The 144,179-nt window shown below is 32.7% G+C and overlaps 11 protein-coding genes and 1 long non-coding RNA gene across 30 annotated transcripts; 8 read left to right on the forward strand and 4 right to left on the reverse strand.

Annotated features, from left to right (window-relative positions):
* Window positions 1-8,104: 8,104 nt before the first annotated feature.
* LOC126657542 (uncharacterized) lies at window positions 8,105-9,150 on the forward strand. Of its 2 annotated transcripts, XR_007633362.2 has the most exons (4): window positions 8,105-8,257; window positions 8,387-8,556; window positions 8,827-8,848; window positions 8,946-9,150. It is a non-coding gene; the product is annotated as an uncharacterized LOC126657542 (long non-coding RNA). The 2 variants fall into 2 exon arrangements; XR_007633361.2 differs by lacking the exon at window positions 8,827-8,848 and having other exon boundaries at window positions 8,133-8,257; window positions 8,946-9,144.
* A 5,059-nt stretch (window positions 9,151-14,209) lies between these two features.
* Window positions 14,210-18,281, forward strand: LOC126655365 (putative pentatricopeptide repeat-containing protein At4g17915). Of its 11 annotated transcripts, XM_050349520.2 has the most exons (6): window positions 14,210-14,454; window positions 14,644-16,267; window positions 16,747-16,801; window positions 16,974-17,036; window positions 17,237-17,565; window positions 17,774-18,281. In XM_050349520.2, exon 2 carries the CDS (start codon window positions 14,705-14,707, stop codon window positions 16,082-16,084), a length of 1,380 nt encoding a protein of 459 aa, XP_050205477.1. In that variant the 5' UTR covers window positions 14,210-14,454; window positions 14,644-14,704; the 3' UTR covers window positions 16,085-16,267; window positions 16,747-16,801; window positions 16,974-17,036; window positions 17,237-17,565; window positions 17,774-18,281. The 11 variants fall into 11 exon arrangements, with proteins under 11 accessions (XP_050205477.1, XP_050205470.1, XP_050205471.1 ...); XM_050349513.2 differs by having other exon boundaries at window positions 16,974-17,565; XM_050349514.2 differs by having other exon boundaries at window positions 16,974-17,565; window positions 17,783-18,281.
* Window positions 18,282-18,457: 176 nt separating this feature from the next.
* LOC126655366 (uncharacterized) lies at window positions 18,458-19,002 on the reverse strand. Its single transcript, XM_050349524.2, has one exon. The coding sequence runs from the start codon at window positions 18,927-18,929 to the stop codon at window positions 18,483-18,485; it is 447 nt and encodes a 148-aa protein (XP_050205481.1). The 5' UTR covers window positions 18,930-19,002; the 3' UTR covers window positions 18,458-18,482.
* Window positions 19,003-27,488: 8,486 nt separating this feature from the next.
* LOC126655621 (plastidal glycolate/glycerate translocator 1, chloroplastic) lies at window positions 27,489-31,456 on the forward strand. Its single transcript, XM_050349859.2, has 8 exons — window positions 27,489-27,873; window positions 28,415-28,730; window positions 29,703-29,964; window positions 30,268-30,383; window positions 30,499-30,608; window positions 30,726-30,903; window positions 30,978-31,107; window positions 31,193-31,456. The coding sequence occupies exons 1-8, from the start codon at window positions 27,592-27,594 to the stop codon at window positions 31,341-31,343; spliced, it is 1,545 nt and encodes a 514-aa protein (XP_050205816.1). The 5' UTR covers window positions 27,489-27,591; the 3' UTR covers window positions 31,344-31,456.
* Window positions 31,457-31,578: 122 nt separating this feature from the next.
* LOC126655622 (uncharacterized) lies at window positions 31,579-34,866 on the reverse strand. 6 transcript variants are annotated; one of them, XR_007633068.2, is made up of 10 exons: window positions 34,617-34,861; window positions 34,375-34,505; window positions 33,946-34,031; window positions 33,757-33,851; window positions 33,383-33,479; window positions 33,107-33,221; window positions 32,733-32,887; window positions 32,431-32,556; window positions 32,245-32,345; window positions 31,949-32,037 (listed from the first exon to the last, which is right to left on the reverse strand). XR_007633068.2 is itself a non-coding variant. In XM_050349860.2 (9 exons), the coding sequence occupies exons 1-9, from the start codon at window positions 34,793-34,795 to the stop codon at window positions 31,846-31,848; spliced, it is 1,176 nt and encodes a 391-aa protein (XP_050205817.1). In that variant the 5' UTR covers window positions 34,796-34,861; the 3' UTR covers window positions 31,579-31,845. The 6 variants fall into 6 exon arrangements, 3 of the variants coding, with proteins under 3 accessions (XP_050205817.1, XP_050205820.1, XP_050205818.1); XR_007633067.2 differs by having other exon boundaries at window positions 32,245-32,348; XR_008789448.1 differs by having other exon boundaries at window positions 32,245-32,319; window positions 34,617-34,860.
* Window positions 34,867-50,665: 15,799 nt separating this feature from the next.
* Window positions 50,666-51,488, forward strand: LOC126655949 (nuclear transcription factor Y subunit B-3-like). The gene has a single exon (XM_050350362.2). The coding sequence runs from the start codon at window positions 50,785-50,787 to the stop codon at window positions 51,382-51,384; it is 600 nt and encodes a 199-aa protein (XP_050206319.1). The 5' UTR covers window positions 50,666-50,784; the 3' UTR covers window positions 51,385-51,488.
* A 5,208-nt stretch (window positions 51,489-56,696) lies between these two features.
* LOC126655948 (protein CPR-5) lies at window positions 56,697-60,661 on the forward strand. The gene is made up of 5 exons (XM_050350361.2): window positions 56,697-57,098; window positions 57,970-58,026; window positions 58,392-58,427; window positions 58,572-59,267; window positions 59,723-60,661. The coding sequence occupies exons 1-5, from the start codon at window positions 56,769-56,771 to the stop codon at window positions 60,278-60,280; spliced, it is 1,677 nt and encodes a 558-aa protein (XP_050206318.1). The 5' UTR covers window positions 56,697-56,768; the 3' UTR covers window positions 60,281-60,661.
* A 505-nt stretch (window positions 60,662-61,166) lies between these two features.
* Window positions 61,167-67,048, reverse strand: LOC126657750 (protein HEAT INTOLERANT 4). The gene is made up of 14 exons (XM_050352514.2): window positions 66,735-67,048; window positions 66,214-66,252; window positions 66,061-66,114; window positions 65,892-65,955; window positions 65,635-65,693; window positions 63,628-63,752; window positions 63,463-63,522; window positions 63,140-63,198; window positions 62,828-62,907; window positions 62,692-62,730; window positions 62,222-62,284; window positions 62,065-62,112; window positions 61,843-61,971; window positions 61,167-61,587 (listed from the first exon to the last, which is right to left on the reverse strand). The coding sequence occupies exons 1-14, from the start codon at window positions 66,951-66,953 to the stop codon at window positions 61,540-61,542; spliced, it is 1,086 nt and encodes a 361-aa protein (XP_050208471.1). The 5' UTR covers window positions 66,954-67,048; the 3' UTR covers window positions 61,167-61,539.
* A 6,586-nt stretch (window positions 67,049-73,634) lies between these two features.
* LOC126657601 (histone-lysine N-methyltransferase ASHH1) lies at window positions 73,635-79,021 on the forward strand. The gene is made up of 10 exons (XM_050352310.2): window positions 73,635-73,815; window positions 73,898-73,962; window positions 74,060-74,216; window positions 74,448-74,534; window positions 74,831-74,915; window positions 74,997-75,090; window positions 75,201-75,399; window positions 75,658-75,692; window positions 77,368-77,857; window positions 78,415-79,021. Exons 1-10 carry the CDS (start codon window positions 73,813-73,815, stop codon window positions 78,685-78,687), a joined length of 1,488 nt encoding a protein of 495 aa, XP_050208267.1. The 5' UTR covers window positions 73,635-73,812; the 3' UTR covers window positions 78,688-79,021.
* Window positions 79,022-106,074: 27,053 nt separating this feature from the next.
* On the reverse strand, window positions 106,075-107,906 carry LOC126656781 (uncharacterized). The gene is made up of 4 exons (XM_050351399.1): window positions 107,775-107,906; window positions 107,273-107,337; window positions 106,707-107,184; window positions 106,075-106,620 (listed from the first exon to the last, which is right to left on the reverse strand). Exons 1-4 carry the CDS (start codon window positions 107,904-107,906, stop codon window positions 106,075-106,077), a joined length of 1,221 nt encoding a protein of 406 aa, XP_050207356.1.
* A 20,336-nt stretch (window positions 107,907-128,242) lies between these two features.
* LOC126654428 (E3 ubiquitin-protein ligase RKP) lies at window positions 128,243-138,688 on the forward strand. Its single transcript, XM_050348269.2, has 11 exons — window positions 128,243-128,420; window positions 128,570-130,324; window positions 131,404-132,228; window positions 133,149-133,309; window positions 133,960-134,098; window positions 134,671-134,754; window positions 135,685-135,969; window positions 136,063-136,194; window positions 136,543-136,742; window positions 136,996-137,200; window positions 138,083-138,688. Exons 2-11 carry the CDS (start codon window positions 128,816-128,818, stop codon window positions 138,386-138,388), a joined length of 3,846 nt encoding a protein of 1,281 aa, XP_050204226.1. The 5' UTR covers window positions 128,243-128,420; window positions 128,570-128,815; the 3' UTR covers window positions 138,389-138,688.
* A 636-nt stretch (window positions 138,689-139,324) lies between these two features.
* LOC126654429 (uncharacterized) lies at window positions 139,325-143,192 on the forward strand. 3 transcript variants are annotated; one of them, XM_050348271.2, is made up of 6 exons: window positions 139,325-139,697; window positions 139,791-139,841; window positions 140,172-140,305; window positions 140,702-140,799; window positions 140,891-141,091; window positions 142,817-143,192. In XM_050348271.2, the coding sequence occupies exons 1-5, from the start codon at window positions 139,413-139,415 to the stop codon at window positions 141,067-141,069; spliced, it is 747 nt and encodes a 248-aa protein (XP_050204228.1). In that variant the 5' UTR covers window positions 139,325-139,412; the 3' UTR covers window positions 141,070-141,091; window positions 142,817-143,192. The 3 variants fall into 3 exon arrangements, with proteins under 3 accessions (XP_050204228.1, XP_050204229.1, XP_050204227.1); XM_050348272.2 differs by lacking the exon at window positions 142,817-143,192 and having other exon boundaries at window positions 140,902-141,071; XM_050348270.2 differs by lacking the exon at window positions 142,817-143,192 and having other exon boundaries at window positions 139,326-139,697; window positions 140,891-141,687.
* Window positions 143,193-144,179: the final 987 nt, after the last annotated feature.

The raw sequence follows: 144,179 nt of genomic DNA on the forward strand, positions 1-144,179 counted from the left end.
TAATTTCTATTAGTTCTCCATTTTTTAACCAAATTTTTTAAACTACTTTTTTTCTAACACAATCCTCAATTTCTTTAACGTTAACATTTCAAATATCTTTAACCAAAAAGTGTCAATTTTAGTAAGTTTCTAATCTTTTCTCTTTTAAATTAATTCCCATTATTCCCCTCCAATTTGGGTAATTTTTTTTTCTTTTTATATTTTACTTTTACAAAAATATTATTTCCGGCTCACTGTTTGTAGAAGTATGTTCTAATTTTTTATTTTTTTTTGCAAAAGTCAATATATTATTTTTACAAAGATACGCTTTTGGAAGATTTTAGTAGATTATTAGGTAAATTTTGATAAATCTTCATGTATTTTACAGAAATAAAAAATTAGTAAACGCAAAACATTGTACAAATCTTAAAAAAACATACTCCCTCCGTCCCGTTTAAGAAGGGACATATCCCATTTTTATTTGTCCCATCTAAGAAGGTTATATCGTGTTTTTTGTGCCAATTTTTACTGAACTTCCACTTTTATCCCTTTAGTTATTTCATTATGCATTAAATGCAACTCAATTTACAATACATATATTCTATTATTAGGAGAAACTATACTAATTAATAAGGATAGACATAACAAAATATAATATGGTCTTATTTTATTAATCTTTGTGCAAAACTCATTTGTCCCTTCTTAAACGGGACGGAGGGAGTACAAGGCATGATTTTCTCTAAATTATTTGCTATGTAGCATATGCTGTTGTTTTTTATAGTATAAATATTATGCAAATGATATTTATCATACATTAGTTACATGTCATTTAGCCTGGGCTGGAAAAATTTTCTGGTTCCGCCACTGTCCTCAAGGTATTAAATTGACCTCTTTTCATTTGTAAAAACTTTAGACGTTAATGTTATTAATTATATAAAAACATTTTCTTCTTTAAAAAATCAATTATAATAATTATTTATTAATTATCAATAATTTTTTATAAATCAAAAACCGTAAAAGAAATTCAATTTACATAAAACAAATAAAATATTTCCGTCGAACAAATAAAAATTCAATTTCCATAAAAAACACTCTTTAAAGAAAATAAATTATTTAAAAAAAAAAACAACCCACCGCTCCCGTCCTCCGGAAAAGCCGCCGTCCTCCGTTTATGGAGGAACATCGTGTTCCTCCTTCCATGGAGGAACACAAAGGAAGATGAGCTCTCTCTTCATGGACGGAGGAGTTGCTGCTCCTCCTTTTTCAGGGCGGCTCCAGCAGATTCTGGTGTTTTTTTATTATTTTATTTTATTAAAATTAAAAAAAATTAATTTTAGAATTTATTTGACATTTTTTGAACTTGAAGTATTTGTTTGTAATTTTTTTAATAGAAAAAGGTATAAAATAATCCTTGTATTTAGTTGTTTTCAATAAATTATCTTTTTCTGAAATTTGGGATAGAGACGAAAAAAAGACAACGAAGAGTATATGTAACTTTTTTCCAAGGTCGGAATATAAACGCAAAAAGAGTTAAAGGTGGGGGGTTTTTAAATAAATAAGTCATTCATCAATATACAACTTACAATAAACTTAAGCAATCAATTAGATAATATTAAAATTTTACACATGTAAATAAAAAAAACAACACTTGATATTAGTTAAATATTAAAAAAAAAAGATAAAAGTGAGTAATTCAATTTCTGTTACATACAATTCGATTTTGACTATATAATTTTTAAATCATGAAAAATGGAAATTTTTCCTGTTAACTTTTTTCAAATAAAAATGAAATGCCACGAACACAAAACATGTCCTACCACAAAAAAAATCAATGCGATTTGGAATAAAAAAGAAACTTCAATATGTAAATTTTTTTTTCTTGGCTATTTAGTTTCTAAATAAATAAAAAATGAAAACTTTTCCTTTCAAAGTTTTTAAATAAAGATGAAATTCCAAGAACACAAACTATAGATGTACTAACACAAAAGAAATTCAAAGCTACATCAAATATAAAAAAAAAAAACTAAAATTGATATGAAAGTAACTAAATTTTAAAATGTGTTAATGATATTATTTTCATGAATAAGATTAGTAATTGTATGAACCATCATTCTCTAATAATACGGCTAATATATATATATATATATATATATATATATATATATATATATATATATATATATATATATATATATATATATATATATATATATATATATATATATATATATATATATATATATATATATATATATATACTAGTTTTTCGCCACGTGCTACGCACGTGAGCGGTATTTATATGACCCGTTATTTATAATTATATATTTAGATATTTTTTATTTTAATAATATATTATTATTTATATTTTATTAGGATTGTGTTTTCTTTTTCACTTTGTTTTAGATTAGCCCTATTTTTCTTTTTTGTGCTGTTAAAAATTCATAATTACAGTTGTCTAGTTTGATAAGTAAATTAGTGTGTATAGAAAATCAAATTTCAATTTTATGTTGAGTTAAACAAAACAATTAGCTATAAGTTTTGGGGGCAGTCTATTCGAATTCTTTTTAGAAAATTTCATGTTAAAATTAAACACTTAGTGTTATGTTTAATAAAGACTTCAAATAGAGATCCATCTAATTAAAACTTTCAAATCTAAACACTTAATAATTGTTGCAAAAATGTTATTAAATGGAAAAATGCATATGTGTGTTTTAAATTCCTTTTATCAAAATTAAAATAAAATAAAATATATATTAAACTTCAATCTAAAAATTATATTATATTATTAAAAATATTTATTTACGAACAACTAAACAACCAAAATAAATAATTAAAAAAAAACTACTTAAGATATAAAATGGAGATAAGACTTCAACTTCAATAATAATCAAATAAATGTATCACCCAATTTATAAGACATAGTGGTTGATTAAAAGTATATAACTTATCAACCAAATGTCGTAATTATAAATCCTTATGAGTTAGTGATGTTTAAGTATAAACATTATGAGTTAGTAGTGTTTGAATAGGAGTTTAAGTGGTGTACTATTTAATAGAGGTAATTATGTTTATTAAAATTATTAATCTGTTTTATAAATAATTACGAAAATTTAAGAATTCTAGTATGGTGTATATTTTGATATTTGTGTTCATGTTAAACTCTTTAAAAATCATTATTTTTTTCTACTATTAAACTCTTAATAGGAATTATATTTATATTTAATTTTATAAATTTTTTTGATTATTGAAGGTTAATATTGTAATTTTACATGTCCTTTCCCACGTGCTACGCACGCGAACGCTGTTAATATGACCCGTTATTTATAATTACATGTTTATATGTATTTTGTTTTACTAATATATTATTATTTATATTTTATTGGGATTGTATTTTTTCCAATTTGTGTTTAATTAATAAAATATTATCTTTTTATTAAATTAATTAGGCCTAATGGCAAAAAAAACCCAAACCTTTACGACTTGTTGCAATTATATCCAAACCTTTTAATTTTTGCAATAATATCCAAATTGCATTATTTTGTTGTAATAATATCCAAATTGTATTTTTTTTAGCAATAATAGTCAAATTGATGGCTAGACTTGTTGTTTTTATTAAGATATTAAGCTATTATTATGTTTTGATGTATAATTATATAGTAAAAGTTCCAAAAAATGACAAAAAACTCAAAAAAATTCATATAAAAAGTGCAATTTGGATATTATTGCAACAAAATAATGCAATTTGGATATTATTGCAAAAATTAAAAGGTTTGGATATAATTGCAACAAATCGTAAAGATTTGGGTTTTTTTTACCATTAAGCCAATTAATTAAACTATTGTTCCATCACATATCTTTACTGAAACACATACCTCTATTACATCACACCCTGTCCTGTCCTATCCATGTCACAAAAGGTATTTCAATCATAAATTTTATATTAATAATAAATAGAAAATTTCATCCAAAAAAATAATATTAAATAAAAAAAGTCACCTTATAAATTTCATACAGAAAAATAATAGTAAATAAAAAGGGTCATCTTATAGTAGAACTTTGTAACTCTATGTCACAATAAAAGATGCATGTATCAATGTAAAACGTGATTTAAATGATATTCTATACAATTTTAAACTTATTTGATCTAAATTATATTTTCATTAATTAGATTTAGTTTGCCTATCTCATCCATTCCCACACATATAAAGTTATATATATATATATATATATATATATATATATATATATAGTTTCAAGCTAGTACTGGAATTTTACAACCCAATCAACAAAAATATATTAGATTTGTAATTTTTTTTTAAATTCATATGAGATAATATTGACATCAATAAAAAAAAGTTACATACCTTTTACACCTTCAAAACTGCCTGCACTTTAACAAAACCCTAATTAGCACAATTCAAAAAAAAAAAGTTACATACCTTTTACACCTTCAAAACTGTCTGCACTTTAACAAAACCCTAATTAGCACAATTAAAAAAATAAATTAAAATAAAAACTGAGAATTTAAATCATTGCAAACAAAAAAAAAATTATTAAAACTCATTTTTCAACAGATTCATCAAAGTATATATATATAGAGAGAGAAAAAAAAATATTAACGTAATGAGTCCTTTACTTATAATACTCATAGCTAGTTAGAACTTAGAAGTAGACTTAAATTCAAATTCTTGTTTATTGAATTAATTTTTATACCTTTATAATTATCCTTAGATTATTGAAAGCTAAAGTATATATATATATATATATATATATATATATATATATATATATATATATATATATATATATATATATATATATCAATAAATATTGCCGAACTACATTAGTCCTTTTGCTATAATTTAGTGTAGTGATGTGTATTGGAATGACTATTTCTTTCTATATTTTGTATTTTTATTAGAATTAAATTTGTATATAATTTCGTAATTATTTTAATTATTAAAGGCTTACATTGTAATTTTGTCTGTCCCCCCCCCCCCCTCTCCTTCACACTTATAGAATAGTTATAGATTTCTCTTCAACAAGTCAATAAAATGCAACCGAATTTCGGTATCCAATATGAATTATAATTCATATACAATAAGTGATTGAACAACAATTAGAAACTAAAAAGAGAAGATAATGTTTATAATTGAAATCAAAAAAAGAGATAATATATCAAAACCTATAAGTATCAAGGTTCAAGATAAACTTTCAAAATTTTAAAACTATACTTGTAGTTGGGACAATTTACCCTGTTTATCAAACAAAAGTGGGTTACACGACAATCACCGGATTTATTTATTATAAGATCATCCATATATACATCCATATATATATACTAGTTTCGCATTACGTGCTATGCACGTGGCTCGTAACGTAACTCGTCAATGTACATATTAGTAAATTTATTATAATTATATTAATTTTTTATTTATAATTAATATTAAATTAGTTAAATTTTTTTATAAAAGTAAATATAATATATTCGGTTATTAAATTTTTTTACATACTGAATTTATTCTTATTTTGATTTAATAACCACAATTAAATAATTAAGTTAATTTTATTAATAATATTTTTAAAAATAATAAGATAAAAATTTAAATAATAATATATTTACCAAATACAATATTTTAATTTTGTAGTTAAATCAAACTAAAAAATAGGCATTCCTACTAATTTGGAGATAATTTAGCTATTTTTTATATACTAAAAATTAAATTGGAGATAATATAGCTACATATTTTAATTAGGACTTTAATTACAATAGTGATTAATTAAATAACTAATTAGTTAATGACTATAAAACCTTTATTTAGTAATAAACTGAAAAGGATTATTCAGTAAATTTGCCTGTCCCCCCCCCCATCCGTGCTTTTATATATAGTATAGATATATGAATTTCGCTAGCTTAAATTATTTTTTCTCTGTCGTATAGTAAGTTTCATAAGTATGATTTGTTTTGACTTTTCAATTCTCAAAAGAATGATAATAGAACATAATAGTTATTTCATATAGTTTAGAAGTTTAAGTAGGTTACAAATTTTCTTAATTAAATATTAATAAAAATTAAATTAAAATAAATAGTTTTAAAAATGTGAGAATTCATGAAAAATTCTATTTGGTGAGATTGAATGTGAGAGCTCCGTTGGTTATCACAATTTTATATATATAAATATATATATATATATATATATGTATAGAAGATTAATTACATTTTTTAAATTTGTACTAAAAGTAAAAAATTATTCTCCATTCTAAAACAACACTTAACTTTATTTTTGCTCTTAAATATTTTTTATTTTAATAAATTATAATATAAAAAATTAATTTTATCATTAACTCAATTTCTATTCTATTATCTATTATTATTTTCCGAATAAATGAATTGATTTGGTATTTATTGAAGGTATACTAGAAAATGAAGATAAATATATAAAGATTTAAATATTTAAATATTTTAAAATTATGTGAAAATAATAAAATAGATAATTGTTCTGAAACAACGGATAGTATTAATTAATTAGTATTCTATTATTTTAATACAATTTTCTGTCTTTTTTTTATCTTAAATACCTCCCAATTTTTAATAAAATATCATTTTTAAAATTAATTTTGTATATTATCTTAAAATTCATTACTTATTTTCATTCTTTCAAAACACTGAATTAATCGTAGTATTTAATAAAATAAAAATAAATTTATAAAAATTTAAAATATTAATTATATTTTTGAAATTGTCTGTTTCTATTAAAATTATAGAGTTGTACATTTTTTATTAGCTCAAAGTTAGTAGACAAATTTATCCTATGCTATAAAAAAGTGAAATATTTATCAAAATACTATCTCATTTTTTTATTTATAAACAATACCAACACAACTTTTAATTTACAAATGGGTTAATTTCATAAAAAAAAACCACAAACTTTACACGAAATTTTATTTTAATCACGACTTTTAAAAGTTTTTATATAAAATCATGACCTTTTATTTTATTTTTCTTCAAATCTATCACCAAATAAATTTCCGGTGTATTTTTTCCTGACTTGGCCACCGCAATCCGGTGAATTTGAGAAAAAAATTAAAGATAAAGTTCACCGGACAAATTAGAAGTAAAAGAAATCTTTTGGCAATTTCTCTTAAAACCCTATTTTTCCTTCTTTCTTTTCATTAACACCCACCATTAACATTAATATTCATCTTATAAACTCACCACCACGATCTACCACCCGCCGCTGCCCTTTACTTGTTGCTGCCGTTACTCTCTACTCGTCCCGGCCGCCGCTGCTCCGCCTACCGCTATTGTCGCTCCCTCCTTCTCTACTCGCACACACCGCATCTGTCCTCCCCTTCTTCTCGTTCAAATATGAAATCGGATATGAAATATCAAATATGATATTTTCAGATGTGAATCTGTTTTTTAAAATTGTATATAGTCTGTATTACATACGGGTGATATACAATAGTAAAAGCCCCAAGTTAATATTGCCATCATTTAATAGTAAAAAATACATTTTTAAAACTTTTCATTTTTCGTTTTAGTTTTAATTTCACCAATAAAAAAATTATTTGACTGAGAACACATTCAAGTTGTACTATATATAAAAGTACGGATGGGAGGAATGACAAGCACATTTACGATAATACCCTTAAATATTAACTAAATTAAATTATTAAATGCTATACAAACTCTTGTAGATAGACTCTTGGTTAATTTGGATTACAATACGAACTCTTAATGAGATTATAATATTAACTGAATCTAATTTTTCTTATTATTATTAAAACTACCGATTAAATTGCTAAATATTATGCAAGCTCTTATAGATAAACTCTTGGTAAATTTGGATCACAATACAAACTCTTAATTAGCTTACAAATATTAACTAAATTAATTTTTTTTTCAATTATAATTAAAACTACTTACTATTAGTAATTTACTCAACTAAAAAATCATTTAGGGATAATTACGTTTCATAAATTTCACTCACTACACCAATAATGACCTATTGTAACATTGATATAATAACATTTTTCATAAACGTCAATGTAAATATCAAAAACATATTAAAATGACATTTGTTTAAATAACACTAAAAATGACTAATTTTCAGCCTATATTTTCTCCATGATTTCTATCTCTAAATAACCACTTTCTAATCGTGGTTGTCTCTCATTAGTAAAATCTATCACTTATATAATTCAAAAGAATAAAAGAAAAATTTCCCATGAATACAATCTAGCAAATCGAGAAGGAAAAATAAAAAAAATGAAAGTACGTGATTACTTGATGTTCAATCTTAATTTTCTTTGTATTTTTTCTTTTTGATAATTGAAGAGGGGGAGCGCTTGTATTTTTCTAAAAGTTTAATTTCATTGGAATTTATTGATTTGATTGAATTAGTGGGAGAATTGCACAACAAAGTTTGCTCATTAATCTGGAAATTGCAGTGTTCGCTTTGGTGGCAATCAAACGCATGCATTAATTAGAGTTTGGGACGATACCTACATAGTGCTTCTCTTCTGTGCCATTTTTCTTGACATTTGTTGGTTTATATTTACTCACCACATCAGGTACTATCTTTTACTTCCTTCAAATTATTTATTTGTCATTTGTTTCACTATCTCTATTATATTTATTGAAATACCAGTTCAATTATAATATAATTTCATATACATCACTACGTCACCAAACATTCCTTTCCATCCAATTTTTATTTCTATTATTTGGGGGATTTTTATTTTTGCCAAGCTTTTGAATTACTAGATTTTTTTTTAATTTTATATTCATTCTTTTTAAAGGCATTTTCAATTAATTTCCTGATTTGTTTTTTATCTATGCAGGAACATTTCTTCATATTGGAATGTTACGTTTTAGTGAATCTCACTCTAGCTATGCAATTTATTTGTTTTTTTATAATCCTTATTACCATGGATTCAGATTTCTTTAATTTCTTATGCAGATAGCAATACCTCTTGAGAAGCTGATTCATCAAATTGTTTCCTTAGCCCTTTAACTCCAGCTGATGTCCTTAGAGAAAGCTTTGATTCTGATATTGCTTAGGTAATGCCCAAAGCTTCACTTCTAATCACCTGTTAGTTGATTAGGTTTTTAAAATTTTCAATAGTATTGGTACGTATTTGTCGCTTGTTGTCCTATTTTTGTAATTTTAACGTTTTGTATTTTCTTCTGAAAGTATTTCTAGCATGAATTATGTCAATGTCCTCTTCAAAGAAGAGTTGGAAATAGAAAAGTTAAAGTTTATATGGATTGTTGAGAGTAGCACCGCAGTAGTATATCAGAGTGTATTTTGTAAAGAATGTGGAAAAATGTTACATAATTTTGTAAAGAATGTTAAAAATATATAAAAATTTGTTATATATTTATTCTATTGATAGATCTACTTTGTTTTTTTTATTTTATATCATGTATGAATTGACTAAGCAGTTAATACATATTAAAAAAAGTTATACTAATATATTAAATATATATTATGATAAATAATGTTAGCCATAAGTATTGCAAAAGACATTATAATCAGTATAAATAAATACTTATCACGACACTTAATAAATATCATTATAAAAGTGCTATAATAATATTTAATATATGTCGCAATAAATATTTATAAACGTTACAATAAATGGCTACAAATATTTGTATTAAATGTCACTTAAACACATAACGACACCGGCAAATGTAACATTCCAATGACATTTGTGAAAAATGTTGGTTTAAATTTTAAACGACGTTTATTTAGCATTAAGTAACATTTCTTTAATGTTACAATAAATCATTTTTGTTGTAGTGACTATAACTTAACAAAAGATTCAAACGCATAACCTTGTTCTAATGCAATAAAAGATACAACGTTTTTTTTATGTCAACTCTAAATTTTTGCATGTATAAATTGCATCAATCTAAATTGCTTTATAAATCGTTTTCAATTTATGGGTTTCTTACTCTCTTTCCTTGATTAGATAAATGGATATTGCTACTAGATAATAATAACAGTAATCGTATTAACTAAATTAAATAAATATCATTTATGTGAATTGATGTTTAAAAACAATAAATTAAAATATTATATAATTTTTAATAAAAACACTGACTAATTCAATATTGATTATAAATAAAATAAAATTAATATAATAATAAATTTAGTTAATATATATATTGACAAATCACGTTACGAGCCATGTGTCTCACACGTAATGCGAAATTATGTTTATATACTATATATAAAAGCACGGATCTCGGGGGGGAGACAATCAATTTATCGAATAATCCTTTTTGATTTGTTACTAAATAAAGATTTTATAGTGATTCACTAATTAATTATTTAATTAATCACTATATTAGAATTACAGTCCTGATTAGGATAAAACTGTATTACAATGTAATTTATTTATTTGGTTTTTGACAGAATATCGTTAATTTAATCTATACTATATATAAAAGCACGGATGGGAGGGGGGGACATGCAAATTTACTGAATAATCCTTTTCAGTTTATTACTAAATAAAGGTTTTATAGTCATTAACTAATTAGTTATTTAATTAATCACTATTGTAATTAAAGTTCTAATTAGAACAGGTAGTTAAATTATCTCCATTTAGTTTTTAAGTTATTTAATTAATCACTATTGTAATTAAAGTCCTAATTAGAATAGGTAGCTAAATTATCTCCATTTAATTTTTAGTATGTAAAAAATAACTATATTGTCTCCAAAATAATAAGAATATCTATCTTTTAGTTTGATTAAACTATAAAATTAAAATATTGTATTTGGTCAATATATTATTATTTAAATTTTTATCTTATTATTTTTAAGATATTATTAATAAAATTAAGTTAAATATTTAATTATGGTTATTATAAAACCAAAAGAAGAATAAATTCAGTATGGAAAAGAAAATTAATAACCGAATATATTATATTTATATTTAATTTTACAAAAATTCTTAACTAATTTAATATTAATTATAAATAAAAAATTGATATAATTATAATAAATTTACTAATATGTACATAAATTTACTAATATGTACATTGACGAGTTACGTTATGAGCCACGTGCATAGCACGTAATGCAAAACTAGTATGAAAAAATAGCTAAATTATTTTCTATTTAGTTGTTGGGGAGAATTTCAATTGGCTGAAAATTAAATTACCTTCGTTCAAAAGAGTTTTTGAATGATTGGAACTCAACTACTCAAATTAAAAGTTAATAACTTGAATGATTGGAATGACTCTAATTAAAAGTTAATAATTTGAAAATCTAAAAACTAATATTATAAAGATTTATTTTTATTGCTACGACTACAAGACATATTTTTTTTATTTCATCTTTTAATTGTTCAATTTAATTTAAATTAATTTTTATATTTTTTAAATTCTCTTCAAATTAGTAGGAATATTAAACTTTTAGTTTGATTGAACTACAAAATTACACGTTAGTCAATATATTATTATTTAAATTCCTATTCTATTTTTCTCATAAATATAATTTTAAAATTTAGTTAGTTACTAATTATGGTTATTATACAACCAAAAGGAGAGTAAATTTATTATGAAAAAATAGCTAATGTCTCCAAATTATTAAGAATATTATAATTAGAGTTCTAATAATATGTAATTTATTTATTTAATTTTTAAAAAATAAATTTTAAATAGAATTTAAATAGAATAAAATTATATGGATGAATTAGGATAAAAATTAAAACTAATTGATGTTAAAAATTATTTATTTAAAATAAACAAACAAGATTAACTAAAGTAAAAGTTTTGATATTTTTTCTAGAGAAAACAACAAAAATTCCAAAAATTGGGCTCCAATTACACTAATTATCATTTAACTCATTTATTTTACATTCATACCACAAAACACCAAAACTTTACATTCATGCCATCCCAATAAAAAGAAGACATGTGGTCTCTCTTTCTCTTTTCCACATAATCCCTTTTTCTCTCTCATGTGTCCCCTTCCTCTCTTTCTCTCTCTTTCTTATCAGGTGGTCCCCCCTTTTTCTCTCTTTTTTTTATCCCTTTCTCTCTCATGTGTTTCTCTTTCTCTCTTTCTCTCTCCCTCTCTTCCCACGTGGTCCCCCTTTCTCATATACACACCATATGCCTTAATAATTCATTTATATAATATAAATTTTGAAAATAATATTACTTTTAATTTTAAAAACTTAAATTTATTAAATTTATTAAATTTTAAAAAAATATATAAATACAAAAATAATACAATTTTTATATATTATTAAATTTTTATGCCATGTATAATTATATATTATGATGTATCTATCATGTATAAATATATATCATGATGTATCTATAAAGTACATTTTAAAAATGTATCTATCATGTATAAAATATGTATCGGAAAATGTATAAATATATTAATGAACCTATCGAATTAGTCGGTTGATTCAATTAAATTGATAAAAATTAAAGATAAAAATTAAAAAGTTTAATTAATTCGGTTAATTAAACTCCAATTTACTACATATAATTCACTTTCTCGATCAAAAGATTTTGGAAAAGATAAATTAATCCACCTACGCGTCTTTTAACTATTTATTTTTTTAAATAATAAATTAATAATTATCTGATATACCTGAGATGTATCGAAATTGAATCAAATATGTATCGAAAATGAATCGAATATGTATAAAAAAATGAATCAAATATGTATCAAAAATGAATCAAATATGTATCATAAATGTATCAAATATATATATATATATATATATATATATATATATACACACACACACATACACACACACACACACACGTAACAAAACGAAAAAATATATAAAAACAAGAAAAAATATTTTGAACGATCGAATATATATCAAATATGTATCGGAGATGCATCAAATATGTACTGGGAATGTATCGAAGATGTATCAAATATGTATCGGAAATGTATGTTTTGGAAATATATCAAATATGTATCAGAGTTGTATCAAAAATGTATCTGAAATGTATTAAAGATGTATCTGCTCTATACCATCTGCATTTCATTACTTTTTTTAATATTTTTTTAATACTTAATCTATTTAATAATATATAAAATAAAAATTAATTTATATATTTAATAATTTATCTTATGCTAATCAAATCTTTGAAAAATAGAAAATGTATTCTTATGTAGGTTTATGAGTTCGGTGTACTACTTGACAGCTATGCATGCTCTTTGTGCTTCTCTCCACTTTTTCTCTTTATGCACGCTTTCCAACATAACATTTACTCACTTTCTATTTCATTTTCTGTCATAACACAAACCACAAATATACAAGAAAATAAATGAATTTAGCTAAATAAACTTTCTTTCTAAATGATTGACTGTACCAAATTAAGAACCTCATGTTACATTATAGGCTTCAAGTTTGACCCTATCAAACCATTATTAGATTTTGTTTTGATATAAAATATAAACCATAAGTCAGTTATGATTTTATTCCTCTTTCATTTTTTTCTTTGTAAATCATTCTACTCTTTTTTTGTAAACCATTCTGTTTTGCTTCCTAAGGTAGAATTTTATTTATAAATGTTGAGTTAAGAAAACATGGGTTCCGTTCCAATTTATAATTTAATTAGGATCCAATTTATAATTTAATTAACTCGCAAAAAAGTTAAATGAAAATAAATATCAAAAAAGTGAAAATAAATGACAAATAGTTTACATCTTTTTCATGGGAATAAAAAATTATATCTTGTGAGGGGTTGATTTTTAAAATGAAAAATCATAGAAAAAAAATCCAAAAAGTGGCACAGAGTTGGAAAAAAAAAAGAATTGTTGGCCGGCCATGTGACTTCCACCTCACAAAAGGAATAGAAGCTATATATATGCAAGAAGATGGAACAGTTAATGAGGATGGAGGTTTGGACATATGTAAGTTTGAGAAAGAGGGCATTAAATGAAAACTAAATGAGTTTTGTGCTATTAATTGAAATAATAATGGTAACAAAGAAATACCTCTATCTAAAATGGCAATTGGTGAAAAGTAACTGTGATTTATGAGTTTTTTTGTTATTTTCTCTTTTTTCTAGCCAAAACTATTTTTTAGAATAAAAAGCAAAGTTAGAGTTTTTAGTAAATATAAAAATAATAAATTTACTAACACATAAACTATAAACTGTGCGAGTTACATTACGAGTCACGTGAGTAGCACGTAATGTAAAACTAGTATTATAAACCCAGCTATACTTAATCGTCATCTCCATCTTCTTCAAACTCCTTTTCTCTAACCACTTCTGGTTAGTTATCTAATTCTAAGTTCCATAAGATTCCCAATTCAATTTTTAATCCCAAATTCATTTCAATCCCCCAAAACAAAACTCTACAATTTCAATTCAATTCAGAAATTAGGGTTTCCATGGAGGAGCTTCCTCTTCCAGCTATGTTCGAGCAAGCTCAAAAGATCCATATAACCGCCACGGAGTCCAGTGCTGATCAGGTTTTTAATCTCTAATTCTCATACCCTAATTATATTGCAGTTATTATAACACTGTTTTGCCGTGTCCTTGTTCGAGTATCTCGTTTTTCATGTGTTCGTGTCTGTGCTACCTACTTAGTATCTCGTAGCGTTCAATTAATGTTCACTTTGTCCATGATTCTTACTGTAAGTTTAAATTATGGCTTGAAGGAAGAAGGATGTTGAGTGACTTGCCCAATTGCTTCGTCAAGTCAGGTATATATGTTGTAGAATGGTTGGTAAGTTATCGACTAAATTACTGAACATAAATATAGCATCTCTTTGCAAGACTAAGCAATTGAACAGAGCAGAGTCGGTTATTATCGATGGAATAAGGTTAGGAGTTCTTCCGGATGTTGTCACTTATAATACGCTCATTGATGCGTACTCTCGTCTTATTGGTTTTGATGCTGCGTATTCGCTCCTTCATAGAATGCGAGAAGCTAGTATAAAACCGGATGTTGTTACTTATAATTCTTTGATAGCGGGTGCTGCTAGAAACTGCTTGTTGTCGAAATCTCTTGACTTGTTTAACGAAATGCTTGATAAGGGTATCGCTCCTGATGTTTGGAGTTTTAATACTTTGATGCATTGCTTCTTCAAGCTAGGAAATCCTGAAAAAGCAAACCAGGTTTTCGGGTATATTATGGATAATAGTCTTCATCATATATTCCCATGTCCAACTACTATTAATACTATGATTAATGGTCTTTGTAAAAATGGTTATACTACTCATGCACTAATGCTGTTCAGGAATTTACAAAGAGTACATGGTTTTGTTCCACAATTAGTCACTTACAATATTCTTATCAATGGGTTGTGTAAAATTAGGAGATTAAGTGCGGCAAGGAGAATATTTAAAGAGCTTGCGGCATCAGGATATGTACCAAATGTTATAACTTATACTACAATTTTGAAATGCTGTTTTAGGCTTAAACGGTTTGAACAGGGATTTGAGATATTAGAAGAGATGTTTGAAAAGGGTTATACTTTTGATGGTTTTGCATACTGTACAGTTGTTGGTGCTTTAATCAAGAATGGTAGGACTAAAGAGGCAGCTGAATATATGGAGTTGATGATAAAAAAGGGCATTCAACATGATCTAGCATCTTACAATACTCTGATTAATATGTATTGTAGAGAAGGCAATTTGGATGGTTCGTACCGATTGCTGGATGAAATGGAAAAAGAAGGTCTAGAATGTGATGAATATACTCACACAATTTTGATAAATGGGCTGTGTAGGACAGGTAATACTTTGGGTGCAAAACGTCATTTGCAGCATATGAACATGATCGGTTTCAGTTCACCATTGGTTGCTTCAAATTGTATGGTTGATGCTTTATGCAAAGAAGGTAGGATCGATCAAGCTTTAGAGATGTTTAAATCAATGAAAACAAAGGATTCATTTACTTACACTTCCTTGGTTCACAATCTTTGCAAGGCTAGAAGCTTCCGTCGTGCATCCAAACTCTTGCTGTCTTGTTTAAAAAGGGGCTTGCGAATATTACCATCAGCTAAACGGGCTGTTATTGATGGCCTTCGTTATTCTGGTTTTCATAAAGAAGCAAGAAAGCTTAAGTCAGAAATGCAATTCATTGTACATCAATGATTTTTTTGTTGGCCACTTAGATGCAGTCTGGAGAATAATTTGCTGGAAAAATTCAATAAATCTGGTAATCATTCTTTTTGGTTTGAAGCTTGCCAGCACTGTGCCAAATATAACGCCCCATTTTGTTATCTACCATGATGTTTTCTGCTCTGTCACGATGCGAATTCAGGATACAAGACTCAGGTTAATGAAAATTGACTTATCATTTTTTGTGTATTGTTAGTTATTTTACGGTACTATTTATCATTTGCTATGTGAGAACTCTGCAATAATTTCACTAACGTAGAACCTGCTCAAGTTTCTATTTATTTATTTATTTATTTTACGAACATACCTACCGGAGGTTATTACCATAGAAACTATCTTGTGAAAGTAGTATGGCCGCACTTGTATTTTATACTTTTTAAGCCATTGTTTTTTTCAGCTTTTCTTTTTTATTTTTCTATATCGACAAACTGATTTTAGACATTTGATGGCACATGTACGATTTGGTGTGAATCAAAATGTTTCAAGTTATTTTCAATCCTAAATTTCATCTTTTTAGCAGCATCTGTTATCCTCCTTTCTTTTAATCCTTATGCTCTCTATGCATCTGTTTACTATCTTCTACCTTTTTGATGGTTTGCACTAAATAATTTTAACATGGTGCTTTAAATCTGCAGGAACCTTTCAAAGGCTAATTTTTAATTCCAGTGGGCCACTTTTCTCCAATTACAGGTAACTTTCTCTTGTCTGATGTATTTATTATAATAAATCAATGCTTATAAATAATAATTGCTTGGTTTTATAGTTTAAACAAAAAGTCAAGTGTCTCATCAAACTTTTGAATAATAACAGGAATTTTATGTTTGAAATCCATTTTTTTAATGATTACTGGTTTTGGCGGCAGAAACGAAGGATACAATTCAAGTTGGTGCTGAAGATTCCATCTGACATTTGGAAATGTTCTTGTGTAAGACTCATTTTGCATTACCTCGTGGTCGAAATTGCGACTTTTTATATGATTCAAGCTGCATGGTATTTTGATGTTTACCTAAAAAATTTGTAGATATATCTAGACTTCTTTCCAGGCTTGGTCGAAGTCAGTTGGCATTACTCGATTTTACATCTCTATTTATGCTAGCTAACAATTTAATCTGCAAAATAGCTCAGAAGTTCACAGTCGCTCACTGGCCGAGTTGGTACAAGCAGTAGTCAAAATGGCAGAGGAGACGACTTTCTCGTCTTCGTTTTACAACAGCAAAATGTTCTTGTGCAAACTCCGCTAAATTAATGAAATTTGTACAAACAACATTCAAAGATCTTCAAGACGGGACTATATGATTGGTGTTTTAGGTATGTAATTTGGCAGTCCGCTCCAGGAAATAATGGTGGGATTTAATCTATTCTTATACGACCATTAAATCTTATAGAACAGCCATCAAATGAAATACTATCTTCCAGATGTTGCAATTCAAATTAATTGTAGCAGATTACATTTTGTAAGCTTTTCTTTTCTTCTACATTAGTATTTTGTTTGGTATAGAATTTCTTTGATTTTTTTAAAAACATGTATATATATTGCCTCTAATGATCATACGTGGGTGATTACTGCTTTTAGGAGTGTAAGAACATAACCAATTAGAACAATTGAATCAAACTGATTAATTTCAGTGTGAATTTTGTTAAAAGAAATAATCAGTTTCATAGTTTGGTTAGATTGTAGGAGAAGAAATTTGAAATCCCTTTTAATGTAGACGGAGGCTTTGATAAACACAGTAACTGTCATAGCGTGGGAGTGGTTATCAGAGATTGCAACGGTAACGTGAAGGCTGCTTCTCACAGCAGATACGCAGCGAGTGTCGAAGTGAGTATCGGAGAAGCAAAAGCAATAAGAGACGGAGTGAAGCTGGCAATAGAAACTGATCTTATCCCCTTTGTTATTCAGTCTGATGCAAAGGACGTGGTGGAATGTTTCAACAGACAAGAGTTGCCTCGTAATGAAATTGGTTTGCTTGTAGCAGACTGTTTGAATCTTAATTCTGATAATTATTGTAAGGGCTTTGATTTCATCTATAGTTAAATAATGTTGATTATCAGTTCCGGCAGGGGCATGTCCCTCCTGAAATTTCATCTTTCGTTATGGCTGATGTCTCGGCTTTTTAGTCATGAAATTACTTTTCAAAAAAAAAATTACAACCTTTCGCGTTTATAGCCACTTAGACACGATATCAATTAAATTGCATCACATCCAAGTTCTTTTTAAATTTAACGCATTCTCGTTTAAAAAATGTCGAATACGTAATCCAACATTAAAAAATACGCTCCCACAAGCACTTCCCGTTTTCGACAATTAAAAACGTGCTTGAAAATAGGAATTTTGAGCAATGCAAATAAACAACACATCAAAATGTATAGATCAAAGAAGGGTAATAAGAATAAAAACAAGAAGAGCAGCAATAAAGGAATACTTGAGAGCAGCAGTGAGAATAGCAAATGAAACAATAAAAAGCTGCCACAGAACTTGAGCACTTGCCCAAGCCAGTACACCCGTCAATCCAACGGCCAATATGTTATCAGGATCCGGGTCCAGAAATAAATCACCCAGCTTCACATTGAACAGCGGATTCTTTCTATTTCCTTTCAAATTATTTTCTTCATCGCCACCGTCATCGCCGCCGTTCTCCGGTGACCCATTCGTTTGCGGTTCTGGGTCAGTGGGTTGTTGAATTTGGTTGTTATTTGTTGCAAAGAGAAGAGATTTTGATTGGGTTTTGGAGAATTTGAGGTGGGTTTTGGGAGGAAGATGAATTAATGATTTTGAAATTGATGGGATTGGTGTGTGGTTGAAGCCTAGCGTGGCCATTTTGTGTTTTAAAATTGTGAACCTCACCAATTTGTTGCCTGCTATTCCTCTATGCTAGTAGTAATTAATTACATTTTTGAAATTGTACTAAAATGTAAAAATTATTCTCGTTCTAAAACTTTAGTTATTAAATAATTTTTCATTTTATTAAATCATAATATAAAAAATTCATTTTCATTATTAACTCAATTTCTATTTTTTTTTGGTAATTAGGAGGTGGGAAAATGCTTGTGAGAAAAATCAATCCCACGACTTAGCAAATTACTGCTTAGCGTTTATACCGTTTGAGTTATGGGATACGGAAACGGAAACGACACGAAACAGACACGGAGAAACGGAAAATGAAGGACACGAAACGTGGGGGAAACGTGTAAATAATAAAAAAATATAGGGATATATTTATAATATTAGAAATTATATAATATTATATATATATATATATATATATATTAAATTTTATTTATACATTTATGCCAATTAATAAAATAAATGAAACACAATTAAATCCGATAAGAATAAAAAGATAAAATATATTTTTAGATAAAATAAATAATAAAAATTGTGGGTAATCGATTAAAAGAAATTATAGTTGAGAACTGTTTAGGTTTTTTTATAACTATATTTTTTTATTTAAAAAAACGGCCCGAAATGTTTCCTTATGAGTTTCCGAGAGTTTTCGAAACGGGACACGCAATTTCGTCGAAGTTTTCGTGCTTCTTAGATTATGACTCATTAGTTCTTTTCTATTATTTATTATTAGGCCTGATACCTCAAAAAATTCCGACCTTTTAGCCCCTTTTCAAATCTACCCTAATGTTGAAAACTGATTAATTTTATCCTATTTTGCACTTTCTCGTTTCAATTGCACCCTAATTTTTTAAATTTTTTAAATTTTTTATTTAAATGATGAAATCATTTAATTAACTAAGTTTAAAGATACAATAAATTTATTCAGTTCAAAAAAGTACAAATAAGTTTTTTATTTTTAAAAACTAACTAAAATCCATAATCAAATTAAAATTAATTTAAATTCTTAATTAATTTAATTAAATCTAAATAAATTTTCAACATATACAATTAATATATGCTAGATATGGAGAACATTTTTAATTTTTTCCAAACGCAAAATTCATCAATTTAATATTTCAGAGTACAAATGAAGCACAAAAATACGAAATAGGGTAAAATGACCAGTTTTCAACGTTATGGTAGGATTGAAAAGAGGCTAAAGGTCGGAATTTTATGAGAGCATTATTATTATCATTTCAAATAAATGAATTATTTCAAATAAATAAATTGATATGGTATTTATTAAAAATATACTAGAAAATGAAGATAAATATATAAAAGTTTGAAATATTAAATATTTTTCTTAAATATGTGAAAACAATAAAATATACAATTATTTTGAAACAACAAATAGTATTAATTAGTTGGTATTCTTCATTCACTACTTTGTTTTGAAACAACAAATAGACACTTCAACGAAATTTTAGACCTCTCTGAAAGAACTAACTGTTCTACCTTCACTACTTTGATGATTGATTTTGCTAGGTTTATCAATGATTCCAGCCTTATCGAGGTTTCTCTTCATAGTCGTTTTTTTACTTGATAAAATAGTTTATAAAAATCAAAAATTGATAGATGTTTTATTAATTCTTTGATTGTTAACAAGTGGTCCAATTTTTACCTTCAGGCTCTAACTCGATCTTTCTCTATACTGTTCCTATTTTTTCTCATCCTCGGGTCCTATTGATTGGGGTCCCCGTCCTTTTAAGTCTGTTAATGCTTGATGGAAGCATCATGATTTTTTTGTGGAAAGTTCTTGGCGAGATATTTTAGATAAGGGGAAAGATTACCCGATTGTTTGTAAATTACGCAGCCTTCGTCATCTTGTAAAAGAGTGGAACGAAACTATTCTTGGTGATTTAAATGCAAAAGTGGGGTTGGTTCCACATCAAATTACCAATCTAGAACCGTTATCGGACTCAAGAGATTTGTTTTTTGTGGAAAGCTCTGCTCTTATTGGTTTGCAATCAGAATTTTTCGGAGTTACAAAAAAAATTAATTGTTATGGTTGTAAAAATCTAGATTGAATTAAAGTCTTTTAGAGGACAAAAATACAAGTTCTTTCACTTAACGGCCTCTAGTCATGCTAAGAATAATCTTATTACTGAGATTACTATGGATGGAAACAGTTTTAATAGTCCGAGTGATATTAAAAGCCTAGTTTATCGGTTCTACCATGGACTGTATTGGAACAACAATTATGTTTCTTTATCATTGAGTTCCATGCGGCTTATACAGTTGCAATGTGATTTGTATGTTTCTTTGGAATCCATATTTTTAGAGGGAGAAACCTTATTGGCTTTATGTGATTGTGATGCTAAGTAATCTCCTAGCCCATATGGTTTTAACATGTTTTTCTATATTAAAGCATCACAGATTCTCAAGAATGATCTGATGGGTATTTATGATGAGTTTTATTCGTTAGCGAGGTTTCTTAAGGCTGTTAACACAACTTTTTTGGTTTTGATTCTGAAACTAAAAGAAGCTGCTGATTTGAAAGACTTCCTTCTTACAACTCTTATCAACAGAGTGTTCAAGATTCTTTCCAAAACTTTAGTAAATCGGCTAGTTCCATTTCATATGATGGTTATTTATGATAATCAATTCAATTTTATTAAAAGCTGTATCATTCATGAATGTCACTCGATAGCCATATAATTAATTTACCTCTTCTTTCGACGTAGAGATCAGATTTTGATGATTAAATTGGACTTTTCAAAAGCATTCAACATTGTATCTTGGATTTTTCTCTTGAGCGTTATATGATAGATGCAATTTGGAGATAAATGGCTGAATCAAACTTCATCTCTTTTGAGCTCTTCACAACTTTTAGTTAATGTGCATGGAAGTCCTTCCAATAACTTTACCATGGAGAAAAGAGTTTGACAGGGGGTTCCCCTATTTCCCATGCTATTTATGTTGGCATTTAAGGGATTTAAGAGCTTAATTTATAAAGTTATTATCTTGAGTATTATCGGCGGTATTATCATTCAAGACTATCACGAACCGGTTTCTCTCATGCAGTTTACAAAAGACACGCTTATGTTTCTACCCAATGATATGGAAATGGATCAAAATATTCTTTATATTCTTTACCGTGGCTGAGAATAAACTTTCACAAAATTTTAATCATTGGTCTAAATGTGAGCATTAATGATTAAATGCAGTTGCGAGTACTCTATATTGCAAGATTGAGGCGTTATCTTTTTCTTATCTCGGATTGCCTCTGAGTAGGAAGAATCTAAATTTGGCCATATTTTGCCCATTTTAAAATAATTTCAATAACCATTTGGCTCTTCAGGAAGGTAATATTTTATCGTATGCTAGACATTTGATTTTGATTAAATTTGTTCTTGTGAGTCTGCCGATATAATATATGTGTAACTTTGCTATTCCACAATCTATTTTTTCTTCTTTAGAGAGTAGTATGCGCCAGTTTCTTTGGTCGAGTTCTACTACATGTAGAAGTATTTCCAAAGTCTCATGGGATATTATTTGTTAACCTATTCATTGTGGAGGTTTACGAGTTCCATCTCTTAGATTAAATAATTATAGTCTCTGCTCAAATGGATTTGGAAGTTTCTTTCTTGTAATAAACTATCGTTATGATACATGTTAGCTAAAAACGGTTCGGGTATTAGCAACTGGCATGAATTTATGTCTGGAAATAATAGAAATTTATCTTCTATATGGCGTGGAATTCGAAAGTTGTGCATTGACAACAATGATATTTGGAATTTGTTTCATTTTAAGATACGTTTCAGAGTTTGTAGAGGAGATAATATTTGCTTTTGGAATGATCTTTGGCTGGAAGATTAGGTCCAAACCTTTGCAATCACTCATGCCTGTTGTTTACTGTTTTGCTGAATCAAGATGAGTATCTCAATTCAGTTTTTGATCGAGATTTAGGCCTTTTTTTGAATCTGACTTAGAGGAGAAGATTGAGAATAGGGGTGTGAGCGGAGCGGGTTTCATAGGCCGATCGCCCAGGCTTATGGACGACTTCTTGATCTGGAAAGATTTTGAAATAATAGAGTCGTCACCTAATTCAACTAGGAAATTCCTTTTCTACCGACTAGATAGACCGTAGTCGCCTCCAGTAAGATTCTCGTGCATCAGACTGAAAGACCGGGTTCGTGGATGACTTACTGAAGCTGCGTACCAAATTCATTAGTCGTGTTTATTTTACCGGTTATATTCGTTTTACATCTCATCTCGACAAACATGTAGTTCATAGGATATCAAAATTGGAAACAAGTATGAAAGCAGCAAACATGTTGGACGCGCATATGACTCGATCTGGACTGGCAAGTAGCAAGTACTCCTAAACATGCATTTAACCCTATGGGTGTCTAGCATATATCAAAGTCCGGATGGTCTTGATATTTTACATGCACAAAGCCTAAACCGGATGTAAACGTTTGATTGATTTTATTAGTGAGTCTTGAATGACCTATACAACTAATACTATATTTTCATGGTAATCTTATTATTTTTAGGTGATGGGCTGGATTTGCATTAATTGGCTAATTTTATATGCTTAAACCTTTAACCGGTTAATTGACATGCTTTTTGAGAAGCAGTATACATTGCAGGTACGCTCATGGGCAGTTGGATATACATATAAGGTTAATGATACTTTTAAACCTCGTTGATTTTTTGAGTGGTTTGCACTCGCGCAAATTTTGATGATTGATCTAATCAAAATTGGCTTTCAGGCAGATCACAAGTTTTGTGCGTCTTGTCTTTCTAGTTCTGCTGGTTTGATCTGGAGTCGATTCCGAGTTTGGGTTGACCGGAATCAGCTCTGGAAGTTGCTAGTTTGCTGGGTCTCGGGCTCGTGGGGCCGGTTTATACACTATTGTACATCAATGAACTTATGGGTTTGTTTTACATCGAGTTTGGCCCATTACAAAGCATAATCATAAAGTACAACAAAAACATTATTTATGGGTTTAATCAGATCTGATTTTAGGTCCGAATGGGTCTAAAAATGCGTCTGGAAGTCTGAATTATGTTCTCCCCTTCATTGTATCCACTTCCATCATTACAAGCCTCCTTTCTTCCTTTCGTATTTGGTTTTCATTTTTGTACATGTCAATGATCTCTTTTAGGGCTTCAACCTCTCCCTTTAAAGACTCATTCTCTAAGACCTTAATTGCCAATAGTGCTCTAACTTCACCAGCTTGAAGAAGAGCTGCATTATGTTCATCCTTCAGATGAGTCACCTCATCCTCATGCTACTGACCACCATATGTGCATATCCATTCAATTCTTTTTCAACCTGGTCAAAGAAGCTACAATTTGGATTCTACAGTGCACTTAGGTCAATTATTCAACAGCCTAGGTTCAGGTAACCAAGCACAATCCATTTGAAAGAATAGAAACCTGTCTGAACACCCCAATGCAGCCAATCTCAAAACATTAATTTAACAAACATCATTTAATAAAACCCTGATTTAACAATTAGCCAAAAATTATTCAAACATATCACATTCTTAAGGTCATTAACAGGAAATGATTTAATTCGTGAAAACCTTAATTGAGAATTTCCATTTTTCCCAACACATGTATAGAATCTTTGACCTGGGTTTTTTTTTCAGTAGTGGAGACCTTAACTTGCGCATGAGTTCCACAATCACAGTGAACAAAACCATCACCACCTTCCATCACGCTGGTTTGAAGCTCTTGCAATGGTGTAGGAGGCTCTGTGGAAGAATGGGTAGAAAATGGAGAAGAGTTTGAATTGGAATGAAGGAGAAGAGGAGACTCGATGAAAATGATTTATGCCACACTGGATGCCCATTTGACGTATAAATAAATGGATTGAAATTCTAACAGCATCAACATTTGTTGGGATAGAGGGATCACAGAATACTGATTTAACAAGTGTAGGGCTTTAAAATTGGGGTGATGAAGTGAAAGGACCTTAAGTGCAAAAAGGTCAAAGTGCGGAGACACGCCTATGTATTAAGCCTTTATTACAGTAGTTTAATTCTGTCTTTTACTTTACTTAATCAAACCAAAAATATCCTTTCGACTATTCAAATTGAGCCTCCTAACTGGTTATATCTATAAATTTTCTTTGTGGGCACGATATCAGGACTTCGTAGTCTACATTACAAGTTGGCATGCGTACGCTTGCGTAATTTCACCATCAATGGGTCATCCAGTGTTTTGTTTCATAAATTACACATATAATTTGACTTAATAACACATATACATGATTAGTAAAATATAATTATAAGTCAACATCATACTTAGTCTTAATGTACTATTAAGATTAGGGATAGATTGAATATAATTCCTTATTAATATTAAGGGTTCTACTATCAAGTCACATACTTGATGATTTTAGTAAGAATTAACCATTCAAGTATTTAATCATAATATAAAGTGATAATAGTGCCAACTAATCAATAATAAAAAATAATAAAATCAATATATGGTCAAACTTGATTGACTTAGTGTACATCACTAACAATATCTATATTCTTAACAATATATTGCTCTTTTTTGGTGATTGACAAAAAACAAAGTAAGAAAATGGATGATTTAAAACCTGATCCTTATGGTAATTCAATTCCAGTATTGTGAGCTTCATTTTAGATAATCCGACCTTTATTAGTTTCCTTAACAAGTCATTACAGCTTGAAGAACCTACAAGTTTACTTCTCTATCATCCAATGTAGCATTGCTTTTGCTAAAAGCAAAACTGATATACCTGTATTTAAAGTTTGCATATATCAATGGATTTGAGTGAAAGAATATATAATCTGGTACTGCTCCAGCTTCTTCGATAACTTCTTAACATATTCTGTTTGAACATCAAAATGCAAAAATTAGCCGGCAAGTTTGCAGTTAGTACCACTTTTAAAAACGTAGTTATAGATCTTCCTTTATGGCTAAATTCCAGGATGAATATATGTTTTCAGTTAATTAGATCCCAAAATCTCTTAATTTAGGTTCGGTAATCTTGAACCTTTATACCTCAAACGCGTGATTTATTTGACATCAAGAAACAAATTATGAGTTCTAATTGATAAAAAAAGTAAAATATAATTTGTTTGATCCCGAAACACAAATTCGTGGACTGAATTAACCATTTTTTTCTAAGATTTTTTTTTCAAAGTTAGAATCTATTGGTGAAGATTAAAATATAAATTGTGAAAGTCATATAACAAGAATCAAATATATGATCTTTCAAATTTTGATCTAACAAATACTAAAGAACAACTCAAGATACAAATAGAAAATTAATCGAAAGCAAGAAAAATCAAAATATGGATCTCGCTAAGTTGGGTCAATGGTGGACAAAGTTATATCAATGTACTATGATTTAGCTCTCTTCTTATTAAACCGATAATCTCTTCGTCGAAATCTAGTATTTTCCGATCATCATCATCTTAAATGAGATTTTAAAAGGGAAAATTAGAAAGAAAAAAACTCTCTTTTTAAAATAAAATTTTCCTAACTCAATAAGTAAAAGATAGAGAAAATACATCACTCTTTTGATATAATTATTTTTTTATTTTAAGTCATGTTTATATTATAATTATACCTATTTCTTATTATTAGTTTACTATAATCATATTTCTTTTAATCTAAGTGACCACCTGTTATTTTTTTTCTCTTTCTCTCTTCTTTCTTTCTTCTTCTTTGTTTCCTTTATTCTTCGCTATTTTTCTTCTTTTTCTTTATTTCTTCTTTTTTTCTCCATTTTTGTTCTTTTCTTCTTCGTCGTTCTTACATCACTCCGTCGTCGTTCCGCCATCATTCAGCCATCGTTTTGATGTTCTTTCATATTTGATCTTAGCGATTTCTTTCTTAATATGTGTTGATAAATACAATTTATTTTATTTTTCAGATCTAAAATAAATTACTCTTAAATTTTTTCAGCTTTAGATCTAAAAATCTGCATAAAAATGATTTTATGATGAAAAAACGATTTTCTGCAAAACGAACAGGTTCTAATTATCATATGAGCATCACTGCATTATTATATCATTATCATAACCCTGTAGAGAAAAATATTTTTTATAAAAAAACAACATCTGATTCATATGAGTATCACTATATTATCATATAGTTATCATAACGATACATATGATAACTAGATGACAATAAAATATCATAAGGTTCCGATAATTGTATGATAACTTATGTAAAAAATAAATTACAGAAGGATTTATGATAATCAGATGATATTGAAGTAAAATCATAAATATTTTAATACCCAGAGTAAAAACATAAATCTATGAAAAATGTGAGGTATTTTCGATAATTTTTCTATATTGACGTAAAAAGTGTAAATATTTTTATTTATGAGATAAATATCTAAATTTCCGATGGTAAAAAGTTAGATCGATAAACCTCGGAAGATATGATTTTCTTGTAAGTAATTATACCTTTGCATTTTGACAAAAACAAAAAATTGTAGCTCTATATAATTAAAGAAAAAACTTATCCTCTTAGAAATAGGAAGTGATTTGAAGTCCATACAATTTAATTTGAGCCAAAACAAAGCAAAAAATGATTAAAATAAATTTGGAAACCTTGCATTCCAATTCACGTTTGATTTTAAAAATTCTCCATGGCTGCTATTTCTACTCTTACATGCCTATCACACCTCTCTAAACAACAATTCTTTCTCCATCCGAACCCATTTGTCACCACTTCCCATTCTAAAGCACCTTCAACTCTTACTTTAAATGGCAATCGCAGTCAATACAATCATAAATTGTTGGTACCCATTACGGTTAATTCAAGATTTTTGCAAATGGGTAGTCAAGAAAATTCCTCTAGTCGAAGAATCTTAACGAAATCTACGAGATCAGATGGAATTTCTACCACCTCTTCGACCCTTTCTCAATCTGTATGTGTTCATTGTACTACTAAATGTTTTTTTGTTACTAGATATCTGAATTTTCATTTATTTTTTTCGATTTAATCACAATTTGAAAGATATCTCTGGTCCTTAAATTTTTAAATATTTCGTCATATAGTTGAGTAGCCGTTTTATCCGTTATTTTCTGTAGAAATATAGCCGTTTTAGCCTTTTGAACAACTAAAACGATATTATATGGGAAATTTTTATCTAATCCTGGTCCATGAATAAGATATTCAAATTATATACGCCATAAAATAAAAAGTCAAAATATATAGTGTCACTTTTTTTATTTTATTTTGGATAATTGGAGAGGGAAGAGCGCTTGTGTGAGAAATTTCACTCATAATTTAGGAGAATGCTGCTTAGTGCTTATACCATTTGAACTATTGTTAGTTGGTCTGCGCCATGTTTTTTCTAAATTGTGTTTAAATCGAAAAAATGCAAAAAATGACAATATTTTAATATAATAATTTTTTTTTCAATTTGTGAGTTTAATTATTTATATGGATGATTTAATTTGATTTAGGTGTTTGGGGTTTTGCATTTACTAGTTTCGCTTGGGATAATTGTGGCAATGGACAAGCTATTGAAACAGGCATTTGTGGAAGCTGCTATAAAGTTCCCAAGTGCATTATTTGGTATGTTTTGCATATTCTCAGTTCTGACGGTTCTGGACACAGTAATTCCTGCTGCTGCAACCAGTTTGATGAACTTCTTCGAGCCAGCACTTTTGTTCATTCAAAGATGGCTTCCTTTGTTCTATGTTCCATCTCTAGTTGTTTTGCCTCTCTCTGTTAGAGATATCCCTGCTGCTTCTGGTCTTAAGATTTGCTTCATTGTAGGTAAACCAACCTTTTCCTCAACTTCACTTGTATTATCATGTTTCCTGTTTCGGAAACGTGTCGGAAACTTCGCGTTTTAGACACGAAACTTCCATTTTCTACATAAGAAATGTTAAATTAATATTGTTTTTCTGTGTCTGTGTCCAAGTTTCCTGTTTTCCCGTGTCCGTGTCCATTAATGTTTGATGAAATTACATTCTGGTGTCACTAATTTTATGATGCTCCAGATCATTTTGAGGCTTAAAAGGGATACTAATTGAACATCGAGATTTTAAGAAACCGGAAAATCTGTGTGATGCAATTCTTTATGAGACTAATTTTATATAATTCTTAATTTGATTGATGATCGGAGTAGAGAAGGAAGACGTTTGTGTATTTAAATTGTGCAGAAGTAGTGTGTTTTAGAATGATGCAGAAATTACGTTTAGAGAAAAAATTTAGAAGTTTCCGTTAGCAGTTTATGTATCTGTTATAATTTGGAAGTTTGGTAGGTTGTGTAAATATTAAGAAGCTATTAATTTTTAGGAAATTTCCTTTCTGTTATCAAAATATATGTGAATGTAAATAATGGCGTAATAAGTAGATTTCACCCGACTTTTATGTTGTAAAGCTTACGAATTCTATATTTCGGCACATACCATTTTTGCATTTTGTTTTTATTTTTGAAAGTATTTCTAAACTCCATTTTTTTATCTATATCTATAGCTACAACTTAATATTATAGAAAATGTTGTTTCGCCGTTTTTCATTTGAGTGTATGTGTTTCTACATTTTGGTTTCAGTGCAACATAGTTCAGAAGTAATAAGGCCTGCATTTATAATCTAGTATGATTTGAAGCACTCTTCCCTCTTCATTCATATATATTTGATGCTTTCATCAGATGAATTCAGTTGTTACTTAATTTTGATCTACTGGCTATGAATTGTGTAAGTATCAAGTTTAATGTTGCAATATTTGTCGATTTCCTGCAGCTGGAGGATGGTTGGCTTCACTTTGTGTTGCTGGTTTTACAGCTATTGCTGTGAGGAAAATTGTGAAAACAGAATTGACAGATGCTGAGCCAATGTCGAAACCCTCTCCTTTTTCCCCAGTGGAAATGTGGAGTTGGAGTGGAATCTTTCTTATATCGTTTGTTGCTGCACTATTTTACCCAACTTCGCTGGGGACAACTGCTCGAACATGCCTCCCTTTCCTCCTAGCATCCACTGTGTTAGGCTATATGTTTGGTTCCGGGTAATTAACCAACTTTATGAGATAAGAACATCTTTGGTTTTCCTTTCAAAACATTTTATATATACCTATAACTAATTCTTATACAATAGTGTATCGTTTTTCATTTTAGCGCTTTGTATTTCCGCCTTTTTCATTTTCAAGAACCTAAGATAAGATGGGGGAAGGACTTGAAAGACAGTTTTGTTTTTCATGTACGAACTTGAAAGTAGCAAAAATTTATTGAAATCTAATTTCCTTGATTACCATTTGTGTCTTAACAAGTGCTATTTATTTGAAGTTTTCTTATTTATTGTGTGTTTTCAGGTTGCCTTCTGCTGTTAAGAAAGTCTTCCATCCTATTATTTGTTGTGCACTTTCTGCTGATTTAGCAGCATTTGCATTTGGATATGTTTCCAAATCAGGGTTAGATCCTGTTTTAGGTAATTTAAAGTGTTATCAACCATCTTCAGTTTTAGTTATCCTTCTTGTTTGTAGTTAATTATCACATTTTTCTCATCTATACTTTTCCGTTTGCTTATAATTTGATATTCGCAGGAGATTACCTTACTAAGGCATCATCTAATCCTGGAGCTGGGGATGTGCTAATGGGATTTTTAGGGTCTGTTATCCTTTCCTTTGCCTTCTCAATGTTCAAGCAGAGAAAGGTGATTACAGTCAATTTCTTAATTTCTTTTCAGTGAGTCAGACTTAGGCTTGCTTCGTAATAAGCTCTAGGTACAAAATACAGAATGAAAAGCTCCAAATGTAATATGGTTTTGCAGCTTGTTAAGAGACATGCAGCTGAGATTTTTACATCTGTGATCGTCGCAACATTATTCTCATTGTATTCGACTGCATTTATTGGACGTGTTGTCGGGCTAGAACCTAGTTTGACTATATCAATTCTGCCCAGGTGTATAACTGTGGCATTGGCTCTCAGCATTGTCTCATTCTTTGAAGGTAGGTATCGTGAATAAAAACTGAATATCTATTTATGCAACGGAATTTCAATTTCAGTTTCATTTTGGTCTCAGGTGCCAATACATCTCTCACGGCGGCTGTAGTTGTAGTAACTGGTCTTGTTGGAGCAAATTTTGTGCAAGCAACACTTGATAAATTACAATTTCGCGATCCTATCGCTAGAGGAATAGCAACTGCCTCCAGGTAATGCTTTGCACTTTTTTTTTCTAATTCTCCTCCTAAGGTTTTGTATACAAGTCACGTCGTTAAAGCAAGTGTATGATTTCAGTGCTCATGGACTGGGAACAGCAGCATTGTCAGCCAAGGAACCTGAGGCTCTTCCTTTTTGTGCAATAGCGTATGCTCTTACGGGTATATTTGGCTCTATTATTTGCTCGGTTCCAGCGGTTAGACAGAGCTTGCTTGCAATTATTGGCTGATCGTACATATTTCTAGTTATCTACCTGTGAATACCCAACCCGACCCCTTGTATTAGTCGCTACTGGATGGCATGTATAATGCTGTATATAATGCTGATATTCATATTTCTTCATTATTTTTCTTGATGAAATATTTTAAATCTATCAACTTCACAATTCAAATTGAAATATAATCTGAATCCGCTCAAATCCGACTAGTGAGTAGTACAAAGATACTTTTTTGACATCTGAAACATTTAAAATGATTGATCCTCATTGTCCTCCATCCATACAAATGGTTAAAAAGCAATACACATTTCTATTAAAACATTCATTCGAAAAATTTCTGGATTTATGCTCTTCCTCTGCTGGGAATTGTTTAAGGCTATCATGTTCGTCATCAGTGATCAGCAAAAACTTGGTTTTGTTCATTTTCGATAATTGAACTGCATACAGTCAGCTCCATTTTCGATAATCCGAGCTTTATGATTTTTCTTAACAAGTGATTGCAGCTTGAAAGAGCCTATAGAAACTGAAGGCGACCAAGGTTTTTTGCTGCAGCAGCCAATGTAGCATCGCTTTTGCAGAAAGCAAACCTGATATACCTTTTCTGGTACTGACAGTCTGCCTTCATCGATGAATTTGGGTGAAAGAATCCACAACCTGGTACAGCCACCACTCCGGCTTCTTTGATTAATTTCTCAACGAATTCCATCTGAACCATCCGAATGAAAAATTAGCTGGCAAGTTGTAGTTAGTTGTGTGAGACACAATAACAATTTGAAACTGAACTCTATGAGTGAAAGCCCGAACTGATGTCCTCAACTGGTCAGACAGGCTCAACTGGCTGGTCCAATCGGTCTGTAAAACATACTGTTTTTTTTTTTATATTTTAAATTCTATTAATTCTTTAAATAACAACCTGGATTTCACCAATTTGACCAGTCCAAGGTTCTGACAGGATCTCTAATTCTTGACTCCTGAACCAAATTAGTCACTGATTTCCAGTTGAACCAGTCCAATCGGCTGATCAGGTTCAGTTTTTAAAACACAGTTTATGATAACAACTATGGAGTGTGATATAATCAATAAAGCATATTGCACTCACATCAGAAAGAGGAGAAGCTTCAGGAAGCTCAACAAATAAAAAGAATGAACCCTGAGGCTTAAACTTAATCTCAAAACCAATGCCAGCAAGCAAATTCATGATACAATCTCGCTTTGATTCATAATCCTGAAAAACAGCATAAATGATGTTAGCGATGAATAATCCTCTCCGACCATTGAAGCTTGTAGTTAAAGTTCCTAGGTAACATAATAGGGATTCTTCAGCTTAGTATTACGAGCCATGTCCAAACTCTTTTTTGATCTAACAAAAAAGCAATGAAGCTAAAGCTTTTCATGACCTACTCTTCTCAATGAATCATAGTATTCTGGGGGACTTTTTAAAGCAGTCAAGGCTGCTTCTTGGAAAGGTGCAGGAGCGGAATCGGTAACTTTAACATGGATGTTTCTGATGGCAGAGGCAAACAAAGCTGGACCAATTGCCCATCCTACCCTCCATCCTAATAGATAACCACGAACGATGAGCAAGCAATAATATAGGACCTTCATTCACTCTAAAAACACATGTAATGCAAAACTCTTTTTACGATTTTTAGCCAACTGAACTTGATTTGAGCTTGGAAATTATGAGTGACAAACGAATACTTTCCACAAGTTGCGTGAAAAGGGGGATTCAGCATCCTGAACCAATTTAGAGATAAAAACTCACTTGGACATACCTGTGACACTAAAAGTTTTTGATAAGGATGAAGTGATGATAGTCCGCTCTTGCATTCCCGGAAGTGATGCAAGAGAAATATGTTTTGCATCGTCATATGTGACATGCTCGTACACCTTCAAGGAGGCAAAAAAAACATTATCCAACTGTAATTTCTGTTTCTGCTTTTATCAGATCTTTACGGAACTAAAATAATAGTACCTTCAGAGTATGAAATTGAAAACTACTGTGTTTAATCATGCTAACATTCTCAAGAGGCAGAGAAAGGTTACCATACTTCATCTGTTATAGCTATGCAGTCATTTCTGCAGCATGCCTCTGCAATGATCTCGAGCTCGCCTTTCGAGAAAACCTTCCCAGTTGGATTCTGAGGACTACGCCATTCGTCAAACATATAAATTCATTTTCTCTATTTAAAAGAGGTCCAATGAAATTAACCTATACTACAAAAAACTTATCCAAGTCCTACATTTGAGCACCATGTTTCCCAAAATGCTTCTGAAACTTCTAAACTTTAAATTTATAACCTATTCTTGACAAAAACATTATTTCGCCATTTTTCATTTCAGCATTTCGTGCAACATCATTATTAACTAGAAAAAGTACACCATTGTATTGCACTATGAATGTCGTCGACGAACTCTGTCTCACCTGTTTAATATCACAGCTTTTGTTCTGCTAGTAAACGAGTTCATAAATCTGTTTGCATCCAAGGTCCAGTAGGGTGGATCAAGAGCTACAAATACCTGTAACAAATCCATAACTCTGTCAGAGTAAATAATGGTTAATCAAACACTTCTAATTCTGTCAATACCATTTACATGGCAACAAAATGCTTACAGGAATTCCTCTGGCCAATCTGATGCACGACTCATATGTTTCATATGAAGGATCAAACAGGACAACTTCATCTCCAGGGTCAATCACTGATCAAAAGGAACAAGTAACATAAGTTAAAACAAAAAATAATTAAACTTAGGCCACATCCATCATTAGGCCCCTATACTTTCAAACTTTTGTTTATCTAGTCCTTTTCCAAATTTTTGTCTTTATCTAGTCCATGTACGTAATTTATTTTGAATTTCTACGTCCTTTTTTGGACAGAAAAGGAGCGATTACACTCGCCGAAAAACGCGTGTAAACTAACTCGACACGTAACACGTTGGAAAAATATACCACATCATCAAAGTTTAAGACGGACCAGATAAATAAAAATTTACAAATATAAAGGTCTATTGAATACAAAGATTTTAAAAAGGGACCTAGTACCGGCAAAGATTGCAGCAGCAAAAGCTTCAGTCTGGCCACAACAAATAGCTATATCAGTAAGAGGATCAACATCTAAACCATGCATTTGCTTCATCATTCTCCCCACATCATCACAAATTCCTTGCACATGCCTTACATTTACAACAATTGGTCACCATTTTATTAACTTGCAGAAAGAAAATAACATGTTGATTAAAGAGTACACGACATGCAATATGATAATGGTAATCACAGTTAATTACCTGTACTGGTTAAAGTCGGAATTAATGGCGGAAACAGCAGCGTTTTTGAGATGGGCCGGAGCGGGGAAGTCAGGGAAGCCTTCGGCGAGGTTAATGGCGTTGGACTGTTGAGCTAAGAGGGAAAGCTGTTGAATTGGTGACGGAGTAAATGTGTTTGCAACTGCGGATAACTTCGCCATGGCAAGGTGGAGCTACCAGGTGTTGTTTTTCAGCCACCTTATCTTCTTCATGTTGGCACATCATGTGAAGCAATGTATTGAATAAAGGATCAATTTGCCCCCTGAATTTGGCACAGAAGATCAACAACGTTCATTGGTTTCTTACAAACAAAGCCCCCAATTTTGATATTTTATCTCATTTTCACCCTCATATGTCGCGTGGACTACACCCATCATAAAACATAGAGCAAATTACTATAAACCCCTTCAAATTTGACATAATTCACACTTAGTCCCTCCTGTTTGAAAACTAAACTATGTGGCCCCTCACTTTTGCTTCCGTCAACGTTTTAGTCCCTCCATCCATTTTTAGTGTTAGTCAACAAAGTCAAAAAACTTATGGGTAAATTAATTATCAAACCTGAGGGACGAAATCGTTGACAAAAACAAAAGTGAGGGTGAAATCGTTGAGAAAAACAAAAGTGGGGGACCATATAGTTTCGTTGACTTCGTTGACTAATATCTAAAATGGACAGAAGGACTAAATCGTTGACAAAAACAAAAGTGAGAGGCTATATAGTTCAATTTTCAAACAAGAGGGACTAAATTGTAAATTATATCAAATGTGAGGGGTGTCATAGTAATATGCTCTAAAACATAATATGGACCGAGGATCATTTCCCCCCCTAAACTTGTTTCAAAATATCAAAAACATCCAAAGCTGGAAAATACGATCACTTATACCCTGAACTTACGTAAATCAGCTCAAAAGCACCTCTCCCCAGTCATTTTTTGCCGTGTGAGACGCAAGCATGATTTTGACAAACCACCAAACCAGAACTGTTTAATTTCATTCCTAATAAATCCCCAAATTGAGTGAAAACCCCAATTTCCTATCTTAACAATTTCAATTCAAAAAAATATAAACCCTAATTTTATATCTTCCACTGCAATCTCCCTTTTGCTACACTTTCTTATCTTCCATCCTAAACCCTAAGATGTCCAGTAGTTCGAATTCTCATGTTCAGCTTGATCCACCAGACAATATCGCCATCAAAAGAGGCGTGCTAGCAGACCTGATTATAATTACCAGGGAAGAGCTCGTTACTGTAATTATGGATTTTCTGATAAAGCTCTGATTTGGGTATCATGGACAAGAGAAAATCCAAGAAGAAGATTTTGTGGGTGTAAAAAAGATGCGAGTGACTGTGGGTTATTTGAGTGGTTTGATGAGGAACCTTTTATATACGGGTCGATCGAAGGAAGTAATTAATGAATTGTTAGATGAAATTGATGAAATAGTAATGAGTCATGGAAATTTCAGCTACCTTTAAGATAGGGAAGACCTGAGATATGTTGTTGATATGAGGAATTCATATGAATTCATGGTTAAATTGGTTAGAGAAGAGGGGCAGAAATACAAGAATGGATTCTTTTGTGTTGCTGCTGATTTTGGTTTAGTGTTGATGATGTTGATTCTTGTAATTATTATTGTAATTGCATGTGTTAGATGAATACCAATGATTAGAACTTGCATTAGATATACCCTTTTTTGGTCTTGGAATGAAAAAAATTTCCTTTAACGCAACTGATGTAGTGATTTTGAGTGTGAACATGTGTTGATGTCTGGTGTATGAGAATGAAATCTGCCTGTTTGAAAGACCAAAATGAACTCAAGAACAAACAATATGATAGGATAAAAAAAAAACCCATAAACTAATCTTTACCGTATCACTTTACCCCTTGAACTATGAAATTTGGATATAATAAATGTATCAAATTGCCCCCTGTGAAAAATTAACTAAAAACACAGAGGTAACCTACTATGTAAACAACCTATTTAGAAACACTGTTTTTATATGATCAAACAGCTATATGTGAACAACCTGGTTTGAAACAGATGATGAACAGATAATAGTATAAACACATGGTTTTTACATGATCAAAACACTTATATGTGCACACAAAAACACATAACACAATGCATAATTCCACATTATGTTTACATCAACAAAATAACCTACCTATTGAGGTTATAAAATATGTCCTCCATTCACACCATATTGTGCATACAAACTTCACAAAAAACACATCAAAACAGTTTTGATAAATAGCACACATCCAAAATAAAAATAAAAAGTATTAATGGCTTCCAATCTGGTTTAGAAAATGGCTGTTTGAAAGGGGTATTCACTCTCTTCTTTTGGTTTTTGCTTCTGTGCTGCTTGTTGAGGTCCCATGTTTGTCATCCTTTGTATTCCAGGTAATTGTGAGCCACCTTGTACCCTTGACTGGCCATCTTGTGATAGTTGAGATCCCATGGAAGTGGACTGCTGCAAATTATAGAAAGAATTTGGTGCATTGACTGAGTTGGAGTTAGTTTGGGAAAGTGATTGCCCAGATACTGTTCTTGAGAAAACTTGTGGACCTATACTACAGAATATAGGGGGAATTAGGTATGGAGAAGGATGGGTTAGGAGCTGACTCATCATTTTTCCTTTTTTGTTGTATATGTCCAACCTTTGAACCTTAGATTCTAATTGACTGGTTGAGATGCTTTCTTTTTCATTCCATTGAGGTCTAGTTGCTCTAAATCTGCTATAAAATGGTCTCCCCTCATACTGCACTGTGCTAGCTTTGTGTTGGATCTTTTTTTTCACTTCCTTTGGTATTAAATTGTTGTGTGAACTTGTCATCCTCTCCCCAAGCATACCAAGCTACTTGGAAATCAAATCACATTCCAAAGAAAGTACAAACAAAGAAAATTACAGATGTTGACATAACTTTAAAAACCTTACATCAAATGAAACTTCCTCAGTAATGTTATCGCGACATAGTCCTGCTCCAACAGTATTTGTCAGGTTTTTCTTTTCTTTTCTTTGTCTTTGTTCTTACTAGTCAAATGTGGTGCTTGCTTGTCATGTTCTAGTGCAGGAGTGTCAACATGAATGCCAGAACAAGAATGTATTGGTGCTTGCCAAAAAAACAGAGGATCAGATACCCCCCTGAACTATACAAAACAATATCAAATAAACCCCTGAACTATATACATAAAAAGATCAAATACACCCATAAACTATAAAAACAGTATCAAATACAACCTTTAAAATATTTATTGACCTGTTAGTAATAAAAATTCTTTTTTTTGTGTGTTTTTGTCTAACTCTTTTTATTTATTTGCAGAGTTAATCTAAATTCTTTTTGTTTATTCGAAGAGTTAATTTAAACTTTTTTTGTAGTTTATTTGAAGATTTAATCTAAAACTCTTTTTGTTTAATTAGAAAGTTAATCTAAACTTTTTTTATTTATTTGAACAGTTAGTCTAAACGTTTTTTTTTATTTTATGTTTTTGTCGATTCAAACTTGAGAATTTTGCTCATGGGCGAGCTCTTTTTATTTAGGCGAGTTTGGAGGAATCGTCGATCTTTATTAATGATAAAAAATATTTACAACCATTAACATAAAATAAAACTATTATTAAAAGTAAAAACATAATTTTGCCATGCTGGCTATTATCTTCAACTACTCAGTCTGATTTCTTTTTCTTTTTCTTCCTCTTCTTCTTCTCTGTCTTTTCCTTCTTTGGGTTTTTATAATTCCTTCTCGGATTCATTGTAGCATTTCTTAGCTATCTTTTGATCACCTATTAGGATAATTACCCCCCTTTCAGTTGGAATCTTCATTTCCAGAGCTTGTATGCTGGTTACGGCGGTCGAGTCATGAAGAAGTTGGTCTTCCTATGATGACATTGTAAGAAAGATCTATGTATACTATGTTAAATAGTGTTATTATCTTCTTGATTATTCCTTTTTTTGGTCCTACCATTAAGGTCAGAGGTACCGCCCCTAGGGGATTTATTGGTGGGCCACCGAGTCTCGATAGTTGATTTGAACTCTTTGCAGTTTCGTTGTTGTTCCTCCAAGTCGTTTGTATGCAACATCGGTCATCAAGTTCACTGCACTTCCCTCGTCTATCAATATCCTATTAATATTCCAGTTCTTGATTATAGTCATTACCACTAAAGCATCATTGTATAGGGCCTTGACATGCTCGTAATCCTCCATGTCGAATGTTATTGCCGGTATTAGAGTTTCTTTGATGCTCAGGACTTTCTTTCTTTGTTTCTTTCTGATGGAGGGATTAATGGAACCTCCTTCATTAATCTTGTGGATTGTTCCCAGGATTTTGTTGGGCCTTTCCTCCTTTTTCTTTCCTTTTGTTTTCTCCTCTGAACCCCTCTTTTTGCCTTGTTGGTTGTTATTTTCATTCTCTTTGACGAATTTCTTAAGTTTGCCTACTTCGATCATTCTTTAGATCTCGGTTTTCAAATCTTGGAATTCTTCTTTGTCATGCCCATGTTCCTCATGTAATCTTAAAAATCTTCTTGTGTCTCGTACTTTCGCAATTATCTTGGGAGGCCACTTCACGTTTTTCCCGTTTTCTTTAATCCATATTAGGACCTCGTTCCTGTTGTTATTGAGTGGTGTATAGTTACTTTCATCATCTCCGCCTGTATTTTCGGCCTTCGTTCCTGGAGTATGGGGAGAAACGCCTTCCTTTATCTTATCTATGGCCTATTTCGTCAGGTATTGGTTTTGATTTTTCTTTGGTTCTGTCATGTTTCAGATCTTTGGCCTTGGCCTCTTTTCCTCTCAATGCCCTGTGCCCTTCGTCCAACGCAAAAACTTTTGGGCGATCCCCATTAGGTTTAAGAAGGTGATGGGTTTGTTCGTCAATAGCTTGTCGACCAACTTTTTGAATCTCGTCCACTTCCGGAGTGCTTCCGTAGCTGTACCGACGTTCAAGTTATCTATTTTTATTGCCTTCTTATTGAATCTCTCGACATTCTTAAGAGTTTCGCCTTCTTCTTGGATATAGGCATGTAGTATGCTTGTCGTCGTTTTCTACCAAGTATGTTCGTGAGATATCTGTTATGGAACTCGTTGGAGAGAGCTATGTAGTTTTTAATAGAGCATTGGTTTAACCTGTTGATCCATCGTCAGGCAGTTCCTGTTAGCGTTTTTGGAAAAACTCTACACACGATTGCATCTGTCACGCTAAGAAGCCCCATAGTTGAGTATAGTAGTTGGAGGTATGATCCCTCGGATATCCTTCTCCGTTAAAGATTAGCAGGATCAGCTATTTTAGGTTGCGATGAATGGTTTCCTCCACAATTTCCACTGAGAAAGGGGGTCCCTTCAGCTTCAGGTCGTCTATATCCAACTCTTTCAATTTTCTCTTCCTTAACATCCTTGCTATTTTTTCTAAATATTCCTTCGCCACGTATGCCACTTTGCTCCCAAAGGGAGATTTAGAGGATCCTTAATCTACCTCTTGGTATTTGTTTCTTTGATTGGGATTTTTGGGGTAATTTTTCTGTTTTTTGCTTATATTAATAAATTATCTGGGATTTAAAGGTGGTCCCTTCGACTATTTTCAACTATTAATAAATTATTTAGGACTATGTGGTACCGGTAATTGTGCTTATCCTCTTTCTATGGTTGCTTTTGATATTCGTGTAATTTTCAAAGTTGAAAAATGCATAGAAAACCGAACAATCAAATTTCAGGTGCTTTGTATAATAATCTTCATATGATTCCTTACTAAATTGACTACGATTAATCTTATACCTAAAGTTTCATTATTGTTTTTTTTCCCAAAGGCTGTTTTATATATAGTATAGAATATTAGCTATAGATATTTATAATTTTTAGTAGTTTAGTTTTACTTAAAGATCAGATGTAGTTTAGTAGAAATAGTTTAATTTTTTATAAATAAAAAGGATATTACCGTAAATTTTCCTGTCCCCCCAATCCGTGCTATTATATATATTATAGATTTATATTATGAATATATATTGGATACATCATATATACACCTCTTATACATTGTAGATAAATCGCAGATACATCATGATACAATACTGATACACCATAGATATATATATTCTTTTTTTTTTATTGTAACGAAATGAATTTCGTAGATACACCATTGATTATAATTTCTAGGGTTAATTGCAAATGCATACACGAATTTTACCCTAATTTGCAATTACAACATAAACTTTGAAACTTGACAATGTCAGTAATCAACTTTCATTTTTTGGTAAATTAGTACATCGACCAATCACACAATGACACATGGTGGTATATTACAATGTCCACGTTAGTGTTTTTCGTATTTGGTGTATCGATTTGCCAAAAGTGTAAAGTTGGTTACTAACATTGCCAAGTTTCAAAGTTTATGTTGTAATTGCAAATTAAGGTAAAGTTCGTGTATGCATTTATAATTAGCCCTAATTTCTAAAATCAGTCTCCAACTTAAAATGATTGTTTTCAATGAAATAAATTTTAAAATGATCGATACATTGTATATACATCCCAATACATTGTGAATATGTCGTCGTTAGATCGTGAATACACCACTAATACATCAAAGATATAGAGAAGATAAAATTTCAATTAGCAGCAACATCTAATAATAATATTTCAATTAGCGGCAACTTTTAATATTTCCTCAATAACTAAAAAAACAAGCCTTCACAATTCAAAATATTATCAAAATCTATTAATCAACAATCAAAACTCTGTGCTCCAACTAAATTATGAAAAAAAAAACGAAAATACTCATTTATTTTTCAAAACTAAGCTTAGAAAAAATCATCGTTTTTTTAGTCTTGAACTCTTTCAAATCCGTTTTAGGAATATGGAAAAATAATAATTAAATAAGTTTGTGAAGCATTTTCAATACATGAAAGATGCATAAATAATACATATTTAAATATTCTGACATGCGTTTTTATGACACGCTTGTTAGACACATTTTTGACACATTTTTGATGCGTTTTGGCACATTTTTTTATTTATGTGTGTCAATGTATATTTTGTTTAGTGATTATGTAAAAAAATGTAAAAAAATCTTGTTATTTTGTTATGAATATAAAAACTCAATCTTTTATGTATTTGAGTAAAATGTGATTCATACTGAAATATTTTTGTTCTTTTCTCTATTACTTAACGAATTTTACAAAATTGATTATCTAAAACTTAAAAACGACATATATTTTTTGGACTTAATTACTTAAAAAAAAACACCTTATAATGTTTTGATTTACCCAAAATCAATTGTACCTTATTTTGAATTTTATGTTTCACACCTAACCCAAAGTACTAAATTGACCTCTTTTATTAAAAAAAGATTAATCATTTTTAGCATATATTCTAATTCGATGTTAATGTTATCAATTTCACATTCTCAAAAATTCAACTAATAATAATTATTTAATTAATAATAATTATCAATAGTTAATTTTTAAATTAAAAACCGTAAAATAAATAAAATTTATTTATTTTTTTAATTTTTTTCTGATTTTCTCCACAAAGTAGAACACTAACTGCTCTTTCTTTTCATGGAAGGAGCACGAGCTAACCCTTTTTTTAAGCTGCTGCTCTTTCTATGGAAGGAGGAGAGTTTCTCCTCCCATGGAAGAAGGAGGAGCACGAGGATAGAAAAAAATATAAAAAAAATATTGTTCCAATAAAAATTTAATGACGGGTTTGTAATTGAAGGAGTACGGTGGTAGGTCAGAAATATTTATTTAAATAATTTGATTTTTAACAAAATTTATAAAACAATAAATTATTAAAATTTATTTGATTTTTTTAAAAACTGAATGATTTTTTTTTTGTATTTTTTCAAATAAAAAAATGGTATAGCCTTCTATTTTGTTGTTATTAATGTTTTTTATTCTTAAATTATTTAAATCTTCAATTATACTTGTGTTGGAGTAGAGATGAAATATAAAAATTTTAAATAGTGTATAATTACATTTTTTTTAAATTATATTATAAATAAAAAAATGTTATAAGATATTTTAATTAGGTCTATTTTTAAGAGGAAAAGGACATATTTTTTAATGTAGTCTTTGGCAATAAATATTTTTTTTATTTGGATGCTTTTGGTTCACCAATATTCGGACAGATTTTAGCTTTCGCGTACAATTTTATTTCTTTTTGTGTGTTAGAATATTTCCTCACGCTACATCACACAAAACACCTAATCATTTAATAAATCACTAATTAAATAATCCAAGTTTTTCAAGGATTGACCTAGAACTTTCCACCTATGTCGAACCCTAATCTTTGACATATATTATTTATTTATTCTCATTATTTAGATATTCTTAAATAATAGCCATCAATAATTTGTGAATTATGTAATTGTATAATTATTTAATATTTAGACTTTACCCTTTTAATTTATTGAGAAGACAGCAAGGTGGAGACAGTCCAAGCATTTTAAAATGTGCTGTCTTTGGAATAGGTAAAGGTAGTTGGTAAAGAAGCCACTTGTCACAATTCAGTTTAAAGAGTGATTTAAGTTTTTTTTTTTTTAAAATGAGTGATCAAGTTTTATAGTAGTGCCTTTCATTTTTAATTATTTAAAATTCTATGTGTATTAATGGATATCAAATTATATCATACATACAATTAATGAAGTCAAGTCGCATGCAGGAGATCCATTCTTTAAGACGATATCGAGTTCTCGTCCAAAAGACTATAGTCTGATAAAACTGATAACCGATTCCATGAGATTCGTCTTGACCGAAATAGTAAGTCGAATTACGAGATAACGCCGAATTTTTTGAGACCCGGATAAAGCGCATCGACCTAAGGACTCGCCCAAACAATCAGATTGACGAAGATTTTTCCTATTTGGATACAAATCAATTTAGAAAGATAAGTTTATTTAAAAAGATATTTCTGAATAAAACTTTCACCTAAATAGGAAACCACACTCCCATTTAAGGTCAACTTTCCTATTTAAAATTCACAAGGTATACGCTATATAAGAATGTCTAAACACACAATTACACTTAGATACTTAAAACGCTGTTCAAAACCTAAATTGATTTTAGCATCAGAGATTAATCGGACCGCCACTGTCTGGTTAGCTTCTACCCTGTTTTGCAGGTTAATCAACCGGATAGAAGGCAAACTCCATTATATATATATATATATATATATATATATATATATATATATATATATATATAATCATCCAAAAAATATATTACAAGTCAACTATCATAAAATATCTAAAACATGAAGCTTTGACATAATAAACTAATAAAAAATTCAAGCATGAAGTACAATTTACATCTCCATTAATTCCACCTTTTAACTTATTTTGTATCAAATATACTTCAACGATTGAACCACAATCTTAATTTAAAAAAAAAATTAAACTTGAAGTTCTAAAAGACATTGAATGATCTTGACTAAATTAAAGATCGACTTAAACAACAATAGCTAAAATCACCAAAACACATTATAAACCACATCAAAAAAAATCAACATATCTTGAAAAATGAAGAAATTTATTGAAATAAAACCACAATCGATAACATAACATAGGTGGAACGACTGCAAAAGTCCAAAAATCATGTCAACCCATTATAACATAGACTCTCTCTGTGATAAAAACCCCTCAAGACCTGGACTCAGATTGTCCGAGATTAGATCCTAGTCGACATACATATTGTTCTGAGATAGGAACCAATTCTCTATACCCGAACACGATTCACTACTAGAAATTCGCTGTTTAGCGACGGAAATTTCCGTCGCTAAACAGCCAAAATCCGTCGGCAAATGTGTTTGCCGACGGATTACCGACGGACGTTTTCCGTCGGTGGATTTCTGGTCGCAAAATTTTTTAGCGACAGAAAATTTTTTTACCGACGAATTATTAAAAATTTAGCGACGGATTTTAGCGGCGAATTTTAATCCGTCGCTAATTTTTTAAAATTAAAAAAAATTAATTAAAATCATAAAATATAATATTATTTAATCGGTAGCCCATCGAACCCAACCACCCGCGATAGACCACACACTGACACCCACCCGCAATTTTCGCAAATTCCCCAACTTCCCAGTAGGTCAACCATCCTTCCATTGCTCCCATCTAAAGCTCTTTAATTTTGGAGTTCCCCCGCGCGTAACTCCATCTTAACCAGCTCATATTCTTATTATATATGTATGTATATTATATTTAAATATAACTAAAAGTAACAAATATTTGCTCTCGCAATTTACTTCAACAATATAAAATATATTTTTTCATACTAATTATTTTTTATAATTAATATTTTTTATAATTATTTTAAATAAAAAAACAAATTATTGCTTACACTTTACCCCCACATTTTAATATAATTATTTTTTACATTAATATTTTTAATTAATATTTTTCAAATACTTTTATTAATAATATTTTTTAATAAATAATAATTTTGTTGATTTAATAATAATTTTTTAACTAATAATAATTTTTTAATTACTAATATTTTTTAATTACAAATATTTTTTTAATTAATAATATTTTTTTAATAAATATTTATTAACTAATATTTTTTTAAAAAAGGAACTTTTTGCGACGGATTGTTTAATCCGTCGCTAAAAATGATGCATTAGCGACGGATTAAACAATCTGTCGCTATTTATTTACTTTGAGCGACGGATTATTGAATCCGTCGCTAAAGTGCATTTTTAATGGCGGGATGAATCCCGCCATTTTTAGCGACGGAATTTCCGTCGCTAAATTTGGCGGGATGATTCCCGCCAATTTTTATTAGGAATTAGCGACGGATTCGAAATCCGTCGCTAAATCTGTCGGTAATATTGATTTTAGCGACGGATTTGAAATTCGTCGCTAAAATCCGTCACTAATCAGCGAATTTCTAGTAGTGATTCCTAGATGTCCAACAAACAATACAGTCTAGTATAAGAGAAAAGATAGAGGGGATCACAAAAAATCCTCTGACAATGGAACGCCTAACACCATAGAAACGTTCAACTCGCACACCACGTATTTGACATAAATAATAACCGAATGAGACACATCACCGACCCTAACAAACTCGGTCACGTTCGTATTCCCTTTGTATATCCTAAACTAGGTAAAGTATTAGGTGAATACTATATTTTATACTTTGTTAGTCATCTTTCTCTTCTTTTTTCTTTCTCGTACCTAAACTAACTTGATTGTCAAAGCGATGTCCCAGAGTTTTCTTCCAGCGTCTTTATAATATGTTGTTCTTTTATTTTAGGTGGGTTTTTCTTGACATGACTACTCTAGACTTTAGTAGATACTTTGTGATGCATCAAAGATAAAACTGAAAAATTAGACAATATACCGATAAAATGATGAATTTTTGGCTCAAGGTTTGAATCACAGCTTCACCATCCTAAAAAGAGAATTTTCATTTTAGAGAAGTTAGAGATTTAGTTTTTCAGAGATAAAACAAGCGATATTTTTAATTTTTATAATTTATCTTTTTCAACTTTTTATTATTATTTTGACCATGTTCTTTTTTCTCAACAATTTTTCTTCTTTTGAATATTTTTAATATATTTTATTATTTTGTGAGTTTATATGTCCACAACTTTGATCAAAATAATAAATTTATTTTTCTAAATAATTTATGACAATTTAATTCGTTAATTTTTTAAATTTGGACAAATATATTCAATTTTTATTTTAATTTTTAACTTCAAAAACCATACTTTACATCTTTATGACCTCTTTATAATTGAAATAGAAAGTAGTAATATGAAATAATTATTCACGGAATCAAAATTTCGTTAGCTATAAAATTAAATCTTGAAATAGATTAAAATGAGTGTTAGATACATTTGGCATAAATTATAAAATTGAGGATTGAATTGTTATAGTATTTTTTAGGGTTAATTACATATAAAATCACCACCTTTACACGAAATTGCAAAAATAACACGACCTTTAAAACGTGGCAATTCAGGGCACCACCTTTCATTTCTTTTCAAAAATAACACGGGCACATTTTTAGTGGCATTTTTGCTGACGTGGCGTGACACGTGGCACTCTCATTGGGTGTCCAAGTCAGCAAAATTTTATCAAAAAATGTGCCCATGTTGTTTTTGAAAAGAAATGAAAGGTGATGCCCTGAATTGACACGTTTTAAAGGTCGTGTTATTTTTGAAAATTCGTGTAAAGGTGGTGATTTTATATGTAGATAACCCTATTTTTTTATAATTTGTTTAAAAATCTATTTATAAAAATCAACAATTTTCGCGTGTTTTGTATATCTAACAAAAACTATTAATTTTTGTATAAAAGTACATAAACTTTTTAATTTTTGCAATTAAGACCATGTTTGCATTTTCTTTGAAAAATGGTGTCATTTTACATCCAAAACGGTGCCGTTTTACATCCAAAACGGTGGCGGTGTCTTAATTGCAAAAATTAAAAAATTCATGTATTTTTATGGCAAAATTAAAAGTTTATGTTAAATACCAAAAACATACGAAAGTTGGTGATTTTTAATGCATTTAGATAAATATATATGATGTATTCTTATGTGAAAAAACAAGAGTTAAAAATCTATGAAAAATTACCATTAATCATGTAAAAATATTCTATTTTTTTATTTTAATAGTCCCGTTCTTCAATTTTTTTATTTTAGCTAGTTTTTTAACTTTCAATTTAAATTGTAGCCATTTGTCCAAATTGAAGCTGAAAATTGAAAAAACTAGCTAAAATAAATAAATGTTATCCAATCAAATGACGAAAATCGGGAACTGGAACCGAAATCGGAATTTTATCCAATCCGTACACGGGCTAAAATTTGAAAATTCGAGATTAGACTAATCATCGACCAGTTTTGAGCAGCATTTTTTTGATTTTTCCCGGTTCTCTACATCGGTTTGATCTCAAAAAAAATTAAAAACAAAAAAGAAACTATTAAAAATATACTTTTAAGATTCGTCAAAATAATGGCTTGATAATTGTATAACTATGTAATATATATATATATATATATATATATATATATATATATATATATATATTACATAGTTATACAATTATATAAATTATTTAATGACACGTAAGACGGTGTAATAAGATGGATTAAAATAGATGAGTTAAATAGAAAAAATATTTACATGAACTTAGTTCATCATGTATTATTATAAACCATCCATTAAAAACATGTCACGTGTTATAATCGCATTATAAAATCCAATCATTTAAAGCAAATCAATTCTAATTAATAGGCTTTTAGTTTAATTTAAAATTCAATAGATGATGTGTTTTCAGATGATTAGATAATTTAATATGATTTTGACACATGCCAAATTTCACGTTGTGAATTAAGTTCATCTAAAAAAATTTCGTGAAATAGCACTACTTTGAAATAGTTAGGCTATTTCAAAAATCAAGATATATGGATTGATTGCTTGATATATTAGGATTAGCCGCATTGGCAATTAGGGATTTATTTAGACTGTCCATGATGTTTTTTATGTATTATACTTAGTAGGGTTAAGTGTAAACTAAATTAAAAGTTTTACGAATTTTAAAATTTGGTAAAATTAATAACCAATTTTGATGTTTTGACAATCACAATATCGAACTATTTCTGGCAAAAAATGTTGACGTGGATATCGTAACACACATTTTCCGGTAGCCATATCAGCGTTTTCTCAATAGAGAATAGGTCGGTATTTTGATTTGTCAAAAATTAAAAGGTAGTAACTGATTTTATCAAATTTTAAAACTCATGTTGTAATTGTAATAACACTAAAGTTTATTATTTATTTAACAATTAACCCTTATATTGATATACATCGCTAGATTAGAAAATAATTTAAAAAATTACAAATCCACATAATATATATAATTCAAAAAATACATGAAATTACTTCTTTGTTTTACTCTAGTTCGATGTGAAATTTAAAAAAATCAATTTTGCACGAATAGAGCCGAGAAAAAAACTAAATCCCCTATTCGATTTGGTTCTAAGTAATTTATTTTTGTATACTATTAAATTAATTTATTTTTGAAGAACTAAAATCAAAATTTTATAGAATTTGAACTAATGCATACTCTTAATAAGAATACCGAGTAAAATTTAGGTATAACATTAAAATGGATGATAAAGAGAATATTGGGGAGACAATACAAATAGAAAAGAGAGCATATGTGCTAAGCTTAGCAAGTGAATGCCACAGAACCTTTCAGAAGCCATGAAAGATACCCTTGTCCCTTCTTATACTATATATATGTCTGAATTGATTGCTAATATTAGTTACCAACCATCTAATTATTCTAGGTCAATATTACTTTATTATACGAATATCTGAATAGAGACAAATTCAAAGATTGCCACCATATGGTATGTCTCATTGATATTTGGGATTATAAAGTTATTGATTTGCCCTAACTTAAATAGTGGTTGTCTTAGCAATTCACTAGCATTTTTTTTAACTAATTAGCTAATTCAAGTAGTTTGGGATTAGTTATTGATGAATGCAAATAGCTTGCTTGTGCAAATTTATGATAGTTTTCTTCTTTTTTTGAAAATTAGTTTCACATTACGTGCTATGCACGTGACTCGTAACGTAACTCGTCAATAAATATATTAGTAAATTTATTTTAATTATATCAATTTTTTTATAATTAATATTAAATTAGTTAAAATTTTTTATAAAAATAAATATAATATATCGGTTGTTAAATTTTTTTCCATACTGAATTTATTCTTCTTTTGGTTCTATAATAACCATAATTAAATAATTAACCTAATTTTATTAGAAATTTAAATAATATTATATTGACCAAATATAGTATTTTAATTTTGTAGTTCAATCAAACTAAAAGATAGGTATTCCTATTAATTTGGAGACAATTTAGTTACTTTTTTACATACTAAAACTAAATTGAAGATAATTTAGCTACCTATTCCAATTAGGACTTTGATTACAATAGTGATTAATTAAATAACTAATTAGTTAATGACTATAAAACCTTTATTTAGTAGTAAACTGAAAAGGATTATTTCATAAATTTGTCTGTCCCCCCCATCCGTGCTTTTATATATAGTATAGATAAGGAAGGTTTTATGTTAACACTATTCTTCTGCAGCCATTTAAAATTTATAGTTGGAGTTTTATCCGAAAACCTAATCAACTCGAATAGTCAATAGAGGTTAATTAACAAGTGAAAAAAAATTAAAGGTGGTGTTTTATAATTTTAAAATATAGAGAACACTTCATGTATTATATATAACAAAAATAGAAACTTCAAAACGTAGATAAGTTGATAGAGCGCTCTCCTAATTTAAGTGAGGTTACGGATTCGAGCCGTACTCACATATGCAGCTGTTTAAAATTTAGAGCCAGAATTTTCCCTCCCGCAAAAGATCTGTCCGGCTCGAATGGGAATTAGTCTGAATGTGTAAGATTTAAAGGTGTCGTTTTATAGTTGAAATCTGTTCAGAACATCTCATTAAATTACCAAAAAAATAATAGAAAAAATGGCACTACAAAGATGTTTAATGGTAGCTAGGGCAGGCCAGAAGCCAAAAATATTTTAACTTTCACCAAGATTCCACACTTGTCCCAAACCATCATTTGCAACATTGGATCTAATCCTTCAAAGCAGGGGCGGAACTAAGGAGGGTCGAAGAGGGTCGGCCGACCCTCCTCGCCGGAAAAAATTAAAAAAAAAATAGATTTTTCGGATTTTTTTCCCGTAGGGGCGGTTATAACCGCCCCTAGAAACCGCCCCTACATGTGTTAGGGGCGGTTTTTTCTCTGTAGGGGCGGTTAAAACCGCCCCTACAACTGAAAATTAACACATTTAAATTGTTTTACAGCAGTTTATTTTTTTTTAAATAGCCGAACGTAAAATTTTGACCCTCCTAAATTAGTGTCCTGGTTCCGCCACTGCTTCAAAGTAGAAAATGCTTCTTTCTTTTCTCTTTTTATGTCTACATCATTACCGCCTTTCCACTTTTAATATTTTTCTCTTTTCTTAGTCCCACTTCTCTTCCTTTATAATCCCCATTCACCCCCCTCACATTCACCAACAACAACAAACACTTGATAAAACAAAATCAAGAAACATAATAACCCTAACTATATACCTTATATATATATATATTCTTTTCTTGATCTTATAGTTTTATTATGGCCGGAAAATCAAGAAACCAGCCTAGCCCCGTCGGCAGCCCGACTTCCGGCAACATATCCGACAAAGAACAAGACCGTTTCCTCCCGATTGCCAACGTTAGTCGTATCATGAAAAAATCTCTGCCTGCAAATGCCAAAATATCCAAAGAAGCTAAAGAAACAGTTCAAGAATGTGTTTCTGAGTTCATCAGCTTTATCACCGGCGAAGCCTCCGATAAGTGTCAGCGAGAGAAGAGAAAAACTATCAACGGCGACGATCTTTTATGGGCTATGACTACGCTTGGTTTTGAGAATTACGTTGGACCCTTAAAAGTTTATCTTAATACTTATAGAGAAACTGAAGGGGACAAGAATTTCATGGTTAAGCCGGAAGATCAGAACCGGTCGCCGTCGTCTCCTCCGGCTGCTTCTGATCATCATCATGTGGATAATTTGCAATTTAACAATATTAATCCGAGGTTTGTTGGCTATGGATATGGAGATAATTTGGTGAGTAGTTCAAGTGGTTTTAATTTTAATAGCATGCAAGAAAATGATGGTAATGGAAATAGATCGGCAATGGCGGCGGCTCAGCTCCATAACGGCGTTGAGTGGTAGAGTAGAGACCAACATGTGTATTTACTATTATGTCAACTTTATACCACTATGTTTCATGTAAGTTAATTACTGAGTTCTTTTTTATTTTATTTTGTTTAACCTAATGTCATAGTCTTTATATATGATACAAATTAAAGGAGTTGCTAATGAGATATAAATTTTAACTTAATTCAAATTCTTTTACTCCATTGTGATAATGTTTTTGATTAATGAAAAAGTTAATTTTTAAATTCAAAATTGGATTAAATTGTTAGTTTGCATGTGGCGCCATGATTCTTAACTCCTCGGCCTCCCCAGATCTTCGATCCACACCATGTATCTTGTTTTCGTGTTTCCAAGTTCATTTGCATTTGAAATCGCTTCCTGTTGGAATTGTTAGCCATGTATTTAGTTGTAGGATTATATTCTGTAATTTTCCGGATTCATCCCAATTAGCATTGTCGCTACCACGTCAGTGGCGGCGTCATGTGCCGTGTCATCAATGGCATCATGGGCAATAAAAGCCAATTCTCCGGCCTAGCAACTTGTATCGATGTTTTCTGCTTTGTTCGGATACGAAATCAACCCCTGCTTAGACCAGTGGACTTGCGTTGACTAGATGAACATTTTTTGTGTTCTAACCAGAACCTGAATCTGACTGTATTGACAAACACATGACAGACACACTACAAGAAATATTAGAATTAGCAGCAAATATTTTTGCTGCTAATAGTGCTAAAATTGTTACTATATAGTAATAAAAAAAATTTGTGGCATGTTGTTGCTAATAAAGCGTTGTCTTAAGTAATTGGTAACGAAATTTGCTGTAAAATGCTGCTATAACTTAACTAATGGCAGCAAATTTTCAAAACTATTGCAGCAAAATGTCTTTTAGCAGCAAAAAATTTAGCTGCAAGAATTATTGTTGCCAAATAAGAAATTCTTGCAACGGTATGACCGCTAGACACTCCAAAAAGAGGTTTAAAATTATCTGTAAACTTCTATGTACATCCATTGCTGTTTTGGATATGTAAATGTTTACTGTTTTGAATGCATATCAAGATCCATTATTAGCAGACTTAATCAGATAATCACGTTGATCTAGTTCCAAACTAATAATTAATCATATAGAATCTTAACATTGTCATGAACACTGTAATTAGTGATTGTATAGGCATTCAAGACAGTAATAATAAAATCGATCTCACTTTTACATCCGGTTAGGTTGTATGCATACAATTGAAATAAAATTCATTTATGTCTTGTATATGTGCTAGAAACACTTAGTATTGGATGTTTCTTTAGGAGTATTTGCTTCATGCATGTCCAGATCAAGTCATATGACAATCATGCATGTTTATATCTACTTTCCAGCCATTCACTTTCTAGTACTTACTTTAGGACGCCCTAGTTTGACGAGACTGTTATTGTTTGAATAACATGAGATATTTTACCTAGGATGTGTCTAATAAATCGACAATATTAATAAATCAAGTATAATAATTATTTCCACAGACTTGAATCTTTTAGTCCAGTGTACGACGACTTATACATCAATAAGCGAGTGGGATGTTCAGTCGGTTAAAAAGGTATTTTTTTAGTTTAATTAGATGTCGATTCCATTTATTTACTACCTGGGCGAATCGGGGCTTGAAACTCCCGCCGCTCACAATAAGAAAAATACAAGAGTTTTGGAAAATTCATACACAAACACGTACAAATATTTCTGCATTTTTCTCATTCAAAATTTCCAAATATGAGTTTTAAAAGATTTCAATTCATTTCTACGAGGAATAATTGGTGCGTTCTGAGGGGATACAAATATCGAGCATAAGCATCTCTAAATTAAACTTGTTCATTTATCTTTATTATTTATTATTTTCTTGCATTTTTTGTTCATTATCATTTTTATATAACAACAGTATAAAAAAGGCCAAACAACCAAAAAAAGGATCAAACATTTGAAGAAATTTTAAACTTTTGAAAAAAATTTCACAAAAATTTCAATCTTTCAATTTCATCCAATTTGTCCTAAAATTTATGATTTCGTTTCAATTTTGTCTAACCCTCAATTGGCACATGCTTGTGATTATGTGGCATGCCACGTAATGTGCCACCATGGCAATTAGTAGGTTAAAAGTGCATTTAAGTTTTTAGATTTAAAAAAAATTACTCCCTTAAACTTAATTATTTCAACTTTTAATTTTAAAAAAATTAAAAAAATATGCTAAATAATCAATATTATAATAAAAATTAATTTAAATATAAATTAATATCTAATTTCTTAAAATAATTAAAATACATTTCTTTTCCGAGACAAACCTCGTGTTCGTCACGAAAAACACAAACGAGTTTCAATTATTTCCGACCGTTCCACTTCCGACACCATTTTTCGGCCGGCTTCTCCGTTTTCCGACCTTTCCACTATTTCCCGACTCCCTCCCCCGTTTTCCGTCTTCAAAACTTGATTAAATCAATCGAATTAATTTAACATAATATTAAAATTTTGTGCGCCAAAAAAAAAGAAAATCATTTTTTTCGAAAATCAAGAAGAACAGCTGCTCGTACTCTTATGAGGAGCAGCATCTCCTCAAGTGATGAGTTGTTGCTCCTCAGGTGAGGAGCATATTTGCTCTTTGGAAAAGGAGAATTATCCTTCCTCAGAAAAAAAAAATTAACAATTTTTAAAAAAATTGTCGGCGAAAAATTTCGTCTACGACAGAGACATGATGATTATTTAATTTGTTTTAATTTGTAATTTTATTTATTTATAGATAAAATAAATGAAAATAAGGTGAAAATATTTAAAAAAATCATAAACATAAAACTTGGTAAATATTTTAAAGTTAAATTGAAACAATTTAAAGTTTGAGGGTATAAATATTTTTTTTAAAAAAATCTAAAAAATTTTATGGAATTTTTACCTTATATTGGCCAAGGTGGCATACTTGTGGCAATGCCTCGTCGTCGCCACATATGCAAAATCAATTGAAAATTGAGAGTTGGATAAAATTGAAATAAAATCATGCGTTTCATGACAAATTGGATATAATTGAAAATTTTAGATTTTTGTGAAACTACCTTCAAAGGTTTGGCTTTTTTTTACTATTTGGCCTATAAAAAATGATTTTAAAAGCCTTTAATTGTTGTCTTGTATTGTTTTTGTAGTGACCTTTTGTACATGTTTTTTTTTTTGGTGACGAGAACTCACTCTACTGAGCCGAAACTCAATATCATTGTCAAACCTCGGGATGTGGACCGCTCGCAAGCCCACATACCTGGTAAATCCGGGCTATAATGGCTAGCAACCCAGCTTCAACCACTCCATATTAAGAAAGGGCGTAGCCGGGGTTCGAACCCACGACCTTTGGCGCCCAGATGGCTGAGACTTAGACCACTAGACCAAACCCGTGCGGGCCTTTTGTACATGTTTTGATGTGGGTTAATATTTTTTTTGCAATTTTTGGGTGTTCTTTGCATTTTCAAACATTAAAATTGCCTTTTCCCGCACTTGTCGCCGTCGAGGAGGCCCGTCACCGCTGGAACTGGCGCCAGCGCTGTCAAGGACGACGGAGATGCAGTCTCTTTTAAGCCATCGGCATTGGCGACGGCAGCAACTTCCCCATTGTTGCCAACGAAAGAGCTTTTATTGCAACCTTGTCTTTGAATATTCTGCCACGGTAAGATCACTAGAGCCGTTACCTTCCATTTACTTCTCTCCGTCGTCTCGGCAAGTCCAACCGTCCATCCTCCATCGTTGTCGTCTTGTCCTTGTATCACTACTACTTTCATGTTCAGTTTCATCTATGGTGTACAAAGTTTCATCTATGGTGTACAGGTAAGGGACGATACATTTGCAAAGGGTTAGTTACAAATGGGAGAAGTGGAAGTTGAGTCTCATGGCCAAACTCTCACTTCCTTTTTTTTAGAAAAGAAGTTTCGGTCTCGATCGTGTTGGATAGTGGCTCTTAACCTTTGTCCTAATTTTCGTGAATAATAAGCTTGTCTTAAATTTTGATTAACAAAAATCGATTTAATCTTAGTGTGCACCTCACCCCGTCGCTCACAGTAACAAAAAAATAAAAAATAAATTTAGAATTAAAAAGTTTTAAAATTAAAAGTAAATTTAGAGTAAACTACATCGCTACAAACTTTATATTTCACTACAATTTGCACCATGGATATTTTTTCGGCAGTGTTGGTCTCTATTTTAGCGCATCTATACCACCCTTAATGTCATGTTTCAACATAGAATTATTTTTATTTTATGGCGGTTTGAGTCGTTGAGCGCGGAAGAGTGCGATCTTGCAGTAATAATATGTTGGGGCACTTGGCAAAATATAAAATTGACTACTTATAATACTATGTCAAAATAATATATACTATATATAAAAGTACGAATGGAAGACATGCACATTTACGATCATGTTCTTTTTATTTTATAAAATATAATTATTAACTAAAAAACTATTAAGATAATTATTAGAGTTAGAGAGTAATTAAAATAAACTATTTATAATATTATGTCAAACTAATTGTTTAGGATACAAACTAAAATATAGACTACTTTAAATATTTAGTAATTATTATTTTAATTATTATTTAATCATCTAAAATTTTAATTAAGATAAATTACTTTTAATAAATTATTAATTTAAATTCTTTTTTATATATAATTTGAGGAGGGGGAGCGCTAGTGGGATAAATTGAATCCACGACCACCTTGACAGTTTACTGTCTGGCGCTTATACCATTTGAGCTACAGCTCGTTGGTACTAATTTAAATTTTTAACTATCTACTATTTCAATAACTATTGATATTTTATATTTAAATATAATTTATAATATTTTTTTTGGTAAATGAATAGGAATACAATATATAATTATAAAAATAATTATTAATTAAAATGAAAATAATATTTGACGAGTCATACTATGAATCACGTGTGAAACATGTAAAGCGACACTAGTTTTAATAAAAAAGGTGGCGCTATTGCTAGAGCAACATTAAAAATATTACAAAATTATCCCTCTTTTATTGATAAAATATAAATAGATTCAAATTGAAAAGGGATAATTTTGTCAAAACAAAAAAATTAATCTGGCCCTGTTTTTATTACTCTGAAAATAGCGTCACCCTTAATAAAAATAGTATTTTGTAATTATTTTTAATCGGTGTTTTACAAACTCATTCATCAGCAATACATTTGTAATTAATTAAAAAAAATATGGTTGATTTTCAAAAATAGTTTGGTCGAAGAGTTAAAATGAAAACATGATGGGGCCAATTGTATTTTAACCACTAAATAATGAAATACTTCCTGAACTGAGAGAATTGGAACTTCTTCTTTCAGAACATACGCTCTCCTATTTGTCAACGGATCTAATGTGAATTTTCAAACTTTATGGAGACTCCACTTTCTCCTACGCCCAGCGCCACCGTGACGGTGGTGGAGGCTCCTCCATCACCTGAATTCCTCAACGGTGATATATTACCAATAGTCAAGAGCAGGAAAAAGAAAAAGAAAGCTTTTGAGCCCTCGAATACGGCGTCGTCTTCTTCGTGTTCTTCTTCTTCTGCTGCCGGTGTACGCCTCTCTCACAAACGCAGAAATTCGAAAGTTCTCTTGGCTTCCGCCTTTCGCCGCGGCGGTGGCGGTGGCCGCTTTGGGGATAGCCAATTGGAGGCGGTTGCCCTCCCACTTGGAATGTCTTTTGCTGCAATTGTTGCCCAGGTTTGTTTTAAAGATTCACTTTTTTTGTAAAGTTTGGATCTTTTTGTTCAATTTTTGTTATTGTGTTGGTTTTAGTCGTTTTTTTGACTTGGGTTTCGGTTTAATTGCTGTATGTTAATGAAATTGGTTATTAGCAATTATTTTGTGTGCTTTTCGGTGGTAAAGTTTAGATTTTTATCAATAGATAAAAGAAACACTAATGGCATTATGAGAAGTGACATTAGGAGATTTTTTTCTGAGCAAAATTTTTAATGTTGGGTTCATTCTTTACATTAATTGATATGAATATTGCTAGCCCTGGTAATCAGGTTGTGATCAACTACTGCTTTCAATTTTAAGCATCACTAAAAAATAATGGGCAGTATTGTAAATGATGTTTAAATTTTTTTTATGGAAATTGGCGTTTGTCTTTTTGGATAAAGCTTAGTTTTTTTCCATTTCACCATAAAAGTTATTCCTGATTTTATTGTTTATTTTTCATTGATTTGTATGTTAAAAAATTTGGGGAGGTTTGGGGAAGTGAATTGGTTGTATATATGTTTTAGCTGGTGAAATTGTATGTGGAAAGATACGGAATTTGTGTTCGAAAGTATTAAGGTATATATATTATTCTTTCTCATATCAAGTCACACACATATAGCATGACAGCAGCCACAATCAAGGTTTGTTTATATCAACTCAATTCTGGTTGCTAGCTTTTCATATTTTGATTTGTATATATTATTTGATTGGAATTATGGTCTTTGTAGTTGCTTAGGTCTTTTGGAGGCTAACTGATGCTTATATTTTTATCCTAACTGATAAAAATATTCCTTTTATTATAATTACTGTTTATTGGCTGATACTGTGTATCATTGCTTTTTGGTTGTAGGTTATGGAGAGGAAAGATGCAGCAGGTGAAAAGATGTCTGTTGATCATCTTACGAAGGTAATTTATCTATCATGCTCTTACAGTACTAAATTAGATATAAGTAATTCTTTGCAAAGTAGACATGATTGACTGGTTTTATCCGTTTGTACAATTTTCTGGAATCTGGATAAAGATCTAGAATGGTAAATTATCAATGAATTTTTCTCGTTTAGCTCTTACCTAAAAGATGATGATATCCAATTATTTGAATTATTATACTTGTAAAATTTTCCTGCAAACCATCCAAGTCAAATAGAAAGGGACGGAAGCTAGCCACCATGAAAGGCGGTGATAGAGTTTGGCTTCTTTTTACGACTATTGCTTATAATGTAAGGAAGTCTGAAAGGTTGGGCTTTAACAATATATGATCTTCATACTTGCAGATATGTGCTTCAGCCGTCAGAGAATCTTTAGCCAATGTAAGCCAGACCTTAACTGCTGATTCTTCCGTTGACTCTGGTTTTTCAAGTTAAGTTTCTTGATTAGTTCGTATTGGAATTCGACAACCTCAAAATTCTAATATATTATCTATGGCCTTCCTTTTATTGCCAATGTTGCAACAGGTCTTTGGTGATGAATTTAATTTTTTTGCAAGGAATTTTGAGAAATCATTTGGGAGCACATTGAGTACTCTTAGATTGATTAATGAAGCATCACTCAACAAGGAAGTTAATCATTTTGGTAAACTAGATATAGAAGATTCTGCTTCAGACTTGAGTCTCTACAATGGATTTGGGTGTGAGAGCAGCTCTTGCGTCAAGGATTGTCTCTCAGAAACTGAGTTGCAATCCACTTTGTCTCAGAACCAACTGCATTTAAATGAAGATGTAGGCGAAAATACACATTCCTTGAATCGGGAACTTACCTTGCATCCATGCTCATCAGGTCCTGTATTTAACCAGCTCAGCACCATTGAGAAATCAGTCATGGAGCAGACCCGTTGTAATGACCTGAAAAAGTTGGAGATAGGTCTTACAATGAGAAAAATTCAATTAAAAGAGGCCCAGCTGGCTCTTAATTTTGATTCAAATCATCTTGAGAGATCAAAGTTGGCAATGGGAATATCAAAGGCTTCCTTTAAAATCGAGAAGTTCAAGACTCAATTAGAAGATACAAGATATGCTGAACTGCTTAAGAAGTGCATAGACTGTCTTGTTGCTGGTTTATTTATCATGTCTGCCTCCATTTTTTATGGTGTATATGTTTTTTCATACCAAAGGATCACTGATGCTACTGCATCCTGTTATCCTTTAATTGAGGTAAGGAACATATTTACTCGGTAGTTTCTGTTTATTTAGATTCTTCTTATCATTAATACTGTGTGTACAGTAATTTGGATTCTGTAAAGCATGATTTTCTTCGTTCAGTATAGATATTGTATGAACTCCTTGGAGACCTTGGTCCTTGAACTGTGGAGGTGAAGATGGACTATTCCAGACACTTTAAATAATCAATAGACAGTGATGAAGTTGCATATAGAAGTTGTCTATTAAGGAAGTTACTGCCGCATAGTTCTGGACAGAGCTTTGAGATTAAAGTAATTTGTTTGAATTAAAAAAGCAAATTCATTTTAAGTTTGTTTGAACACTCATAGTGTTTGTTTACCTGGTCAATTGGTGTATACATTTTTGTAATAGATGAATATTGCGTTGCATTCTCCATATTTTGTTGGACGTCACCCGAATGATTTATGTTTCTCTTTCATTTGATCTAGGACTCCAAATCTTGGTGGAGACCAAAACCGTTTTCGTCTTTCAACTCAGGGTGGAATACTCTCAGGTGTCATGTTCAAGTGGCAAGCCGCATGCTATTTGGCGTCTTAATAATTTTAGCAGTAGCTTATTTGCTTCTTCAACGCTCGGGAGCCTCACGTCAGACGATGCCGGTAACTTTCATATTGTTGCTTTTGGGAGCTGCCTGTGGTTTTGCTGGCAAACTGTGTGTGGACACATTGGGAGGAAGCGGATGGCACTGGCTCCTGTATTGGGAAACTATGTGCATGCTTCACTTCTTCTCAAATGTTTTTCCGTCCGCTTTGTTCTATTTACTGCACGGGCCTGTTTCGGTTTCAAAAGGGATAAGATACAATAAATTATTGCCCTACTGGTTCCGGAGAATTCTTTTCTACGCAATTCTCCTCTTGGTTCTGCCTTTATGCTGCGGTCTTTTGCCTTTTGCTTATCCTGGGGAATGGAAAGAGCATTTCTTTCTACTTGCCACCAATTTAGCATCCAGTCAGGGGTGGTCTACACAGCCAGAAAGCTCCCAATAATCTCGTCGGTGAAGGTTAATGTCTCGACCATTGCGTGTAATCTATTGGCAACATATGTCATGGTCTACACAGCCAGAAAGCTCCAGGTAATCTCGTCCAGTGAAGGTTATGTCTCGACCATTGCGTGTAATCTATTGGCAATATATGCCATCTGTGTAGTTGTGGTCTATGTAACCATAGGAGCAGCTGGTAGGATTTATGTAATAACTTGTCAGCCTATTTGGCTGATTGGTAGTTCCGGGTTGATAACGTATATTTATTTTTGTAGTAGTTTAAGGTTAAGTTTCATGTAGTTGTACTTGTATCATGGTAGATTGTTCTCTCTTCTTTTTGCAGTCATGTATCGTGTTTTCTAGTGGAAATGAGAAATTATGTTTTTTTTTCTTTTGCCTCTTCTGTGCATGTTGCGGTTACTGCTGTATAAATGAGTATGACTATCATTTTTGCTTGTGCTAAATTAATGTGTTGATATGATAATGTCGGATGCCAACAGAAGACAGGTCAAAAGTCAGTAATTCTTTGAAATGGCAACTCATATGTCATCAGTGTATGAAGAAACCATACAATCCAGGCTAATTAGGGATGGCAATGGAGTGGAAAGGGTTCAAATTTTCTAAATTTTAAAAATAACACTTGACTAATATACATATTTATAATATTTTTATCTTATGATCGAAATATAATTGTATAATACTATATTTATATTATGAAATTGATATTAATAAATATTAAATTGAATAAAAGTATATATATATATATAATTATTAATAATACATATATAAACATCGGGTTTCCATGAAAACGGAGATATCCATCGCCCATAGTACAAAAAGAGTTGCCCACGGGTATACATTAAAACGATATAACATTCAATTGAGAGGAGAGATGAGCACATTAAGATCATTCTTAAGCATCAAGCTGTTTCTCAGATATTACTTTTACTTTGAGTCATAAAGAGCTAATGAAATGGTATAACAACAAAATTTGAGAGTGATACATGAGCTCGAGCTACAGGGAAATTTTACTACCTACAGCTCAATAAGACATTGAAATTTTTTGAACACCTCAAAAATGTATCTTACAAAAGCCTGCTACCTAAATTGCTCATCTAAAATTTCTGATACTTGCGACTGTATATCTTTCTTGTAAGCTATCTGAAAGAAAGAAAGCAAGCATTACATGGACACATGAGCACACCTGGGGAACAAAATTTCAGCCTTAGCAAGTTCAGGGTGTCTCAGTAAATGCGGGTCGTCAAATCATAGAACCTCGTGTGCCTTGCCATAATATCTGTTAATGAATGGAGCCTGCAAATTAAAAAAAAAGTATCAATTAGCACAAATTGAAAGTACTGTCTGAGAATCCTACCTGCATAGACAGATGAATTATATAGTAGTTGGCCATTCTTTAAACAAAAGACAAATAAATCGAATTCTGAAAAACTAACCCTACCCAGCAATGCCCCAAGAAGTTACGATGAGCAAAGAACAAATGTGCAAATTATTTCTTGCTAAAGATTATAACACAATGAAGCAACTTACACAGTTATTCCAACAACTCACCTTTACATTTGAAACGTCAGGTGTATCAGCTGTTTGCACTGGATAGAATTTGTAAAACCTCATATTTTCATGCACTCTTTTGACTTCTTCACTCATTTCTTGTATGGCCTTTTTTCTGGCTTCCCTTGCCTGCAAGAATGAAAGTTAATAAAAGCAACATAGAAAATTTTACTTGCACCCTAAACAAAACAAAGAAACAACATATATGTCGCTTTGTAATACCTCTCGATTAGCAGTTTTTGCTTCTTTAACTTTGTTTTTGACAAATTCCTGAGCAGAAAAGAAGCACTTCAATCCCGTAAAGAGACCCATAGAACTATTTAAATATAGTTAGACGAAATCACACAAAATCATTTAAATGCATTCAGAAAAGTCACACCTTAAAGCCATCCTTTTGATCTTCGGACAATTCCTCCGCCTGGATCAGCTCATTAGTGAAATCCTATAGATTAATAGACAATTTCAGTAATAAGTTTTTTCTATCTTTTCCTTCAATTTTTTTCCGAATTCTTCAAGTGGGTAAATTCTTAAAGGGCAGACACATTTTCCACTCTCGATAACATATCCATAGAGAAATTGCAAATTCAACAATGTATACTACTTCTACAGCACACACTTCAAATATGCAAGATGCAATTCAATGACTACGATTCCAAAGAAACGATTTGCAGGTTATGAAGGCCTATGGCAGACACTTGGATTGAACAAACTCGTTTAGTAATTTTGTATTGAATCACAAATACTTTCAACGAATGCAACAGCATAAAGCAAAACAAATTAACTTTACTTAATAATCCGTTCATGTAATACCATGACACAAATATCAAATTAAGAAGATTAATCTTGTACCTCAATGTCATCAAAGTCCCAATCAAATTCACAAACAACCTGCATGAGTCAAGAAATACATGTCAATTTACAACCCTGTGCAGCAACTTAAGTGAAACTATCCACCATTCATGCATTTATAATTCTCTTGACATACCGGCTTTGGTTCTATGTCATAGAGTATGGAAACCACAGTGCTTTGTTCAAACATATCTTCCTTGTAAGGGTTGTAATAATCTGTCAAAGCATAAAGCAGATGTTGAAAAACTCAGTTGGCTCATTCCATGGTGATGATAACACATGGTTGCATTAAAAGAGCTAAAAACCAAACTTGGATCAGAAAGATCAATGTTGTTTGTTCTTTAATTACAGACTCCAAATGCGACTAGGAAGTATTATGGATATGTTAGTTTACATAAGGCCCATGTGAAATGCAGTAAACTAAACAAATAAAAGCTTCAAAACTTACAAGGCAAACAGTACTCAAATTTCTTAAGACGCTCTATCTTCAGATGCCTCAAAGCAGACCTGCAAGCAAATAATGCATCTAAGTAGCCATAACAAGAAGATTGATGCATAAAGGCAAATTTGCACCTCGAAAGAGAAAGAAGTATGACATGAAGATATCAAACTAAGAACAGACATAAATTTTCAGCATTTAGTACATTTGAGCAAATTTTAGAGGTAGGATAAGAAGACAGCTCATCAATTGGGAAATTAGTAGCCCTTGGTGTCACTATTTTCAAAAAAGAAAAAGAAGAAAGAATGGGAGATTGAGAAAGAGAGCAGTACTTTCTTTGAGTGCAGGCCATAATAAATATTTCAGACTTCAGTCGATCAACCTGGCTGCCTCTGTAAAAGGACAAGATTATGAAAAGAATTAAAGTCTAAGCTGTAGTAAGATGGTAAGACTTGAGAAACTACATATTCCATGAAATAAATTAAATAGTCAGATACCTATTCTCCAATGGAATATATGGAACCCAATCCATTTTCATTTGTTTCATTGGAACTATTTCTTCCGCCTCTCTTTGAACTGAGTTAATTCCTATCTTATCGGAAGGGGGAAAAGGAGATACAACCTGCAAAACAAATAGAATAATATCTCAGAAAGAAAGAAAAAAATCATAAAAAATGGAAATGTCATTTTTTACTCGCATAGCACAATTTGAGAATGTAATATAAAAATTTACAGAATTCTACACCTTGACAGCATAAGCTCTCAAAGATTACAATTCTATAAATTAAACAGATCAGATAAATGTGCAAAACAATATGTTAGGCTGAGAGTCAGTAAAATAAACCATTCAAAATCAAGAAACAAACCCACAAATATTATTTTTTAATATCTACCAACCATAGTTACCCAGAATGCAGTACAAGAATGAAAACGAAATGAAATGCATCACATAATTTTATTTTATTTCGATATGTAGGGGGTAAGCAAAAATATTTAATTGTATGCAACGAAATTTTAAATTGCACAATTAAATAGTTTATAACCTTATATAACTAATAAACATTGACTAAATATTAAAACAAAATACAAAGAAGAATGTAACTCATTAACAACAACCAATAGTGTCTAAATCCTGATACAAAACCATGGAATTATAATATTAGCATCGATGAGAAGATTTTTTTGCCGGAAATCGATGAGAAGATGACTTTTCATTTTTTTTGTCCGTTACATTACTGAATTTTTTGGTAGATGGAGTATCTTTGGTGTTGCCGAAACAATTTAAGATTAACGAGTTTCGTTTCTGTTTTCAGTAACTTATAATTGAACTTAAAACTCTTCGAAGTAGTAGTACTGTAGTAGGAGTGTAGGACTTCATCACTAAGTCTTTTTTCTCTAAAATTTCTACACGGTTGGGACTTAAATAGGACCTATGCTTTTAGAGTTCTAAAATGTGTTCCAGAGAATCCCTACTGCGCTAGAGTACAGCGAATTGGGGAACACCCAATTCGCAGCTCTCTCATTGAGTGTTCCTGGTAAGTGGTAACTATGCTACCAAAAAGAACAAGCCTTGCACCAAATGCAAAAATCACATGATCATTAAAGAAACACAATTTTGACAATTTGTGCAAAATTGGACAACATAAAAGGCATAAGCCACAATCAAACTGCTCTAAAAAACCTCCAAGACCATCTCCATCGCTACTGGAACATCGCACGAAACGCCCAATATGGCGTTTTGGAGTGTCCAGCGGGATACTATTTTCTCACCAATTTGGTGTGCTGTTACAATACCCCAACAAATTTGATGTAGTTCTGTACTGTAGCAACGCTATTTTATTTTTTTTCCAATAATTGTAAATCTTTTAGTCACAAAGAATCAAAACTTTACATTTATATTACAAAATTGTAATTCCTTTTACTCGCATATGATTTGATTAGACGTAATCTATAAAAACAATTATGGTAACTAGTAAAATACATATATCATAAATTAAAAACATCAAGTATTCATACTAAGATTGATAAATATATAACAGTCAAAATAAAATAACAATTAAAATATAAAGCATCTAACATAAGATAAATTTAAATAAAATTTCTGACATAATAAACAAGCAAGGAATTAATAATAATAATATAAAATGTGATGTAAAAAAATTATTATGCAAAATATTAATTTTAATATTAGAAAATGAAGTTGATGTAGGAAATTAACGTACCTTAATTACACTATTTTAACATAGAAGTTGCATCATTTTAGTGTAATCAGTTATGGATTGAAGACAACTTAAGCCTCTTTTACTCTAAGAGCAAACATGATGAGAGAAAGGAAAGCAAAAATAACACAATAATCATCCTACAACAAAATATGACATAAGGTTGGAGAATTCCTAGCCTTAACAAACTTCATGTACAAGCACACAAATATTAAATATCAATAAAGTCATATTAGTTTTTACTGATAAACTTACATGCAAAACAAAAGTATTCAGTTTACTTACCGCAACAGCTGTAGGTATGATAGTCACTTTTGCTTCACCCTTGAAAGGTACCAATTGAGCTGCAAGAACATCAGTAGACAATTCTAATAACTTACAAATGAACAAGAAAAGAAATTGATCATACAATGCAATCATAACAATATGTTCGCAGCAATTGGTACTAAGGTAATAACAGGGAACATAAAATACAACATAGAAGGCAAGATTGAGCATAACCAAAAATTGTAAGGAAGGAACTTTAGTTAGCAAATACATACGCTCTGTATTAACAAACAGGTAGACTCTTTTTCCATGCAGAATTCCACCCTCTTCAAATGCACTCTGACCAATGGCAACAACATCTTGTTAGTGTTAACTAATGGATGTCCACCAAATCGAAGATAATGGATCAAAGAAAAGGAAAGCAAAGATGAGTTTGGGACATACCTCCAGGTTGGAGAAATCCCAATTATATTCATAGATCTTTTGCAATTGATCCCACTGAATAAGAATTAAATATGTATATTAGCAACTAGTTAATTTCAATATGAAACTAAAAAGTTCGAGAAAAAAAACAGAAACAGAAAACAATTATAAAACCTCCGTCCCAACGGGAAAAGCTGTCTTCCATAGGTCTTCCTACAAAGGACAAAATTCAAGAGAATTTCCATTAGTAACACATACATTTCTGTCAATTAACAAAAACAAAAAGATAATTCACAGTAAAATGAACATAAAATAACCCCACAACAAAAACAAAACAACTACATTGCGCATAGATATAGTAATAGGCCATAAAAATGATCAAATAAGCTCCAAACAAAGCTCAATCGTGCACTACAACTTAAACAACGACTGCACGCAGCTATTAGTACATTTTAACCAAACATTCTACTTCAAATCCTATTCCAACAAAAACTAGTTAAGAACATTTAAAATTACAGGAAAACAAATTTCATCGTTCATTACATGAAAGCAAAATAATAAACACGCAATTTATTTTGAGAGAACTGCAGCAGCTTAATATCAACATTAATTTTAAAAAAACTGTAACAACTTAGAAATTATATGAAAACACAAAACTTAACCTAAAATGAAACGGAGAAAACAAAGAAGAATACCAAATTACGCTGATCCTCGAAGTATTCGGGTTCCGATTGCGGCTTGGCGACCTTAACCCGTTTAGCTCGGGTACTCACGGCGGTTGCTTTTTTAGTAGGTTTTTGCTGCTTCTTGTGATTCTGCTGCGCGGTAGTAGCAGCAGCAGCAGCTTCAGCTTTGTCTTCTACATTAGTGGCGTCGTCCTTTTGGGTTCTCTTTCTCTTAGCTCCTTTTCTCATTTTCGGATTGAGAGGCGCTGGATTCGGATTCAAAATTTTAGAGAGAGAAAATTTAGGAGAGAGAGAGAGAAAAGTGTCTGTGTGTGTTATATAAAGGGGGTGCGGTTTGGGGGGATATTTCCTTTTTGAATGCGTTCAATCAACGCGGCTCGTTTTTGTGATACATAAGGGTTTTGGTTAAACCTACTTTGAACCCTCTTAACTTCCAATTTTCTATTGTCTAAGTACCTTAACTTTAATTTTAGCCATACTTATTAAACACTCCTAAGAGTATCATCTTTAGTAAAATAAAAAGCATCTTAAAAAATAGAGAGAAAATAGTTTTTTACATGGTTCAAGAGGTCTACATCCTTAAATCTTCCACATTCAAACCAGTATTCACTCGAGTAGTGTAGGTGTATATCGGGAGACACAAACTATGTCCTAAATTTTACACTATTGCATGCATGAGTATGGTTTAAACCCGCGATCTCACTTAAGTTAGCAGAGCGTCTTATCAACTCACCTGCGTCTTCGGTTTGAAGAGAGAGATTTTTAATTTTATTCCAATGAACTTTCTAGAATTAATTTTTTATTTTCTATTTTTATGAATAATAATAGAAACATTAAATATTAATAATATTAATTTAACGAATTTTCTAACATTGATTTTTTATTTTTATTAGGTATTAATAATATACATTTTTTTATTTTTACTTTATTAGGATATTTAATTTTTGTATTAAAATCAAATAATATTATATTTTAAAATAAAAATGATTAACTAACTTTTCAAATATTCTTTAAAAAATAAAGTAGAGAGTGAAAATGATTCTCTATATGTGGAGAGACATTTTCACTCTCTACTCTAAATTTAAAGAATAAAGAGTCATTAGACTTTTAATTTATTGTCAAACTCTCTAAATTAAAAAAATTGACAATTTTAAAAAAATTGGAGATGCTCTAATTTACTAACATCCATCTACCTCAAATTATTAAAAATAAATTTTATTTTATTTTTTGAATTTATTTTAATATTTGAATTTATTTATTTTAATAAAAATATAAAAATTGAAGGGGGGTTTCATGATCTTTTTAGGTTTAATGACAAATAAACGTTTAGCAAAAAAAATTAATTTTATCCAAACATTTCAGTCGTATCAAATATAGTCAATTTTGATTTATTTTGTTTCAATTATGGCCTATTGTAAGTGATAGATCCGAAAATAGAGGTGATGACTTGGAGTCGTCGTTCTATTCCTGTTAGGTACTGAAATATAGTTAAGAAGTTGGACCTTGGGCTTGGACTCCGAGTCTACTCCAATTCTAAAGTCAGTAAGAATATATTGGATAGAAAAGATGGATTATATGGAAAAGTTGATTGAATGTATCCTTCAGGGTGGTCCATGCACTGTTTTTATAAGCGAGTGTCTAAACGTTTCATTTCTTAGCAATATGGACTTTTTATGGTATTACATCATTAAACCCCTGCCCCTTTATCCGTTTTATTTAGATATTTATATCTAATTTTTGGCGATACGAATCAGCGGGTACTAGATGGATTTTAGTAGTGGGGGTTTATCTTTTTTTGTGCTTACTTTGCTGACAGTCTGTCATGTCTCAATTAATACGTCTAGCACCCTTTTGGGTGCTACCACGGTTTCGTTTTTCTTCCCCATTCAGAAATGCCTTAAAAACTTTAGGTCTTCTGTTTTTGTGTCATTCCTTATTATACTTATTTATTCTTTTAATTTTATTCTTTCTTTTCTTTTGCTTGACTTTTTTTTTTCTGATTTCGTTATTTTCTATTTTTTTTCGAATCATGGTTGAGGGATTTTCCAAGACTATTAAGGATGTTAAAAAGTATCCTTATACTCTGCTACTAGAGTCGCCTGTGAGCATTTGAGATTTTTATGGCATATCGGAGGATTATCTCCTTCTTTGTCCAATGATGGGTGTGAGCAGAGCGGAGTTCAGGGGGCGCTCGCCCAGACTTATGGCTGGCTTAGGATCTGGAAATGTTTGAAGAATGGAATCGCCACCTAACTCAAATATGAAATGTCATTTACACCGACTGGGTAGATCCCTCACGTTTATGGGTCCACTTTATCTCGAACTAAAAGACCGGATTCGTGGACATTCTACCAAAAATCTTGTACTTGACTTATCGATTACATTTTATTTATCGGGCATATCCGGTTATTTCTCATCCCGATATTCATGCAATTCATAGGATAATATACTGAAAAGTAAACATGTATGAAAGCGGTAAAAGAAAGCAGTAAATCATGTTTGATGTGCATATAACTCAATTTGAACTAGCATGTGAGGTAAGTAGCAGGTACTTCTAAACATACATCTAACCTTGGGATGTCTATCAAATAACAGATAAGTGGCTGGTCTGGATCATTTTACATGCACAAAACCTAAATTTGGATGTCTATGTGAAATTAATTTTATTTAAGTCATCTTGAATGCATATACAACCTTCTAATTACATTTTCATGTTAATTATATGATTTCTAGGTTGTCTGGCGCCGCGCTGCTCCTACTGCCCCAATTGTCGAGGACGTTTGTCCCCCCGTTGGTAATTTCTCTTCTTATTGATCGATGTTTTGTTTATTTATTCTTGTTTGTTGGTTTTACAAACAATGTTGTCTTCTTCTTCTTTTTACGTGTCTTTTATTAATTGTTGCAGTTGATCGTTTGCCAATTTTCCCCGTTTCTGTTCCCAGTGTTGGGTTTTTCGGAAGCGTCCTCAGACAGATCGTGGGGATTCGCCTATCGCGAAGAAGACGTTGTTAATCCTTGAGGGACCCAGGGAGATCTACCCCCTAAGGAGAGATCGTTCCCCTCTCTTTTGTGCCCGCTAATCATCCTTTATATAAGTCATCCTCAGTGCCCTTTTAATTCCTTGTAATTCTTCCCCGCTGGTGGTTTCATCCGCTCGCCTGGAGGTTGGGTAATTTCTATCATCTTCTATTGAGATTCGCTTGGCCAGTGGTCCGCTAGTGGAGGATAATTTTCATGTTAAACACAAACCCACAAAATGATTTTATAAGACTAATCACAAACCCACAAACACTAAATGATTAATCAAAGATGATAATCAACAATGAAAAAAGCAATCAATAAATTTGATGCACAACAAATGAGAAGAAGAGAATATTGAATGCTTGAGAGTTTAGTTGCTTCTAGAGTGCCAAACCACATACATGTCGTGGTAGAAGAGTATTTATAATACCCAACAACTTTTCTCCAAGTCATTCAAAAGATGACAAACGTTTATGCATGAATTTGTTGAGCATGCCTGTGACACTGATGTCGAGCCGCGACCTACACTTTAGCCAGAGGAAACCTATTGGCTTCAGCCATCTGTCAAGCAGCCATAGAAGGATAAGAAGTATATGTTAGGCTTCCAACGGTAACTGGTGTCACGCTAGTGACATCCAAGTGTCCCCCCCCCCCCCCGCGACATTGAATTTTTTTCATAATGGTTGCCAAGTCTTAAAGTCACGTCTGTGAAGCACAAATGTCACGTCTAAGCTTTATGTGTCGCGCCCGCAACACTCATATGTCACGGGCACGAAAACCTCACTATTTCTCCAAAAACTGGAAATTTTGATTCTCGCTAAAAGACTAAGAATCAATCCACGATGGTTTTGGTAGATTCCTACACACTAATAAACAATATTCGAACCTTTAAATTGATTGTCAAAGTAAAATTAGGGATCAAAAAGGACTTGGTCCAAAAACAAGTGATATAATTTCACTATTTTGACGTTTTTTATACTTCGTATCAAGATGAAGGGGTAAAATGATACTTATTTTATATAATTTTATTTTTAATTGACAAAAAATCAAGAGTATTGTCTTTAATAGATAAGATAACTTAAAATGGGTTATTTGATCTTGAGTCACAAGCTGGGCTAATAATCACCTATAACTCCCAACTTTTGGACTCTTTTACAACAAACTCACTAAGCTCCATTTTTAGTCGGTAACCCCCCAAAGTTTGATTTGGAGGCCAGTAAAGCCCCCTACTGTCAAAAAAAGTTGACATCGTCAAATATGACTGATGTAGCACTCGAAACTAAAAAAGAAGTAAAAAACAATTGCACGCTCATCAGCCACATCATTAAAATATAAAAATTCAAAAATCTAAAATCTAAAATCAAACTCAACCAAACCTAATCCATAAACCTAAAACCCGCATACTCAACCCCTCAACCGTTGCCCACCACCCACCATGTAGAGTCCTCGCATGAGGATGAAAAAGTTCAGTCCCAAATCTGGTCGTCCTTAGGTGATGACTAACAGAGCGTCCTCGCCTGAGGATGAACAAGCTCAGTCCTAGATGTGCTCGTCCTTGCCACAGACAAGATTAAACCCGTTTGTCCTCGCATTAGAAAAAAAATAAGGGGGATTATGGCGAAATTGGTCCCTCTAGACCTGGCTGTTGTTGAAGCTCCATTTATAAATGGATAAGGCTTCGGTCTTAGTATGCCCGAGTTCTTGACAAAAAAGGAGCAATAGCCAATTTCTTGTTCTATCAAGAGGTTTATGCGATTTTTTTTTGAACTAAACAATTAAATCTGCGTGACAAAGCTAAGTACTAAAAACAATCAAAAAAATCCACTGGGCATTTCGAATTGTTTATTGACACGAAGAAAGTCAAGAAAAAATTCTGAAATTATTACAATATTGGACCTTGGACATATAATAGTTCCGAATCAATTTTTTTTTTAAATCTACCTGTCCGATCTGCTTGTCCTCAAATGAGGATTCTGCACCGTTAGTGGCGGCGCATCGGTGGTGGGGACAGGCGGCGGTTGGGTAGCGGCAGGATGGTGGCGGGTGACTATTAGAGGGTTGAGTAGATGTGTTTTAAGCTTTTTTAGAGTTTTTAAATTTTAATAACGTGGCTGATGAGTGTGCATATTTATTTATTTTTACTTTTAAATGCCACATCAATCATATTTGACGATGTTAACAGTTATTTGATGGTGGGGGATTTACTGGCTCCAAATCAAAATTTGGGGGATTTACTGACCAAAAACAAAACTTAGAGAGTTTGTTGCAAGAGGGTCCAAAAGTTGAGAATCTTGGGTGATTATTAGGCTATACCAAATTGACCTTTTACTTTTTTTTTTTTTTTTTTTGCCAGAGATAATAATATATAAAAGTATGGAAGAATGACCATCCCATGAAGGAAATGAGCCATTCTTTAAAGGCTTATCCCCTTAAAAACCCCTCACCTTTTACCCCCAATTCGTTTGCACCCTCACGTTGTAAAACCACCAAATATACCCAAATTACGACCTTTCACTTTCAATTGCACCCTCAAGCATTAAATTGATCTCTTTTCACTTGAAAAAATAGGTTTATTTTTGTTTTAAATAAAATATTAAGTCTTATTTTAAAATATATGCTAAAATTTAAAGTATTAATTTGAACATTTTTCAAATGAAAAGAGGTCAATTTAATGCTTGAGGGTACAATTGAAAGTGAATTGACCTTTTACTTGAATAACTACTTCTAGTTATAGGTGTCAAAATGGGTTAGCGTGCCGTGTTGACTCGCTCTATTGCCAAAATTAGTGTCTACACAAATATGACCTATCTAACTAATTGTGTTAAAATTTTCAATCCTAATACGACACGACAGATTAACACGTTAAGATAAATAGATAACACGATTAACATAATTACACGAAACGACTGGCAAGATCTATTTAATATTTAAACATAAAATTTTAATTTTATGAAATTAAAAGTATTTTGTTTCTATATAATTATAAATAATATAATCTGTAAACAGGTAAGGCAGGTTAAATGTGTTGGCGACTCAACACGAATCATTTATTTCGTGTTATTAACGAATTGACACATTTTCGACACGAACCTGGTAAGGCTCAACCCAGATTCACCAATTTTACGTGTTAGGCGAGTTGTGTTATCATGTCATGACCTCCATTTTGGCACCCCTAGTCCTAAGGATGAGCATGGACCGGTTAACCGGTCTACAAGGATAATTTGTAAACCGGACCATAGTAGTACGATTTTTAAAATTAAAAACCTAAACCTAAAATTTTAAACGGTTAACCATTTTAAACGGTTTGATTTTTCGGTTTTGCGGTTTTTAACCATGTAACCATTAAAAAAGTTAGATACAAAAAAGATAAAATTTGAAATATAGTCTACTAATTAAACTTCAACTTCCATTTTATTTAATTATTAAAATATAAATCTTATATATTCCTACTTCAATTGGATAAATCTTTTATTAAGAAAAATAAAGTTCTTTTAAAATATTATATATATTCCTAAAATAAATATATATTTTTAAATAAAATATTTTTTAAATATTTTTTAAGTGTAGAATTTTTATGTGGATAGATTATAAAATGTATTTTATTTGAATAATTAAAAATATATATATGTGTATATATATATATTATTTATAAAGTGCTTAATCGGTTAACTGCAGTTTTTAAAACTTCAAAATCTAAACCTAAACCATTAAACCATAAAAATATAAATTTAAAATCAAATATTAAATCTAAATTTTTAGACCGGTTAATTATAATTTTAATTCGGTTTTATAGTTTCGGTTTGATTAATCGGTTTGACTAGGTTTTTCCCTCAATCCTACCTAGTCCTAGTATATTTTTTCCTTTTTTATAAAATGAAAACGGTGGCGTTTAATCGTTTTGTACCGTCTCCTTCCTCGTGATCTTCTAAACAAAAAAGCCCCTTGTATTTCTGTTTTACAATTTCACGACTCGTGTGATCACTTACTCAAGAATTTGTGTTTTTCTTCATTCATTTTTAAAGGTTTCAGAGAATTAATGCACTGTTCTACCAATTAGCCTTCAATTATGGTATGAGATAGTCCTTAATCATGATTACATTTACCTAATAAGATAAGCAGCTCAATTATTTAATTTTGCTCAATTTTTGTAGGAGCAATATATGGAAGCGTTCACACTCTTTGATCACATTCAACAAAACGATTTCTCATATAGAAAGTCAGTTTCAAAAACATTTTATTCTTGGATAAATTGTAAATCTTGTCTGCATTTTAATTTTTTTAATTTTTTTTGGTAATAATTATGACTTTATTAGGCACAAGAAGCAAAAGGAAGAGGACATTGCTATATGTGATTGTAGATTTGATATTAGTGATCCTGATAGCGCGTGCGGCGAGAGTTGCTTGAATGTTTTAACCAGCACTGAGTGTACCCCTGGTTATTGTAGTTGCAGTGCCTTCTGCAAGAATCAGGTCAATTTTAATGCTAATGCTGCCGTTAATCTTTTCTCGTTGCTATTTATTTTCGTGTTTTGATTATTACTTTCCGTAATTCAGTTAGTTGGCGATTATGTATTAGATTGTTAGTTTCAGTAATGATTTCGGTAATACATTAATTACATCATTTGTTTGGCACAATTGAGATTTCTGTTCAATTACTTCCGTGATTTACTTATTTGGTTTTTTTCTGTTATCTGTCGACAGAAATTTCAGAAATGTGATTATGCTAAAACGAAATTTTTCAAAACTGAAGGCCGTGGGTGGGGTCTTCTTGCTGACGAGTACATACCGGTAAGACTCAAAACCCTTCACATGAACTTTCACTTAGGCATAGAACTTTCCTTAGGTCACTAGACAATTTGGTAATTATAGGCTTATAGCTACTCAGTTTGAGATTAGCTCTTTCAGGTATAAAACAAGGAACTTTAAATATGTTAGGACTTGCAGATGCAATACCGGTGTGTTATGCCATACTGTTGGTTCATATTTGAAGGACTCTTATATATGCCTTACAATTTGTCATCAAATATATGGAGTTTTACTATATTAGGTTTAGCAGTAAGTGGTTCTTAATTTCAACAATGTAGGCTGGACAGTTCATTATTGAGTACTGTGGAGAAGTAATATCATGGAAAGAAGCAAGACGAAGATCTCATGCTTATGAACGTCAAGGTAATATAGAAACTGATGATTGTATGTTTTGTTCTCTTTTATTGAAAGAGATGTTTATCTTTTTTGGATGGGCTTGTGCAGGTCTTAAAGATGCATATATCATTTCACTAAACTCCCTTGAATCCATCGATGCCACTAGAAAGGGTAGTCTAGCTAGATTTATAAATCATTCATGGTGAGCCTCCATGGTTAGAAGTTCTTTAAAATTTTAGTTTCTCAGAACTTCCTCACCTGCTTGCCTTTTTGCGTTTTTATTGTAATGGTTTGATAAATGAAAAACTGTAGCCAGCCTAATTGCGAGACAAGAAAGTGGAATGTTTTGGGAGAAATAAGAGTTGGAATATTTGCAAAACAGGATATTTCCATTGGAACTGAACTGGCATATGATTATAACTTTGAGTGGTATGGTGGTGCCAAGGTTCGCTGCCTCTGTGGTGCAGCCAGCTGTTCCGGATTCCTTGGGGCAAAATCTCGTGGTTTTCAGGTAAAATACATAATAATGATGATGGCTGTGAATCTAAATATTCAAAGTTCTACAAAATGATGTTTCTAACAAAAATTAGAATCAATTGTTTTTCAAAATGGTTTGGCAGGTGCATATGACATTGTAATTTAAACTGGCCTTTCATTGTTGTCTGCCTCACTCATTTTTTTCTTTGTTTATTTTGCTTTATCTTGAAAGTAATTTTGAATATTTGTTGATTAGCTCTTCTCTGTTTCTCTTTTCCTACCTGTTAAACAGGAGGACACTTACCTCTGGGAAGATGACGATGACAGGTAGTTTTGGTCTGTGTTCTTTTATTAATTTGCTAAAGTTTTTTCATATTTTGTCATTGCTATGGATAAAATAACCAACATTTTTATGAAGATAGGTTTACAAATTAATAGCAAGAATGCTTGTTTATGAATTAACGCTTTATTGTATGGTATGGGACTTGCGCATGTGTAAGTGGTAGAATTGGGGGAGTGGCTCAGCTCTTTAACCAATACAAAGTTTAACTAGGACGGAACGTAATTCTAATTTGGTTGAAATGACTGTAAGAAAGTGCCCTCTAGTAGGCTTTTTCTACAGTTACTTTGTTTTTTGTCTACTTTGTTAGTTTCACCATTAGATGAAAGTGATAATAATTCATCTAATGGTGATAAATAGAACAAGTAACATTTACTTTGTAAAAAACAAAGTAACTGTAGAAGCACCCCCTCTAGTAACATAACTATTTTTCTTTCTATTTTTACAATATATGATATGAGAGTTTAAGCAATGATTGTGGGACGGGTTACATTCTATCAGTCTCTTAACTTTTGTCAGACATGTTGAAAGCCTAGTCTTGCATATGATTTTATTAGCTTTCCCCTGATTTTATGCATTATTTTTTATTGTTGATTCACCTATACAGTCTTTGTCTAGTACCTATTTAGTCATACGCAATTCAAACTTGTTGGGGTTTTAGTTTCTATTATTGTGATCCTCAGCCATAGTGTGTGTCTTAACAATTGCTGCTAAGTATATGGTATAGAGCATTGGATTACTGTCTTCGTTCTAAAGATAGTCAAATAGTTGCTAATTTCATACTCTTAATTATATGTCTTTTATCGAAAGTTTCTTTAAAAATAGGCTTGAGGGAACTTTTTTTTGTACTTAGAAAAGCATAATTGGAGGATAATTTAGAAAAAACGAAAACAAACAAGAATGTAAAAGTAAATAATATCATATGGAGACAAAGTAGAAAGACTTAATAAACTATTACTAAGTTGACTGCTTGACCTTAGCACTTCAGTTTTACTAACTTTGGGATGTGGATTGGAAGTTTCACAAAGGCATACATATGGGAAATCATGAGTAGACAAAAGACTTTGGGGCATAAATTTTAGGAAGTTCTGAAAAGACAAAATATTCTAACTTCATTGGTCAATACTACAGGACATGTGAAAAGATTCTCTAAGGAAGACTCACTTGACAATTTATGTGCACGAACTTTTTTGTCCCTCCTATTGAAAGGTACAGAATTAGCAATACATCTGTATGATAGGCTTGCAATCTTCAAGACCGCTGAAACTTGTTCTTTAGAAAGATATGCAGCAATTGTTATATTTCTAGGCTTTTATATGCAATTAAGCATTTGCTTGTTAGCATTTGTGTAATCTTTTACTGCTTTTTTTATTTTTCTTGCTGCTGCTTGTGGTTTTTTTTGGCTAATATCTGTTTTACTGCTCTGTCCACAAAACTTCTTGTATTTGCATCTCTTAGTATTGATAAACTGAATCCTCCTAAAAGGTCATTATCAATATTATTAGGGCATTCTAGATAAACTGAAATCTGAATGCATATAAGATCTAAATTATGTACTTACTGCAAATTTGTAGTTTTTTCAGAGTTAAATTATCAATGTGATGTGTACTTATAGACATTGTTGCTGCAATATTTTTCTCAAAACAGCATTTTGTAATACAGATACTCTGTCGAAAAGATTCCACTCTATGATTCTGCAGAAGATGAGCCTTCCTCTAAGTTAATGAAAATTGCAAACTCCAGTTTTGAGTATAATATCAGTAGGACCATTGACTACACTGCAGTTACAAACTTGAACGTGGAATCTGCACACCATGATGAATCTGCTGACACTACCATGAAGCCACTTGATTCAGTTCCAGCAGAAGTTGCAATTATGATTCCAGTAAAAGTTGAGGCAAGTGAAGAGATGAGTTTATATTCTCATGATCCTCAACAGACCTTAGTACAAAAGGGTGCAGTGATCTCTCTAGCTGGAGATGGTAGTGCAAGTGGGAATTACCACATAGCACGAGGCCCGATACCAAAGAAACGTTTAAAGAATCATTCTAATGGAAAGTTGAAAAATCTACCACAAAAGCAAGTTGATGCAAAACATGTTGTGAAACTCTTAGCATTAAAAGAAGCACAAGATGAAGTTCTGTCTTGCGAGGTACAGGCTGCATGCAGTTTGCAATTTGTAGATTATATACTTAACTAGTTCTCGCAATCCTAGCTGGTTATTATGCCTAGTTTTGCATTCATCACCAAGGTATCTGATTGAATGAAGTGAGCTATTTGTTTCATGATAAGCCTATAAAGCATCATTGGTACAACTATGATATTCTGAATTGAACATTTTAGATCTTATTGAAGTGTTTCATGAATGTTGATAGTTCCCATAATCAAAACCTTAATTTTGCTGAAAGGAGAAGAGCGAAGAAGACGAGAGACCTATGAATGCAATATGTGGCCTGCTTTACCTTTTAACTTTTCAGTGTTGCAAATATGGGGCAGTTGATGGTTGCTTTCTTTAACATGCTGACCACCGTAATCATTAGAAAGATTAACTGCCGAACTGTTATAAATAAACTATTATCTGGTTTATTTTTCTTCATTTTGGATGAAGGCTCATGCTCGTGATTTAGTTCAATCTCTCCGTTTCTTGCTTGTTCAAGCAATGGGAACATATTGCACTCTTACAGGTTATATTGATTATTTACTGTTCAGGATACAAAGAATGAGGCAGCCTCCGAGCTTTCTTCCCTGTACAATGAAATACGGCCTGCAATTGAGGAGCACGAAAGGGATAACCAGGATAATGTAGCTACAAGTGTAGCTGAGAAGTGGATAGAAGTATGCTGCCTGAAATTGAAGGCAGAATTTGACCTCTATTCCTCCATTATCAAAAACATCGCATGCACTCCTCGACGGGCACCTGAACAAGCACTACCTTCTCCAATCGAGGGAAATGATAATGAGGTGAAATACCTGGGATTTTAAACATTCTCCATTTCATAATTTGTTGAAACCATAATATTTTCTGCCCTCTAAAGTCTTGCTCATAGAAACTCGGATGTACTAATGCTCGAGCATTCTACGCTTGTTCTAGTTATTATATTTACTAGCTTCATTGAGTAGCATGCCACATTGCCATGCGTCGGTCACTTGTTAGTTTTTGGCCTACTTTATATAATAGATTTGAGCTAAGATACACAATTGGTTTCAGTTAACTTAGAGAGAGTAAGATCAGAGGGGTGCAGAAAGGAATCTGAAAATGTAAGTGTAATATTTACAAAACAAGAGAGTTTCAATTTCATTGTCAATTCAAGCTGTACTTTTAACTAGCAGGTAAAAAAGGTAGTATTTGTCTTGAAACTTTCGAATTAACGAAATCGACCAAATTATATACATAGATGTTTTTTTTATTATCAATTTGTCCTATTTTTGCACATGACTCGGGCCGTGTTTTTCACTTTCAGATTTAAAGGATAATTTGCCCTCTTAACTTGTAAGTGATAGTTATTTAGCACATATTTTAATTTTATGGTCAATTAGCATATTTTTTTAAGGTTTACAAATAAATAATTATTAAAATCAGCATAATATTTTCAAAAATAATTATATTTATTTATTTTAAAAAGAATTTTGAATAATAATAAAATAATTAAAGATTAGTTATCAAATAACTATAAAATAAGTAACATATAAATAATATCTTTAAAATTATAATTTTATGTATTTAATTCAACATTAAATAAAAAAACCATATACTATCTTATCATACACTTTCTAATAATTTACTAGATAGAAACATATTGAATTATTAACTACAATTATTTTAAAATATAATAAATTTTTTAAGATTATTTTGCAGCGATTCTAAAGTTGATGTGTGATGGTCACACACTTCCACTCTTGGCCCTAATGACCAGATACTGTCCCTAATCAAAATAATTGATTTGTAAGATATTAGTAATTTAGAATTATTTGCAAATGATTTTTTATATTTTCAAAATATTTTATAAATGAATAAAAATTGAATATTTAATTTTATTAAATTCTAAAAAAATTATAACTAATAATTTTATTTTTACTTAATTATAGACTAATTTATACTAAAAAGTATATTTAGGCGCTAACACTGAATTTTATTCTTGTTAATAAAGCTTTTAAATAAAATCTAACTGATAATAACTAACAAATTAAAGATCTGAATTTTATGTAAAATAATATTTTTTGTTGAGGAGCATGTTTCTATTTAGAAATTATATTCTTATTATGAATTTCTTTCCTATTCAAATTCATACTCTTTATATTTTTTTTTTCTATTTATATTTTACTAGATATGCTCAACAACACTATAAAAGGAGATTGAGATCATGACTAAATTAACTAGTACACTGCAATTAGTCTGCAAATTTATATACATAAAAGACTAGTTTAAACATTGGAGTGCTTATCAGACAAAACGTCTGAGCAATATTCTAACCTCTATTTTGCAATTAGCTTGTCGAGAAGACCGACTCTGTCAATTAATATAACCTACGCATCCATTATTGAGGCTGAACATAACGTGCTGGGTTTGAATAAAAATTGACATATTGATAAAAAAAAATTTATATATAAATGACTATAAAATTAAAATATATATTATTTGACCATAGTTAAGTTGAGGGGGCGAATTGCCATTTAATTCAGTTTAAGGCTAATAATCACCCATGACCCCTAATTTTTGAAGGTCCGTGCACAAAACCTCCTGATATTTAAACGGGCACAAAACCCCCTGATCTTTGTAATGGCGGCATTCACGGCCCTTATGGACAAAGGCGCCGTCTTTATTTTGTCGGCTGTCTTTAAAAACCAAAAAAAACTGACAACGCCATGTGTCATTTGACACGTCATCAAAAGAAAAAAAATTTAAAAACACCCAAAACACCTCTAAATATAATATATGATTAAATCAAAAACTCAACCCAAAATCCAACCACCCGTTCAAACCCAAACCACCCCTACCCAACCACCGCCGCCACCCCACCACCGCCGAAATTTTTTCCAATCATCTTCTCTGAGTGAATGATGACCGAAAAATTTTCCGATCATCCCAACCTCGATGTGGATCTGTTCTTGAAACAGATCCACCATGGATCTGTTTCAAGAACAGATCAAAAGCTTTGATGACCGGAAAATTTTCCGGTCATCACTCATTCGAAGAATATAACCGGAAAATTTTTCGGCGGTGGTTGGGTTGACGGCGGTGGTAGGGTGGTGTTGGTGGTTGGATTGGTTGTTGTGGTTAATCAAATGGTTTAGATTAGATTGGGTTGATTTGTTTCTTTTTTTGTCTTTTTCTAAATTAAATTAGGGGTATTTTGGGTGTTTGAAATTTTTAAGGTCTTTTGCTGGCGTGTCAGTTGATGTGGCGCCGTCGGTTTTTTTTTAAGACTGACAACTGACTAAAGAAACGGCGCCAGGATATTTTGGTCATATTTGAAATTTATGAAGTTTTATAAGCGCCATCATAGAAATCAAGGACTTTTATTCCCGTTTTTAAATATTAGGAGGCTTTGTGTGCGTACCCTCAAATATCAGGGGCCATGAGTGATTAATAGACTCAGTTTAAAATTAAGTTTGACTAAATTGCATCAAATCAATAGCAGTGAGATGGTATTGATGGTGCTGGAAAACAACATTGATAAGGTTGTGGTTTACTAGTATTGATGTAGGATAATTTGGAAAAACGATCTTGTCGGATACACTAGGGAAAGAAATAGTTGTAGGATTTCAGTTATGAGTTAAAGAAAAATTATTAAGTCTTTCTAGTTTGTCAACTGACTAAAAAATAATCACCAGATTAATTTTATATTAATCAAACACTCAGAAATTATAAAATTATTCTAAAAGTATAATGACTTTATCACTTAAGATACCCTATCTCTTTAATTTTTTTATGGCCATCTTCAAAATTTTCAGTTTTGGCATATCTTTCAATTTTCACTTTAGACAATTATCCAAATTGAAGCGGGAAAAAAATTCAAATAAACCTTGCTATTACTTCATTTTTAAAATTTGTTATGATATTGTTCGCGTGAAAATAATCCGCCACTCGAATCTTTGAATTTATGATTGGGATCTGTTTCGGTTTGATGCTTTAATCGGTCAAGTCGATCAAGTCTCGCAAAATAGGTCTTGCAAACTTGTCATGATCCGCCGATCGGCCAAATGGCTCGATGAGCTGATCTCCTCCGGTGTTTACAAACTTGTCTCGCAAACAAATATGTCTCGCAAACGAACGTGTCTCGCAAACGAACGTGTCTCGCAAACGAACGTGTCTCGCAAACGAACGTGTCTCGCAAACGAACGTGTCTCGCAAACCAACGTGTCTCGCAAACGAACGTGTCTCGCGAGGCGAACGTGTCTCGCGAGGCGAACGTGTCTAGCGAGGCGAACGAGTCTCGCGGCGAGGCGAACGTGTCTCGCCGCGAGGCGAACGTGTCTCGCCGCGAGGCGAACGTGTCTCGCCGCGAGGCGAACCTGTTCCGCGAGGCGAACCTGTTCCGCGAGGCGAACATGTTCCGCGAGGGAACCTGTTCCGCAAACGTGTTCCGCAAACGGAACAAAAGTAACCAGCTAAACTAAATCTAACAGTATCGATCCGGAGGTTAAGAAACCTAAGCGGGATTGATGTCCATCTACTCCTAAATTAACCAACCGCGGGGGTTGGGGATAGAAAAGCGCAGGGCTTTGAAGTTGTGTTTTTGTTGATTGATTTGTGTAGTGCCTTTATTAATCTGAAAAAATAACTATTTATAGGGACAAATCCCCTAATAATAGGAAAAAGAAAACAACTAAGACTCAATGACTTAACTAAATTCTAACCTGATAAGACTAAAAGTCTTTGACTCGGCTAATAAAAAAAACAATAATAAAAATGGCTATTACGGGCCGAATCCCAATTCAGCCCGCTATGCTCCATTCTAACTGGCAGCCCATTGTCTTAAAGTCTATTTTTGGGCTGGTGTAAACAATGCCCCCCACGTCTTTTTAGCTGAATGTCAAGTGAGATGAAGAGACGTAATTTTTAGTGAGACATTTTTATTTCTCGACGAGATCGGCATGTTTGGGCTTATTTTATGGCTTGTGGATCGGCATAAACATCTATTTCTGCTTTTTTGATCGACATGTTTTGCCGAAGTTTGTTTAATTTTCTTGTTCAAAACAGCTGATAACAAGATTATGCTCACAGCAATTATCTTAAGTAAAGATGTCGATCTTTGCACGAAACACTCTTGTTTTGTCGATCATTGCGTTTTATCATAAGTGTGAACAACCAATGATCGGCCGCCGATCGATCAACAAGATTATGCTCACAACAATCTTAATTAAAGATGTCGATCTTTGTACAAAACACTCTTATTTGGCCGATCATTGCGTTTTATCACAAGTGTGAACAACCAATGAGCGGCCGCCGATCGATCAACAAGATTATGCTCACAACAATCTTAATTAAAGATGTCGATCTTTGCACAAAACACTCTTTTTCGACCGCCGATCGATCAACAAGATTATGCTCACAACAATCTTAATTAAAGATGTCGATCTTTGCACAAAACACTCTTGTTTGGTCGATCATTGCGTTTTATCACAAGTGTGATCAACCAATGCTCGGCTGCCGATCGATCAACAAGATTATGCTCACAACAATCTTAAGTAAAGATGTTGATCGTTGCACAACACACTCTTGTTTGGCCGATCATTGCGTATTATCACAAGTGTGAACAACTAATGATCGGCCGCCGATCGATCAACAAGATTATGCTCACAACAATCTTAAGTAAAGATATCGATCGTTGCACAATACACTCTTGTTTGGCCGATTATTGCGTTTTATCACAAGTGTGAACAACCAATGATTGGCCGCCGATCGATCAACAAGATTATGCTTACATTAATCTTAAGTAAAGATGTCGATCGTTGCACAATACACTCTTGTTTGGCCGATCATTGCGTTTTATCACAAGTGTGAACAACCAATGATTGGCCGCCGATCGATCAACAAGATTATGCTTACATTAATCTTAAGTAAAGATGTCGATCGTTGCACAACACACTCTTGTTTGGCCGATCATTGCATTTTATCACAAGTGTGAACAACTAATGATCGGCCGCCGATCGATCAACAAGATTATGCTCACAACAATCTTAATTAAAGATGTCGATCTTTGCACAAAACACTCATGTAGGGTCTTGCTCGTAAATGCATTTCGTTGATCGTATCGCACCATTTTTGGGAAGTATGCAAACTTTCTCCCTGATCGACTTGTATTTACTAATCATCAGATTTTTGCATTATGGATGATCGGCTCTTGCCCCCGAGTGTGACTGTCACTGGCGGATCAGATTTTGGCTTGAAAGTTTTCGAATGTTGACGGCACACATATTGCTCCGTCTTGAAGCATGTTTTGCACACTGGGCAACATACTTCATAAATTCTCTCAAACACTGTTCTCCTGTATTTACCGTTCTTGATATCCGTGATGGGTAAATCATTGTTGGCGATCATGGTCGTCGTACCATTTTTGAAGATCGCAGTAGGTGTAACCTTGTGTGCGACCATGGCAGGTGTGTTTTTTCTGAGAACCAGAGCTTTCTTAGGCTGATCTTCAACCGGAGTTTTCTTAGGCCAAATCATGTATAGTTAGGAAATCAACATGTGATAGTGTGAGGCGAGTGGGAGGTAGGTTGCAGACATAATCATTTGTCTCCTTCCAAGCACTTGGTTCGGATGCTTGACTATGCGGTCGTCGTCCCAGCGGGGGTGCGTCGATCCCCTTTTGCAGCTGAAACTCGACGGTCGTTGTTACAACGGAGGGTACGTCGATCCCCTTTTGCGGTTGTAACCCTGACTTGTCGCCTTTTGTCATGATCTATTCCAAGTCTGTGTTTGAATCGCGTGACGATGTGCAGCCTACTTCGGATTGGACTCGGCAACTTCGGATTGGACTCGGCAAAAAGTATATGATCGACAAGAATACCGTCATATTGTGATTTTGTGAAAAACCATAATCTTGAACGCCATGTTTCCGAAATAATCAAATACCTTACTAGCGGAACAAAGTGATCAGGTCTCACTAGCGAACTAAAATGATCATGTCTCACTAGCAGAACGCCGAATGAGCTTACTCCATTCTTCATCTTTTCGATCGGCGATATCAAATTACTTGTTCCTTGACATCAATATACACCAAGTCGGCCTTGCCCCCCAGCGTCTTGATTCGTTCTTAAAAATGAGTCATATGCCTTATCGCCTTTTTGACAATCTGATCTCCATAAAGGCGCGACAAAATATACTTGATAATCTGATCTCCTTTGTAAAGATGATCACCATTATATCGGACCGATCTTCAAGCAGTCGTCCCGCCAATGAACTCGAATGCTGATCTCCTTCTCCGTTTTGGATTAGATCGGCCAAATACCTCGACGAGGTGATCTCCAGTGTTTTGATCACATCGACCAAATTATTCAGAGAGATGATTTCCTCCGGCTTTTTGATCAGATTGACCGAATGATTCGGCGAGGTGATCTCCTCCGACATTTGGATCAGATCGGCCAAATACCTCAACGGGGTGATCTCTAGTGTTTTGATCAGATCGGCCAAATGGCTCGATGAGCTGATCTCTTTCGGTGTCTGGATTTGATCCACCAAATGATCGGCCACACCATACTTCATGTGTTTTGAAGCATTATTGTGATCAACTGCACCATTATGTATATGGCTTGAAGCATTATTGTGATTGGCCACACAATACTCCATGTATCTCACATCATTTCTGTGATCTACAGCATCGTACTTCATACCAGATCGATTGATCGGCAGTCCCTCTTTGCGAGCCGATCCGTGTTGGTGTGTAGCCAAGATCAACCATCTTGATGGTAGTCTCGGCGATGTTTTGTCGAGCCATGACTTTTGACATAATACCGTTTATGCTTAATAGGCTTCTTCCTATGTCCGACCTGATCTCTCTTTGAACAGTCATTTTTTTCGTCAAGTACGGTCTTCATGGCTCTCGCTAATTGGTCTCCTTCATAATATCTTGGCCGATTTTCATGCGTGATCTTATTCCTCATGGTTATAGAATCGGCCATTGATAATGTTGAAGGATTTGGGGATAGGAAACGATTATCGTCACTCGAATCGTTATCTTCGAATTGGTTGAAATTTTTGACTATGAGATCGACCGATTTTCCTTCTGTGGGAGGTATAGTAGTTCCCTCGTGCGACAGTTGGTTCTTGTCTCTCTTGGTCATGATCGCTTCCAAATCAGAGTCTAAATCTCATGGCGTCTCGCTTCCTTCGAATAAGCTTGATCGACTCATTGAGCGTGTATATCTTTTAGCTCTTTAGTACCGATTTTTGTGCTAACCATAAACATGTCCCCAGTGGAGTCGCCAAAAGATGTTCGCGTGAAAATAATCCGCCACTCGAATCTTTGAATTTATGATTGGGATCAGTTTCGGTTTGATGCTTTAATCGGTCAAGTCGATCAAGTCTCGCAAAATAGGTCTTGCAAACTTGTCATGATCCGCCGATCGGCCAAATGGCTCGATGAGCTGATCTCCTCCGGTGTTTACAAACTTGTCTCGCAAACAAATATGTCTCGCAAACGAACGTGTCTCGCAAACGAACGTGTCTCGCAAACGAACGTGTCTCGCAAACGAACGTGTCTCGCAAACAAACGTGTCTCGCAAACGAACGTGTCTCGCGAGGCGAACGTGTCTCGCGAGGCGAACGTGTCTAGCGAGGCGAACGAGTCTCGCGGCGAGGCGAACGTGTCTCGCCGCGAGGCGAACGAGTCTCGCGGCGAGGCGAACGTGTCTCGCCGCGAGGCGAACGTGTCTCGCCGCGAGGCGAACGTGTCTCGCCGCGAGGCGAACCTGTTCCGCGAGGCGAACCTGTTCCGCGAGGCGAACCTGTTCCGCGAGGCGAACCTGTTCCGCGAGGCGAACATGTTCCGCGAGGGAACCTGTTCCGCAAACGTGTTCCGCAAACGGAACAAAAGTAACAAGCTAAACTAAATCTAACAGTATCGATCCGGAGGTTAAGAAACCTAAGCGGGATTGATGTCCATCTACTCCTAAATTAACCAACCGCGGGGGTTGGGGATAGAAAAGCGCAGGGCTTTGAAGTTGTGTTTTTGTTGATTGATTTGTGTAGTGCCTTTATTAATCTGAAAAAATAACTATTTATAGGGACAAATCCCCTAATAATAGGAAAAAGAAAACAACTAAGACTCAATGACTTAACTAAATTCTAACCTGATAAGACTAAAAGTCTTTGACTCGGCTAATAAAAAAAACAATAATAAAAATGGCTATTACGGGCCGAATCCCAATTCAGTCCGCTATGCTCCATTCTAACTGGCAGCCCATTGTCTTAAAGTCTATTTTTGGGCTGGTGTAAACAGATATAAATGCAAATTGAAATAATATGAAGTAATATAAACAATATATTTGAATATTTTTTCTACTCTAATTTGAACAAATGACTACAATTGAAAGTAAAAAATGAATGGACTAAAATTGAAAATTTTGAAAGATGTGACAAAAAAAAAAAAAAAAATATGAGGTACTTTTTAGTATTACGCCAAATATCATTTTTGGTGTGAAAATTTACTTAAAATTTAAAATCATAACGATTAAATTTTCATTTTGATTTTAAAAAGTCATTGACAATAAATAATTTTCAGTAGTAAATATATTTGGTTCGATTTTTATTTTGGGTTTCCGTACATAGGCCTAAGGCCTACTACCAAGTATTTTAAAAAATTGAACTGATAGCCAAACCGGTAAGACTGTCCGTTTTTGGTTCAATTGGTTGTATAAGTTGAACGATCGGTTCAATCAGTTTAATAATTTAAAAAATTAAAAGAGAATTCCGGTTTGTCAGTTTTTTACCGGTTCAATCTTCAGTTTACCGGTTTAATTTCCAGATTTTTACTGGTTTCACCCGATCCGATCTGGTTCAATCATAATTCCGGGTTTCTACTATTTTAGACCGAATTATTGGCCAGTATCTGATTAACCGATTCGACTTGTCAGTCCGGTCCGGGTTCTAGAACAGGCTATCACCAATCCACTTTGCAATCCCACGTGGGGAAATTGGAAGAAGATGAACAAACCACGTGTTAGAAAACAGCAAGTAAGCAAGTGTAAGTATTCCGTGAGTGACATAACATACAGTTGAAGTTTTGACTTAAAATTTGCGGACGGACGGATGGATAAGGTGAACCGTGAACGCTAGCCAATGCTAGTGCGCGCACGGTGCGTAGTGCGCACTTCGAATGATACTATAAAAAGGCATCTGAAAAGTGAAAAGTAAATGGGGGCATCATAGGAAATGCGCATCCTCGTGCATTATAGTAGTATTTTGCCAGCTAATTTTCATTAGTTGTCCTAAATTTATTTTTGGGTTAAATGCAAATTCATACACCAACTTTGACCTAATTTGTAATTACAACATAAACTTTTAATCTTGGCAATGTCGGTAACCAACTTTCATTTCTTGGCAAATTGGTACACCGACCAATCCTAAAACGACAAATGGCGGTTTATTACAATGTCCACGTTAGTGTTTTTTGAGTTTGGTGTATCGATTTACCAAAAGTGTAAAGTTGGTTACTGACATTGCTAAGTTTCAAAGTTTATGTTATAAGCAAATTAGGTCAAAACTGGTGTATGAATTTGTATTTAACCCTTTATTTTTTATTCATTTTATCTATTCTTCTCTTTTCTATTTATAAATTTTCCACTTTAGATTCTTATATTTTTTTTTTGAGAAATAATATTTTATTATTTCAATTTGATTCCTTAAATTTATTATTTCAAACAGTATAAAAATTCTAAAATTATCTTAGACTATTGATATCATAAATTGTGAGTATGCTTCTATAAAAGCGCATTTAAAAAATTACTTAAAAAATATATATAATTTCTTTATTTTGCCTAGACTCTTTTACCTTTCCGTATTCATAAAAATAACACTATTTTTTTGTCAAATGTGATAATCAACTTTTTTTTGACAGTCCAATAATCAACTTTTAGAGTCTTAATTGTTAGTTGTTAGTTATGGAAGCGGAATTCTCACAACCTTTCAATGCACTTGAAAATGCCTTACCCATCCAAATTAGCCCAACGTCGGCAAATAACAATAGTTGGCAACACAGCTAAAGGTTCTCTTCTAAAAAAAATTGAATTTATTATAATTTAGTTATTTTTTTAGATGTTTATTTTTTTTACATACTTAAATTTAAAAATTACAGACAAACTTTACCTTAAGATCCTATGTTTTTTATTTTTTTGTTTACTTTATCACTAAGAGTTCTGTTTATTTGATCCTTATACTTTTAAAAACAGTTTTATGAAGTCCTTTAGTGCGGAAGTGTGGTGCACTTTTAGAGACCAAGTAAAATTATTTTTGAAAATATAAGAATTAAATAAAAAGATAGAAAGATTTCATAATACTGTTTCCGAAAGTACAAGGATCAAATAAAAATATAAGGATCAAATAAAGAAATAAAAATATATAAGAATGAAGTAAAAAAATACATAAACTTTAAAATATGTTAAGCCAAAATTGTACTACTGGTTCTTTACCTATTCCGTAATCTGAATGTAAACAATTAAGATGAAAACAATCATCGTTCATCAAAATCTGAGCTAAAATTCAAATACTAAATTATTACGATTAAGGATTAATTTATTTTATAAGTTTAACCGCACGATTTACTGTAATTCTAATCATAATAACCACTAATCTATTTTTCAGAAACATTTTTTATATTATAGATTGAAAAATATCATCGGACTAGTTGTATGTCTTTAAAAAATATTTTTAAAAATAAAATTTTATCTTATGAGGATAATTGAATTTATACATAGTCTTTTTTGTAGTAATTAGCTCATTAAAATTTCTATCATGTTAAGAAACTTCTTCTGCCAGACCTAAAAAATTTGTAAAATTTTCAGTCAAATATTATTATCTATATTGGCATCTTTAGTTGTAGATAGATCATTGCGTTTAATCTCTCATTTATCACTTTCTTTTACTTTATTTGTTAAAATATTTTTTTTTATGAATCGCCTTATTTGTTTTAGAGGAAATTACATCTTATACATACATTTCTAATTTTATTGCAAAGTTACTCTTTCATATGAAACATCGGCAAGCGTGCGTATTTTTCTATTTTTAGTTTGCAAAAATACGCTTTAAACCTTTAAAATTTCACGTGCATCATTTACTCAACTATTTTATACATTTTGCCATTACATTTCACACTTACCATTGCATTTTACACTGACATTAATAACATCATCATTATTGTCTTATATTCATAGTTGTAATTGCAACACTGCCATTGCAACTAAAGAAATAACACATGCTAATAACAATTGATTGAGGATTTTTAATTATTAAAAAAATTATTTATATTAAAATATTTTCTATTATCTTTATATATTTGTCTCTAATTAAAAATTTATTATTTTAATAAAAATCTATTATCTATTTGTGATAATATATAGATATTTGTCATTCATTTTTAATATATTTTTTTAATATTAAAACACTTATTATTTTTCTTTAGACACTTGTATTCTACAATAAACATTTTCCATTTTATGTTTTTTTTATAAATATCTTTTTATTTTATCATTTAGTATTATTTTGTTTATAAAAATCTACTTATTTTATTATTTATCCTTTATACGCAAACATGTGTCATCTAAATTTATATATGTGTATTTTATATTTAGTTTTTTTATATTCTTTCTAATTTTATTTCAAAAGAATTATATATTATGTAATTAATAGTTTTGTTATTGTATCAATGGTAACAATGGTAACAATTTTTTTAGTCCTATTAAATAATGAAATACGATTTTATTTTAAAAGTATTAATTAATTAAATATAAAACAATAAAAGAAGATATATGTTTAATTTTATTTTTTTAATTGTCCTTTACTTTTTGATCCTTCTACGACCAAATCTCAATTTGTGGAAAGCCTTCGATGGCTTCCTTATGAGAACATCCATTTTTATTTGGGTATAGACGGTCTTTCTTTATTATTTGTGATATTGACCACATTTCTGATCCCACGTTTCTTTGAAGTTAAGAAATAAAACTGATTTATAAAATTATTAGATAGCGTGTTTAAGTAACTTCCAACAAGATTTTTTAACAATCCCGCCCAGTGTCCTCCTTCCCCAGCTGCCTTCCGACCCGCAGGAGTATACAATGACATTTTGCATCTTGAAAATAATAATTGTTTTAGAAAGTCAATGATCTTTAATTTATTTTAGTTGCTAATTGGTTGCTTGTTGGTTTCTTTTTAGTTGCTTTTTTTTGGTTTGGTTGCTCGTTGGTTGTGTTTTAGTTGCTCTTTGATTTCTCTTTATTTATTCATTGGTTGTTCATTGATTATTTTCCTTATTCATTTTAATTGATTTTAATTTCTCATTTCTTTTTGACTACCCTTTGATTGTTTTTTTAGTATTTGTTGGTTGTTCTTGGTTCTGTTCATCTGTTGTATCTCTTCTAATATTTTAAATTTTTGCGTTTTGTCAGTTTTTTTTCCTTTTAGATCTTTCATTTCTTTTGTTGATATGATATATAGGTGCATTTTTTTTATCACATCTGATGACATATTATATATGTTTTGATTGTCAACTTGAGATCATTTGTTTGATTTTGATATCAACAATTATTGATTAATTATACTAAATAATAAAAACTACCAACAAGACACTAATAAATTACTAATCTTGATTGTTGGGTAATCGTTTTTTATGTATCACTTCATGCAGGTTATATATGAAAAATTGTAATTTCGTATTTTGTTAATTACTTATTAGTTGTTTTCTAGTTGCTTGTTAATTACTTTTTAAGTGATATATGATTTTGTTTTATTTTGTTATCAAACTTTTATTTCACTCTCTCTTTAATTCTACAGTAAATGAATAAAATTATATTTTTTCAAAAATATTATTTTATTTATTTTAATTTTTATAATTAATGTTTAAGTTTATTATGTTACAATATTATTGGTTCAGTGACTGCAAACAATTATGCATCTCGATTAGCATGTGTTTCTCCATTATCATCTTCTAGCGGTAATAGGATCATTAAAATATATTTATTTTATTTTTAAAATTAAATAAAATTTGTTAAATTTATTTCAAATTCAATTAAAATTATAAATTTAAATAAATTTTAAAATGCGTTGAATTTTTCAAATTATACTACTCCCTCCGCCCCAATAGAATTGTCCACTTTGAGAAATTTTTTGTCCCAAAACTACTGTCTACTTTCAAAAAATAAGAACTTTTAAACTCAATTTTTTTATATTATCCCTATTTAAAATCCACTAATTAGTAAATTGAAAGTAAATTGCAAGTGGACTTTATATTAAATAAGGGCATGGTAAGAAAAGTAAGGAAAAATTTACAAAACCCATAAATAATGATTGTTTTTCTTAAACTGTGTGATAAAGGTAAAATAGACAACTCTAAAGGAGTATAATATTTTAATATTTTAAAGCAAATCAAAAATACTTAAAAATGTATTTTCATAAAATAACTGTTTTAGTTAGATTAAGATAATTTAAATAAAACTACTTTTATTTTTTGGATTATTGTTTAAAAATTCAAACACATAATTTATATAATATAAAATTTATTTCAAATAAAAATAAAAAAAGATAGTCGACTTTGTAAGATAAATCAATTAATGTATTAATGACATGCAAGAATTATTATTTTATCTTAAAAAATAATTAAATGATTTACATTCATATATGTTACCACACAGATTAAAACTAGAGGCACCAAATATGAAGTGGCACTAGCTTTTTTAATATAGTAACATGGTGACAGCGTACAATTATAAAACTAACAACTGAAAAAACGTATAAATGCTAAAGTTTAACTTGAAGCGTATGATTGCATTGTGGGTCACTAAATCAAGTGTATATGTAAATAACCCTTTGTTTTATGACATAAAACTGATTTTGTTTCAAATCAAAATTTACCTAATGGGCAACTCAGCTTTTATTTTTATCACGTGTATGTAATTTACTTATATCAGAAATAAATTATAATACCGGCACACCCTTTCTTTTTTCGTAGGCACACCCTTTAAATAAATAAATTACATACGGACATTTAACTTTGTGTGATCAGGTGAGTATGAATGAAAATAAACTTATCCTAATCCATTTTCTCTCATTTTCATTTTAATATTGATGTATGATGTATTAAATGGGCCATATTTGATTTGTATCTAGATTATGTTTTTGTTGCATCTTAATAGTTTAATGGCTAATTATCAGAACGTGTGTAATTTTCCCAATTTACAAATGGTGAACAATTTTTAAATTTCAATGAATAATTATTGGTGTATTAATATGTCTATCATATAGTTTGATCCAATGATTAAGGCATTAAAATTACAAAAAATAAAAATAATGCAATTTTCTAATAAATACTGTTAGAAAAGATATTGAATTTAAAAATTAAAAAAAAAAAAGTGCCTTGTAACTTGAAATGAGAAGATAGAGAGTTTTGTGGTTTTCCCACATTGCTTAGGAGAACTCAATACATTGGGTTTATAAACTTGGTTTTTCTCATATGGGTTTGGGCCTCAAGGGGTACCCAATTTTGTGAACGGGCTAGGAGTTACATCCTACCCGATTTACCACACACGCGCGCGCGCCATCCGGTCGGCCGGCCGGGTCTGGGTTGGGTGGTTCGGTTCGGCTAGCACTTTATTTTTTGCATACAAAAGTAGAAATCATTTTCTGTATTAATTATTTACACAGCAGCTATATTTTCTTAGCCTATAAATACTAGCTTCACTTTTCATTTGAGAACACACAGAAACACAGAGCAATACAAAGAAAGTGTTTTAGAGCTGATTTCACAGTGCAGTGTGATCAGTATTTCCGGCTGTTTTATCCTAGGGACGCCGCGGTTGATAGTCAGCTTTGCACCACCGAGCTGTGCCGCGAAACGTCTAAAAGAGAGCGACCTAGTCCGCGACTCAGCCTCATCATATTCAGTTTTACAGCAATTGTCTCAACAATTTTTAGACGTGTCCCTTTACAATTGCTGCCATGAATACCGATGAGGTTGCTGCCTACGGTTCTTCTACTGTTGATGCCAACAAACCATTCCGTTTTGAAGGCTTGCATTTCAAAAGGTGGAAACAGAAGACTGAATTTTTTCTAACCATCAAGAAGGTGGTTTCTGTTTTGAAAATGGCAATACCTGTCGTTGATGAAACTGCCGAGGAAGAAGAAAAGGAAAAACAGAACGGTGAACTTCAACAGTGGATGACTAATGATTACTTGTGCAAGAATTTTATTCTCAATGCACTAAGTGATGATCTCTATGATTACTACAATGATGGAAAGACTGCAAAGGAAACTTGGGAGGCGCTGCAAAAGAAATATGATACCGAGGAGGCGGGGACTAAAAAATATGCAGTCAGCCGCTACCTCAAATATCAAATGACTGATGAAAAATCTGTCGAGGCGCAATCCCATGAATTGCAGAAAATAGCTCATGAGATCATCTCCGAAGGTATGGTTCTTGATGAACAATTTCAAGTTGCTGTTTTAATTGACAAATTACCTCCTTCGTGGAGGGACTTTAAGAATTCTTTCAGGCACAAAACAAAAGAGTTCTCGCTGGAAAGCTTGATCACTCGTCTTCGGATTGAGGAAGAGGCGAGAAAACAAGATCTAAAAGATGAAGTGCTGGTTGTTTCTAACAACACAAGGAAGTTTAGTTCGATGAGTCTGAAGCCTAATGGCAAGAATTTTAAGAATCAGAATCGCAACTCGAACCAAAACCAAAATGTGAATCGCAACAAAGCGAACCAGAATGGTAATCCTTCAAGGAACCATATTGTGAAACAGGCACCACCTGTTAAGAATGACCTGCCACCATTTCTATGCTTTAACTGTGGAAAACCGGGTCATATGGCACGCAAGTGTCGGAACAAGCCAAGCACTGCTCCACATGCTAACTTGACTGAAGAGCCTTTTACGGCTATGATAACAGAAATGATGGCTGGGATCAACCTTGTTGGTGGATCAAGTGGTTGGTGGGTAGACACGGGCGCTAATCGCCATGTTTGCCACGATCGTGCTATGTTCAAAACATACACTGCCGTGGACGATAAGAAAGTATTACTGGGTGATACTCACACCACTACTGTCGCTGGAATTGGAAGTGTTGAACTGAAATTTACTTCAGGAAAAACACTAATCTTGAAGGATGTGATGCACACTCCTATGATGAGGAAGAACTTGGTGTCTGGCTATCTTCTCAACAAGGCTGGATTCTTTCAGACTATTGGTGGAGATATGTACACCATTACTAGAAATGGTATTTTTGTGGGAAAGGGTTATGCTTGTGAGGGTATGTTTAAGTTGAATGTTGAAATTATCAATAAAGATGTTGCTTCTGTTTACATGGTTTGTGATTTTAATACTTGGCATGCAAGACTCTGTCATGTAAATAAAAGGATAATTAACAACATGAGCACCCTAGGATTAATTCCTAAAATGAACCAAACTGAGTTTGAAAAATGTGAATTCTGTAGTCAAGCTAAGATAACTAAAAACTCACATAAATCAGTAATTAGAGAATCTGAACCTTTAGATTTAATACATTCTGATATATGTGAACTTGACGGTACCTTGACCAGAAATGGTAAAAGATATTTTATCACTTTTATTGATGATTGTTCTGATTTTACATATGTGTATTTGATGAAAAATAAAAGTGATGCACTTGACATGTTCAAGTTATTTGTAACAGAAATTGAAAATCAATTCAATAAGAAAATCAAGAGATTTCGCAGTGATAGAGGTACTGAATATGAATCTAGCTTGTTTATAGAATTCTATAACTCACATGGTATTGTGCATGAAAGAACAGCACCTTATTCTCCTGAAATGAACGGTAAAGCCGAAAGAAAAAATAGAACACTTACAGAAGCAATAGTGTCTATTTTATTGAATTCTGGAGCTGCTTCTTATTGGTGGGGTGAAATTCTGTTGACTGTTTGTTATGTACTCAACAGAGTCCCGAAATCAAACAGGAAGATTTCACCTTATGAAATCCTAAAGAAAAGACAACCAAATTTGTCTTATTTGAGAACTTGGGGCTGTTTAGCCTATGTTCGGATTCCTGATCCGAAACGAATAAAATTAGCAAGCAGAGCCTATGAATGTGTTTTCATTGGGTATGCAGTCAATAGCAAGGCTTATAGATTTTATGACTTGACTGCACGAGTTATTATTGAATCAGTAGATGCTGATTTTTATGAACAGAAATTTCCTTTTAAATTAGGAAATAGTGGGGGCGAATCATCTAGTAATGTTCCTGTGGTCAGGAATAATGAGATTACTAATGATAAAGAACCAGAGATCAGAAGAAGTAAAAGAGCTAGAATTTCGAAAGACTTTGGAACTGATTTCCATGTCTATTCTTTAGAGGAGGATCCTACGAACCTCCAGGAAGCTTTAACTTCATTAGATTCTGATTTGTGGCAAGAAGCCATAAATGATGAGATGGATTCATTAGAGTCCAATCATACATGGCATTTGACTGATCTGCCTCCCGGTTGCAAAACCATAGGTTGTAAATGGATCTTAAAAAAGAAATTGAAACCTGATGGTACTGTAGACAAATATAAAGCTCGACTTGTAGCCAAGGGTTACAGACAACGTGAAAACGTTGATTTCTTTGATACCTATTCACCTGTTACTAGAATAACATCCATTAGAGTGCTGATTTCGATCGCTGCGCTATATGATTTGGTCGTACACCAAATGGATGTTAAAACTGCTTTTTTAAATGGTGAACTGGAGGAAGAAATTTACATGGATCAACCTGAAGGTTTTGTAATACATGGTCAGGAACAGAAGGTGTGCAAGTTAGACAAATCTTTGTATGGTCTAAAACAAGCACCTAAGCAATGGCATGAGAAATTTGATAATCTTGTCATCTCAAATGGCTTTAAAGTGAATGAAAGTGACAAATATATTTACTACAAATCTGAAAAGGAACTTTGCACTTTCATATGTGTTTATGTAGATGACTTGCTGATTTTTGGATCAAATATTCATGTTGTGAATGCTGTGAAATCAATGTTGAGTGCCAACTTTGATATGAAAGATCTAGGTGAAGCGAATGCCATTCTTGGCATAAAGATAACTAGATCTGAAAAAGGAATTTCTTTAGATCAATCTCACTATGTTGAGAAGATTCTAAAGAAATATAACTACTTCGACTGTAAACCTGCATGTACACCTTATGATCCAAGTGTAAAACTTTTTAAGAACACTGGTGATAGTGTACGACAGTCTGAATATGCGAGCATCATTGGCAGCCTTCGGTATGCCACTGATTGTACTAGACCCGACATTGCATATGTCGTTGGATTACTGTGCAGGTTTACTAGTAGACCTAGTATTGAGCATTGGCATGCTATTGAAAGGGTTATGAGATACCTTAAAAGAACAATGAATCTTGGATTACATTATCTGAAGCATCCTGCTGTACTTGAAGGGTATAGTGATGCAGATTGGAATACATTGTCAGATGATTCCAAAGCCACGAGCGGCTATATTTTCAGTATAGCTGGTGGAGCTGTTTCTTGGAAATCAAAGAAACAGACGATTCTGGCTCAATCTACGATGGAGTCAGAAATGATAGCACTAGCTGCTGCTAGTGAAGAAGCAGGATGGCTAAGAAGCCTGCTAGCTGAGATTCCTTTATGGGAAAGACCGATACCAGCTGTGTTGATCCATTGCGATAGTACCGCGGCTATTGCAAAAATTGAGAACCGTTATTATAATGGTAAGAAACGACAGATACGTCGTAAGCACAGCACTGTTAGAGAATTTATCTCAACAGGGGCTGTTAGAGTGGATCATGTACGCACTGATGATAACTTAGCAGATCCTTTGACGAAAGGATTAGCTAGAGAGAAAGTCCATAAAACTTCAAAAGGAATGGGACTATTGCTTATTGAATGAATCATCCATAATGGTAACCCGACCTAATTGACTGGAGATCCCAAGAAATAGGTTCAATGGGTAATAACAAGTTATGAATGATATGAGCCAGAACATGCAAAATTAATGCATGATTCCTAAAGCGAGAAGAGGATGAGTTAATAGAATCTCTTAATGAAGTCTATACTCCATATGGAGTGGAGTACCTAGCTATAGGAGTACTCTTGATAGCTTCACCTTTGTGAATGTGGAAGTGGGGCCGCTTCCTATGAAATTTGAGGCAAAATTTCTAGAGCGTTCACTAAACTGGGATAGACGTGCAGGGCCATAAATGCACGGGCTTTAGAAAAACACTTATGAAAAGAACGTGCGTGGTTTGATGTCCGAGATAGAGTTCAAGACTACGAGTCACTCTTGTTGAATCAGAATCTTACTCACTACGCAAAGGTTCAAATCGAAAGATACCTTTGTTTATGCACAATCTTAACAGAAATTGCTCGAGAAACTATTTTTAAAATTCAAAGTGGGGGATTGTTGAAAAGATAATGAATTTAAAAATTAAAAAAAAGAAAAAGAAAAAGTGCCTTGTAACTTGAAATGAGAAGATAGAGAGTTTTGTGGTTTTCCCACATTGCTTAGGAGAACTCAATACATTGGGTTTATAAACTTGGTTTTTCTCATATGGGTTTGGGCCCCAAGGGGTACCCAATTTTGTGAACGGGCTAGGAGTTACATCCTACCCGATTTACCACGCGCGCGCGCCGTCCGTCCGGTCGGCCGGCCGGCTGGCCTGCCTGGGTTGGGTGGGTGGTTCGGTTCGGCTGCACTTTATTTTTTGCATACAAAAGTATTAATAATTTTTATTCAATTCTTTTGTAACTGTTATGACTCTCTGATTACTTCTCCACGTTTTTTTGACTGTTGCTGTTTTCCTTCATTAATCAGAAATCATTTTCTGTATTAATTATTTACACAGCAGCTATATTTTCTTAGCCTATAAATACTGGCTTCACTTTTCATTTGAGAACACACAGAAACACAGAGCAATACAAAGAAAGTGTTTTAGAGCTGATTTCACAGTGCAGTGTGATCAGTATTTCCGGCTGTTTTATCCTAGGGACGCCGCGGTTGATAGTCAGCTTTGCACCACCGAGCTGTGCCGCGAAACGTCTAAAAGAGAGCGACCTAGTCCGCGACTCAGCCTCATCATATTCAGTTTTACAGCAATTGTCTCAACAAATACTTTAGACAATTTATCATATATTATACTGATTCATCATTTGTGCAAATAGTGTTGAATATATTAGCTTATTTTTATATTTGCCACAAATGTTTTTTTTTTAAATTGCATTTATTGTTTTAAATATTTATACTAAAACTATTTCTGAATTTTTTTAATGTTAGTTGCGGATTCATTTATTATAAAAAATAAATTCAAAAATTATTAGTATGTTTTATTTGCATAAGGTGTCGTAATCATCTAAAGGCTCTTGAAATCTTCTATGGTGCTTAAAATGTGCTGTGATTAATATTTATGAAAATAGCAATCAATCACAGTCAGCATTTGCAAAATTAAATTTGAAAATTCTACTAAGGTATTACATCAACATGCATGCTGCTTTAATACTAAATATAAATAGCTCAAGTTAAGCTAAATTGTCAATGTCTTAACATAAATTAAGAAGTTAACTGATTTGATGTTTATAGGGGAATATAATTTTCAGAAAAATATAATTTCTTTTACTTATTTTCTTTTATTGATTTACTTCTCGAAAGGTATAATTTTCAGGAAAATAGGGTAATTTTTTCTATTGATTTAGTTTTCGAAAATAAAAAGTTCAATTTCTTATTAGTTGACCAATAAAGTAATTTTTTTGGAGCTTTCTATAGTTATTTTTTTTTTTGAGATAATATCTAAAAAAATTAACTAACTTTACACGTTTTTTCAATTTAATCACGTCTTTTAAAAAGTGTCATAAAAATACATCATTTTTTTTCCAAATTCATATACGGATCATAATTTGCTGAGTTGGCAGCCAAAAAAAGACTTCCATCTCAGCGAATTACACCAATAAATGGGTGGCACCTTTGCACCATGTATGGATTTAAGGAAAAATAAAATAAAAATTGGTGTATTTTTATGACACTTTTTAAAAGGCGTGGTTAAATTGAAAAAACGTGTAAAGTTAGTGAAATTTTATGACATTAACCTTATTTTTTATAAAGTAAATATTACTTTATTCACTTATCATCGTTTAATAGATAATTGAGAAATTCTTATGGTTGGTCCCCAAAAATATCCATTACTTAATCGTTGGGGGTTAAATAAAAAAAATTTGGCGCTAATGAGGAATGCAATTTTTACAATGTCCCGCGAGAACAACATCAGTTGGAACTGGACCAAAAGGGTATTAATCCTCTAGACTGTCTCAATCTAGGTAATTCTTCCTCCATTACTGATGGATACCGAATCCTATAGCAAATATAATGGAGCCGAGTCACAGGGGATCCACTCTCAGGTGATACCGGACTCCCCCTGAAGATCCGAAGATATGAAGGAGACGCCGAATCCCTTAAGATTCGGTGATATGCCAATTGATACCGAATCCCTTGAGATTCGGTGATATGCCAATAAAGACCGAATCCCGCATGATCCGCGCAAAGCGCGTTAGGTCCGGGATTCGGGTAATCGACCAAGAATGGAAGTATTGTCCTATTCGGACACAAACACTATATATGGAAGGATAAGCTCTACTTTAGGAAGATAAGACTATTTAGGAAGACGTTCCTAAATAGAACTCTTATCAGATTAAGGTAGATCTCGACAAATCAGGAGAATCCCTACGATATTGCCGAATCCCTACAAAGTAGGATTCACCTGCCTATTACGACTCTACAAGGTATATTCGACTACTATAAAAGGAGCACGAGGTATGCCTAGATTCACAATTACATTCATATACACAAAACGCTGCTCAAAGCTCTAAACTGACTTTAGCATCGGAGAGTTAATCGGACAACCACCGTCCGGTTAGCTTCTACCTTGTTTTGCAGGTCTTACTCACCGGTTCAGAAGGCAGACTCCATCAATTACTTATTGACAAACGGATCCCGGTAGCTCGGATCTAGTTAGGTTAGATGGTTCGGTCTTAAATAGCTTGTCGCTTTATAGGCTTTATCATATTTACTTTCAAAGTGACTCTCGATAGGAGAATCTAGGTTATTCAGGAAGAATCGCAGCAATTCCTAACAAAGTAGTTCCTCCATTTCTAGGCTAACTCAGTGTCTTCAGCCTTAAAAAGTTTTTCTTACATATATATGATGGTCTTAAAAATGAATACTACCTCCATTTTTATTTGGTTGCCGCTTTTGGATAAATTGCTAGTATTACGAAAGTGCTTCGTTTGTCTAAATTACAAACATAAAGACTAGAACCATATTTATAAACTCCACTATTAAAAAATTTAATTTTAAAATAGAGTTATTAACCCATTATTAGATGGTTTAATTTTGAAAATTGATTCTCATTTAATGAAGTGATTTAATAAGAAGGTTCAATTTGAAATACTATTATAAAAGTCGTATAAAAATCCTAAAATGATAACTATTTATAGGCAAAAATATTTGTTTAAAGAGACAACTAAAAAGACGGAAGGAGTAACAAATAAAAAAATATTTTACATTCATACTAAACATAACCAAGGTGAGATTAAAAATCAAAACAACCTCACTTGTTTATCTATTAGAACTTGCATCTTTTTTGCAATAAAACCTGAATATCAACATCTAGTTGACAATGTAAAAAATATGACAGCAACTGTAGGAATGGATCCTTTAACCATTTTTTATTAAGAAAATGAAAACAATAACGAGGGCTAACTATCTTTTTGATGAAGGTCTCGGAATCTTATAGGGTTAGGAGTAAAGCATCCCGAGGTTGGCGCATATCATTGGGCGCTTAATTTTATTGACCAGCAATTATTGTTTATATACAGAGCACAAATAAAAATAATGCCTATAAAAAGGGCAACTAATGAAGAAACAAATATTAACTTTCCTAATGTACATATATTACTAAACTAAGAAAGAGTAACACAAAAATAGAAGATTTTATAACAGCTGTAACTGTAATCATCCCCTTCAAGTTGGAGCAAGGAAATCATGAATCCTAACTTGTTAAGTAATAAAATTGTCCTTTAATAAGTGCCTTTGTGAACAAATCACTAATTTGGACTCTCGAAAAAATATGAAATATGCGTAGTTTGTTATTGAGTAATAGGTCATGGATGAAATAACACCCGATTTTAATATGCTTTGTACGCTCACGAAACACATATTGACTGGTATATGTAAGGCTTCTTGATTATCACAAATTTAGTGACATGACATTTGGCAAAGAAACTTCCATATCAAGAAGTAAAGCATGTATCCATATTGTCTCACTAACTGCATTGGCCATTGTTTTGTATTTAGCTTCAAAGGAGGATCATGAGACCGGGTTTTATTTCTTAGATTTCCAAGAGATGGGACTATGCCACAAAAATACAACATAGACACTAGTAGAACGCCTAATAGTTGGACAACTTGCCCAATCTAAATCACAATATGCAGTCAAACGTAACTTGTTGAAGGAAAAAAGGAGGATACCTTGCCCATATGTTATTTTAAGATAGTGAAGGACTCTATTTGTTGTATTTAAATGAGGAACTTTGAGGATCTTGCATGAACTGATAGTGGAGATGTACCAGATACGTAATGTCAGGTCTGCTGATTATTAAGTATAATAACCGACCAATGAGGCGACGATACTAACTTGCATCTAGAATTGGTTCACCAACAATAATGATCAAGTTTTGTCGTGATTCCATATAAAATTTGATTGGTTTTTCATCTAGGAGTGTTCTTTCATCTAGAAGGTCAAATGTATACTATCGGCTAAGCACTATACCCTATTTACTACAAGCCACCTATATATCAGGAAAGTACCTTAATTTCCTAGATCTTTAATGCAAAAAATTAAATGTAATTGTTCTTTAATATTACGGATTGCAACCGAGTCATTTCCAGTGTGACTATATCATCTACATAAACAAGCAAGATTGTGAAGTGATTTTCTTGTAAAATAGTGAATTATGAGATATTTACAGCAAATTGTTTGAAACCAAGAGTGTGTTAGGAACTAGAAAGCTTCTAAAACCAACATCTATATGCTTGATTCAACCTGTATATAAACTTTCTTAATTTACAAACACAATTATCATCTACTTTGAAAAATCTTGTGGCAATTTCATATATACTTCCTCATGGAGTTCTCCATGTAAAAACTCATTATGAACATCTAATTGATGAAGTTCGCAATGGCGAATAACTGTAACCGACAACAAACAGCGTAAAGTAATGAGTTTCGCTACCGGAGCGAAGGTATCATGGTAATCCAACCCTTCTATCTATGTATACCCCTTTTTGACAAGTCTTGCTTTAAAACGTTCTACACTTCTATCAGACTTGTACTTGATTTCATATACCCATTTTGAATCAATCATCTGTATTCCATGAGGAAGATTTTCCATATTTGATGATCTTTTATACTTGAATTTCTTGCTCCATAGCATGTTTCCAACGTGAATCTTTAATTGCTTTGTGAAAAGATTTAGGTTCTTCCACAGAGGTTATAAAGTCTAAGAAGGCTTTATGAGAGTGATCAAATTTAAAAAATAATAAAGTTTATGAAAAAGGATAGACCTTGCCAGGTTTTGTTGATCTAGAGCATTTCATGATGGTGCTAGCAATAGTAATAGCTCATAATTGAAACTAGAGAGTTTTGTGATATATGCCTGGTCCTTTGTGGTCGTAGTGGTTAAGCTGATTGGGTTTCAAGTATTGTTGGATCAGTATTTACTAGTTCAAGTGAGATATGAGTCAACGAATCATATAAATTTGAATTTTGGGTGCCAAATATAGGTTCTAGGTCAGTATTTGATGGGGCTATAAATTCAGGTTCCACATTAGTATTCTCATTTTGATTTTCAGGAAAAATGGGGACATTTCGGTTTAAAGATGTAAATGTAATATTGTATTTTTTTTTATTTTAAAAATGTCCCAAATCAAAAAGAAGTGTGCTTATGCTAATGTGTCATTGACATGAGTTACCACTTATTTTTCATGCGTGAAAAACATATTGAAAAAGATGCAATGACCTAAAAAAGACCAAGCATTCTGTAAAAAATTTCATTATGTCCAAACTTTAAAATGTTTTTCATACATGACAAATATGTGGAAGTCCATGTCAACGACCCGTTAGCATTATTAAATTCTTTTTTAGGTTTAGACATTTTTAAAACGATATAATACGATTTTATACATTATCAAAACGTTCTAAAGTTTGGACAGAATATGACTGTCGGCAAACGTTTGAGTTTTCTTGGTTTTAGGCCTTTATAAAAGGATCATCAAATTAAGTTATTCAATTACTTATTAAAACAACTAATTTTATATTTAATTTTTTATTGTCAAATAATACTATACTGTTTATTGAATAAAAGATCAATTCACCCCTTCAACTTGGCACAAAGTATTAAAAAGGTCATTCTCAAGAAAATTGGTAAAAAAAACCCACAAATTTGGAAAATCATATCAAATTTCCCTCCCTTAGTCGTACTCCCATACGTGAATATACACGCTACACTACCAAACTGGCAAAAAATTTAACATGATCCTCAATATTTATTTTATTCTTTAAACTGGCACTTAATGATTTCAAATATCGATTATTGCCTTATAATTTTAATAGTTCAAATATCATATTAATTTTAAAGTAAAATTTAATGTAATATCCTGTATATTTTTGGTAATATTTTCGATAAGTTTTCGACGTTGTCGGTATATGCGTGATCGGTTTATAGATTCTTGTCGTATTGTGATGCCTTAATTTTTAACATGTGTTTCTATTAGTGTTTGTTTTTGGTTCGGGATCGTATTCCACTTATATTCTTTAATAAATTTCAAGTTTTACGTATTTAAGCAGACAATCGATCATCTAGGGTTTCATATTCGGACCAGTAGGTTTGACGATCCAGTAAACGATCTTCTACTGTGAAAATTGTCCGCTGAATATTATATATATATGTATATATAGGCTAATTTTTTTTTGTTTTTATTTTAAAATGACTTTCTTATGAATTAAATAATTTGCTCTCCGTTTTAACTTGATTTTTCAGCTAATGTTTCATGAAATTATAAACTAAAACCACACATCATTTTTATATGAAAAATTAAACACTTTGGTGGAAGAAATTTCTACATGCATTGATATATTTAAGTTTAATCAAGAATGGTTTATAAGCTCTATTAGATGATTTCTCTCTAAATGCTTACCCAAATCAACTTGTTTTGAAAGGATAGCATTTAAAGGTATTTAGAAATTAATTTTTTTTATTATTCTTCAATTGCATGTTGATATTTTGATGACAATTGTTGTGGGAGAATATCTGAATATATAATTTATTGATAAATTATTAATTCTTGAAGTGATGATCGAATGACATTGCATGTTTGAATTTGACATTTAAATGGTGATTAGAGTTTTAATATATTGGATTGATGACTTTGATTTAAAAAGTGGACTACTATTCGTCGCCCCAAAATTACTACACACCGCCTCTAATATTACCTAAATACCCTAACCCTATCTAATATTCAAAAAAAAATCAAATCCTCTCAACACCACCTAAACCCAACGACCGAATTTGTAATAAAAATGTCGGAATCTAGCCGAAATAGAGGACGGAAACCTCCGGTAAGTGATCAGAATTGCTATTTTAATGTTTTTTTTGTTTTTAATTTTTTTTTTCGGGCTGGTGTCCTCAAATGACGATAGCCCAGAAAACTATTGTCCCTCTAGGATGGTAGTTTTGAGGACCACCGTCCCAGATGGACGGTAGTTTGAAGAATACCGTCCGTAGATCATATTTGCTGGCGGCGACTGAATTTATTTTGAAAAAACAATTATAATAAAATAAAATAATTATTTTAAAGTAATTAAAATTAATTAGTTTAGTTCGATTAAATTGAATTTAAGTAGTATTAGTTTAGGTTTCAGAATATAATCTTTTAGTTAATTTAATTTTATTATTTTTAGTTTAGTTCGGTTAAATTAGGTTTTAGGATATAATCTTTTAGTTAATTAGTATTAGATTAGTATTTATGATTATAATCCGTTAGTTAATTTAATTTTATTGGGACTATATAACTTTGTCCACCTTCGTCCGAATTGTGTCAAGAGCACCAGTATTAGAGTTGAGCCACTATTTTAGCTGAGCATGTGCACTCTCCACTCTCGACGTAGTGGTGTGTCCAAAATGTAGGACTTTGTTCGTCCAGCATGATACGAACTTCTCTTTGTGCATCAACCAAATCCGCTCAATATATAGTATCACTGCTGGAAATGCTCTAACCCGATCTCTCATGGTGGTCAAAGATGCCTCATATTGTTTATCTGTTTGAGCCTTAATAATTTTCTTCCACGTATTCATGAAAGTTTCAGTCAATCCTCTGTCTTTCCCACATAATCTGGAAACTATGTCTTCTACATCCTTACTTATGTGCCACGTACAAAGTAGATGAGAAGTATGTGAGAATATCTCTTTCACTGGTCTAAGCAGCCCCAACTCCCGATCAGCAAGAATAGCGGTCGGCTGCACGTGGTCGCCAATCAAAAACCTTAGCCTCTCCAATATCCAACTGTAGCTCCCATCAGTCTCATACTTCATAATTGCATATGAAACATAGAAGTTCTTGTTGGAAGGAGTTATCTCAATAATCTCAAAGAAAGGCATGTGGTACTTGTTAGTCTTATACGTGTAATTTATACCGATCAACAGTAATAGGTTCGGACTAACCTCACAGAGTCAGGATGCGCTATGAAAAGGTGGGTCACCACACCTGTGCTCTCCTCAGCAAGCGTCCAATGTAAATAGTTGTGCGTCTGAGCCAAATGATAACACTGACCTACCACATCTCTATCCTCAAAGCTGGACTTCCTCAAATTATCTCTATAGTTGTACACATGCCTTCTTGTAGGGTTGTCAGATGGAATTGTTTCTTGCAAAGTCGCCAAAATAGCTCGCGACTTAGCTTGTGCCGCACTCATATCCCGCACAATCAATTTAGCCGCAACACTCAGTCCTCTCATCTGATGGTATCCCTCAGGATACACAGTTAAGGGATGATTGTGCATACTCGAGATCCGAGGCTTCGTAAGAATAATCCATGCGTTCCCAATTAATTTAACCATAATCTTGAAAGTGCATTTGCAAGCCTTCATTTTCGTATTTTTTCTTGAAAACAAATCTGAATCTGTGAACGATCCTCTGTACTGCTCACCCTGAGCACATTTCAAAAGTTTCCGTGTCCCCCTGTTCTTGTGAGACGAAATAACCAACTCAAACCCAATCCGTATAGTAATTTTTTGCCCAATTAATTGTTTTGGCGTCACTTTCAAACCCGTTTTTAGAAAATAATTGTCCATTATAATCAATACCGTTACTGACCAAATCTTTTATATGAACCTGCAAAACGTAAATAACTAATATTAACAATTGCAACAATTTTCTGTAATTTAAATTAAATTACACCAGTTAAATGAAATTACACTAATAAAATTAAATTAACTAACAGATTATAATCTTAAACTCTAAACTAATACTAATTAAATAAAGGATTATATCCTAAAACCTAATTTAAACGAACTAAACTAAAAATAATAAAATGAAATTAACTAAAGGATTATATCCTAAATCATACTACTTAAATTTAATTTAATCGAACTAAACTTATTAATTTTAATTACTCTAAAATAATTATTTTATTTAACTATTTAAAAAAAAAAATATGTCGGCGGGGACGGCTCTGGTCGCCGCCAACAGATCAGGACTATCGTCCTAGAGGGACGGTATGTATAAATTAAAAATTATACAGTTCCTCTAATTTGAAAATTGAAAATTACCCGAACTTCGAGTATCTCTAAGGTAGGGGAGCTCGCAATCAAACAAAGAATAAGAGAGACAAGACGGCTCGTCTGAAAATGCACTTTCAGTTTAAGAACCCTAACACAACCAAGAGAAAGTTTCCTCGGCATGCTTCCACCGCTCAGTTACTTTAAGAAAAAAATACAGGTATATAAATTAAAGACGTAGAACTGCACAAACTAAATCAACAATACAAAGAGTCTGACATGAATGGCTTACCTGCAAAAGGTTATATCTGAGAAGGAAGTGCTCGACGATACGCATACTTTTGAAAAGTTCCATTCGTTCACAGCTAGACATTGTTTAACAATCATCAAAATAAAATGTGGAAAGATGTTGACTTACTTTTCTAAAACGAAGAGTCCGACATTCATTACGGAACTCGAAGAAATTAAGGTAAGGAATGTCAATTTCAAGGCAATCAATTTTGCTACAATGAATTATGGAAAGTGTTTCAAGTAATGGGCTTTTGGAGATGAGAGTTTCAAATATATTATCGGTAAGAAACGCAATCTGTTTAAACTTAAGAAAAATCAACTTAACAAATCCTTGAAATGCCAATGGAACTTAGATACGACATTCGGTCAAAGTCAAGCACCTTAATGTGACACATGAGAAAATATGTGAAGGGATTTCATAAAATCCAGAACTAAATTTAATTTCGTAAATATCTTTGTTACTAAGGTAGAGCATCAATTGGTAAATCTGAGGTCGGCTACCCGGCAATGGAACAGAAAAGGTAAAATTTGATATGGATCCACATTGAAGTAATAGAATTCTGAATATATTGAGAAATAATATAACAAGGTTCGGAGAACCGGGCGAAGAGGGTATTATTGACCTATTTGCAAAAGTCTGGTTGAATACCAATTTGGGAAGATACCTCCACATGAACCTTCATTCCGTGGACAAGATACTAGTCCTCACTGCTTCATGCATGAGCAGAAAAATAAGAATATTGTCGATGAGGTTACTTGGCAAGTTAGTAATGAAATCGGAACTTGAATTATTCTATAATTTTTTGAAGACCCGCTTATCCTGGAGATGGGGACCAAATTTAAAATATATGAATACCAAAAATCTGAAACCCTAAAAATCTAAAAAACTTTGGAAAATAATGGGAAAACTTACCATATTCTTCTATATCTTTTCCCCGTTCCTTTGCTGCTTTACCCTTTTTTCACCTTCGTTTTGTGTATCAGTAGAGAGGGCAGTCACATTATTTAAAGGATTGTTCTGTCTTGAGAAGTTGAAACTGTGAATTTGATAGTCAAATTTTCATACTTAACTCTTCATAATCCTTAACTTGTCTGGGAATGTGAACAGGTTTAATGGCCTTGCATTCAGATGTAATTAACTACTCTTTATTTTTAGATTATTTTCATAGAATTGATTTAAAATATGGCCCGACCGATTTGATTGGTTCGACCTTGAACAAGAGACTAGCCCGGTCCGATTACAGCTTAAAAGCCAGAAATACGGTTCAACCTTTTCGAACCGGTATAAAACCGTAAAGAACCGAAAAACCGTAAAACCGGTTAACACTTCAAACCTCCAGTTTTATGTCGTCCATCTACCGTCCATCTGGGACGGTAGTCCTCAAATCTACCGTCCCAAAGGGACGGTAGATTTCTAGGCTGGCGCCCGTGGGTGGCACCAACCTAGATAACTACCGTCCCTCTGGGTCGGTCCGGCCCATCCAGAATATATAAAAACAAATAAAAAATTGATTAAAAATTGAAAATTTACTTCAGAAAATCCGGGTACGCTAGTATCGGATTGTCGATGGTAAATTTGAGGACGGCTACCCGACAATGGAACAGAAAAGGTAAAATTTGATATGGATCAACATTGAAGTAATAGAACTCTGAATATATTGAGAAATAATATAAAAATGTCCAGAGAGCCAGGCGAAGAGGGTATTGTTGACATATTTCCAAAAGTCTGGTTGAATACAGATTTGGAAAGATACCTCCACTTGGACCTCCATTTTTTGGACAAGATACTAGTCCTCACTGCTTCATAAATGGGCAGACAAACAAGAATATTGTCGATGAGGTTACTTGGCAAGTTAGTAATGAAATCGAAACTTGAATTGTTCTTTAATTTTTTGGATACCCGATTATCCTGGAGATTGAAACCAAATTAAAAATATCTGGAAACCAAAAATCTGAAACCCTAAAAAATCTAACAACCTTTAGAAAATAATGGGAAAACTTACCATATTCTTCTATATCTTTTCCCCATTCCTTTACTGCTTTATCCTTTTTTCCCTTCGTTTTGTGTATCAATAGAGAGGGCAGTCTCATTATTTAAAAGATTGTTCTGTCTTGAGAAGTTGAAACTGTGAATTTGACAGTTTGATTTTCATACTTAACTCTTCATAATTCTTAACTTGTCTGGGAAAGTGAGCAGGTTCAATGACCTTGTTTTCAGATGTAATTAACTACTCTTTATTTTTAGATTATTTTCATAGAATTGATTTAAAACCCGGCCCCGCCCTGCCGATTTGACTGGTTCGACCATGAACCAGAGACTAGCCAGGTCCGATTACAGCTTAAGAGCTGGAATTACTGTTCAACCTTTCCGAACCGGTATAAAACCGTAAAGAACCGAAAAACCGTAAAACTGGTTAACCCTTCAAACCGGCCGGTTTTCTGTCGTCCATCTACCGTCCATCTGGGACGGTAGTCCTCAAATCTACCGTCCCTCTGGGACGGTAGATTTCTAGGCGTTCGTTCGTGGATGGCACCAACCTAGATAACTACCGTCTCTCTAGAACGGTCCGACCCATCCTGAAAATATATAAAATTAAATAAAAAATGATTAAAAATAGAAAATTTACCTCGGAAAATCCGGTTGTCGATGGTAAATCTGAGAACGGCTACCCGACAATGGAACAGAAAAGGTAAAATTCGATATGGATCCACATTGAAGTAATAGAACTCTGAATATATTGAGAAATAATATAACAAGGTTCGGAGAGCCAGGCGAAGAGGGTATTATTGACCTATTTGCAAAAGTCTGGTTGAATACCAATTTGGAAAGATACCTCCACCTTAACCTCCATTGGTTGGACAAGATACTACTCCTCAATGCTTAATGAATGGACAGACAAACAAGAATATTATCGATGAGGTTACTTGGCAACTAAGTAATGAAATCGGAACTTGAATTGTTCTTTAATTTTTTGGAGACCCGCTTATCTTGGAGATGAAAACCAAATCAAAAATATCTGAATACCAAAAATCTGAAACCCAAAAAATCTAACAAACTTTAAAAATTAATGGGAAAACTTACCATATTATTCTATATCTTTTTCCCGTTCCTTTGCTGCTTTACCCTTTTTTCCCTTCCTTTTGTGTATCAGTAGAGAGGGCAGTCGCATTATTTAAAGGATTATTCTGTCTTGAGAAGTTGAAACTGTAAATTTGACAGTCAAATATTCATACTTAACTCTTCATAATCCTTAACTTGTTTGGGAAAGTGAACAGGTTTAATGATCTTGCATTCAGATCTAATTAACTACTCTTTATTTATATATTAATTTCATAGAATTGATTTAAAATCCGGCCCGACCGATTTGACTGGTTCGACCTGGAACCAGAGACTAGCTCGGTCCCATTACAACTTAAGAGCCAGAAATACGGTTCAACCTTTTCGAACCGGTATAAAACCGCAAAGAACCAAAACACCGTAAAACTGGTTAACCCTTCAAACGTTGGTTTTCTATCGTCCATCTACCGTCCATCTGGGACGGTAGTCCTCAAATCTACCGTCCCTCTGGGATGGTAGATTTCTAGGCTAGCGCTTGTGGATGGCACCAACCTAAATAACTATCGTCCCTACGGGACGGTCTGGCCCCTCCAGAAAATATATAAAAACAAATAAAAAATGATTAAAAATAGAAAATTTACATCGGAAAATCCGGGTACGCTAGTTTCAGATTGTCGATGGTAAATCTGAGGACGGCTACCCGACAATGGAACAAAAAAGGTAAAATTCGATATGGATCCATATTGAAGTAATAGAACTCTGAATATATTTAGAAATAATATAAAAAGGTTCGGAAAGCCAGGCAAAGAGGGTATTATTGACCTATTTGCAAAAATCTTATTGAATACTAATTTGAAAAGATACCTCCACCTTAACCTCCATTTCTTGGACAAGATACTAGTCCTCGCTGCTTCATGAATGGGCAGACAAATAAGAATATTGTCGATGAGGTTATTTGGCAAGTTAGTAATGAAATCGGAACTTGAATTGTTCTTTAATTTTTTGGAGACCCACTTATCCTGAAGATGGAAACCAAATAAAAAATATCTGGATACCAAAAATCTGAAACCCAAAAAATCTAACAAACTTCAGAAAATAATGGGAAAACTTACCATATTATTCTATATTTTTTCCACGTTCCTTTGCTGCTTTACCCTTTTTCCCCTTCATTTTATGTATCAGTAGAGAGGACAGTCATATTATTTAAAGGATTGTTCTGTCTTGAGAAGTTGAAACTGTGAATTTGACTGTCTAATTTTCATACTTAACTCTTCATAATCCTTAACTTGTCTGGGAAAGTGAACAGGTTTAATGACCTTACATTCAAATGTAATTAACTACTCTTTATTTTTAGATTAATTTCATAGAATTGATTTAATACCCGGCCCGGACGATTTGACTGGTTCGACCTGGATCCAGAGACTAGCCCGGTCCCATTACAGCTTAAGAGCCAGAAATACGATTCAACCTTTTCGAACCGGTATACAACCGTAAAGAACCAAAAAACCATAAAACTGGTTAACCCTTCAAATGTTGGTTTTCTGTCGTCCATCTACCGTCCATCTGGGACAGTAGTCCTCAAATCTACCGTCCCCCTGGGATGGTAGATTTCTAGGCTGGCGCCTGTGGATGGCACCAACCAAGATAACTATCGTCCCTACAGGACGGTCCGGCCCATCCATAAAATATATAAAAACAAAAAAAATGATTAAAAATAGAAAATTTACATCGGAATATCCGGGTACGCTAGTTTCAGATTGTCGATGGTAAATCTGAGGACGGCTACCCGACAATGGAACAGAAAAGGTAAAATTCGATATGGATCCACATTGAAGTAATAGAACTCTGAATATATTTAGAAATAATATAAAAAGGTTCGGAGAGCCAGGCGAAGAGGGTATTATTGACCTATTTGCAGAAATCTTATTGAATACCAATTTGGAAAGATACCTCCACCTTAACCTCCATTGCTTGGACAAGGTACTAGTCCTCACTGCTTCATGAATGGGCAGACAAACAAGAATATTGTCGATGAGGTTACTTGGCAAGTTAGTAATGATATCGGAACTTGAATTGTTCTTTAATTTTTTGGAGACCCACTTATCCTGGAGATGGAAACCAAATCAAAAATATCTAGATACCAAAAATCTGAAACCCTAAAAATCTAACAAACTTTAGAAAATAATGGGAAAACTTACCATATTATTCTATATCTTTTCCCCGTTCCTTTGCTGCTTTACCCTTTTTTTCCCTTCATTTTGTATATCAGTAGAGAGGACAGTCACATTATTTAAAGGATTGTTCTGTCTTGAGAGTTGAAACTGTGAATTTGACTGTCTAATTTTCATACTTAACTCTTCATAATCCTTAACTTGTCTAGGAAAGTGAACAGGTTTAATGACCTTACATTCAGATGTAATTAACTACTCTTTATTTTTAGATTAATTTCATAGAATTGATTTAAAACCCGGCCCGGACGATTTGACTGGTTCGACCTGGAACCAGAGACTATCCCGGTCTCATTACTGCTTAAGAGCCAGAAATACGGTTCAACCTTTTCGAACCGGTATAAAACCGTAAAGAACCGAAAAACCGTAAAACTGGTTAACCCTTCAAACATTGGTTTTCTGTCGTCCATCTGGGACGGTAGTCCTCAAATCTACCGTCCCTCTGGGATGATAGATTTCTAGGCTAGCGCCTCTGGATGGCACCAAACTAGATAACTACCGTCCCTACGGGATGGTCCGACCCGTCCAGAAAATATATAAAAACAAATAAAAAATGATTAAAAATTGAAAATTTACCTCGGAAAATCCGGGTACGCTAGTTTTGGATTGTCGATGGTAAATCTGAGGACGGCTACCCGACAAAGGAACAGAAAAGGTAAAATTCGATATGGATCCAAATTGAAGTAATAGAACTCTGAATATATTAAGAAATAATATAACAAGGTTCGAGAGCCAAGTGAAGAGGGTACTATTGACCTATTTCTAAAAGTATGATTTTATACCAATTTGGAATGATACCTCCACCTGAACCTCTATTGCTTGGACAAGATACTAGTCCTCACTGCTTAATGAATGGACAGACAAACAAGAATATTGTCGATGAGGTTACTTGGCAAGTTAGTAATGAAATCGGAACTTGAATTGTTCTTTAATTTTTTGGAGACTCGCTTATCCTGGAGATGGAAACCAAATTAAAAATATATAAAAACCGAAAATCTAAAACCCTAAAAAACTAACAAACTTTAGAAAATAATTGGAAAGCTTACCATATTCTTATATATCTTTTTCCCGTTCCTTTGCTGCTTTACCCTTTTTCCCTTCGTTTTGTGTATCGGTAGAGAGGGCAGTCGCATTATTTAAAGGATTGTTCTGTCTTGAGAAGTTGAAACTGTGATTTTGATAGTCAAATTTTCATACTTAACTCTTCATAATCCTTAACTTATATGGGAAAGTGAGCAGGTTTAATGACTTTGTATTCAGATGTAATTAACCACTCTTTACTTGTATATTATTTTCATACAATTGAGTTAAAACCCGGCCCCGCCTGGCCAATTTGACTGGTTCGACCATAAACCACAGACTAGTCCGGTCTAATTACAGCATTAGAGCCGTAATTACGGTTCAACCTTTTCGAATCTGTATAAAACCATAAAGAACCGAAAAACCATAAAACTAGTTAACCCTTCAAACCGGCCAATTTTCTGTTGTCCATCTGGGACGGTAGTCCTCAAATAACCGTCCCTCTGGGACGGTAGATTTCTAGTCTGGCGCTCGTGAATGGAACCAACCTAGATAACTACCTTCCCTCTGGGACGGTCCGGGCCATCCAAAAAATATATAAAAACAAATAAAAAATGATTAAAAATAGAAAACTTACCTCGGAAAATCCGGGAACGCTAGTTTCGGATTATCGATGGTAAATCTGAGGACGGTTACCCGACAATGGAACATAAAAGGTAAAACTCGATATGGATCCACATTGAAGTAATAGAACTTTGAATATATTGAGAAATAATATAACAAGGTTCGGAGAGCTAGACGAAGAGGGTATTATTGACCTATTTCCAAAAGTCTGGTTGATACCAATTTGGAAAGATACCTCCACTTGAACCTCCTTTGGTTGCAACAGATACTAGTCCTTACTGCTTCATGAATGGGCAGACAAACAAAAATATTGACGATGAGGTTACTTGGCAAGTTAGTAATAAAATCGGAACTTGAATTGTTCTTTTATTTTTTGGAGACCCGCTTATCCTGGAGATGGAAACCAAATTAAAAATATCTGAATACCAAAAATTTTAAACCCTAAAAATCTAACAAACTTTAGAAAATAATGGGAAAACTTACCATATTCTTATATATATTTTCCCTATTCCTTTGCTGCTTTACCCTTTTTTTCCCTTCGTTTTTTGTATCAGTAGAGAGGGCAGTCGCATTATTTAAAGGATTGTTCTGTCTTGAGAAGTTGAAACTGTGAAATTTACAGCCAAATTTTCATACTTAACTCTTCATAATCCTTAACTTGTTTGGGAAAGTGAGCGGGTTTAATGACTTCGCATTCAGATGTAATTAACTACTCTTTATTTTTAAATAATTTTCATAAAATAGATTTAAAATCCGGCCCGGCCGACTTGACTGGTTCGACCTAGAAGGTCGATTAGAGCTTAAGAGCAGGAATTATGGTTTAACCTTTTTGAACCGGTATGAATCGTAAAGAACCAAAAAACCATAAAACAAGTTAACCCTTCAACCGGCAGGTTTTCTATCGTCCATCTACCGTCCATCTGGATGGTAGTCCTCAAATCTACAGTCCCTTTTGTACGGTAGATTTCTAGGCTAGCGCCCGTGGATGGCACCAACCTAGATAACTACCGTCCTTCTAGGACGGTCCGGCCCATCCAGAAAATATATAAAAACAAATAAAAAATAATTAAAAATAGAAAAATTACCTCGGAAAATCCGGGTACAGTAGTTTCAGATTGTCGATGGTAAATTTGAGGACGGCTACCCAGCAATGAAACATAAAAGGTAAAATTCGATATGGATCCACATTGAAGTAATCGAACTCTGAATATATTGAGAAATAATATAACAAGGTTCAGAGAGCCAGGCGAAGAGGGTATTATTGACCTATTTGCAAAAGTCTGGTTGAATACCAATTTGATACCTCCACCTGAACCTCCATTGCTTGGACATGATACTAGTGCTAACTGCTTCATGAATGGACAGACAAACAAGAATATTGTCGAAGAGGTTACTTGGCAAGTTAGTAATGAAATCACAACTTGGATTGCTCTTTAATTTTTTGGAGACCCGCTTATCATAGAGATGGAAACCAAATTAAAAATATCTGGATACCAAAAATCTGAAACCCTAAAAATCAACAAACTTCCGAAAATAATTGGAAAACTTACCATATTCTTTTATATCGTTTCCTCGTTCCTTTGCTGCTTTACCCTTTTTTTCCTTTCGTTTTGTGTATTAGTAGAGAGGGCAGTCACATTATTTAAAGGATTATTCTGTCTTGAGAAATTGAAACTGTGAATTTGACGGTCAAATTTTCATACTTAACTCTTCATAATCCTTAACTTGTCTGGGAAAGTGAGAAGGTTTAATGACCTTACATTGAGATGTAATTAACTACTCTTTATTTTTAGATTATTTTCATAGAATTGAATTAAAACCCGGCCTGGTCCTGCCGATTTGACTGGTTCGACCTGGAAGGTCCGATTACAGCTTAAGAGCCGGAATTACGGTTCAACCTTTTTAAACAGGTATAAAACTGTAAAGAACCGAAAAACCATAAAACTGGTTAACCCTTCAAACCTACCAGTTTTCTGTCGTCCATCTACCGTTCATCTGGGACGGTAGTCCTCAAATCTACCGTCCCTCTAGGACTGTAGATTTCTAGGCTGGCGCCCCTAGATGGCACCAACCTAGATAACTACCGTCCCTATGGGACGGTCCGATCCATCCAGAAAATATATAAAAACAAATAAAAAATGATTGAAATTAGAAAAATTACCTCGGAAAATCCGGGTACGCTAGTTTCAGATTATCGATGGTAAATCTGAGGACGGCTACCCGGCAATGAAATAGAAAAGGTAAAATTCGACATGGATCCCCATTTAAGTAATTAAACTTTGAATATATTGAGAAATAATATAACAAGATTCGGAGAGTCAGGCGAAGATGGTACTATTGACCTATTTGCAAAAGTCTGGTTGAATACCAATTTTATACCTCCACATGAACCTCCATTGCTTGGACAAGATACTAGTCCTCACTGCTTCATAAATGGGCAGACAAACAAGAATATTGTCGATGAGGTTACTTGGCAAGTTAGTAATGAAATCGGAAATGGAATTATTCTTTTATTTTTTGGAGACCCCTTATCCTGGAGATGGAAACCAAATTAAAAATATCTGGATACCAAAAATTTGAAACCCTAAAAATCTAACAAACCTTAGAAAATAATGGGAAAACTCACCATATTCTTCTATATCTTTTCCCCGTTCCTTTGTTGTTTTGCCCTTTTTTCCCCTTCGTTTTGTGTATCAGTAGAGAGGGCAGTCGCATTATTTAAAGGATTGTTCTTTCTTGAGAAGTTGAAACTGTGAATTTGACAGTCAAATTTTCATACTTAACTCTTCATAATTCTTAACTTGTCTGGGAAAGTGAGCAAGTTTAATGACCTTGCATTCAGACATAATTAAATACTCTTTATTTTTAGATTATTTTCATAGAATTGATTTAAAACCCGGCCCGATCGATTTGACTGGTTTGACCTGGAACTAGAGACTAGCCCGGTCCGATTATAGCTTAAGAGCCAGAATTACAGTTCAACATTTTCGAACCGGTATAAAATCAAAATGATTATCCCTTCAAATCGGCCGATTTTCTGTCGTCCATCTACCGTCCATCTGGGACCGTAGTCCTCAAATGTACCGTCCCCCTGAGACGTTAGATTTTTAGGCTGGCGCCCGTGGATGGCACCAACCTAGATAACTACAGTCCCTCTGGAATAGTCCGACCCATCCAGAAAATATATAAAAACAAATAGAAAATGATTAAAAATAGAAAATTTACCTCGAAAAATCCGGGTACGCTAGTTTCAGATTGTTGAGATTTGTTTTCCGATGAAGCGTAAGCATTATCTGTCATTTTAATCGGTTTATTCGAATCAATTTGAGAGAAGCTTTTTTTTGTTAAGAATTTTTTTAACTTAAAAGGTAAAATGATAATTTTTAAGGGCGGTGGCTAGTAAATTGAGGCGGCGAATATTAAAGCCCTTTAATAATGAGTTTCATGAATTGATAATTATTGGTGAATTATGAATTATAATTATATATTAATTATAATAATAGTTATTTCTAAAAAGTTTGTTTTGAACTCTTGAGGAATTAAAGTTAGTTATGTGATTTAGTTTTTATGGTTTTACTTTAGGGTTGAGAAATTATGCTCATGAGTGATTATAAATAATTTTTTGCGTTTAGACGTTTTGAAGTAATTTTTTGGGTTACGAGTTTATAGTGAAAATGATTTGATTACGAGGTTAATTTGATTTTGGAAAACTATATTATTTATGAACATATTAGTTTAAAGTAGTGATTGAGATATGAAAATGTGGTTTTATTTGTTTCTTGAATTTATATAAATTTTAAGCTTTGAGGTGAGAATTCGGCTTGATTGAGATACTTTATGGTTTATCGGATAATGATTTTAAACTCGTATTTTATATTAAATATTATTTTTAATTGTATTCAGAAATAATATGGGAATTTGGAGCATAATTGAAAATCCGTAAGCTTATCAATTATATGTTTAAAGAATTTAGGCTTACACAAATAAAAACGCTATGTTTTTGTTTTTTCACCATTTTACAACACATTGAAAACAAAGACATTCAAATAGGGCGAAGAATGCGACAACCTTTGACGATTTGAAAAACTTCCCACTCAAACCACCATTGCTATGTGTTTGTCAAAAGACTATGGTCATTCATTGATGTCTTGTCTAGTATTGCTCGAGAGTTAAGTGTAGCTATTTTATTCATTATCCGAATTCTAATTTATATTTTGCTTATAGATCTGCCTACTTTACGAGCGTCAAAAGAGGTCTAAGGAAGTCCATCGTGTTATTGGTTAAGCATATCATATGTGTTATATTATTACTTATATTTGTTAAGTAACTACAAATGTTTAAGAGTATAAATTGTTTTATATACTTCAATTTAAAAAAAAATCCAAATCGTTATGAATGCATTAGTTTAAGCTCAGGCTTGTGATCTATTGTTTAAAGTTGATTGGTTTTCTGGTCGAGCGACATTCTCTCAGGATTATTTAGGATTAAGAATGATAAGTGAAAACCGGTTAAGTCCCATTCTCTTGGGTCATGATCAATGGTCAATGAGAATCGGTCGAGCAATAACTTTTCAGATCTCGACTATTTGAAATTTGCAATATTCACTGACGGAGTTAGAGGTAGGCCAAAGAGGGTCCTAACCCCCCTAATTTTTATAAGATTACTAAAATCATATTAAACTTAATTTATTTTACAACATGACCTTATATAGTTTTATAAGATTAACCCCCCTCCCCCACTAACTTGTAAATATAATAAAATAAATCAATATAATTTAAATGAGCCATATAGCCTTAAAATGAGCCAACCCTCCATTTGCCTCAATTAAACTCATTTTTAACATTTACATTCTCATACAACCCATTTGACTAACCCGTAAACGAAAATCCAATTAATTAAGTCATTATTTTTGCTTTGATTCTTTTTTCATATCATTAGTGCCTTTTAGTTTCTTATTTGGAGTAAACAGCAGGCCACTGCCATTTTTCAAAATTTGCTATTTTGATTTTGATAAAAAAAAAATTACTCTAAAATTCATTATTTTCATCAAATATATTAGAGAAGAAGAATCATCAATTAAAATTGGAGTCATTTTTAATTTTCTCAAGTTATCTAAAGAAAGATATGAACTTAAATTCAAGTTTAATTTTTATAATTTATTTTCTACAATTTATAAAATAGATTAATTTACCTATTTACAACATCAGTTTTGTTCGTTCATTTTGTTCTTATATTTTTAATTTATTTGTTTAATTAATTGTGATGTGAAAATTATGTTATAAAAAATCATTTGGTGTTAGATATATAAAAATAGTATAATTAGTATCATTTATATAATCTTTGACAAAAAAAATCATTTATATAAATTTTTTTTAGGTCAATATGGGAAAATCGGCAGCTATTGATCTTTTTTTTAAAAGAAAAATTATGTAACAAGAACATCAACCGTCGTCACGACCCAAAATTAGAGACCGTGACCGGCGCTAGGGTATGGGTATGGTCATACCGAAACCCGTAACTAGCCTCGTAAAAAACATACAAACAAATATACCTGCACTGAACTTGCTAGGTGATAACCGAGACTCCAACCTAAATCTAGCAGTTAATATCGAATAATTAAATTAAGCAAAATGCTCGGCTAAATCCAAGACTCCAAACATGACATAAATAAATAATAAAAAATATCCAAAATAATATGTCAATGTATCATCAATAACCACGTCAACTAATAAACAATAAGTCTAATAATAAAAGACTCACTAACACTACTGCGGTCTAAAAATTAAAATAAGTTCGACTCGTTTATTCAAAATAAAAATAAACCTTCGAGCAATCAATCAAAATGGAAGTCCACGACTCGCTCAAACGGAAAACCTAAAAATGGTTAAACAACAGGGGTCAGATATACTAAGATGAATTCATATTACCGTTTAAATTTATTAAGTGAAAACTTTTAAAGCAATACTTTATATATAATATTCATTATGGGATAAGTATTGAATCGATATTAAACAGGCGGGAATACATCATCGTCGAAATCAAAATAGGCAAGATAATAATCCGCCAAATATATATCCGGTGCATACAGTCTCGATGATGCCCATCGAGTAGTTCGTTCCAATCCAGATCCATAATGAGTTAAAAACTTTTTTAAAGTTGCATTTACAATATACAAAAAATAATATACTTTACTTAATAAAGCGGTAAACGATAATATAAACTCACGGCTTACTAAACCACGCGGACTCCTTGCAAGCACCTAACCCTGAATGGACTCGGGAGCACGAACAGTTGACGAGTCTAAGAAAAAATAAATTTTGAGTTAAAATAAATCCTAACTCTAAAGAGTAATAGACGCCATATAGGATTAACACAAACATTAAATCAAGGCACATACAAACACAATAAAATATAAAATTTAAATAATTATAAAGTCAACCACAAGTCAAGTCTATTGAGTTCTCGCTTTAAAATATAATCCGGAGGGTAAACCCATATAAAAATAAATAAAAATATTATATCCAATGTAATAATTCGGACATAGTGAGTCAACTGAGTCATTATGTTGATCAGTTTCTTCTCGCATATCGGGTGACCAGTGTCTAATCCGACCCAATCATTTTATCAAAAATATAAACCACATAATAATTTCTAAAAATAATAATTATAGCTAAAACGGAACTCAATAACTTAGGACATAAGTAACCAATATTATAATCAATCATTTAACTAAAATACTTTAATAAATACTTTAAAAGCTAAAATATAATTTTAGCCAAATTGGCACGCCAAACCAATATTTCAAAATAAACGATAATTACTCAAGTAATTATCCGATTTAAAAGATTTTAATATAAATTATCGTTTTCAAAATATAATAATCAAAAAACAATTTAAATTATAAGTGAAACTAATATTATTTTCATATTTAGATAAAACCATTAATTAACAATTTGGAAATCAAAATGATATTCAAAGTCCAGTTTTAAAATCTGTATTTAATCAAATTAGTAACCTTAAATTAAATATGAATTAACTAACCATTAATCTCAACAACAATTATCAGAACAACATATGGTCTCATAAGGCTGTATCACTGAGACTAAACAAATAAAGATAAGAATTTTAACAGCCACACGCATGGTGGGAAGGACAACCATGAAAAACAACATGTATCACAATTTTTTGATGAATACAAAACCAACAGCGATGGACAATCATTTTACCAAATAACAACATGAATTTAGCGTCAAAAAACAGCAAGGATCATGATAAAAAATACATCCTAAAACACGTCAGTAATGACAAAAGAACTCACAATCAAAGTTTTCGTCGAATAATATCGGGAATGAATCAAATAATGATATTAAAACAAGCAACCACCAATCAACCAATAATCATTAGTTTATAGTTTTAGAAATCTCATAAACAATCTCAAAAAAATGAGACACAAAACTGCAACAACCAAAATTAGAACAAGGCAGCTGTCACGATCCAAAATCTCGAGTCGAGGACGGCGCTAGGGAATGAGAATGGTAGTTCTGAAACCCGTAGCAAGCCTTAAAATCGTTATAAATTGTTTGCAAATCTTTTAATCGATCAATTACATAATCATTCATAAAACGTTTTCATAAAAGCTTTTCAAAGTTTGACGTTTACAAACGTCTATTCAATTCTTGACAGCGTTAAACAGGAACCGGGGTCTTATAATGCGATGTCTCACATCCTAGCATAGCCCGTTCCGTATTTAAAAAAAAAACGGTTTAAAATGCAGTTCTCAAAATCTTTCAGATATATTAGAGTATAAATAAAATATGAAAAGCCATTTGACCAATCATATACACATTAGGGCCCGACTACTGCAGCACTACTGGTTGACTTCTTCTTTCTATACTTATGACTTTTGGAACAAGGTAGAAGTCCGTCTAGTCAAAACATGCTCACCTGAAAGGAAACACTATTGGAGGTGGTGTCTGTTGACACTGAGTGAGTTCATAATTACTGCAGAAAATTAATTAAAAACAAATACCTCTATATGCATTCCCAACACTGAACCGGATGAAAGCTAACGTTCACTATGCTTTTTGATTACATTCATTTTCTTTTTTCGATACGATCGATACTCAATTATTAGTCCCAAGTCCTGGGATAGCTCAACCGAGTTAATTGGGGAAATACAGGTCCCAGGACAGTTCTACCGAGTTAACCTAGTATCTCGATTAATGTAGTCCCAGGATAATTCGACCGAGTTAACTTATATTAATCATTTCCTGATACAGTCCCGAGATAATTCGACTGAGTTAAACTAGCATCAGTCGATATTATTGGAGGTTCTTTATGGCTTCTTACTTTATTCGATGTCGTTTGTACATTATGTACGTTCAATGCTTTATTGTTCATATCTTTCGTTCATTTAGTTTATTATACCTGGCGTAAACACAGTTCTATTGATGCCCAATAGATAGCTTGTTTTATGGGGTCTATATTAGGTTTCAATGCTTTTAAATACAAAAGTGCACTTTAAGTAAGGCATTTTTATAAAATAATGTAATATTAATAATCGACAGTAAAATATAAACTCACTGATTGCTATCCAATAACTTTGATCAATTAATAGCGCCCGTCAAGCTCCCCGAGATCCCTGTCCACTAGTAGGTTACGTTATCGAATCTAGGACAATTATCAAATGTTTCTCCAGTGAGAATCAAATTCGATAGATACGCTAGACTCGAGAATAAATCGTGCACATACAACCCGTCATATTATCGCGTATAACCCGATACCTTTCTATTTACGCTTATCTAAAATAGTCCGACCCATAAAAAAACTTGACATTCTTAAAGTTAGGAATGTCATCTAAATTTTTTGTTTACGTCTTGGACCGAGATTAGCATACGAAGGTGTCAGAAACTAGACCGAAAGTTAATAACTTGCTCTGTTCTAAAACTGCAGAACCGTTCTGCATGAAATAATATTCTGCTTCATATGAGAAACTTAAAGTATGAATTAGCAGAAACGCAAACTTAATCAAATATAGACAACATCTTTAAGTTTCTGTACCAATAAACAGAACTTGATTCGGAGCTATACAACTCAAGATATTGCACTTGCAGTATGGCTGTTTCGCAGAATAATTTTCTGCAAAACGTCTAACTAGTTTGCGTACACTTGACTCGTAACTTATAACATGTCGGGACTTAAGAACTTATTGATATCACATCCTTATACCAATATAGTCCAGCCCTTATACACCTCTTTGAACAGTTATAATTCATGCATTATACACAATCAAACTTCCCTAAGCATAAATATATATACATGGCCGAACCATTACCAACATTTCAATCCAAATTTTCATTAAAAACTGCAACTTTCCAACTTAACTCAAATGCAATTCTAATTCAGCTATTTCATCATCAAACTAATGCCTAAAACATATCCACACAAAATTATTAAGAGTTTAGGTCCATGGCCGAAACCTTCATGCCATTATATATTCAAAATTTTCAATCAAACACAACACATTTCTATAGCTAACTTACTCAATTCATCAAACACCTTATCCTCATCACTATTGCCGAATTCATGTGCTAAAACATCACTCAAATACATCAACCAAAAGGTCATGAATTTCTGAAATCCCTTACCTTGAAGAACAACCTCATGGACGAATGATCTTGGTCTCCAATTCATCATCAAATTGCTTCTTACAAGCTCTTAAACACTTAAGAACACATATTACCAAAAATTCCCAATTTAGACTTAAAACTTTAAATTTTTTTAATCAACCAAACATCCAATTCAACCATGGAAACTTCAAATTACTTACCATATCTCACTCACCTTTGCTCTAGGAGTAATTTGCATCCAAAATCATGAAGATTGGTGGAGGAATCATGGAGATGGAGGATGAAGGAGTGGTTTGGCCATTACATGGAGAAAAGAGAGAAATGAGAGCTTTTTTCATGCTTATGAGAAATGAGGGATAATTCTCTTATTTGATCATTAAATGGCTAAAAGGCCACTTTGGCTCAAAGTGGCTAAAACTCACCTTTCGTTCGAAACAGTTAATTTGCACTAAATTCATATTTTTATTAATCGTCATGCTTAACTTTTGGAAATTCTTTTTCAATTAATTATTAATAATATTTCACGAACGTTGTCATGAAAATTATTAGCTCGAGACTTCTATTTTATTTAATATCAATTTTCTTAGCTTTCATTTAGTCCCACTAATAACTGCTTCAACGAATAATAATTTCTACTTCAAATTATTATTTTGTTTCCGATAAATTCTCTTATTCCATTTATACTTTTTAAGTCGAATCTCATTCCCGACCTACTTGACCTAAATCTCACAATTTAGAACTCGTGGACTATCCAATTATCGTAATACGTTTTTTTTTCGGGTTATTACAGCAGCCAACATAATAACAAACGACGAATCTTAACGACAATTATAATGGAAATAATTACGTACCGATTGATGATTTCAAGGCTTAGAACAGAAGAGGAAGATGAGAACAACAATCACGAAGAAATGGATCCCAAATCGGCGCTAAAACGAAAAAGATACGAGTTAAGGAAACGATGTGACGATATCACACCTAAACTGTTACAGCACTAAAACGGAGAGGATTTTACATACCGAATTCAATTCCGAAGCTTTAGGATCGAAGAGGACTGAGTTAACTATGACAGAAAATAAACGGAGCTCGATTCAGTGCTAAAACAAACTAGAACAGATCAAAATACGAAAGCAACGATAATGAATACATAAACTGGAATGAATGATGACTCTTACCGATTTGCAGCAAAATGAGAGGGTTAAGATGTATGATTTTCAGAGAGTGTTGATGAAGGATGTGACGGCTAGGGTTTGATGGATGAGAGTGTAAAGAATTAGGGTTGAAAACGGTTTTAAATACTAAAGGAAAGAATAAAGAAAATAGTCGCAGCACACAATTTACTTATGCGTACTGCTGTTCCAAATTGAAACAGGTCTCAAATGAGGCATGTGATTTACGTTGGGTTAAGAATGAATTGCATGGGTTTTCATGAATCGCATGGGTTTAAATAGCATGAGCCTAATTTAAACAATACATGGTCAAATCGACCCAACACAAACCGAACACAAATTAAACCACGACCGAATCAACGAACGACTCAAATAATTACCGAAAGCTCGACGGAAAAAGCAAAAAAAATACGGAATATTACAACCGTCAAACCTTTGTATGGAAACATCAAATCCAAATCATCTATTGAGATTGTTATTGGAGACTCGATTTGCCCCGAACACTGGTTTATGCATGACTTTTGTATTGGTTTGTTTTTCCGTATTTCTAGGCTTGCTACGAATTTCAGAGCTATCACTTCAATTCTTTAGCGTCGGTCAAGGTCTGTAAAATCAAGTCGTGACACTTAAAGACCTTTCTTGAACTTTTTTTATTTTCCTGTTCTTCTTCCCAGCGTTGCCTCCACCATATTACAGTAACCGCCGTATTGTTCACCAGTCGTCGCTCCTTCAAATCCTAGCTGCCATTTTTCAACCCAGATGGATTCATCTGTTCCCTGTAGACGAATTGTTCGTGTTCAACTGGGTTCGTCTATAAACTAATAGAGAGACAAACGTTTGTTCATTTGCCGACGAATCCAGCTGGATTTAAACAGATTCTTGTTCGTCAATGGACAAACCCATCGATTTGTCTGTTCGTCGACGGTGAGGGCGGCGGACCCGAAGGCTAGTGGTGGTGGATTACGTTGAATTAGGGTTTTTTTATTAGGACTATTATTGATGTTATGGGGTAAAATTGATACGAATTGGTAAATTTATGGGGTTTTTTCTCATTTGAAAATAATTTTGTTGATACTTCGTGATAGGTTGAGGGGGTGAATTGATTTTTTGTTATTAACTAGAGTAAAAAAACACCATTTCATAGAGAAGAAGGCCGTCATTTTCTCTTGGAACAAAGGATCAATTCACCCCCTCAACTTGGCACGAAATATCAAATGAGTCATTCTCGCCGCTTTTGGTACAAACAGACCCAAAACTTGCGTTTTTAGCTCAAATCAACCCTCGTTTATTCATTTCCCAGTCGCACCTCGGTGAGTGTATGACACTCTCCATTTTAAAAATAGAAAAATATTTAAAAAGATGCTTAATATTTAATTTAATATTCAAATTGACCATAATCATTTACAAAATTCAATTTTATCCTTATCAATTTCAAAAACTTAAAAGTTAATTTTATTCTAATTAAAATATTAAGGACTATTTCGCCCCTTTTACCTTCTCCCCAGAAGGAAAAAACTCGCCGGAACCCACTGGGTTCCGACGAATCTTCTGTTCTCAGGCTGAGAAGAGAAGATTCGTCGGAACCCACTGGGTTCCAACGGATCTGTTCTCTAGCAGAGAACAGAAAACCCGTCGAAACCCACTGGGTTCCAACGTTTCATCTGTTCTCTGCCTGAGAACAGATTAAATCGTGGAACCCAGATGGGTTCCCACGATTTCATCTGTTCTCAGGCAGAGAACAGATGAAACGTTTGGAACCCAGTTGGGTTCCGACGATCCATCTTTTCGCCGGGGACGTAGCATAAGTGGGGGGACGACGCGAGGAAGACAGGAGGTAGCGCGCGGCAGAGATGTGAGGAAGATGATTGTTGTAGCGGCAGAATTGTGAGGAGCGGCGACAGAATTGTGAGGAGCGGCGGCAGAATAGTTAGGAAGATGATTAGTATTAGCTTTAATTTAATTAGGTTTAGATATAATTTAATTAGGCCTTAATTGTGTTTTGTTAGTTTAATTAAGGTAAATTAGGGTATAATTATGATATAATTAGGGGTTTGATTAATTAGAAATTAATTAGAAATTAAATTAGAATAATTAAGTTAATTAAATAAAATTAAGAAACTCACTCTCCGAGGGGTCTTTTTGATACGAAAACGCAAGTTTTGGGTCTGTTTGTACCAAAAGCGGCGAGAATGACTCATTTGATATTTCGTGCCAAGTTGAGGGGGCGAATTGATCCTTTGTTATTTTCTCTTGCTACTTCTGCACCTTGGGCGCACAATAGTACAGCCCGCCATGTAACCGGCAACCAAATCAATCCTTAACCGTCACCGACACCTGTCCGCTAACAAATTAATCTCATGGCTCGAGCCTAAGCCTCATTCTGGTGCACCCTGGTTCTGGTGCACCCTGGTTCTGGTTCACAGCCCTTCCTCGACTCTTGGAATTAAAAAAAAAAGAAAAAAATTTTAAAAAAAGAAAAACAAATCGAAGTTGGAATTGTCTGATTGAGTCCACACTTTTTTTCTTTCTTCCCCTTTCTCTTACAATTCACTTTCTCTCTCTAAAACACACATTTTCTCTTTCTAGAAAAACCTTTTATTAATGGCATTAAAAAACCCTAATCTCAGCTCGCCGCCTTTTCTATTTCCACTTAAAAACCCTTAATCACAATATCTCATGTAAGTATTCACTCTATTTCTTCCCTATAATCATGATTTCATCATTTATTACACTGGGTTTTTCACTGCTTCAAATCTGTATTGGCTAATTTTGAATGAATTCTATCAGTAGTTCTCCATTTCTAATGGCTAAATTTGGTTATCTGTAGATTGTTGCTGTTTAATTAAAATTTGCAAGTTTGTTTATACCAAGTATTTGAAGTTTTTTAAGAGTTAGAACGGAGAATGTGTGATGGGTGGGGTTTTTTAAGTTTAGAGCAACTGTTTTTACCATCATTTCTACTAGTCAAAATTTGACTCTTTGGAAAGATCGTCAAGGACTTCAATTTTGGCAAAAAAAATTAGTGGGTGTTTTTAGTTGGTTGTGTTGTTGGTTGGGGTTGTCCTTGTCGGAGATGGCGGAGGACGGCATGAGGTTTGTTGTTGGCGGTGGGAGTGCAGCTGGTTTGGCTGTTTTGTTGAATGGTGAGGATGGTAAGAGGAATTTGGGGAAAACACATCTTGTTTCTTACTGTGATGATATTGGTAATCAGTCTGTGGAGCGAGCTCTCGAGTATGTTTTTGGTCTACCCCATAAATCGCTTGGTCCGTTGACTACTTCTGTTGACAGTAATTTGGTTCGCTCTATAATCAATAATGAGTTCCTGAAGTTTTATGGGAGTTCTGATAGTTTAGGTAGTAATGGGGATGGGATTTGTATTTTTGACAATGGCTGTCAGCCTCATAAAGTTGGGCTCGAAGAATCAAGTGTTTGTGGTGATATTAGAATCATTAAGCCTCCTTTGCTTCTAGAAAGTTTAGCAATGTTTAGTAGTACCAGAGCAAATGTTTGTGTTTGGAAAGGAAAATGGATGTATGAAATTATATTAGAAACTTCTGGTGTGCAACAGTTAGGATGGGCGACTCTTTCTTGCCCTTTTACTGACCGTAAGGGTGTAGGTGATGCAGATGATTCATATGCTTTCGATGGGAAAAGGATTAAGAAGTGGAACAAGGACGCTGAACCCTATGGCCAATCATGGGTCGTCGGGGATGTCATTGGGTGTTGCATTGATCTGGAACGGGATGAGATATTGTTCTATAGAAATGGTGTTTTTCTTGGGGTCGCCTTTTGTGGTATTCGCAAGATGGGACCTGGATTTGGGTATTATCCTGCTATCTCTCTGTCTCAAGGTGAACGCTGTGAATTAAACTTTGGGTGTCGACCATTTAAGTACCCTATTAAGGGCTTCCTTCCTCTTCAAGAACCTCCAACTGGATACCTTTTGGCTGCTCAGTTGCTCCGATGCTTGTCAAGGTTGCTGGATTTGTGCTGTATGCAGCGCGCTGATAATTCTGTAATTGGTAAATTAAGAAGATTGAAAAGATTTGTTTCACTTGAAGAGCTGTTTTATCCTGTCTGTCGCGGGATATGTGAGGAAATGTTCTGCTTGCTTGAGTCAGATGCAGAGAGGATCGAGTATGTGGCATGGGGTCCGCTTCTTTCATTCATGATGGAGATCTTTAGAGTTCAGTCACCACATGACTATTCAAGTTTTGATAAATTTATTGATGTCTTTCTGGAATTTCAGGAATCACGTTTGATGTTTGAGCATGTCATCAATGCCCTTTCATGTGGCTGCAAAACAGCATTGCTGGTTTTAACTGAATGCCCATATTCAGGATCTTATTCTTACCTTGCGTTGGCATGCCATATTTTAAGACGAGAGGAATTAATGGTCCTCTGGTGGAAGTTGTCAGATTTTGAGTTCTTGTTTGAAGGTTTTTTATCGCAAAAGAGTCCAAGCAAGCAGGACCTTCATTTCTTGTTGCCTTCTGTTTGGTGGCCTGGTTCATATGAGGATATTTCGTATGAATCTAGCATGTTGTTGACAACTACAGCTTTATCTGAAGCAATAGACAAGGTATACCTTATTGTTTTTTTAATGATGTTTGCAGTCAGAAGACCCGGGACTTTTGAATTTTGATTCTTGTTTGTTCTTGGCATCTTCGAAGATTTTTTTAATGTATGATTAGAAAAAATCAATCATTCAGGGTGAAGGACACCATGATATCTGTCAAATTATATGGCTAGTGGGGATTTATATTGGTGGGTAGTTTTTCCTAATAGTATTTTTGTCTAGCTGTTTTAATATTGCCCTTTTATTGTTGATGGCGTCTTGTTATTGCTACTGTTGTTGTTTGCAATTGCATCCGGTTATGTTCTATCTGATCAAATGTATGTTTGATCTCATTTATGCAAACTGTATAGGTATTAAATTAAATATTGGATAGAGACACACTTTCATTAATTCAAATGCTCAGAGTTTGACCGCACATCTGCCTTTAGGTTTATTTTGTGCTTAATGAATGAAGATTATTAGATAAGGCTATAACTACTTACTAATAAAGCATTAACTTAGTTTTGTATTCCTTCTGGATGAGCCTTTTTACTTGTAACTCTACTTAATATGCGAGTGTTTAACTTTATGTCATCATTGGGTTAGTACTTAGTGATACTTGACCATTGTATTCATTCTCTTCATCCATCTTGGTTGAATTATATAACTGTGCAAGGAAATTGCTGAAACCCAGAATGCAATTTAACCTCTGTGAGTAATAATTAATGCATGTAAAAACATATTTGTACAAGAACTCACATTAAAGTTCAGTCATCTGTTATATCCTTTAAATTCAATCCCAACACAATTTATTTTGTTATAAATATTTAGTAAACAACTTTTCTTTTTTAAATTATTCCATCAAAATTCTGTCATAGCTTTGTGCGATGTGGATTTTCCATCAAATATGTTTTTGCTTTTGTGTGCAATGCTTACTGTATTTTTTCCCTTTTTATTGAGGAGGGGGGCACCGGGACTCGAACTCGAGCCCCGGCATGGGCGGTACGATGTCCTCCCTAATATTGGTTAATAAGTGCTTAATGTTTGTATGTCTATTGATCAAATTGCCGCTTGCCTGTATAATCTTCTCTCTTTCTTTGCAGATCGAGGAGAAGCATAGAGACCTCTGTCTTTTGGTCATACAGTTTGTACCGCCTACAACACCTCCTCAGTTACCTGGTTCAGTTTTTAGGACATTTCTACAGAATCTTTTGTTGAAGAATAGAGGCGCAGATCGGAGTGTTCCACCTCCTGGAGTTTCAACTGTCTCTGTTCTCATTTCTTTGTACACTGTCATACTACATTTTCTATCAGAAGGATTTGCCATGAGGGATATTTGTGGCTGGTTGAAGAGCTGTGAAACAAGTAATTATGATGTTGGGTTTCTTCATAGAGGGGGTGAGCAGAGTTTCCCTGTAGATTTGTTTCTTAAAAATGATTCTTATCGAACAGACATTTCTAGGCTTGGGGGATCATTTAGTCATCTTTCAAAATCTCATCCTGTATATGATCAGGAAGTGGAATTAATCCAGTGGGAAGAAGGCTGTATGGATGACGAAGACACCCGAGTAACACATAAAACTGTTCAAAAGCCTTGTTGTTGCTCAAGTGACGATGTTGAATTATCGAAATTGTCAAAGCATCAAACAAGAAACGCATCCAAAGGTTCTCGTGTCCACTGTACCCCTATTCCAGAGAGGTCTGCTCATGTCGGGGCAGAATGCAGTACAGCAACTTTGAATGATGAGATTGCTGACAAGCCTAGTACTAGTGATCAATCAGAATCAGAGTTCAGTTATCAGCCAATAAGGGATATGAGGATTATGCCTATGGAAACTAATATGTCGCCAGCTGCACTGAGAGAAGAAGAACTTTTAGATACTTTGCTGTTGCTGTATCATTTAGGCGTTGCACCAAATTTTAAACAGGTAAGAGAAATTTTGGGTAGATATTTCTGAAATAGATTAACAGTTTGTCTTAAATGAAAACACTGGTTTTTCCTATGGGTATATACTCCGCTCATCTAAATTTGATGGGCTTTTAAGTTTTCTTGTCTCATAGGCAGTCATTTATTACTAAAATGATAAATTGTCATGTATCCTCATTAAGTACAGCAGAATTTAAAAATAAATAAATTAGAACACAAATATTTACTACGATATTAAATAAGGATATGTGACTTTTGTTTTATCAATTTAGGGGAGGGAGTATTAATGTAGGTTTGCGTATTTACTTTGGTGTAAGTAGTACAAGTGATCGTTTAGGCTTCTTCTGTTACACGGTCTGTTTGCATGTACTGCTTAGTTATGAATCTCATTTACTGTTTACCTTTGAGATTCTGGCACACTATATATTTACTCGGTCTGTTTGTATGTGCTGCTTTAGTTACTATATATTTACTCGGTCTGTTTGTATGTGCTGCTTAGTTATGTATTTCATTTATTGTTTAGCTTTGAGATTCTGGTCCTTTTATTTATTTTTGAAATAGTGCATAGTCCATTATGCCCTCTGGATAAAGTTGACCTCAGATTAAATTGATGTTTGTTTAAGTAGCAAGAACTTTCATTTGTTTTTTAATAGCGTCTTGCTTATAGGGTGTTAAATTTGATAGTAAGTAAAAATTATTGTGTAGGTAAATGTTACTAGTTTTTGAAATAAAGTTCTGCTATGAGTTGATTTGTGTTAGAGGTTAAGAATTTGATAATTAACTCTGCGTTATTGCCTCTTAGTTTACTATTTAGTGTCACTGCATTTCTTTTTTCCTCTCTCTCTCTCTCTCTCGCATTTATATTTGTGTGAATTTATTTTCCGTGTATTGGTGAAATCTAAAACAACTAGTTGATTGTAGGCTTCATACTACATGTCTCATCAGTCGCAATCAATATCGCTATTGGAAGAAACTGATAAGCAAATAAGAGAAAGAGGTTGTAGTGAACAACTACGCCGCTTGAAGGAAGTTCGTAATGATTATCGAGAGGAAGTTATCGATTGTGTCAGACATTGTGCATGGTATGGATATGAAGTATAGCTTTTGCAGATCTATTTTTCTTCAATTACTTCCTATTGAAATATGTTGACTGTATGCTTATGCCTTGATGTGTTTCTCTCTCTTCCTCTTTCCGTTTCTTTTTCTTATCCAAACATCTCTCTGTCTCTGTTTCTTTTTCATATCAAAGCTTGAATATCCATTTTCATATCAAGATTTAAAATTCTCAGGTATATACATACCTTTTTTCATTTTAATCACAACCTTAGTTGGTATTTAAGGGCACGAACTTTTATTTTGTTTCAAATCTATCACCAAAGTAAAATTCGGTTATTTTTTCCAACTAAAAATTACATACTCTAACTGAAAGATAATAATATTTGGTGTCGATATATAATTTGGGTCTAAATTGTTCAGTGAAGAACTTAGTCAACAAAAATACACTAAAATGATAGATTTGAAAAAAAAAAATGAAAGGTTATGGTTTTATATGATAACTTTTAAAGGTCGTGATTAAAATGAAATTTCGTGTAAAGGTCGTGATTTTTTATGGAATCACCCCTTTAATTAAAAATGAAAAAAGAAGGGAATACATGTCAGCTGTTTGGATTACAAACATGTGTATAGTTGGTTGCTTTCATACATTTTGTTGATCCTTTGTTATGTTTTACAGGTATCGCATCTCCCTTTTCTCTCGTTGGAAGCAAAGAGGAATGTATGCAACATGCATGTGGATAGTCCAACTGGTTCTCATTCTTAGCAAAGTGGATTCTTTGTTCATTTATATCCCTGAGTTTTATCTTGAAACTCTGGTAAGTAATTGTTTCTTGAAAGCATTGGTGATGATTTTTTGTATTTCTAAGCATGACTTCTGTTATTGACGCCTATGTTGTACCGTAGCTTTTTGTGTATATTATATTTTAATATATACTTGCATCTCAATTGTGGAAATTTCATGTCTACAATCTAGCAGCAAGCTACAATATCTTCTGTTACAGTGTATATCTTTCGTTAGGATATTGATTTTCTTACTGCAATGCATTGTGAAATTTCAAGTGCTTTTTATTGTTTCGTTTACCATTAGAATGTTTGTGAGGTCTGCTGGCTGTGAGATTTACTCTTTTTATTCTAGTTAAGCATGCTCTCCTTTTGTGTTGGAAGATTTGTTATCCATGTAGAGATGCTAATTTTTAGTATGAGCTGAAATTTCTCTCTTACTTTAGTTGTTTTATGCTTAACGGATGATCTTCTAATGACCCCATAATCGCACCATACACCACCATTTAGAAGTTCCAGTGCACTACTTGTGAATTGTTTTGAATAGTTTCTCCATTTTTCCCTTCCTTTTTAACTGTAGTATTAATGGACTTTCTTGCTGTCACAGGTTGATTGTTTCCATGTTTTGAGAAAGAGTGATCCTCCATTTGTTCCGTCCACAATTTTTATTAAGCAAGGACTTGCCTCATTTGTAAGTCTGAGTTGCAAAACTTCTTTTCATTCTTCCCTTTTACCATTTAGGAATTTCCTTTGTTAGTTTACACATATATAAAAGCCGAATCATTTTTTTCTTGTCTTAGCCCTCATTAATTGTTTAATGATCATTTTTACCATTCCCAATTTTACAAAGAGTTATGGTCATACGCTTATTGCTTTGAAATTTTGCATCTCATTAATTGTATTGTAAAATATGTTTAACCATTAAGATAAAATAAAGGATAGAAAATGAAGATTATGCCAACAAAATATAACGGAACTTTTTATGTGGGACATATAAGAATGACAAAGGGATTTTCTAAATGGCTGTAGGTAGTATAGGTTTCTGGGTGGAAGTGCGAATAATTGATTGTAGTGTTTTCTACTGAAGTCTAACCATTTAGGTCAGCTTATTGAATTGTTCTTGTAATTATTTAGTCTCTGATTACTGCTTCTAAGAAACAAAATTTGAGGACAACCTCGTCTATTTTTTTTCAATTTGGATACCTGCTCTCTATTCCTGAAACATTAATCTTAAATTTCCATCTTTTGCTGATTGACTCTGTAACCTTTTCAATTGCTCAACTGTTCCTCTTACGCCAGGACGCACATTGAACAAATATGTACTCTAAAATTTTCATCCTCCTAGGGGTCCTTAAAAAAAATTATCCGTAAGCTGTTCTTTTAGAGACCTTCAACATTTAATGCGGACAAGTACTGGTTTGGGTTTTTTCAGATACCCATTAGTTATGCAATTGACAATTGCTATCAGAGAATAGGTATTTTCAATTCAGCAATTCTATAATTGCTTTCTGACGTGTATGATTTTGTAGTTTCTGCTAATCTGATATTAAGTTTTGATCAGAATGTAGAATGCACGTAATACAAGGGACGTAAGCATTGATTGTTTTTACTTGTTCATTAGGTCACTTTTGTTGTTACCCACTTCAACGATACAAGGATATTAAGCGCAGATCTAAGGGATCTGCTTCTCCAATCTATTTCAGTCCTGGTCCAGTATAAGGAATATTTGGCTGCTTTTGAGAGCAATGAAGCAGCTATTGAGAGAATGCCAAGAGCATTATTGTCAGCATTTGATAACAGATCTTGGATTCCCGTCACAAACATCCTTTTGCGGTTGTGTAAGAATTCTCGTTTTGGTTCTTTAAAGCACGGAGAATCATCATCATCATCATCTATTATTTTCCAGGTGAAATAATGTGGTTTCTTGACTCTAATTTGCTGTTCATCAGATGACTTGCGGCTATAAATTTAACTTGTTTGAGCCTTGTAAATGATGTAGAACTTGTTGCGAGAAGCCTGCGTCGATGATGAAGAATTATTCTCAGCTTTTCTGAATCGCTTATTTAATACTCTTAGCTGGACAATGACGGAGTTCTCTGTTTCTATTCGAGAAATGCAGGAAAAATACCAGGTACAGATTATAACAGAATTTAAAAAATCGAAGTCTTTTTTTAGTTTATGGAACTGGTGTAAATATGTTAATAACAGCCTTCCTGCTTTATCATGTATATACATGCACAAACATGCTCTTTTATATGGGAGTTTATTTTCTTGGTTTTCTTGTCTGCATATTAATTGCAATTGATCATCTCACTTCTGTTGCTTAATTGTGTGGTTGATTTGGTGTTACTGGCAATGCAAACCGTTTATGGCAATTAGTGACTATTTAATGGGTAGAAGTAGAACTATATCTGGATTTTTTTGACTTCCCCCTTGGACTTGATTTCAATTATTTTTTCTTATTGATCACCTTCTGTAGGTATTGGAGTTCCAACAAAGAAAATGTTGCGTCATATTTGATCTCTCATGCAACCTTGCAAGGCTTTTGGAGTTTTGTACTCGTGAGATTCCTCAAGCATTCCTATCCGGAACTGCGACAAACCTCCGGAGGTTAACTGAATTAATTGTGTTCGTTCTCAGCCACATAACTTCAGCCGCAGATGCTGAATTTTTTGACTTGTGAGTGTCTATGCTTAAGAACTGAATGCAACTTTCTATTTCTTTCTCATGTCATTCTCTCTTCAATTCTGTTTCACAATATTGGGATTGTAGCAGTAAGTATGCACATTTGGACTCTACTTTTGTTACAAGGAAATTTGGTCTGACGTTTACAAGCACTTCATGGTTAACTTTGTTATGTGAGAACATGCTTTATATTTTAGTTGTCAAACATTTTAGCTATTAATCTCAATGTATGGCTCTAATTTTGTAGATCATTTAGACGACCTGGTCAATCATTTGAAAAAGTAAATCGTGGTATGATCTTAGCACCTCTTGTTGGGGTCATTTTGAATTTGTTAGATGCAAGTGCGGAGATGGTGTTCGGAGAGAAGAATGATGTTGTGGGTGTTTTTGCAAGCATGGACTGTCCTGATACAATGCACTGCGGATTCCAGTATCTCTTGGAGTGCAACTGGGTAAGTTTTCTTGGCTTTGATTTTTGTTTGCATGACCATACACATACATAAAGTAAACAGATGTCCTGATACAATGCACTGTGGGATCTTTTATGTATCATCTTTTTTGTGAGTGGGTATGGTTTTTTATTTGTTTTGGTATCATTGGCAATATCTTATGAAGTACTTGAAGGATGGTAGCACATCTGTTTCAGAGGTGAAAAAACAACTTTGTAGAATATTTTCTGCTTTGTTATACTTAGATTGAGGGGTAGAGGAATTTCTATTACATTGGATATAATCCTGAGTGAAGTGAAAGGTTATATTCTCACTTTTTGTATAGCTGTAGCACTGGTTCACCAGAGGGTCCGGCTTTGCTCTAGTGTGGGACCACCCATCGTTGCTGGAATGAAGAAAGAGATATATATGGTCTAGGCGATTTTAAGAGCATAGTGATGATGTTTGTGGATTAGGATGGAACAATCAATGCTAGGCATGTATATCTGTTAAATTAGTTGGAGATATTGACGCCTTTACCATGGGACACCTGGTTCAAAATCGTAATCTTTCGCCTGTGCATTCTAATCGAACTTAAATCCTGTATTGCATGAAAACTTATTGAGTCCCGACGTTTCGGTGTTCCATTTACGTTTCTGAAACTCCAAATTTTTTATATTTATAATCAGTTCTTGTAAAATATACGATGTTGCCATTTTCCGTTGGCACATATCCCGTTTCGGTGTTTCTTTATCTGTGCAATGTAGCTTAAATGTTTTCTATGGGCATAAGAGTGTTTATTGTATTGTTATTTTAAAAGGTTGTTCATGACAATCGTTTACTGTACTTGATGATTCCTGTAAAGAATGTAACCGCATCTCATCTCATTATTTATGGTTTTGTCAGGCCGGGTCTGTCAGAGGGGAAACTTATCTTGAAAAAATGGTTCAGCTGGAGAATTTCTTGAGCAACCTTGTAAGACGAATCGAGTTGCAACAAATAGAAAGTATGCAATCTGGTGGAGAAACAGATGTTGATGATAACATCTGCTGCATTTGTTATACTTGTGAAGCAGATGCAGAATTTGGTCCTTGTTCCCATAGGTCATGTTATGGCTGTATAACAAGACATCTTTTGAACTGCCATAGATGTTTCTTTTGCAATGCCACCGTCGTGGATGTCATCAAGGTTGATGAAAAGAGAACATTATGAGAATCCGTAATTTCTCGGTGTTGCAATGCTTTTGAATTCTGAGTTATTTTTGTTTCTCAGGATTCTCCCAGATGGTGATACTTGTAGGAAAGGGAGTGAAAGAAAAGAAAAGAAGAAAATAGAGAATATAATTATTGATCATATAATATTTTGGTTTTGTATAGTGTGGTTGGGGGGGCTTGAAGGTGGTGGAGCGGGGTTGGGAAAGTACAACTCTCATGGGGTTGATTTCAGAATTTTGTAGGGGGTACAAATTGTGTAAATATGAGATGTAAATGGCAATGAAATCTGTTAGTCTTACCTCTTTCTTTTCTCTTTATATTGTATTCAAATTAACAATTATTTCAAGAAAGTCAGTTGCCCAAAAAATGGTAAAAAAAAAAAATGTTCGTCTAAGTTGCCCAGATGGTTTTATAGGCTTTTTCTTTGAAATATTGGTATCGATATTTATAGTTGAGCTTGATATTTTGTAAGAGGGAAAATGAATTGGAGCTTCAATCATGCTTTCAGTTCATTGTTCCCTGAGGTCAAATATCCACAAATGGTGACTACTTAGGACCATATCTTTGTCCCAAATACAAATATACGGCTAATGCATTCGAGTGTAGACAGCATGTACTAATGAACATTTTCTCATGCCATGACTAATCTTTTAATGCTGGAAGCTCTAATATTAAGGGAGGCTAAGTTAATCGTTTTACTTCAATTATCGTCGAAGAAGATAATCAACGCAATTAATGAACATTGTCCTTGTTTTTTTATACCATTCTCAAGACCCTTCTTCTGTTCTCTTAAGTTTGTTAGACGGATGTGTAATTAGAGAAAAACTATTGCACTATGACAGTTGCAATGTGTTAATTATGTGGAAAAATTAATAATTAAAAGGTTTTTTTATTAATAATGTGTTAGTCCTTGTTTTTGACAAAAGAAACCAACCCAAGAGGGCATACGAAACCCAAACCGAAACTCTTCAACAGACTATAGAACAAAGCAGAGACAGAGAAGAAGTGAGATACCGAGAGAAATGTCGAATGCTGTCCGATTCCACATTTCTAATAAACTCAGTTCCGCTTCCTTTCTCAGATCATCATCTTCCCCCTTTCATCATCGTTTTCCTTACCATATCCGCCTCCCCACTAAATCCCGCCACCGCGCCTCTCTCTCACTCCATCACCCCACTCCACCACTACCAGAATCAGCGCCCTCAACTTCATCGGACTACAGTTACTCAGTTGGATCTCCACCTCATCTCTCTCACTGGAAATTCACTCAACGCCATATCACACTTCTCAGTGTCACTGTTTGCATTGTATTCTATTTTATCTCTTCACTTCGTTTTTATCGTTATCTGTTTCTATTTCTACTTCAATTTGACCTAAACATTTTTTTTCTTGATTTGCAGACGGCAGTCTCTGCCACGTGCCTTTTTCTTTCAGCTATTCCAACTCTTCTCGTGAGCTAACTCTCCGATTCCTCTTTATTTTTGTTTTCTTTTTACTATTGCATTTGCTGCAATTCAGTTCTTCTCAAAAAGAAGAAAAAGCTTGGTAGCACGGATACGGACACGGTGAAACGCTGTTATTTTAAAGTTTTCTATGTAAAAAATGAAGTTTCGTGTCGAAAACTTCAAGTGTCTGAAATGTTTTCGAAATGGGACATGTTGATTGAATGAAGTTACCCAGAAGAAATGCATTTGGAAAACATGGATTTTTGCAAGAACTGATATATTCATAGAAAGGCCATATTGATGAAATATTTTGGATTTTTTTTCTTCTTCTTGAAGGCATTCAAGAGAGCAGCGGAATCACTTGAAAAGCTGATGGATGTGACAAGGGAAGAGCTTCCTCATACTATGGCTGCTATTCGCTTGTCGGGTATGGAGATTAGTGACCTCACTATGGAGCTTAGTGATCTTGGGTTAGTGTTAACTACTTATTTTTATTTTCTTATGTAATTTCATTTCAATTTTGAAGTTCTTAAACTGCAATAGCTCGTACCGGTTCACATTTCTATTTATGTCGATCCTACGGTCTTCCAAGCTTATAGTTGACCACTTGAGTTGCTACAAACTTTAGTTCAATTCAATTCCTGCAAAATCAAATCATTTTTTTCGCATCTTTGAAAACCGACTTGTTTTCTAGGTTGTAAAGGATTGAAATGTAGCAACTAGGAGCTTCCCGAACCACACAAATTTACTAAAGAGAGTATAGATTTTTGGTCTATCTGAAATGAATCTTTGCAAATGACTTTGTATAAACATGCCCTCATTGTTTAAAGAAGCTGTTTTAAATTTTGTGCATTGTGCTTGAATAGACAAGAGATAACTCAAGGTGTTAAAAGCTCCACTAAAGCTGTTCGTATAGCTGAGGAGAGGCTTCGTGGTTTCACAAACATGACATCGCCACCACCAGGTTACCTACCTAATCTTTGGCATTCATTTTCCTTTGTTTAGTTCTATAATTTTATCCATGCTTGAATTTTACACCATCTTTACTTGTTTAGCTTCATTGCAGAGGGTACCAAGCGGGCGAACTAATAGCGCAGAGCCGGTAGTAGCTAAAACTGCTCGGGGGTTAAAGGAAGGAATAGTAAAAGGACGTGCAATCTTGCAAATGCTTTTCACTCTCACCCAATTTTCCAGAGTAGCCCTCAACTATTTCAAAAAGCGAGCTAAGAAGTAGAGCTCATGGCTTAAGCCTTTTGGTGAGATTATTGCTTTCCTGTGCATATGTATCCTTTCTGTACCTGAATTTTGACACCATAGTTGAGTTTCTGTTGGGAATTGACACTTGGGGTATTAGGCAATGATACGTTATGAACCTGGAAGGTAAAGGAGAGATCGACAAAATATACACGCCTGTAGGTTCATATATTGCTTTATTGTCTGTCAATTTTCAGTTGAACGAGAGCATTCCTGCTTTTACTGATGTTCATTAAAATTACAAAACAAAAAAGTTGATGAAATGCTTTTTAAGTAAAGTTAAAAGTTTAATAGAAACAAGTAACAAGGAACAATGTTTGCTTTGGTTGTGTATTCTAGTCTGGAATGGAGTAGATTGAATAAGAATGGAATGCGAATACTTATATCGAGACCCTTCTCTAATGCTAAGATAGCTTTAGGGAGTGACCTTCTATGCCAGTCAACTAGTGAAGACAGGTTTGGCCTTTGTTTGTGCACTTTGAGTAGACTTGGACATCTCTCTGCTGCTGCAACGGCTAAAAAAGAGTATCCATTCCTACAAGGGAAGATATCTTTTTTTGTATTCGAATTGGCTTGATTAATGGACTTTTTTGTATCATTTGGGGAGGGGGGTTTTTGGCGCGAGGATTTGATCCCAAGTTCTTCCCAGTGTACTTACCATTTGAACTATAGCTCATTGGTGGTTTAATTAAGAGACTTGGGATTACTTGCATATAGGCAAATTGATAATAAAGTGGAATATTTAGGTGTATATAAAAGTTTAGAGTGAAAATTGAGATGTTCGAAAGTTAGTCTAACGGCATCGAAAGTTAAAGGGGTTAAACTAAAGTAAATGCTCAAACAATGTATGTGCTATTAATTAGGCCAGTTTGAACCTGTACAAATGAGATATTCTACTATACCATTGCAACCTCTTGTAAAGGGGCATTACTATTATCCATAGTGCACATTCAATTTGAAACCAAAAAATTTGATATTATTATATACTTTATAAGCCAAAATAATTCAATATTGCAAACCGAATTCGAATAATTCCATCAACTTAGTTCTAAAAAAAAAGACTCCATCAACTTTTTAAATTTAGTTTAATTCTTAGTTCAATACAATGAAATTCAATAAAAATTTTATATTATTAAAATTGAACCGGACCAATTCGGTTAATTGTTTTGGTTGGATAATGCAAGCCCCTAATTATCCATGAATCATTGCTGGAGTAATATTGTAGATAGGAACAAAAGATGCAGACTAGATGAGAGATATCTCCATGTAAAATGAAAAAGGACAAATTATGAAATCAATCAATATTATATATTTCCGATCTATTGTGTATATCCTTTCAATCACTTTTAAAAAAAAGCTAATTGTGTGTTCTTTCTTTTTAATATATATCTCTCAGATATTTTTTAATCATGTGAATGGTGTTTAGCATTATAATTTTTGTTAGGACCAATTTTAATCTCTGAGGTTAATTTTTTTTTTTTCTTTTGAAATTTTTTTGATCTCATTTAGGATTATATTTCCTCTAGCGGAAAGATCCCTAAATCAATTTTGTTTCCGTGCATTAATCAAAAGACTAGAAAGAGCAAATCAGTTTCAACTTTAAAGACTTTTAGAGCTGATATTTTGCAAATAGTATCTTCTCACTTGAAAGAAATAAAATTACAAACAAGATGAGAAAATAGCAGCAAAGTTCTAGTTGATCTGACCACCAGTCCCGGTGCTGACAGGCGGTCTCGGTGGCGGCTTTCTGGCTAATGACATGTTCTTTCTTCGCTGTTGTGTGCGATGATGATGAGCTGTTTCCGTTGAGTGGTAGCCGGAGCACTTACAGATGAAGTTGACAAGCTTATGACATGAATTGCATAGATTCTTCTCTTCTTCTTCTGCTCTTGTTGAACGTTCCATTTTCTAACCGCACCAAGATAGCTACTTCCTTTGTTTCCTGTTAAATTGGTAGTCATATTATATATGATGTATGAGATGCTTCTATTTATTTTGCATAACAAATATGCCACTTTTGTCCTAGATATTCTCCTCGATGGACACCTGATGCTTCGTTTTTAACACATAAAAACACCTCCAGGAGGCAGGGTAGGGGCTGACCACAGTTTAAAAACCGGCAGTTTTTAGGGGCGTAGCCGGAAATTGAAATTAAGAGGGGCAAAATAAAAAAAAATCATATAATATACAGAATTCAAAATTTATTGAAATTAAAGGGGTCAATATATAATAATTCTCTAAATAGCATAACAATTTTTTTTAAAAAAATTACTTTAGAAATTGTAGTTTTAAAAAAATAAAAGGGGCAAATGCCGCTCTTAGCCACCATGTGGCTACGTCTCTAGTGGTTTTGTTCCAAATTGACGTTTCACGGTTTTAAAAAAATTAGAACTGGCGAATTGCCTTGTAACGATACAAATATCTGTAAATTTTAATTCTTAATTGGTATAATTGATGAAAATTAAACAATAATTGTATAGATATACTTGATTGTAATTCTTAATTGGTATAATTGATGAAAATTAAACAATAATTGTATAGATATACTTGATTGGAATACGGGGTTTCTTGATTTATCTAAAACTATGCTACATTATAAATAATTTGTCTTTTTTCTTTTTTTTTTGGTAGTTTTTTTACTTATATTGTCTCGAGGAGTTGGGTTTGCTCGATTCAAAATGTAGTGAAAATTTTATATTTTAATCTCAGATTTAGAATCTGATCCATATCATAATGAATAGTTGTAGTTTTTAAACTTTTATTAATGATAAAATCAATATAATTTTTTTGAAAGGAAAGATGTGGTTGATTTTTGCGACACATTGATACGCTTAATTTGTATATATCGATTCTAAATATAATATATGCATTTTATATTATTTTGAGAATATTATATTTGGATAGGTGTTGTTTTGTAGGTGATTTATGTAAGAAAGTCATGAACCGAGAATCGAATGAATTGCAAAGAAACGAAAAAATCATATCAAATTGATCCTTGTTCAAGAACTGGTTGTTTTGTCCTTCTTCAAGACTTCAAATGAGAAAGCATTTTTCATATGAATTTTAGTAGACATCCTAACCTTTCCAAAA

The sequence above is a fragment of the Mercurialis annua genome, linkage group LG7 (assembly GCF_937616625.2).
Source record: "Mercurialis annua linkage group LG7, ddMerAnnu1.2, whole genome shotgun sequence".
Taxonomy (NCBI): domain Eukaryota; kingdom Viridiplantae; phylum Streptophyta; class Magnoliopsida; order Malpighiales; family Euphorbiaceae; genus Mercurialis; species Mercurialis annua.

Bases quoted from the DNA above. Each gene is read 5' to 3' on its own strand.
- LOC126655622 (XM_050349860.2), bottom strand. From the start codon at position 34,795: ATGGCGAAGTTATCCGCAGTTGCAAACACATTTACTCCGTCACCAATT. The intron at 34,032-34,374 runs GTACTAGGTCCC...CCTTTTGATCAG, and splicing joins TGCTGCTGCAATCTTTGCCG to TGATTGACCCTGGAGATGAA. The intron at 32,888-33,106 runs GTATGTCCAAGT...GTTATCTATTAG, and splicing joins AAAAACTTTTAGTGTCACAG to GATGGAGGGTAGGATGGGCA.
- LOC126655949 (XM_050350362.2), top strand. From the start codon at position 50,785: ATGGCCGGAAAATCAAGAAACCAGCCTAGCCCCGTCGGCAGCCCGACT.
- LOC126655621 (XM_050349859.2), top strand. From the start codon at position 27,592: ATGGCTGCTATTTCTACTCTTACATGCCTATCACACCTCTCTAAACAA. The intron at 29,965-30,267 runs GTAATTAACCAA...GTGTGTTTTCAG, and splicing joins GGCTATATGTTTGGTTCCGG to GTTGCCTTCTGCTGTTAAGA. The intron at 31,108-31,192 runs GTAATGCTTTGC...GTATGATTTCAG, and splicing joins GGAATAGCAACTGCCTCCAG to TGCTCATGGACTGGGAACAG.
- LOC126657750 (XM_050352514.2), bottom strand. From the start codon at position 66,953: ATGAGAAAAGGAGCTAAGAGAAAGAGAACCCAAAAGGACGACGCCACT. The intron at 63,753-65,634 runs GTAAGTAAACTG...TTTGTTTTGCAG, and splicing joins TCATACCTACAGCTGTTGCG to GTTGTATCTCCTTTTCCCCC. The intron at 63,199-63,462 runs GTACTGCTCTCT...ATTTGCTTGCAG, and splicing joins ATGGCCTGCACTCAAAGAAA to GTCTGCTTTGAGGCATCTGA.
- LOC126655948 (XM_050350361.2), top strand. From the start codon at position 56,769: ATGGAGACTCCACTTTCTCCTACGCCCAGCGCCACCGTGACGGTGGTG. The intron at 57,099-57,969 runs GTTTGTTTTAAA...TTTTGGTTGTAG, and splicing joins TTGCTGCAATTGTTGCCCAG to GTTATGGAGAGGAAAGATGC. The intron at 58,027-58,391 runs GTAATTTATCTA...TCATACTTGCAG, and splicing joins CTGTTGATCATCTTACGAAG to ATATGTGCTTCAGCCGTCAG.
- LOC126654428 (XM_050348269.2), top strand. From the start codon at position 128,816: ATGGCGGAGGACGGCATGAGGTTTGTTGTTGGCGGTGGGAGTGCAGCT. The intron at 130,325-131,403 runs GTATACCTTATT...CTTTCTTTGCAG, and splicing joins TATCTGAAGCAATAGACAAG to ATCGAGGAGAAGCATAGAGA. The intron at 133,310-133,959 runs GTATGGATATGA...TATGTTTTACAG, and splicing joins TGTGTCAGACATTGTGCATG to GTATCGCATCTCCCTTTTCT.
- LOC126655365 (XM_050349513.2), top strand. From the start codon at position 14,705: ATGGTTGGTAAGTTATCGACTAAATTACTGAACATAAATATAGCATCT.
- LOC126656781 (XM_050351399.1), bottom strand. From the start codon at position 107,906: ATGCCGAGGAAACTTTCTCTTGGTTGTGTTAGGGTTCTTAAACTGAAA. The intron at 107,338-107,774 runs GTAATTTTCAAT...TACGTTTTGCAG, and splicing joins TAGAGATACTCGAAGTTCGG to GTTCATATAAAAGATTTGGT. The intron at 106,621-106,706 runs GTGACCCACCTT...TACACGTATAAG, and splicing joins CTGAGGAGAGCACAGGTGTG to ACTAACAAGTACCACATGCC.
- LOC126655366 (XM_050349524.2), bottom strand. From the start codon at position 18,929: ATGGCCACGCTAGGCTTCAACCACACACCAATCCCATCAATTTCAAAA.
- LOC126654429 (XM_050348271.2), top strand. From the start codon at position 139,413: ATGTCGAATGCTGTCCGATTCCACATTTCTAATAAACTCAGTTCCGCT. The intron at 139,698-139,790 runs GTATTCTATTTT...CTTGATTTGCAG, and splicing joins TCAGTGTCACTGTTTGCATT to ACGGCAGTCTCTGCCACGTG. The intron at 140,800-140,890 runs GTTACCTACCTA...TTACTTGTTTAG, and splicing joins CATGACATCGCCACCACCAG to CTTCATTGCAGAGGGTACCA.
- LOC126657601 (XM_050352310.2), top strand. The intron at 73,963-74,059 runs GTCAGTTTCAAA...TGACTTTATTAG, and splicing joins AACGATTTCTCATATAGAAA to GCACAAGAAGCAAAAGGAAG. The intron at 75,693-77,367 runs GTAGTTTTGGTC...TTTGTAATACAG, and splicing joins TGGGAAGATGACGATGACAG to ATACTCTGTCGAAAAGATTC.